At 34.0% G+C, this 144,179-nt stretch overlaps 1 protein-coding gene across 1 annotated transcript; it reads left to right on the plus strand.

Annotated features, from left to right (window-relative positions):
* Positions 1-3,361: 3,361 nt before the first annotated feature.
* LOC105254180 (nephrin) lies at positions 3,362-117,739 on the plus strand (the record flags this gene model as incomplete). The annotated part of the gene is made up of 13 exons (XM_011262693.3): positions 3,362-3,491; positions 43,946-44,154; positions 52,202-52,312; positions 55,203-55,409; positions 80,812-80,966; positions 90,336-90,480; positions 93,504-93,634; positions 96,808-96,967; positions 100,466-100,765; positions 100,983-101,282; positions 107,942-108,166; positions 110,633-110,799; positions 115,470-117,739. Coding segments are annotated over 13 exons (2,630 nt in total), but the record flags the coding sequence as incomplete, so codon positions are not given.
* Between the last annotated feature and the right edge of the window lie 26,440 nt (positions 117,740-144,179).

Here is a 144,179-nt window from a genome sequence, read left to right on the forward strand (position 1 = left end):
GGAAATAATAATTTGGTCAATCAAAGCAGAAAAAGAGATAGAAAGAGAGAGTCTGGATCTCGACGCAAATTGTTTTATCGATCGACCATGTCGAAAAGTCGAGAGAGGAATTTGGAAATATTCAAGCGTCGTCAGGGCAAAAGAGGGCGAACGGATCGACGCTTTCTCTATGGCTGACAGACTGGAAAGAAAATTCATCCGCGATTCGCTCAGTTTTAATACGTTCGGACAGCCGGCGTATATGCATCCCCGTTTCCGCTTTCCGGCGCGCGTTGTTCTCACTGACATCCTCTTCCGCGTCGCTCGCCCCCATCTCCTCCGCAAATATTCTCGCCGATCCTTCAATACCTGGCCCAAACCGACGATGCCGAGGGAAGTCCACTGGAAACGGACGCGCTTTCTGGAGCGCGAAATTGTCACGTGATCCCCCTCGTGTTCTGCATACGCCAACATCTTCGTCGCGCTTGAGTTTGTTTTTTTTTTTTCTCATTTTATCTCGGAAGTATTCAATTACACAGGCCTGCGAGGTTTTAGGAATTTTGTGCGCTGAATCCGAATCTGATCGCCGAATTTGCGTAGCACGTCATGTTTTTAAGTAATTTGTAATTGAATGGCTCAGAAATCGCTATTTTGCCCAATTTCATGAATTTATTGCGGGGAAACCAAATTTTTTGAAATATTTCTGCCAATGGCGTCGTATAATATTCACTTTTGCCTTTCAAATTTACTTTCGATTACCGCCGCACGATTTTTTTTGCTGAGATATATAAGTATAACGTCGTAAGAAAATTTACGTTAAAGAAAATTTATATAGACATTGATATGGTAGATCCATGATCTTGAAATTTAAAAAGACTGACATATGCCAGATTCGGTTAGCCAAAAAAGAAATATCTAATACAGTTGTTATACATTTTGATAAATTTTTCTAAATTTTATGCCTTTTTATTGTGATTCTATTCGCCATATTGGATGCGCCATTTTTAATTTCAAAAGGTGACAGAAGATATTTAAAAATGTATATTTTTATCGTAATTTTGATTCGTAATGAGATAGAGAGGTGGCACGGTTTAGAATGGCTTATTGAATCCCTATGCATGACCAGTCTTACAACTTGTATATCTGAGCAAAAAAAAATCGCGCGGCGGTAATCGAAAGTGGATTCGAAAGATGAAGGTGAGCACTATACGATACAATTGACAAAAATATTTAAAAAAATTTGATTTACTCACAATAAATTCATGTAATTGGCCAAAATAGCGATTTTTGGGCTATTCAACTACAAATAACTCAAAAACCTGACATGCTACTCAAATTCGGCGGCCAGATTTGGATTCATCGCACAAAATTACGTCAAAAATCACTATTACATCTTTAAAAAAAATGTTGACCTCCTTTTTTGCAGGCCTGTGTTATTCATTTTAATAGAAGATTAGTACGAATTTTCGTCGATATATCACGGAATGGTTTTTCTGCAATATATTCTTCGCCTTTTGCAGACTATAGGATATAATTAACAGAATATAATTAATATATTGGATTGAGAAAGAGATTTTGCAACCATTATTATTTCTCCAATATTTAATTTTATCTCCATCAAGTGCAAAATAATTATGGCAATGTCCCATTTAATTAAAGCAGCTGTTAGTCTTAATTACATAAGTAATATCTTAACTATATTGCGAAAATTGATTCACCAGCGCAGTGCTTTAATTATGAATAAATTATTCAACATTTTCTTCCTCAGCTCAATAGTCAATTTTCTAAAATTGTAAAGTACGCATGTATTGCGAAACGTAAAAGCATAATTTAGAAAATTATTGAAGTTGAAAGCAGATGCGATCTATGCGCTATATATGTGGTAATACGCGAACGTGTATACGTTTCTTGGTAAAAGACGGGTAAATCTACGAAATGCAATCACCTTTCGTGTCGCACCTGCGTCAGTTCTGTTATTTATAAGTAAAACGGATTTCCTACGTCGGAAATAACCACTCAAAGTTATTGCTAACGCAATAGAAGGGTAAGACGAACATAGATTTCTTATTGAACATGAAATTCGTTGCATGCGATGTAAATTTCTAACATCAAACTAATCATTGTATATTATACATCCATAAAAAAAATAACATTTACTTATTTTTGCTCGTTTGCGATAATGAAATGATCAATGAAATAAAATCAATCTCTTTTAACGTTTGTCCCTATTATTTTTTTAATTACTATTATGTATGCACGTTATATTATAATTCTAAAAAATAAAAATCGTCTAGAAAAGAAAGAGATTTTGAGATTCATGTTGACAGAAAATAATGTCTAGTAAAATATCGCTTGTCATTTGCATAAAATCGAATTTTAATTTACGGTAATAAAAAGATAATAAGAAGTAGATAAAACGTAAGTAATAATGCGTATAATATGTCTAATATTATTCTCATTTATATAATAGTAGATACACATCTTTGTTTACATACTTTGTCTACACGCTTTGGCGTATGACGTAATGGGGAGAAACTCACCCACTCTAACGAGAAACATCGAAAAGGGAGTTAGAATAACAATCGACGTGTAGAAAGACAATACGATTGTTATCATTCAGTAAATGTTCGTACGTTGAGAAAATATATTATATTGTCCATTAATAAAATTTTTTCTTTTTACAGCGTTCGAAAGTAATTTCAGAGCTCTTTAAACTAGTTTTGCTTATATCTAGGTATCAAAAATTTTGATGATAATTTATATAATAAAACATGAATAAAATATAATATAATAGGACATGATGATTTGCGAATAATTTAGAAATTTCTTAAATTTTATCCGAGTATATTCAGATTAGTACAATCTTTTATTGATAGAAACTTGTACTGACCTAAACATGCTTGCTTCGGTTGTTTTAAAAAGTGCTCAAATTTATATTTTATTTATTTGTGAATTAATCTAAGTTTATCAGAAATAAAAATTTGAAATTGAATCAAGTATATTTGATAAAAGTATTGTTATATTGATTTTCGAATATATGAATATACATTAGTTATAACTCTTAATATCTTACTGGTAAATTTTTGTATAATAAATTTATTATTAAATTTATTATTACTGGCAAATTTATTTATCACAATTGATTATGCAATAGATTTAATTATTTTTCATCAAATTTTAATGACTCGTAATATTTCAAAGAATTCTATATAAATATTATACATATATTAATAATATATTACATAATGTATATTTTATAGGTTATTGCTGATAGCGGGCAGTAAAAAGTTAAACATGCTATTCCGTTTCAAAATTTTTACGATCGTAAAATCAATGGAAACTACGGATGACAGCTACTAAATCAATATTTTTACTGTTATAGGGCCGCCATTGTCTGTAACAGCGGTTCTCGAAGGGACGGCCGAGCTACCATGCGACATTCGTCCACCTCATCGCAACGATTCCGCTATCCTAGTCGTCTGGTACAAGAGTGACGTCATCCCGATCTACAGGTAAGCTCTTAATCCTTGCTTTTTATAGTTATTCAGCAGAACTCTTACAAGTGAAGCGTATCACATGCAAAGAATCGTTAAATGCAGGGGCTACACCTATGAAGTCATAGTTTACACCGTATCTGATATATTATCTGGTTCGATTCGCGTTAATTTTTCATAAAACATTAAATCTGATTTAACGATATTCTGAAACTAATCGAAATTTAAATTTTTAATTTAATTTTATTTATTTAAATTTAAATTCGACATATTCTCAAAAATGCAATATCAAAGTTTAATAAAGTACATACGAACTTTTTACCCAATACCTATATCTATGTACGACGAAAATAAAAGCAGGGGAACATATCAGGAAAGCAAAAGAGGCGATGTTTTATTCAATGCTATAATGATTAATTATTTCTTTCCTTTTCACATCGTTTGCCCACTCTTATCACTCATCTTTTCCTGCCGCATTGGGGTTAAAAGTTACCGCCACGTACAGAATCGTATAAAAAATAATGCCAGCGCCCCAGATACAGAACGTAAGGCGGGCAAGGTGCGCGGTTATACGAAATTGGCGTAATAAAAAAGTTTTGCGGCTTTTTTTATTCCTTTTTTATATTTAATTGATAATTATTTCTTCGCGCTGCGCTCATTCGCATTCGCCTTTATCACTTATCTCCTCGTCCCTCCTCGTATCGGGGTTAAAGTTACCACCGCGGCGCGGCCGCATAAAAAGCGAACCACCCTGGGATAATACAAGCCGTGACCCGCGCTCGTTAAACGTCACGATAAGGGCGACGATAGGAAGAAGTCCCGCGCAAAGCCTGGTCCACGTAAGCGATATTCACACGCGTGCTACACTCGCGTGTATCGAGTTGCGGTGCCGCTTTCGTGTGTTGCGCGAGCGAACCGTCGATTTCTCGATGGCTGAGCACGATACGAGCCGGCCCCTTTGCGAAAATGTGAGCTCGACCGAGCACACGAATCCGAGAAGGCGAGAGCAAAAAATATACAAACCAAGAGAGGCCGGCTAAGGGTGACTCTCATATTTACGACCTCTCTCCGCAAACATTCCGCCGACCGAATTATTGCGAGCGTATTAAGCGGGGGCGTATCTATGTCGGCTGACTAATGAAATTTAAATTGTAGGTCTGCCATTATCAAGAAACGCCAGAAAAATTTGGCTCGCATTTATTTTCCAACTTTTTACATACCATGTATCATGTGCAACATATGAGGAAAGGGATAATATTCTTCTTTAATATATCGTTCTTGTGTTTGGGACGATAAAAAAAAAGATTAATCTTGGGATCCCGAAAAGTCGTCGTCTTAAGGGAGGATTCTCATGTTAAAACGCGGATTAAAATATCGATTTTTTTTCTCTGCTTAAATCAGTTCTAATACATGTGGAAGGCCATTCTACAGATGGCCCTGAAATCGTCGATTAGGGCTGTAAGTATTAAAAAGTATTACTTTTTATAACCAAAAACTTTAAACGCGTTTTTTTCAAAAGCACTTTTTTTCAAACCGGTGGGCAGGATAACTAAAAAAATATTTGACCAATTGGTTTCTTCCAATATTACATGTAGAAAATACATTTTTCATCGAATGAACCACAAAAATTAACATAAATTTTAAAGTAAATAATTTTTATTTCACAATAAAGATGAACATTTTTATGGAAAAATTGCAAGTTTTTTTTTCAAATATCGCTATTTTTTTCAATTTAGTTTTCTTTCTTGCTCAATCAGGTTCAAGCGATGCGTAGTGATCTATAATTAATAAATAATTTTTATTTTTCTAGTTTAGACTATTACAGCGGATGCTAGACTGCACACCGTTGCCGCCAAAATACACTACTAAAGTTTGAGATATTTTGGCGAAATACTTTCTTTAAAAAAAATTTCAAAAATCTGCTTCTTTTTTTAGCTGTTTACTTGAGAATCCCCCCTTAATATCACAACAAGTTTCTCGTAATCGTATGAAAATGCAATTAAACGCAGTTTCGCGAAATATAATCAAGCACCCCAAACATCAACTCCGGCATCGGTGTAATTAACTCCATGTTAGCATAAAACAAATAGCAACTGAGTTAGGGAGGGGGTGGGGGAAAATCGGTTATACTGGGACTTCCTAAACTTTCCTAGGTCAATCTCGAAAGTTTCGTACCGAAAAGTTTTGCCGCGTCTTTGATATTACGCCGAACGCCTAAACGTAAATACATGACGGAGCAAATATAAGTTTAAGTGAATATTCGGAAACGCATTTGTGCTGTACGCAAGTCCTCAAGACGAATCTCGAGAATAGCAGTTGGAGGGACATTTTTCGTCGCAAATATTATTCTTGGATCGCGCGAGGGAAAGCACTCGCACGAGTCCCGGACTAGTAAAAGATTGTTCGTTGACACGCCGGCGATAGCCAGATAAAATCGTCGGATCGCGAGCCACAATTCACAACGTCGAATTGAAAGTCCGAATGAAAAAGCGACGGGTCGTTTGTTTGACGTTTCCCTCGATACGCTGACCGCAATCAAATCGGCAGGCATAGTCACACACTCGTCAGATAAATTTCTCCATTCTCCGCAATTGGCTGTCTGTCCCTCGAATAAAGTTGCAGACAAGACGAACGCGCCGGAACTGCTCGTTTCGCGTAAGCTTTCCAGATTTCGACAATACAAGAAATACATAAACTCAGATTATGTGTTTCACGCATCTCAGAATCGCGTGTATCGAAAACTTCAAGGACAAGAAAAGATGTTACATATGTGGGAAAAGATCTTTATTTAGGAAAAAAATTTGTATTTTTTCTTTATCTTTTCTTTTAAGAGATGTAACTCAGAAATTTAAGACGAAATCTGCTTATTTAAATTTAAAGAAGAAAGAAATAAAAAAGATGATTGGTTAATAAGACATTTTAATTATGGAGTTTATCTCGAAACTTTCGTCATGAGAGAAAAATGTAGATAAAACATGAAATAGACAGATAAAATCTTCAAGGACAAGAAAAGATGTTACATATGTGGGAAAAGATCTTTATTTAGGAAAAAAATTTGTATTTTTTCTTTATCTTTTCTTTTAAGAGATGTAACTCAGAAATTTAAGACGAAATCTGCTTATTTAAATTTCAAGAAGAAAGAAATAAAAAAGTTGATTGGTTAATAAGACATTTTAATTATGGGGTTTATCTCGAAACTTTCGTCATGAGAGAAAAATGCAGATAAAACATGAAATAGACAGATAAAATCTTCAAGGACAAGAAAAGATGTTACATATGTGGGAAAAGATCTTTATTTAGGAAAAAAATTTGTATTTTTTTATCTTTTCTTTTAAGAGATGTAACTCAGAAATTTCAGACGAAATCTGCTTATTTAAATTTAAAGAAGAAAGAAATGAAAAAGATGGTTGGTTAATAAGACATTTTAATTATGGAGTTTATCTTGAAACTTTCGTCATGAGAGAAAATGTAGATAAAACACGAAATGGACAGATAAATGGAGAGAAGAAAACAAAGGATGATGCTGTAAAATATTAGATTTTGTATATATATTCGCAGATTAGAGCATGTATGTATATAGAAATTAAATTTCGGAATTTTATGGTATCAAGAGTGATCTTTTTCCGCTCGGATTTTCAAACTGACAGTTATATAAGCTATAATTGAAGCTGTCTGTTTCGATTTCATTATTACTTGGTGGACAAAATTTTGCTCTTTCTGTCTGTCACGTCTAAATTGGGAAAGGATCAGAAAATGTCCTGTTAAATGACTAGCACGACCTAAAATAGACAGATGACTGCAACGGGTATTGCAGCTTCCAGAGATCTGTACGGTCGCTTATTAATTTATAGACCACTGAGAGACGGTGCGATCTCAATCAAGTTAATTCGCGGTAATCAGTTTGACATCTCGTCGCTCTTTTCATTAAGGTAATGCGAATGTAGCATCGATTAATGGGAAACCGGCGCGTTGGGACAGCCGTGGGAATTACAATGCACATAAAGCCATAAGCAACATCGATACTTCTGTCTGTTAACTTTGGCGACAATCGTAAATCGTTTATATCCTCTGCCGGATATGCTGATGTTCTCGATGAATTCTGTCGCGCGAATGTCCCTTCCGGAACTACTTTGCTAAAGTCGCGAGACGAAGGAATCGCGGGCTACAAAGCTCGAAGAAAAAGAGAGGAAGACGCGAAAAAATTGGGAAAAAACTTGCTGGTGTATATAAGGTGGTGTATACCCATTGAAAGACATTCCGCAAGATAATGGTGTATCGCACCGATCGGTGGCACGATTTAAAGGGGGCTACTTTGTCACAAACGCCGATCATATTTCACGGTCGCGATACGTACGTTGTTCGTCACGTAACCGATTTTCTCCATAACGGTTTTCGTCCGGCATTGAAAACGTCGCGGGTGGATCCGCCTCGTAAATCACGTTAGATTGTAAAATTGACGCGAGTCGATAAATATATATCCGACCGCGCGGGTTACGATGACATTGTACGTCTCTCCGTACGTCGTATCGATCTGAAGGAAAGTGTTATGTGGGAAGAAATATGGAATTATTGTGGGTTATCTTCAGCGCAGGTTTTTAGCGCCGAATTTATGGCTGTGAATCGCATACGATACTAACCGTTAATGTCAAATGTCAATTTACATATTAGAAACATAAATATTTGAATTAAGACAGATCTCGATAGGTAATATTCAGGGAACTGAACTTTTCGCGTTTTATGTTGACTGTTTTTTGCGATTCGATTCCAAAATTTCGCATTTTATCGCGTTTTACGTGATTCTCCATTATTTTCTAGTTGAAACGAATTACACAGGCCTGCAAAAAAGGAGGTCAAAATTTCTTTTTAAGATGCAATAGTGATTTTTGACGTAATTTTGCGCGCTGAATCTGAATCTGGCCGCCGAATTTGCGTAGCACGTCAGGTTTTTGAGTGATTTGTAGTTGAATAGCCCAAAAATCGCTATTTTGGCCAATTTCATAAATTTATTCTGAGTAAACCAAATTTTTTGAAATATTTCTGTCAATGGTATCGTATAGTACTCATTTTCATCTTTCGAATCCACTTTCGATTACTGCCGCACGATTTTTTTCGCTCAGATATACAAGTTATAAGACTGGGGCAGGGGTTTACATAGGGCTCATGCATAGAGATTTAATAAGCCATTCTAAATCAACCGTGCCACCTCCAAAATTAGGATAAAAATATACATTTTTAAATACCTTCTGTCACCTTTTGAAATTAAAAATGGCGTATCCAATATGACGAATAGAATCACAATAAAAAGGCATACAATTTAGAAAAATTTATCAAAATGTGTAACAACTGTATTAGACATTTCTTTATAATATTTTTTTGGCCAACCGAACTTGACATATGTCCGTCTTTTCAAATTTCAAGATCATGGATCTACCATATTGATGTCTATATAAATTTTCTTACAACGTCATACTTATATATCTCAGCAAAAAAAAATCGTGCAGCGGTAATCGAAAGTGGATTTGAAAGGCGAAAGTGAGTATTATACGATGCCATTGGCAGAAATATTTCAAAAAATTTGGTTTCCTCGCAATAAATTCATGAAATTGGCCAAAATAGCGATTTTTGAGCCATTCAATTACAAATTACTCAAAAACGTGACGTGCTACGCAAATTCGGCGGCCAGATTCGAATTCAGCTCACAAAATTACGTCGGAAATCACTATTGCATCTTAAAAAACAAAACTCGCAGGTCTGTGTTATCGATCTCGGTTACTCATAACTGTAGTGCATAGATTAGATATATTTTGTGGTTATAAAGAAGAGGAGAAATGGCTTTCATACATTTCTTTATAATGATTTTTATTAATAATAACACAACTGTGAAAAATAAAAAGTAGGATTTCTTTGAATTTAACATCTTAATGTAGAAGAAAAGGAAATAGATTATTAAATTTCTCCTTTATCATTGAACAAAACTAAAATTGAAAACTAAATAAATAAATTTTTTGTTTCTAAAATCTGAATATATGAAAAATATGAGTCGAGAGAGATATCGATAGCGATTATTTTACAAGGCACCGCAAGGAGAACGAATCGCTGTCGCGAACTATACTATAGTTTAATGCTGATGCCTTCTGCATTTATTGTTAAATATGTGCTCAAATGGACGAAATAATATGAAAATCAGGCAAAAAATCTCGCGATTTAAGATGAAATTCGCGATTTGAGAACGATTTCCCGTTTCGTCGCGGCATAAAATCTTGCTCAAAAGCTGTTGATCGAATAAAAACAACTTCAGAAATACAACTTCAGCCTGTCATATTTTGATGAAATTCGCGTTTTCGCTTAATGCGAAAAGTTCAGTTCCCTGGTAATATTCGATAAAGCTTTCTTATTATCTTTTGATATAGATTTCTCACGAGCCACAAATTCTGAAAATTTGAGAAATTGAAATTTTAATTGACACAATAAAAGAGAGCGTGAGTAATATTTTTTCCTATTTTAATCTCGAAAATTGTCTTCATAATAATTGTTATTGGCTTCCATAAATACCTAATTTGCCAATCGTTTCACTTTAACATATCAACAAATCAATAAAATGTGAGATAGAATTTAATTAAAAAGGAGAATCGATAATATTACAAATAATCTTCACAAATTCGGTGTTTTTATATTCCTCAAGAAAGTGACGCATTAAATTGTCGCTTACGAAACGATAATTGAAGCAAATTGCTATTGATTAAAGAAAGTTGTTACGCAATCTCGCCTGATGAAATTAAATAAGTAATAAACTAATGATACACTGCATTGCTATTACGCGTTCATATTATACTATTACTTGATGTAATTTCATGATTTCTTCCCCTCGCCTCCCTCCCATTTGATGATTTGATAAAAGGTTTGAAGTCCGTTCGGCATAAAGTCGGCTTATCTCGCATTGTATGTTTCGTATTATGCAATCGCCAAATTCGGTTTCGGAACCCGCAAACTTTTAAGTACCTTGTTATAACGCCGCTTTGGTAAAGTCAATATATATTGACGTTATTAATGTTATATTAAAATTCCTGAAAACCGCCGTACAGCGGTTGAACTTCTGAAGTGCCGCAGAGCCGAAAACTTTAAGCCTTTATACGGATACCTTGCTTTATGAAATCTTACGAATAAAATCTTTTTATTAAAGTAAGAAATAATTTCATAATTTTCAAACTTTTAATTGCGCGATAAAAGAATATCGTTAATATTAAATGCCCCGTTGAAGAGCATCAATCGAATAAGTGGTGATTTTACATGTGTATTATTTTGTATAAGGGTGTCCCAAAAGTCCCGGACCGGTCGAATATTTCATAAACTATGCACTTTAGAAAGAAATGTTTCAGACAAAAGTTGTATGGCTTGAAGAGGGCCATCAGATAATGATTTGACATAGGAGAGTCATTTCAAAGTCACGTGAAGATCACCGTCAATTTCTTAAATGGAACTCCCTATTTTTTATTAAATATTCTGATAGCTCACGTCGAGAGCATTCCAAAACACTATAATTAGGTTAGTTTTTATTAAGTATTTCCCGAATTATGAGGCTTGAAATTATTTCTTAATTTTACATAAACCGTAAAATATCTTCTAAAATATTCATTTTTCGATTATCTAAGAAAAAAATATGTAATTTGCAATTAACAATTACATTTTTTTTTTAAAACAACTATGTGTTTGCTTTACACCAATTGATTCCTCTCATTATTTTGTACATAAAAGTATTAAGGTAAGATAATCGAAAAATAAATATTTTACTAGATATTTTATGGTTTATGCAAAATTAAGAAATGATTTTAAGCCTTATAACTCGAAAAGTATTCAATGAAGAAATACTTAATTATAGTATTTTGGAAAGCTCTCAAGATAAGCTACACGAATATGTAATAAAAAATAGGGGGTTCTATTTAAGAAATTGAAGGTGACTTTTACGTCACCTTCAAATGACTCTCCAAGGTCAAATCATTGCCACTATCTGATGGCCCTCCTTCAAGCCATACAACTTTCGTCTGAAACATTTCTTTCTAAAGTGCATAGTTTATGAAATATTCGACCGGTCCGGGACTTTTGGGACACACTGTATATATCTTACTATTTTTTCGCCGCTTAATGAAGATACATGCGCGCTGTATCCCAATTTCTGATGTCCCAACCTCATTTCACGTCGGCTATTTCCCTGTAGCCGGAGCTGCAGCTCTTTGTCGTATTTTCGTTGTTGCATCGTTCTCTGTAAAGTCACGAAATATCATAAACGAATTCAATTTGAAGTTGAATTGGTGTACGCGAGCGTTTTCATTAACGTCAAATCTCCTATATGCGCGCACTCGTATACGCGACGATCGTTGCATTTTGCGTTATTACGAGATGCGCTTCGTTAGGTATCCCGTAATCACAGGTGGTATCAACTTGGTAGTTACTTTAGAAGCGTCGAGATGACGTCAATGTTACATTTACATTTTCATCTTTATAATCACGTCTCCGCCTGACGGAGCAGGATATATTTTTAAAGTTGCGATTACTATTCATGAAGTAAACTCACTAAATATTTCTTCACTTTATATACCTCTTCCAGTTGCTCTCGAGATGATTTATGGAAAAGTTTACTGTGGACGGCGTTTATGAGACGTAACATTAATATTCAAGATGGAAGTTAATCTGAAGAGTTTGAGGGTGGTCGCGCTCTCTTTCCAAAACAAAAGAAAAATATCGATACCCTCCTGAAGAATTTACGCACGGGACACGTTATAATTCGTTGCGATTAAAAATCGAGATTTCTCAAGCGATATCTCCCTCACGAGCTCTCTCTTATAAATATCGGAAAGCCATTATACTTCCTCTATCGTGCAAATTCGTTCGGGAAAGAAGCGTCAGTTCTCACCCGACCGGTGTACGCCAACATGCTAATCTATCGCACATTTGCATTACTATTTCAGCGGCAATTATCGCCGATCTTGTTCCTCAGCCGTTGCACGATGCGATCGTACACACCTGAATATTCGAAAATAGAAACAAAGTACGTTGTAGTCGCGCGATCGAGGAAAGAGGGATCGCAAACGGAAGACGTACATGTAATGACTCTCCCGCGGTATAAATATTGCATAAGAGTTGCGGTTGCCACACTCCGCTTGTGCGCTGCAAAATGTTACATGCAAAACGAGATGTCTGTTATTTTTTTACTTAGCGACTCGCTTGCACGTTCCCGTGCGGAGGTCGAGCAAAAATTTCGGAACGCGTTTTAGCGCGGGAGCCAATTGGTGGAGCGCCGCATATATAATGTTCCTTGTGTGCGTCTGAAAAGAGGAAATAAACGTAATGAAACGTATCGAGAGTTAATACTGACATTAAAGGTTCATTATGATTATTTACGGAATATTTAAGGAGATATGGACATTTCTATTTACATGTTTTTTTCTCTTTCCACTCAATATTATAATTATAACATTAATAATTATTACTAATGTGAATTTTCTTTCGAGCATACCTATACATTTTTTTAAAATTAAAACTCTTCGGAATTATATATCTGTTTCTCGATAAAAATAAATATAAATCTAAAAATAAATTATATAATAAAATAAATTATATAAAATAAAAATAAATTATATATCTATTTCTGTATAAAGATCTGAAAACTATGCTGCCGATTGATTAAATTTAATGACATTTCTATTTACATGTTTTTTTCTCTTTCCACTCAATATTATAATTATAACATTAATAATTATTACTAATGTGAATTTTCTTTCGAGCATACCTATACATTTTTTAAAATTAAAACTGTTCGGAATTATATATCTGTTTCTCGATAAAAATAAATATATATTTAACAATAAATTATATAATAAAATAAATTATATAAAATAAAAATAAATTATATATTTATTTCTGTATAAAGATCTGAAAACTATGCTGCCGATTGATTAAATTTAATGACATTTCTATTTACATGTTTTTTTCTCTTTCCACTCAATATTATAATTATAACATTAATAAGTATTACTAATGTGAATTTTCTTTCGAGCATACCTATACATTTTTTTAAAATTAAAACTCTTCGGAATTATATATCTGTTTCTCGATAAAAATCAATATATATCTAACAATAAATTATATATATAATAAAAATAAATTATATATAATAAATAATAATATATAATATATAATAAAAATAATATATAATGAAAATAAATTGTATAAAATAATTATATAAAATATATAATATATAATAAAAATATATATATAATAAAAATAAATTATATAAAACAAAAATAAATTATATATCTATTTCTGTATAAAGATCTGAAAATTATGCTACCGATTGATCAAGTTTCGGAAATACAGATAAGAATAAACCGTGTATTGTTTTAATCTTATAATTAGTATCAGTTAATGTTTCAATGTAGAAGTTAGAAGAAGGTTGACGTCTAAATTATCTGTGTGAAATAATTCGTAAAAAGTAAAATATTTAACTAAAATGACTATGACTTGTTCGACGCATGACAGTATATCGCACGAAAACACAAATGAAGCTATAAAAAAGGGGAATGTAACATCGTATTTCCTTGTCATTTTCGCGCGATCTTTCTCGTCTTTGTACAAACATTGTGTGTTTGTATAATTCATGTGTATTTTAGGTACGTATGTGTGTATGTGTGCTTTTGTAAAGGTTTCAGTAGATGTAGGTGGGGCCGAGAATTTGCAGTCGGGCAAACACAGTGATGCTATAGCGAGTTGAGTCAGACGTCGACTTTGGGCGAAGTTAAGTCCACTAGACAATGCAAAATGTAAGACTTAAGTCTTTAAGCGTATTGATCGGACCACACCGAGCAATGTTTGCTTCTCCCCGTATAAGACCCAGTTAAAGATAATTGCAAGATCGACCTGAATCACACTAGAAATTAGTATCGTGAAAAATGTGACTTTTAGGATTAACTCTAAAAAGAAAATCTTTTTTATAATATACATTTATTTAAATTATCTTTAGTGCTTTAATTAAACCGAAGCGAATGAAAGATGTTGTTTTTAAACAAAAATTTAAAGAACCTAGAAAAACTTGTAAACATTTGCATTTTACTTCAATCGCATTAATTAAACACTCAAAGAAAGAAACATATTTTATAATTCGTCTGACATTTCAAGCTTCAACTTTAAAAAAATGATAACACAGGCCTGCGAGGTTTTTCTTTTTAAGATGCAATAGTGATTTCCGACGTAAGTTTGTGAGCTGAATTCGAATCTGGCCGCCGAATTTGCGTAGCACATCACGTTTTTGAGTAATTTGTAATTGAATGGCTCAAAAATCGCTATTTTGGCCAATTTCATGAATTTATTGCGAGGAAACCAAATTTTTTGAAATATTTCTGTCAATGGCATCGTATAATACTCACTTTCGCCTTTCAAATCCACTTTCGATTATCGCCGCACGATTTTTCTTCGCTGAGATATATAAGTATGACGTTGTAAGAAAATTTATGTTAAAGAAAATTTATATAGACATCAATATGGTAGATCCATCTTGAAAGTTGAAAAGGCTGACATATGTCAGGTTCGGTTGTTCAAAAAAGTATTGTAAAGAAATATTTAATACAGTTGTTACACATTTTGATAAATTTTTCTAAATTTTATGCCTTTTTATTGCGATTCTATTCGCCATATTGGATGCGCTATTTTTAATTTCCAAAGGTGATAGAAGGTTTAAAAATGTATATTTTTATCCTAATTTTGATTCGTAGTGAAATAAAGAGGTGGCACGATTGATTTAGAATGGCTTATTAGATTCCTATGCATGACCAGTCTTATGACTTGTATATCTGAGCGAAAAAAAAATCGTGCGGCGGTAATCGAAAGTGGATTCGAAAGATGAAGGTGAGTACTATACGATGCCATTGACAGAAATATTTCAAAAAATTTGGTTTATTTACAATAAATTCATGAAATTAGCCAAAATAGCGATTTTTGGGCTATTCAACTACAAATAACTCAAAAACCTGACGTGCTACGCAAATTCGGCAGCCAGATTCGGATTCAGCGCACAAAATTACGTCAAAAATCACTTTTGCATATTAAAAAGAAATTTTGACCCCCTTTTTTGCAGGCCTGTGTATTCAAAGATACTAGTATAAGATAATACCGTAGATAATAATAGATAACGAATAAGATAATGGAATTATATATCTCCGCGCAATTTTGTCCGATACGTGTGTTGTATCATCACTGACAAAACCGTTGTTTAATTGAACACTCAAACTCTCGGACTTTCGAAACTCTGTCCGTCCTGTCGATATTTCCAAATGTAACTTCGAATCTAACTCTTCCTCTAACGTCGTTTGGTAGTCTCATCACGTTTTTTCAGACTCGCTACACGGACTGCTCTCGTAACTGCTATTAGCTGGACCATGCTTGTCCATCTACGGACCACCAGTCCGTCTAGTCGTTCGTACACGCACGGAAGCTGTCATTTCGGTTCGACGAATTTTGATTGAATTTACCATTGAAAGCCTTTGATAAAATGCGCCGCGCGTAATGGGTAAAAAATCCTTGTCAGGAAAATTTCTCACAAAATATCGACGGTGACGGATGGTAATTTCTCGACGCATTGATATCATCTAACGCGATTATTCATTTTGGCTTCGCGATTTTGACGAGCGACGCGCATTGCATATTTCGCGAGAATTGGCGAAAAAAAGAAGGAAACGCCGCCAGCTGAAAAAGTCAACGGTCGAAGGAGAGCCGGCGAGAAAGCTTCGCGCGCAAAAGCAGTTAAAGTTATAGGAAGTTAGCGTAGAACGACGCACATACCGCTCGGCCAATTCGCATTCCGGATAATTACGAAGCGCAATGAAAGTCGCGCTATCGCGGGAGGTCTGGCCGAGCACAATTACGGTTTCTGCTTCGCGAAAGTCGCGCTGGACCACACTGATGTACACGACAGCGAAATATGTAATCGCTGCTCGAAATAGTTCGCGAGATAAAGCGTGGCAGAATGAAATTATGAATTACGTCGGAGGACGGTATAATCGTTATGCTGTGCCACGGAAAACGCAGTGTAATCGTTGCAATCTGAATGGGAGGGCAAGAGAGAACGAGCGTACGTCCGAAAGAAGTCCAAGTCGAGGCATCATACTCGCCGGTTAATAGTTTGTCTAGGAATTCCAGGAATGGCAAAAGTGGACAACATATGACAAATAATAATCGCTCCCAATTTTGCGGGATAATGCACGGCATCCAATCCTAATGCAACGGCATCCGGATCCATCTGCGTTACGACATGCATATTTATAAGAAAAAAAAAACATGCGTCGCGCGAAGCGACTCTAGTCGAAAAATCGGGACTCGTGACTGATAAAGGGAAAAAAACAAAATGTAAAAAAAAAAACAGTGAAAATCGAGCGCGAGCTTCCTCGTCACGCGGCGGACCGATGTCGCGTATTTTTATGCCCGGTTAACGAGCAACACTCGGTTGAGAAGAGCGTAACGACGCGACACGATGTTGTCAACGCGCGACGTTAAGCCCGCTGACGTTCGGATCGGTTCATGGACAGGAGCTATGAGTTGCAAAAAAAATGAGACGTCGCGGTTATCTTCGAAGAAAACTCTAATCTCTAGATAGCAGCAAATCGATGAAGAACGTCGCGCAACGTGTCCTGCCTCTGGGATTAAACAAGGAGATACATAGTGAATATTTATATTTTCAAATAAAATGCAATGGAACGATCTGAACAGAAAGTCTGGAATATTTTGAATAATATTAAAATTAATATACGCATGATAATTAATACCCGTTCGTTTAATACCAGTATTGATGCAATTTGAAAGAATCTTTTAAATGCCTATGATTTTTTCGATAGCTATATAATAATCTTAAGGATATTTTGTATTTATTTTCAAAATATTGAGAATTTAATGAAAATTGTACAGAACGTCCTTACATATGTTTAGAATCTTCAGCACAATTTTTAAATCGATTCACTAAAGCGTTCACAAATTATAAGGATTTTAATTTGCACCGAATTAACATGTGTTCTTATGGGAAACGTATAACCACGTCGATTCAAATGACAAAAACACATGGAAATAATATTCAGAATTTGTTTAAAATTTGCAAAAGTTTAGATACAGAGGAAATATTTAGTCAAATAATATTATACGAGTACTAACTGGTTAAGAAGATATTAAATATAATTCAATGAAGTTAGCCATGTATCTGTCACAAGGCAAAATTCTCTGCCAAAAGTTAATCATTTCGATTACAAAATTCGGAATATTTCAATAAAAACGCAATAAATAAAAAATATATCTTTGCGCTATAGCTAAGATCAAATTATAATATTCCACACAATTTCTTACTCAAAATACACCAAAAGTGGATATATTCGTCAATATTGATTTTCAGCTACTTTTTGCTGGGATTGTACATCCAAAACATCCTTAAAAAATTGAAAATTATATTAATTTATTTAAACATTTATAATTTCTTCTAAGATAAAAACGACTCGTCATTCTAGGCAATCTATTATAATAAGTAATTATAAAATTGTTTGTGGAATTTATTTCTTTGCAACTGATAACTTCTCTAATGAAAAGAACAAGATACTCATTATACCTGCGCGATATTTACACAATTGTAATCGTCGTATCTCTAGTAATCATTTCCAGGTTGACTCTGCATCTAAATCGCCATCCCTTCCCGAAAGTGAATGAGTCCGTGAATGTCAAAGGGGCGGTTCGCGGTGCTTCGCAGCGCCAAGCAACGTGGCATCCACGTTGCAATCTAGTTTTCTTGCGTCCTGAAGCCCCGGTCCGTCGTCGACCCGCCGGGAGTCACGAAACAATAAAAGTTGCGCGACCGCGCGTCGAGCGTTGTTAAATAAATTATCCGGCTTCTAATTACGTGAAAAACAGTGGAAACTGCAGAGTCGGTCCCAGCGGTGAGCTTGTAAGCGACGAGTTCGCCGGGAGGACAACGGGACGACGACAGAAGGGGTGAGAGGAGACGGGTGGTGAAATGGTGGACGAGAAGGCGGATATCGCGCGAGGGAACGAAAAGGGAGCTGAAAGGGGGGAGAGGGCAGAAGAAAATGGATGAGGGCGGAGGAGGGGGGAGGGAGGGGGAGGAGAAGATGTGCTGTCTGTGTTTCACATTCTACCTACAATCTCCTCATCGCGAGCATCTCGCTCTCGTATCTCGCGTTTCTTCCTCAACTTCTTCCTCCCCTTCTCGCTGCCATTTGAATAAGACAAATGTCTTTTAGTAGCGGCATCTCGTTTCATTCCTCATGTCCGCACGAACGTTTCTTAAAGGCCCGTTTTTGTCCCTTAATAAATCGCTCCTCCCCCGCAGGGGGGGGGCGACGTTGCGCGGAAACGGACGCCCCGCGGGTTTATATTTGACGAACCATAATTCGCCGCTGCACCCGCGAATGCCAGACCGATGGAGGGTAGCTGCTGATAACGACAGTAACAAGAAACGCGTACGCCCCGCGATGAGAAGAGAGACAGAGAGAGAGAGAGAGAGTGGGGGAAGGGAGGGGAAGAGTCCACGAAAACGTCCGATGTTCCTGACAGCTCGCGGTTTTGTCGGGGTTTTGATGTGTACTTTGCACGTACTTTTTCAGCCGTTATACATACACAGTGTCTCTGCTTAGCTTCCACTAGTATCCACATTATTCCGCTACCCATAGATGAGAGAAAATATGAGGATATCACTTATAGCGTATTTTAATAATTTTATATGTAAAAAGAAATGTAGATATGTTAATGAAAATTATTTCACAATTTTTTTATTTACATGTTCTCAAAGAGACATGATCTTATTACTTGTGTTATTTGAGGAAGCTAATTATTTATTTAAACTTTTATTGAGAATCCTCATTATTTCTGCATATCAAATTATGTCATCAGATTCTGATTACATTAAGAAAAAAATTCTTCAAAGATTTGACTATTCGATTGACTAATTTGGACTCTTGTTTAAACATGCACCCTAAAATTATTTCATAATTTTTTTATTTACATATTGTCAAAGAGACATGATTTTATTACTTGTGTTATTTGAGAAAGTTAATCATTTATTTAAACTTTTATTGAGAATCCTTATTATTTCTGCATATCAAATTATGTCAGCAGATTCTGATTACATTTAAAAAAAATAAATTCTTCAAAGATTTGACTAATTTGGACTCTTTAAACATGCACCCTAAATTTATTTCATAATTTTTTTATTTACATGTTGTCAAAGAGACATGATCTTATTACTTCTGTTATTTGAGAAAGTTAATCATTTATTTAAAATTTTATTGAGAATCCTCATTATTTCTGCATATCAAATTATGCCATCAGATTCTAATTACATTAAGAAAAAATAAATTCTTCAAAGATTTCACTAATTTGGACTCTTTAAACATGCAGTCTAAATTTATTTCATAATTTTTTTATTTACATGTTGTCAAAGAGACATGATCTTATTATTTGTGTTATTTGAGAAAGTTAATCATTTATTTAAACTTTTGAGAATCCTCATTATTTCTGCATATCATATTATGTCAACAGATTCTGATTACATTAAAAAAAATAAATTCTTCAAAGATTTCACTAATTTGGACTCTTTAAACATGCACCCTAAATTTATTTCATAATTTTTTTATTTACATGTTGTCAAAGAGACATGATCTTATTACTTGTGTTATTTGAGAAAGCTAATCATTTATTTAAATTTTTATTGAGAATCCTCATTATTTCTGCATATCAAATTATGCCATCAGATTCATGATTACATTAAGAAAAAATAAACTCTTCAAAGATTTGACTATTCGATTGACTAATTTGGACTCTTGTTTAAACATGCACCTTCAAATTTTCGTCGCGAATTAGGAATCATTGTGCGAAAAGTACGAAAGGGCGCTTCTCGAGATGTATTCTAACAAGAAGAGTTTATGCATCTACCGACTAGCTTATTCCTAGAGATAATCGTAGGTAAGGCCCGAGAGGACGGGAAGGGTCGGCTGTGCGGCGTCAGCCGTATACTAGGTAGTTCATAATGAAAGCAATGTGTCTTCATTTAGTCGGTTGTTTCGCACAGCGACGCTACCCGGTATAGGAACGGTATAATAGAAGGTAACGGCGCCTCTGGATCTGTAGTACGCTAGTTGCGAGCGTAAGGTACATCCTCCTCCCCCTCCGCGCCTCCCCCCCTGGTTTCGCGCGACGCCAAAGAGGATGGGGTGGGAGTACATTATACCGCGGGTTAGTTGCATACAGTCGAGGGACAATGCTCTTGTCTCTACGGTACGCCTTGTTTGTTACGAGTGGCGCTTCTCCCCCGTTCCCCTCTCGCCCTACCATCCCCCTATCGCCATCCATTGCCCGTACCGCCGCCGACATTATCCCCCAATGTCGGTTCTCTTTAAACCGAAATTGCGCGCGACTGAAATGAAACCGGGAATCTTTAAGATCGCAGGATCGAGGCTTATTACGAACTTTCGCGAACGACTGCTCGTCATCGAAAGCTCATGAGAATTTTCCACCAAAAGTTTCGATTATTATCTCCCACTTCAAGTGGGAAAGCGGTACGCGCGAATAAAGTTTGCGGCGCGGTAAAAGTTTAATCGTACTGATATCGTGGCCGATTTTCGTACGAACGCTTAATTCGAATACACGTGAATATTTGACGGCCATTCTCGACTCATTGTCTGTTAACTTCGAAATAATTCTCGTTCTTGAAATAGAAACGCGCCGTCGTAAAATTTCCGGAAAAGAGAAAATATTGGTGGTGAAAAAAGTTGTTCGTGATAATTAAGACGAATGAAAATGCGGTTGGCCACTATCCTTGTATTATCCTTGTATTATGCCATCGATTTCTGCTCTCTAAAAGAAATCAGTGTATTATCACTGAAAAACAATAAATAGTCACTAATTATAGCAGTTATAAGTACAGCACTGTAAATCAGTGATATTTTATTGAAAGAATCAGTTAATAATTTTGACTGTTTCAATCAGTAATATTTCTCAATATCAGTAATATTTCTTTCGTTATTCTCGGTAATATTAAACTATAATTCATCTCTCTATCTATTTCATATAAAATTAAAAATTTTATTTATATTTACTAAATATTTATTATATTAAAAAGTTTATTTTATTTATTACATGCATATTGAACTTGTTATTTTAAATAGATAACGAACAAATAATTTTCATTAAGTCGCTAGACATTTATTTGTCCGACTTATAAAGATCGATTTAATATCTGAAGCCTCTCTATGAGATTGTATCAGGCATTAAATCGAAGTAACTTCTAATTTTAAATGTTGCTCTTTGCAAACTTTATATAATTCTTATAATTAAAATTAAATACGAGAGAGATAGCGATCGTAGCGGTAAATGAACGAACTAGCAATTACTGGTTTTACAGTGAAATTTATTGATTTTACAGTGAATTGTATTTTAACTGACCATAATCAGTGAGATATAAGATAAAATAACAAAAAAATAAGCGTTTCCACTGAAAATCAGTAAAATACTCACTGATTCTCAGTGAAATTTTATTTTACTGTTTAAATTAGTGATATTTTCACTGATTCACTTTTAGAGAGTGGATGTTGTGAAAGGGGTTGCGCTCTCGACCATGTGTCATTCTTCCTGAGTAAATCGACATGAATTCAATGCTTCGTATTCATCATCGTCATCACACGAGTCATCGAATTCACACGAGACTAGACAAAGAAACGCGCTATTATAATGTGATGCACCCACTTTTAAATATATTTATTTCATACTTTATTTGTAATAAAAGATATGTCAATATTTTGGACTAATTTTTCAGGGCATATTATCGACACGATCCAATAGGCATCTTTCTTCTTCCCCTTTTTCTCCCTTACTACATTTCTCCGTCCGTAGGACAGACGATCTTACGCCAGGTTGGGCTTACGTAATCACGGAAAATACTTTAGGCCGTTTTTGACACAAAATTCTTTGGGTATTCGATCACAAGCATCTGTCTTTAAAGGCTTTCTCTCTCTTATTACTCTCCTTCTTCCTATTTCCTAGTTAGAAACCTACGGTATTCGAGTCTACTTGGAACCGCGGAAAGTTCCAACGCCACAGTCTCGTAATTTGCGAGTTAATTACCAACCATCGTATTAGGCATGCAAGTGGATAGAGGTGGTCGAGTAGAGAGCGAAACGAAGAGAGAGAGAGAGAGAGAGAGAGAGAGAGAGAGAGAGAGAGAGAGAAAGTTGCCAGGTTATTCCCTTTCCATTCGCACGCGAAATTAAAGGCTCGGTACCGAATGCGATCAAAAGAGCTACCCTCGTTCTTCCCTCTTGGCGCCTCCTCCTCGTCCTCTTGAATAATTGCGAACTTGGAGAAGAAACCCGCGGGATCATAACATCGCCATTGGTCACAGCAACGAATAATCATGCCTTTACTTCTCGTTCCCGGCTGTTGCTTTGTGATAATTCGGGCTAATTTCCGCGGTGACTAACTGAACACGCGCATTTTCCGGCAACAGGTAAACGCCGTGAGATAAACGCGACAACATCCGCGATATAACAGGTTTTGAGCTTCAACGCTGATCCGCTATTAGTATAAATTAAAGTCGAGCAAACCGATTATTTCGAACATGCCAGTCATAATCCCGATGAAACGGGATTGATATTCCGAATATTTTTCAGCGGAAATATATATTGATTGAAACTACCCCGAGCCCCCAGCGGATCAAATGCCAATTTATGTTTATATCAGTCGAATCGGAAACTAAAATCAATTGGAAAAGAGATACTCAATATTTTCGAGCGTCTATTATTTCTGCTAATAATATGCGCAAATAGTCAATGAAAATAATTATAATGATTGATCCATCAGTGAAGAGGAGAATTGGGAGAAGCGATATAACTATAGGGGAGATAATAGAGATATTTTTCCACTCTAATAATTTAATGTTGTCCTATGTTAGATTATTTTACATACATACACATATAATATACAATATAATCATATATTCCAATAATGCAAACAGAAACCTGGTCGATTAATAGCGATACAAGTAACCAGAGCTTGCTATCGTGCACTATTATTGCCCGATTCACTATATAAGGTTTCATTATCAATTAACATGTTTAGCATCGAGGGTTTCTCAATTTTCAGATTATTAATATGTATCTATCCAAGAGGGCAAGAAAAGATGGAAAAGGAAATGTGATAAGCAATTGATCTAGTAAAAACGAAATTTTTTTAAATTAGTGAATTTTTATAAATAGATACATTTAAAAATAACTGAAAATTAAAATATTAAAAGCTCTCAAAATCAAATTTATGTAAAAAAAATGAGAGAAGTTTGAATTTTAAATCCACAGCTATTAAAAAATCCTGAAGAATTATTTTATTTAAAAATATTTATTAGTTTTTGAGATAGCTATATATTTTATATGATCTAATAATTTATAAGTTTTTAGAAATTCTTTAATATTTTCCTTTTGCTTGGAATTTCTTTCGAAAAATTATCGACGAAGTTATACCATGCAATTTTAATTAATGTGGTACATAAATCGTAAAATTATAAATATATTTCAAATATACAACTATTAAGAAATTTTAGATAATTTCGTTGAAAAAAATTTATTGATTTTTAAAAAAGCTATATATTTAGCATAAATTAAAATAAGCGATTCTTTAATACATTACAATTTATTTTTAACACAAATTTTCGAAGATTCTTTAATACTTTACAATTTATTTTTAACACAAATTTAACAAACTTGCTCTCATATAATCTTGATTTCTGCAGTATATTACCAGATTATTAATAAAGAAAGAAAAAGAGAGAAAGGAAGAGAGAGAGATGAGACAGAGAATTAATTCTAGTCTACAAACCGGACAGAGCAATGAAGAGTTGATCACGGTTCTGCCGCTCATTGTCGAGGATTACGAGTGTTCTGAACGACGAGAACGGGTCCGGAGACGTATCAACTCGTCGTAGATCCACGGGTTGATGACGGGACCGAAGTCGACGTGTTAATGTGGCCGGGGAGTGGCAGCTTAACGATCGTCGAGGACAATGTGGGATAAAGCGGAGACGATAGGTGGAGATCCTGGCGACGTTCGTTCCTCTACACACAATCACGGTTTTCGTACTCGAAAGCTTGGAAGAAACACGTACAAGCGTGGTATGTGTACATACGCCATAATTCGAAAGTTCCCGGTCGTTTACGGACTCTTTGCAGTTTTCTAGGACAAAGGTTTTCTAACAAGGAAAGGGTCGGAAGTGTCCCCCTCCGATTTTAATGAGCTTTGAATATGTTGTAGTCTAGATCAAAATAGGAGACACGTATTTTTTTATAAGTGCTGAGTCGGCCGTTAAGGGGGTGAAACACCTTCTTGAAAAAAATCGATTTTTTCATTTCTCAGCGGATACCGTCGAAGCGATAAGAGATATAAACAAAAGTTTCAAATAAAAGTTTTATGGTCTTTAATGTACTTCAAAATCATGTAATCAGATTTGTCGAAAATGTCATATTTTTCGAAATCCCCCCCCTCCCTTTTAATGTTTGAAAATTTTTAAATTTGTCTCATAACAAAACTTATAGCTCATTTAACGACAAATTCAATCATATATAATAAAGTTGTATTCCGAAGTCATTATATATATGTATATGGAAATATTACATAAAATACCGTACATAATTATTGCATACAAGAATAACAAATATTCATGGTTGATATCGGTTACAAAGATGATGATCATGAAAGAAATGATTTATACAAAGGGATTTTTTACACCATGCGCAAGAAATTACAGCAATTTCACCGCAAATATCACATGTTGGTTTTAAATTAGTTTTGAAACAAAAATCTACTGGTGTATCAAATTCTTCTGGTTTCTTTTCTAAATAACCACTTTTATACCATGCATATTTGAATAAATTTTTAAACCTTGGTGATGAAAATTGATTATGTGTTAATGATTGTAATTTTAAAATATTGTTTCTTGAATGAAGCTTGACGTCAAGATCTAAAAGCATGATGGTATCTGAAAAATGTCTAACAAAATTTTTCCATAAACGAAAACCGAATACATCTAAAGGTTGTATTTTTCCCGTTGCTCCAGCTGGTATAGTTAACAAATTAATATTGTCTATAAAATCTGGTTTGTTTCTTTGAATTATATCAGGACAATGACCAGTCCAAGAATCTAATAATAACACTGATTTTGGTCCAACATTTGGAAAAAACACTTCTTTTATCCAGATCTCAAAATGATGCGATGTTAATTTTCCAGATTTTGATGCCATGACAAAGATATTATTATCTTTAAACATTGTTTCTTTTACTATTGGACCAAATGTTCCAGTAGGTTCTTTTAAAACAATAAACAGAGGCGATAATAATCTACCATCAGCTGAAACAATAGGTTGTATAGTATAACTATGTGTAGTTGCTGATATGGATTGTACTATGCGCTCTACTTTTTTAATACCAATAGGTGATAGTGAACGACCGGAATGAAATTCTAATTGAAATCCACTTTGGTCTGAATTATATACATTTTCAATTCCATATTGTATAATAGAAGATTTAACATTTTCGATAAATGACTTGCTTCGTGCTTCTAAATCTTTGTCTGACGCTAAATTTTTTTTTGTTATAAATTTTGTAATTTTTCTAGATATGATATTATGTGCAAGCTTAAACCTTTTTACCCATGATAATGATGCTGTAAACCCAAGTAGATTTACTTCCTTCTGTGCGCGAAGAGCCCATCGAGCAATATCAATGTCATGAATAATTATTCCCTTTTCAATACCTTCATGGAATTTATTTAACGTATATGTTGAAATTTCTTTCAGTTTATCAAATCTGTTGCCACCTTGATTTACTTGCTGCTCCCATCTTCTTAATTGACGTAATGACGTGACTTTCCGAAATCTATTTCTTATAGATGCAAGAGTTCTTGACTTTTTTGTTCCACTTCTCCATAACTCTACTGCATTTCTTTTATATTCTATTGGTACAGAATCCGCAACACATTCAATTTCTTTTACAAAATATGTGTCTTCTTCTCTTTCTTCATCAATTACAGGTTCTACTTCAGGTATATCAAATTCGTTTTGAAAATCTAATGATGATTCTTCATAAACTTCAAACGCTTCTTCATACATTGATCGAAGCATATTTTCCATCATGTCTTTTGTTTCATTTTCATCTGTTGTAACAGGACTTTCTGGGAATTCCCCAGTCATATACAGTGCAGTGTATAGCAGTACTGCTACATTTCTTGGATTAAACATTATCTAAAAAAATTATTAACATTATGTATATTTGTTTTATAAATATTAGCAAAAAAATACTTATTAGCAACAAAAATATTTTATTATTTAATGCGTATTAATAATTTGTTACGTTTTCCGAGTTTCATGAAAAATAGAACAGTTTTATCACATAACTTAAATAAAGTAATAAAATATTAATTATAATTTAAATACATTAAAACAAAACAGATAAACCGCAATTTTGAATGAAGTGTAAGTAAAAGCAAAAAACTATAAAAGTTTTAAAAATCGAAAAAGTACATACATACTGTATTGTTGTGTGCGTGGGGCACAATTGTTTTTTCAGGATAACGGCTAGTCTTGTTAATTAACTCGAGCACTTGTTAATTATTTGATAACTGATTTGTGACTGTCCGCCGCTTCTAGGCGGTGGCTTTTAACGCCTCCGGTTCTGAACGATTATCGGAGGAGGATCGCGCGGTGGCATGACCAAATAAAATCATTGGTTATTTCTAAAGTGGCGTGATCAAAATGCAAGCGAAGGAAGTCCGAAGACTTCCTCGCATTTTATTGCAATTCAGCGCTATTTCGAGAGTGATTTCTTCCTCTGTTTGATGACTTGGCCGTGTGATACTGGCTGTATCAGCACTTCGGGCAGCTGACTTTCTTATCGCGACGCATTTTTTCGCTCGCTTTATAAGTTATAATCCTTTTAATTATTTTCTTATATATATAAATATATTTACTATCGCGCTCGCGTATATTCGATAGACGCTTTAATAGTAATATGTGTTCCACTGCACGCAGTTGTTAATAAAATAATATATTGCACCAACTCATTTCGCGAATGCGACATCTGTTTATTCATAGAATTGAATCTATTAACATCGGCATCTGATCAATAATTTTCCTTGTCCGACTAGTTTTATTTTTCATGCATTAAAAACATTACTTTTCCATATAAATTATATGTATATTTATTGTCACATAATATAGACATATATTATAATTATAATTATTATATAATTTATAATTATATTTATAAATATAATTTCTATAATTTATAAAAATATATTCTCATAAATTATTTATTGCTAATTTATGGTTGCCTCTGTGAGTTTGCGAAGAAAAATGACTGTCGCTGTGAATAACGAGCGTCATAAGGCGGATAAAGCGGGCGTATAGTAGTGTATAGGGATATTTTTAATTTATTTCTGAAAAATGTGACTTCGGAATACAACTTTATTATATATGATTGAATTTGTCGTTAAATGAGCTATAAGTTTTGTTATGAGACAAATTTAAAAATTTTCAAACATTAAAAGGGAGGGGGGGGATTTCGAAAAATATGACATTTTCGACAAATCTGATTACATGATTTTGAAGTACATTAAAGACCATAAAACTTTTATTTGAAACTTTTGTTTATATCTCTTATCGCTTCGACGGTATCCGCTGAGAAATGAAAAAATCGATTTTTTTCAAGAAGGTGTTTCACCCCCTTAACGGCCGACTCAGCACTTATAAAAAAATACGTGTCTCCTATTTTGATCTAGACTACAACATATTCAAAGCTCATTAAAATCGGAGGGGGACACTTCCGACCCTTTCCTTGTAAGTAAATCCGTCTCTCTCAAACATGTGAAAATGTGATGGCCCAAACTACTCGTGAAAATTCGACCGCAATAAACTCATATAAATTCGGCATCTTCTTCGTCCAATGTGAGAGAGCAATGTGGAGATGGTTCGTTTATCAAGATTTCGGAAATAAATAAATATATTGGATTTTTATATAATAAATTTTCATCACAGATATATTCTTTCCCAAAACACAATATTTGAATTACAGGGTGTTTCTTAATAAGTGCGAAAAATTTTAGGAGATGATTCTTTGTCGAAAATTAAGGGAAGTTTTTCATGTAAACATTAAAAGATTCAAATAAAAAATTGAATAAGGGTTTCTAGTGTCATCCTTATAACAATACAACAGGAAAAAATATAAATAAATAACCTTTTTACTAGTAGAAAATATCCACCTAATTTCATTTCTTTAATTTGTTCCAAATTTGAGAAAAAAATAAAAATCTAATTTTTATCCCCATTTTTGGAGGCGTGTAACTCCACAGGGAGGGATGTAGGAGTATATGTTTGTATGAAAAATCCCCCTTAATTTTCATAAAGAACCATCTCCTAAAATTTTTCGCACTTATTAAGAAACACCCTATATATGTACGACTATCTAATGGAACAGAATTAAAAAGAGACTTTCTACACTACGTTTTATACAATTGTATCGTATGCGAATGGCAATGTACAGAAAATATTATCGTGTATGATTTAAAAAAAGAAAGAATATTCTATCATCAGTTAACTCAATATGCTTGCCTGGAGGCTAAGTAATGGAAAATATATAAAGAGCAAACGGTCTCGATGTATGTGTACGTAAAGTAACTGAGTCTCGTCATACGGTGCATTAATAACGCGTAAATAAATATACGCGACATGTAAAACAAATCGTTTGTCATACGCGTAATTCGGACGAAACAAGGACCCTCTTTTACGTCACGGTAACGTAATAACATCGTCCACTCATAGAGAACATAGATATAATAATATCTGTCCGAAAGCACAATACGAACCATGCAAATGCGCTATTATTATTATGCAACGTAGTATGGCAACAGCACTAACTACAAACACCAATTTTACCCATAAAACTCGTCTCTCGTCGTGACATGGAGAGCGCTCTTTAAAAACCATTACGAATGTAATTCGCATTGCTTAATCTAAAATTTTTAAATATATATATTAATATATAACAATATAGAATTTATTTATAATACTAATATGCAATAATATATATAATTTATTTATCAGTTATATATCTTTTAATTCCTAAAAAATGTACATTTGAAAAATTTTTTTATAAAATTATTTATAAAATATATTGGATATTTTATATATATATATATATATATATATATATATATATATATTTCCATAAAATCAATATCTTTATGACACATGCTGCAAACTGAAAAATTTCTTATCAATATTGCCGCATTATGTTGACATAAAAGCTACTGCACCGCGTGATTATTTTGTCCTTTATCGAACAATACTCGGGCCTTTTTGAACGTGAACAGAAAAGAAAAGAAACCAAGAAAGAAAAGTGAGGCCGCGTTGTCGGAAAATGAAGAGTTATTTGCAAAATGGAAAGAGATGGAGAGAAAAGGAGAAAAAGGAAGCAGCGATGCAGAAATAGGTATGAATAATGGGCGTCGTGCCGTATGGATTGTTCGACTGTCGTCAGAAACGAAACATGAGAGAACGTACTGAAATACGGCGGAAAGAGACGAACAGAAGACAGCGGTAGAGCATAAGAGATGGATAATGCGGAGGTATAGGAAATGGGATTGCAAATGAGGGAAGCCGTAGTTCTGCTCATGATTGAAAATATAGTTGAACGTTATCGACGAACGGATGCTCTTATTATCTTATGAACCGTAGTGCGTAGAGATCTGTTCTCTCGTGTTTGTACTCGTGCATTAAGCATCTGGAAAAAAGTTGAACCGTTTGTTGAAATTACCGTTAATAATATCTTGATAACTTGAGCCACGCGTGGACGTTATAAATAATCGGTTACAAGCTAGTCTTCAATTTCTTTCAATTCACTTGCAGTTACTTCGATTCGACACTGCTAGTATTTCGAAGATCTTCAAGTTTTCGCGCGTGTCTTTGAAATTTGCGATATCAAGAAATAAAAAAAAAATAATTCTTGTAAATTTATACTCGATAAAGGATACAAATAGTCTTGACTTTTTAATTATCTTTTTATTATTGCATCTGTTTTATTCTGTTTTATCGACGTGGCTACACATTTGCTATACTTGTTTCCAAAATTTATTAGATAAAATGCTGTGTCGGTATAAAAATGGAAGCTATGTTGAAGAAATATGAAAAATTTCTTTTATACAAGAGACATTTTCAATCATGTTTCCGATGCATCACAAAAATTCATTTTACTCCATTTATTTTCATTTTAGTTATTATCAATCTTATTAAGAATCTGAAAGAATTTAATTGTCTCTCTCAAAGGTTCAAAGTAAATTCCGTCTGTTTATCTAATTATTCATCTCTCGGGTGCTCCTGGGACTCGACGATATAAGTCATTCACCGCTATGTCGTATTCCGCGGACGGCGCCCACGGTGCGCACATTTATGCGCACTAACGACGAGAGACGACGATCCCCCTAACAGCCGGAGACCTAGTTTACAAACTATTACACCGGTGGCATTAATATTCAGTTGGCTCTTATTCGACGGGACGACAAGAAAATGCATAATTCGGCGCTGGTGCTCGCCGACTGGCATCGTCGTAGAACTCTTACGGGGCTAGAAAGTCGACTCTTCTTCTCCCTCCCTCCCCCCCCTCTCTCTCTCTCTCTCGCTCTCTCTTTTGCTTTTCTCGCCCTCTTCTCCACCATCCTGGCACCTCGTTCTCCATTTGGCACGCCCCGCTCTTTTGCTTCCGCTTTCGAACTTACCTCCAGTCGCCGCTGAAGAGAGAAGGCAATACGTACAGCAACCCCCGAATTAATTACGAACAGAGGCGAACGCTAGCTCGAAAGGCGTGGAGCTACTTGCAGTGGCAGGTCGTAGGGAGATAGAAAGCAGTTCTTACTGCACAGCCTTGGTAACTGCAAGTACACTGGCGAACGTACATTACTCTGCGAGGCCGATGAAGGCCACGACGACGGATCCAGTCGTTATCAACTTGCGCCAAGTGGCAACGATCCGAATGCAAATACGTCTTAAATTTCGCTCGTTAACGACAGACGCTCCGGTTCTTACCGGCGATGACAAATCCTTTAGCCCTGCCGATTCATCCATGCGCTTGTCGGATATTATGCGCGTCCCCCCGCGAAAGACAGCATCTAGCAATGCAAAAGTGCTCGATATAGACGAGGGTGCAAAGCGAATGGCGCCTATATGTAGGCTTCGTGGGTGTTTAATGAATATGCAAATCGCTTCCCCGAGTTGCCCGAAGGAGAGAAGATAGAAGTGACGTTCTCGCTGTTGCTACTACTACTGCCGCTGCTACTGCTGGCAGTTACTGTCGCTAGTAAGGTGGTGATGGTAATAGTTGGCGGGTGTTGGTGCCGCTAACGGCAATGCAAAATTCCTGTACACTCTGACAACACACGAATACTCGAAATTGTCCTGAAGAGACTGTCGTGTTACATAGTTTATGCGCGTACAATGTTACTGCCTCTGAATTTCACTTCCTTTCGACGATAGACATTACGCCAGTCTACCAGAAGAAATAATACGTTGGAGGAAATCTCTGGCTTCAAACGTGTTTGTGAAACTTTTTAAAAATAGCGTTACTTTCTGGCTTTGTCGAGCGAGTGATTGACTTTAATTCTCTCTCGCTTCTTAAAGGAATCTCTCAACTTATCTGTTTTATCGACAAAACACTGTAATTTTTAGGTAGCTGCCTTTTTTTATTGCCTGAATGGAATTAAGAATCCTTTTCTACGTTCAAGTATAGATACAGATTTCTAGGTTCAAGTATAGATACAAACGGACACGGCTAAATCGACTACATACTGAGAAAGAAAAAAAGTATAAAATTATATATTTATTTATCGATTTTTTAGATAATTTAGATCAACATGGCGTCTAAAGCTATCACCTCTTAAAGACATAAGCCTTGTATAAATGTTTTGTAGCTTTTATGCATAAAACAATAGCATACCCAATAGCGGACTGCACAATCAATACTTTGGAACTGTGAAAATTGAGTTAGTAGTCTAATTAATAAATGGCACCTGCCTAAAAACTTCGGTCCGTATGTAATGTTGGTAAAGTAGAGTAGAAAAAGCAGTGCTTCTTCTTTATAAATAACGTGATAGAGAGAGATACGGGTTGAGAATTTAGATGAGGGCGCTGTATCGTGTAAGAATTCGCCGTTCAACGAGGAATTCCCTTAATTTCTTAATTATCGAATCTATCGCATTTCTCACAACGTATAATTCGGCTTAAATGTTCTCGCATAGCAAACATGATTGATCGGCGACACTCCTGCTCTCTCCCTCTCCCTACATATATATGTTCCAAATCGATAGAAGCTTCTTGATCGAGCGCAGCGTCGCAGCGTGGTGGCATCCAGCGCTAGTTTAATTGAAATTTCTCGATGTTCCTGGCAACGTTGAGAAGCAATGTCGCTTCTGTAGTACGTTGAATATCTGCCATTCATTTCACGCGAAAATCCCGAGAAAAATTGAAGCGCTTAATCTGCCTGACCATCGAAGGAATTAAAATTCAATGCTGCGTCAATATCGTATCATATGCGCGGCGTGCAACGTACTTAAGTGTCAAACCTAAAAGGCAGCTTTTATGCAGCTTTCGCCTCTTTGGGATTAACATCGTAAGTAATGTATATATTCCCCGATTATGGTTATAACTCGCTTGCACGTTTGACGGATTTTACCAAGTCCCTACGATCAATGACATTGAAAATTCTCGCGGCAGAATTCTCTTTTCATGATACGTTTCATGACGTGAAAAATGATATAGCTCTATTGATTCGCGTAAATCCGCTTGATGTTGCGTTAAATCAGATTCTTGAATTTCATCATCTCTCATCTGTCACAATTTAGCAAAAAATTCATATTTCCAAACTATGCACCATTTTTCTCGTAATCCGCTTGCAATGGATCGCCCTTTCGGAATTAGTTTCTAGACGCATGATCATCCCTTTCTCTCTCTTTCACCGCCCTTCGATCTCGCGGCATGGTAGCAGCGGAGCACGTACCTAATCGGTCGATTTCACAAAAATATGAAACTCGGAAAGAGACGTGCGAGAAATATGTACGGAATTCAGAGCGCAACGAGTTCATTTCGGCCGAAATGGCCTCGATTTATATCGAAGCTGTTTCCGGATGAACGGAAGCGATACGCTTAACGCGCCTCGGCAGCCGATGAATTCCAAGGCCCGCCCAACCCGATCACCCCCCATGCCCATCCTCGATCGGAAGTAGTTTGGCCGAGAGAGTGCCAGAATACCGATCGCGCGCGCGGGTAATATACTCTACCCGTCGACGTTAGCTCCCGAAGTTATCCTAGCTATTCAAATGGATACGAGAGCCGCGGAAATTGCCATAGACCGGCGCACCGCGGGGTGAAGCGTCCCGCCGATATCGCGAAATCGATAAGAGACGCAGGTTGTGTGCGGCGGCATGCGTGTGCATGCGGCCCGGTGAAATCCCGAAGGGGAGGAAGGGGGAGAGATCGTCTGCATTGCCGGTGCATCTAGGCGCGCCGTATATCGACGCATATTTGAGCGGCTCGCTTTAATTGAACATCCGGGAAGCGTGTCTCTCTTTGTTTTTCTCGACGATGAGGATCGATTTTCACGAGCTGGCTTAAAAGACCAATCCAATAATAATGATTTCGATTTATTAAAACGGCTGTCCCGCGAGATGCGTTCGATGTGACGAACGCAGATGTGGATTTACAAGCTGACGAGATCTCTCCAAGCTGCCACCTGTCAAGAAAGTAAATTTTGTTCGAGACAATTTTTTCAGTTTTTTAAAGTTAAGCATTGTACCGAGACAAGCGAAACTGTTTCCCTGAGGCTTGCAAAATTTATTAGTATTTATTTATCTCAAAGAGAAAGAAAAACACTTTACAATGCTGTCGTAATTTGAAAACTAGTGGCAGAAATGTGATAAATTTACAACTAGATACTTAATAAAAATTTAAGTGTACGTTTCGTTTCAGATTATTTAATCATTATTCTATCCGAATTTGTTTCTAAAGCTGGCTTATCTGATAAATGACTGGCCGGGAAACTAGTCGTTCAGTTCCCGAAATCGAATTACTCAAATAATCGAAAAGACAATTGTATTTTTGCCTATTTCGATTAAATTGATTCATTGACATTTTCGATTTAATCGGATTTTCGATATATTGGACGTTGCGGCATTCAACAGTTACTGAAGCCGTTTCATATCGATAAATCGTTATCACGACAATCTCAAACAATCGAAGCTTGTGAGAAATTAATCGGGGCATTGCGTATAAAAATAAAATTTCCGACAAAAAAAGTATATTTTCAAAGTGCGATTATCATTTAATATTAAAAATTCATATACACGTAAAATATCGTTAACCCATTCAGACCTGAATTTTTTCCGGTAATGTAAAAAATTATTGTTTTAAATTTTTTTAATAATTATTTAATTATTGAATTAATTTTATTGATGCCAAGGGTTTTTTCTTTTATAATTTATAACTGTTTAGGAATTAGTTTCCAAGTCTACCGAGAGATCGCAGGGAAACCAATTCTAAAAAATAACTATTTTACATGATTTTAAAATTTTGTGCATAACTGTGTACATAGAGTCTGAATGAGTTAACCTTGCATATGCAATCTCCTTGATATGTTTAATTCGTCGCGCGATTACTCCAACAAAGAGAAATATATTTCCCGTATATTATATATTCCATATATTTCATCAGCCGAATAGGTCGATCAGCATGCGACCGATTCGAGCGTGGACGAGAAGAGTGGGACAATTTGGGACACCGGGTTCGGCACTAAAAATGATTAACATCCTTTGACCGGCGTTCCACTTTAATCTAGCGAATTACATTTCCCAAGATCCCCGGGAACGATATATCGTCCGGGCCTTTACAGGCGGCCGGCATCAACTTCAATTAAACCGTAATATGACCAAGGTGAATGCACCTCGCGAGCAAGGTAGGGCACAAAGGGCAACCGGCCGTACCAATCAATGGGGCGCGCGTACGAAGCCGACGGCGCCAGCTTCCTCCGCTAGAGAGGAGCCTTCATTGTCTGCGCATTCTATCAGATTGGCTTCCGGTGTGCCGCGGGCACAACGAACGGTCGCCACGTCCTTTATGTACCGGGCAGCCACACACCGGGAATGCACGATCGTCACATCCGATGTCCAAGCGGCGTAGTATGCGCGGAATCGGCCGTAGATTCATGCGCAAGACAGATGGACGGATATATAGATCGATAGGGGGAGGAAGTGAAAAGCCCGGCTTCCGGCCGCGAGACATGCCCCGGCATTTCGTATCAAGCCAGCTAATTAACTCTTTGCGAGAGAGATCTTTGGTCATTAATTCGGTTGCCTACGATTTTGCTGGCCGGACGCATCTGTCGACGATTTCCGTTTAATGCTCACCCCTTTCCCGGATGGGGTCAGGCGACTTTGATGGACGTGCCATCTTGTTCGATCGCGACGCATAAATAGAAGTCGTGGAACTATAGAATAATAATAACCACTCGCGTCCGAGAAATATTGAACAAGACCACGTTATACGCGATACCGACATTCAGTGAACTTTTCAGCGATATTGCTTAGTACATTGTTGAATATACAGGATGTCCCAAAAGTCGCGGACCGGTCGAATATTTCATAAACTATGCACTTTAGAAAGAATTGTTTCAGACAAAAGTTGTATGGCTTGAAGGGGGCCATCAGATAGTGGCAATGATTTGACATGTGAGAGTCATTTGAAAGTCACGTGAAGATCACCGTCAATTTCTTAAATGGAACTCCCTATTTTTTATTAAATATTCTGGTAACTCACGTCGAGAGCATTTTAAAACACTATAATTAAGTTAGTTTTCATTAAGTATTTTCCGAATTATGAGGCTTGAAATCATTTCTTAATTTTACATAAACCGTAAAATATCTTGTAAAATATTCATTTTTCGATTATCTTATCTTAATACTTTTATGTACAAAATGATGGAAGGAATCAATTGGTGTAAAGAAAAAACATAGTTGTTTTTAAGAAAAAAATATGTAATTTGCAATTAACAATTACATTTTTTTTAAAAACAACTATGTGTTTTTTTTACATCAATTGATTCCTCTCATTATTTTGTACATAAAAATATTAAGGTAATCAATTAAGATAATCAAAAAATGAATATTTTACTAGAGCCTCATAACTCGAAAAGTATTCAATGAAAAAATACTTAATTATAGTGTTTTGGAAAGCTCTCGAGATAAGCTACACGAATATATAATAAAAAATAGGGGGTTCCATTTAAGAAATTGAAGATGACCTTTACGTCACCTTCAAATGACTCTCCAAGGTCAAATCATTGCCACTATCTGATGGCCCCCTTCAAGCCATACAACTTTTGTCTGAAACATTTCTTTCTAAAGTGCATAGTTTATGAAATATTCGACCCGGTGCGGGACTTTTGGGACACCCTGCATATCATTCTTAACGCAAAAGTGAATTAAGAGTTACGCTGGGTCGTAACTCGTTTTAATTATCTCTGCTATCTTACATTTGTTAGATAGCTACGTTGAAATTAAAGATGAGAGGAATAATTTTTAATTAATATTATTTTAATTTTCTCAATTCGAGAGAATTCGCTCACAGCGACGATAAAATGTGTCTGCGAATTAAAATCCCTCGTACTTCACCTTGCCTCATTATGTAATAGGAAAAGGACGAAAATCTTCTCATTAACGCTGAATAGCGTCATCTTTTCGCGGCGGTCGTCGTGTAAGATAAAAATTTCCGGCTGTAGCGACGATCGCGAGTGCGGGTCGCGAATTTCGCAAAACGCCCGCGGCGCTATTCAAAAAGAGAAAGAGCAGGATTATAAATTCCCGTATTACTTATGGCGCGCAGGATCATAAAATTCATAACGACGTACAGCCCCGTAATATAACGACGGACGAGCGTCGGCCGTTATATAGAGCGCGTCGACCTGTTACAGTATTTGTAGGAATTTACGACGAACCGCCCCCGCTGTAGCTACACCGTGCCGTACCATTGCGAATTACCATCCCCTTCCTACGAGAGCTCGAAACTTTCACGGTAGTTTCGGAAATGCCGCGCGCAAACAGACTCCCCCGGCGGAAGTTCTTGCCGTGCTATAGTAAATTTATAGGCATTAAATAGTCGTGCATTTTTGTAACGTTCCTCTCAGCGATGCTTCAACTTCATCTAAAACCGATGGCGCGCCTGCACCGTAAACTTTAGAGACATCTTGAAAATCAACTTATTATTCTGTCGAATCTCGCGCGATTTTCCGAGAAAAACCGTAACGATCGTAGATACGGATTCGTTTGGAAATTTCTGTCCAAGCACATTTTTCCTTTTTTAAATATATTTCTGATCTATCTCTTACAAATCTATTTTTAGTTAGATATATTTATATAATCATATAAATATATGTAATATAATATCTAACTATTAAATATATATAAATATATATTTAATTAATATTTTATTAATATTTAATTATATTATTAATAATATTTAATAATATTTAATAATATTTATATTTATATAGATATATCTAACTATTAAATATATATAAATATATATTTAATAGTTAGATATATCTATATAATCATATTTGTTAAGAATAAAATTTAATTTAATTTTAAAGATAAAATATAATTTCAATAATAATCTTATAAAATATAATATTTGCAGATATATTACGCAGATTGGACTAATTTGAATAGTTTCATAAGAAACCACTTTTAAAATTTACTAAAGCAACATTTATTTCTTGTATTTAAATATTCTGTATTCTTTTATCGGACGAAAGAAGTCGATGATTAAATACAAAAAAAAAGTAAAATATTAGCGAATAAGAAAACATATAGGTATAACAAGGCATAAATCTCTAACGTGAATTATTACGCGAGCGAACGATCGTGCGTGACGCATTGTTAAACGTTCGTCGGTGTTGTAATGTACGCTCTTGTTCTTTTTTTTTATATTATATCCTATGATCGCACGCTATGCGACTATCGTGTGTGTGTGTGTGTGTGTGTGTCTCCTTTAATACTGATTTCATATTCCGAAGTATGCAAAGTGTACACACAGTTATGTATCCTGCAGTTATGTAATGGAATCTCATTTTTAAGCACGATGAAAATTCAAATTATGATGATACACGAGATCGCATTCTTTTACAAAAAAGTGATTTATTATTATTTTCTTCTTGAATGGATATTAATTCTTCTCGATTGGATATTTATTAATTTTAAGATATGAAAACAATATTTAGCAATGTAAAATTCACTTTACCTCACAATGCAAATGTAGGTTGGCTTTTCATTAGAAAAAAGTGATTTATTATTATTTTCTTCTTGAATGGATATTAATTCTTCTCGATTGGATATTTATTAATTTTAAGATATGAAAACAATATTTAGCAATGTAAAATTCACTTTACCTCACAACGCAAATGTAGGTTGGCTTTTCATTACAAAGTCCCAACGTGTATTTTGCTTACGCGCGAGATTGATTTCAAACTCTCGGCCAACTTTCTCGTAGAGTACCTACACGGAGCAACCGGAAACGTTACGTACTATGTTCTGATGGAGAGCACAGAGATGTTGTGCTATAATTGGTCGCCCTGGCTTATGACAGGCATAACCACGTCCCGATATGAACGTCCGACCACTAATCTGTTGTACGCTTGCTGTGTATCACGTGCAACGTCGTTAACACGACATTGCAATGCGTTGCAATATCGATAGTCAAGCATATATCCTTACGCATATTACGTGCTTGATTAAAGTACAATCTAGCTATATTAATCGTAATAATTATTGTGCCATTAATTCTCGTATTTTCTTCCCACTCGAGAAGCTCAATGTTTCTCTATAAATTGAGTTGATTTAAATATTTTTTCACAAGAAACTATTTTTTTTAATTAATTCAATTTCTCGTCAGATAAACGCATGTCAAAAAGAAGATGTAGATAGGTGTAGGTACACGTTTATCTTAATAACCATTGCTATACATATATCCTTGACAAATTTAAGAGGTAATGTGTACGCCATTCCTCAGGTCGTGGTACCGTCGCCCATGCGTCCTTACGGCACCCTGTAACTTTCGAACGACGTACTACGTGCGGTGCAATTTGCTGGCGCGCCGTGCTGTATAAGTAATCGTTTCTGCTGGCCTATCTAGCAACCACCCGGTTGTTTGGAACCCCCATCTCTCGTCACTGCCCTACTGGTGCACATACGCTAACTAAATATATATATATATATATATATATATATATATATATATATTGTGTATGTATATATGTATGCAGGGTGAGCCATTTTAAGCTATCTACCCCAATAACTTTTTTATTTTTGAATGTACAGCAAAATGTTTCAAATAAAAGTTGCTTGACTTCGAGAGGGACAGAAGATGGTGGCAAAAATTTGACCTTGGATAGTCATTTGAAGGTCACATAAAGGTTACCTTCAATTTCTTCAATGGAACCTACTATTTTTCATTGCATTTTCTTGTAGCTTATCTCGAGAGCTTTCCAAAACATTATAATTAAGTATCTTTTCGTTAAGTACTTTTTGAGTTATGAAGCTTGAAATCATTTCTTAATTTTACATAAATCATAAAATATTCATTTTTTGATTATCTTACCTTAATACTTTTATGTACAAAATAATGAGAGGAATCAATTGGTGTAAAGAAAACACATAGTTTCTAAGAAAAAATATGTAATTTGCAATTAACAATTCCATAAGAATCGAAAAATGAATATTTTATAAGATATTTTATGGTTTATGTAAAATTAAGAAATGATTTCAAGCCTCATAACTCAAAAAGAATTTCATGGAAAAATAATTTATTATAGTGTTTTGGAAAGCTCTCGAGATAAGCTACAAGAATATGCAATGAAAAATAGTAGGTTCCATTTAAGAAATTGAAAGTGACCTTTATGTGACCTTCAAATGACTATCCAAGGTCAAATTTTTGCCACCATCTTCTGTCCCCCTCGAAGTCAAGCAACTTTTATTTGAAACATTTTGTTGTACATTCAAAAATAAAAAAGTTATTAGAGTGGGTAACTTGGGCTAAAATGGCCCACCCTGTATATGTATATATGTATGTGTAAGAGGGAAGTTTCTCGCTTTAACGTTTGGCTCGCGCTATTGCGTCAATTTCTCTGTTTCGGTGAACTTCTACCTTCTACCTCCTCCTCTTCCGTACGAAATGTATGCGCGCACGCGTGTGTGTAAGTGTGCGTGCATACACGTGTTACGCCGACGCACGTGTTGGATGCAGCCAGCTAGGGAATGCGTCCGCGGAAGTACCGCATCGCGTTGTTGTTCGGCATATGGGAGAGCATGCGATCGCACTCTCGGACGACGGTACACGCTTCGCCAGCTGGCGAGTGTACCGGCTCGTAATACACCGGAGGAATGTACAACGGTGCCCCTCCATCCTTCCCCTTTTGCCCCCTCGCCTGCCCGATTCCCCCGCTGGCGCCCTGGTCGTACCATTTAGCTCCCCCGCGTTCTCCTTCCCCGATACGTCTGTACGCGCGGCCGAATCTGGTACCAGGCGAGGCACTCGTGGTATTTCCGCAAATTCGATGCTCTCCCGATGTCCCGAGGGGAGGGGTGGCGAGAGGTATGCGGGGGTTGGGTCGCACCGCGGGGCGATCTGCGGTGAAGCGTCCGTCTGGACGGTCGCAGCGCGGCTTCCTCCCCGGTGTGCTCGAGTATGGAGGACGACCGGCTAGCCGATACATTCTTAATTAACACCTCGAGTGTACAACTCGGCGGTGATTCTTTTTCTGTGTCGTCGATAACAGGGTACGCTCGAATGTAAAATTAGCGGAAATGATCATTTTTATAAAAGATGAAGGAGCAGATGAAGGGAGAGATGTATTTTGAATTTTCTGAAAAATATCGAGTCGCTCGTGCATACAAGGATGGTTTGAAAAGTCCGCGCAAAAATGAAAACTACTTAATTTTTCGGGATAATCTTTTTTACCTTTCGCCTTTTTTATTCTTCAACGTAGTCTCCTTTTAGGCTTATACACTTCGTTCAACGCTGCTCCAGTTTGTTGATTCCTTCCGAATAATAGGATTGGTCCAACTCTGCAAAATAGGCATTCATTTCCGCAATCACCTCGTTTGAATAAAATCTCCTTCTTTTTTGTCGTCGACAAGGGGTACGTTCGAATGTAAAATTAGCGGAAATGATCATTTTTATAAAAGATGAAGGAGCAGATGAAGGGAGAGATGTATTTTGAATTTTCTGAAAAATATCGAGTCGCTCGTGCATACGAGGGTGGTTTGAAAAGTCCGCGCAAAAATGAAAACTACTTAATTTTTCGGGATAATCTTTTTTACCTTTCGCCTTTTTTATTCTTCAACGTAGTCTCCTTTTAGGCTTATACACTTCGTTCAACGCTGCTCCAGTTTGTTGATTCCTTTCGAATAATAGGATTGGTCCAACTCTGCAAAATAGGCATTCATTTCCGCAATCACCTCGTTTGAATAAAATCTCCTTCTTTTTTGTCGTCGACAAGGGGTACGTTCGAATGTAAAATTAGCGGAAATGATCATTTTTATAAAAGATGAAGGAGCAGATGAAGGGAGAGATGTATTTTGAATTTTCTGAAAAATATCGAGTCGCTCGTGCATACGAGGGTGGTTTGAAAAGTCCGCGTAAAAATGAAAACTACTTAATTTTTCGGAATAACCTTTTTTACCTTTCACCTTTTTTACCTTTCATCTTTTTTATTCTTCCATGTAGTCTTCTTTTAGGCTTATAAACTTCGTTCAACGCTGCTCCAGTTTGTTGATTTCTTCCGAATAATAGGATTGGTCCAACTCTGCAAAATAGGCATTCGTTCCCGCAATCACCTCGTTTGAATAAAATCTCCTTTTTGCCACCCATTTCTTCATATTGGGGAACAAGTAGTAGTCCAAAGAAACCAAATCTGGAGAATGAGGGAGATGCGGAACGAGTTGGAACCTTAACTTCATCAATTTTGCGGCCAAATTCTCTTTCATCCATTTTTTGGAAATCACTCGACTTCTTCGATTCAAACGAACGCCAAACACATAGAAATAGATTGATCTGGCTGAAACTTGGTGTGTTCTTCCAAGAGATGCTACTAACTAAAAATAATCTCGACACTAGTGGTGCCATTTGTCCGGACTTTTCAAAACACTCTCGTACATGTGTGTGTATAAAAGCTCTATAAAATTGTATAAAATTGTATAAAATTGTATAAAAAATAATTTAGAAACGAATCTCTCTTTGTTCTATAATATATGTGTGCTAAAGAAAGACAGAAATAATAGAATTTTTTACGATTGGATTTATATTTAATTAAATATATTATATTACAGTATATTATATTATATTATAGTTTTTGGTACATATTTAGTGTGCAAAGTTTTAAATGTAAAGTTTATCTTACAAAAGCGAGCACACACATATCGTATTAAATTAATTAACGAAATTATACTCTCTACTATATGTCATATGTCTCATCTATTATCCAACTTGCCCGCCTGCGTCAAATATTCACGAAGCGTTCAACATATTAAAGAGTGGGGAAATTAACGAAATTCTCTCGTACTATGTCACGATATTACTTCTGAAGTTTTGCATTTGCTTCACTTTATTTTTCATCGCGATCCGCTACCTATTCCTGTCGCAAAAAACATAAAACGACACATGGCGCAGTCATGCCTGAACATGTTATTCGTGATACAATTTTCACTTATAGTATACGAGAGATCATATTGCAAACACACATTCTCTTTCTCTCTCTCTCTCTTTTGCTCTCTCTGAATTTTATAAATTTTTTAAAAAATTAATTTTTTTATTAATCCTGTTATATAGGAATACGTAGAAATATTTAAATATATCTGCGAAAAATGTAATTTGTTTCAGTGAAATATTTTGAACAATACAAATTTAAAATTTACAAGTTTAATATGAAATATCTTGAAGTCTAAAAATTTCATCGTTCACAACAACTTAGCTTTCGCATCACAAAATTTTTATATTAATACACACACAATCTCTTATTCAATTTTTCATTATAACATATGTAATATAAAGATAAAGTTAAATATTATAAAAATTAATAATCATTTTGATATCTCTTAAATGTTTTTTATGCTCACAAACAATATTATTCGTATGTTGTTTTTTAGAATATCCGAGGTCTTATCTTTCTCACTTGATTTTCTGTACTTTCTCATATTTATATATCTGCTGCATGTACCAATTTTATTTTGCGAAATTATATTTATGACGAGTCGAATATTCTTGTATCTGCGACAAGCGAAAGACATAAAATGAAAATATTTGTTTCAGTTACGATATACGCGGGAAACACTCGGACAAAGCATCGCATTGGCAGGATAAAGAATATCTTAATAATCGAGCGTACTTCAGGGCAGCAACGGAACCAGCGACGTTGAGCATTAATCATATACTGCAACAGGACGAAGGCGAATACAGGTGCCGAGTGGACTTTACCACAAGTCCGACTAGAAACTCCAGAATTCAACTGACAGTGATAGGTTTGTATCCTAATTAAGTATATCTCATTTTCAAATTATACATCGACAAAAATGTTGTTAAAGAATTTACATACGAATGATATGATACCAAATAATATGTTGATCATTCTCTTCTTTACTTTTAAATTTTGACAATTTAATTAACGTATGTTTTGTAAAAGAGAAATATAACAGGTATTAATGATAAGCAGTATAAAGTTATTACGTTCCCAATAATTCATAATTAATCGTAATTTTATACTTAATTTGATTTTCCATTTAATTAACAATTACTTAATCTTGCAAAAGTCAACATAATTTACATTACATTTTCAAAACTAATAACTTACTTTATAGCGATTATTGAAACTTTTATCATTTTTCAAAGTGGCAAGTTCAATCATCATGCATACAACAGGAAATTAATCCCCGTTAATATTTCAGAAACTCGAAACAAATCGATTAATGCGAATAATCGCATGAATAAATTGCTCTTTTCACATTACATATTATATATCTCGTATAATACATAATTATATAAAATATATTTGTATGTATTATAATAATAAATAATTTTATATTGCAATTATTGAAGAATGTTAAAATAATGATAAACGTTATTATCAGCCAAATTATAATTTATCGGTCATGGCGGTGAAACTTCGATAGAATTCTATTACGTACGATTCGTGAAAATACATGTTCAACGGAAAACAGTATGCAAGAAAATTCCATTAGTCAGTTTCACATAGTTGGGATAGTTAAATACGTAATCTTCATTGTGTCTGTTGGCTGTCTTGCGTTTTTCGTATTTTATATCATTCTGTCTCACATCTCTATCTATTATTCTTGACGTATGTGTTAAATTAGATTAATTTTAATTAAACGGGACATTTAAAAATTATCATTAAATCATTAATTTAATCGGTAAATCTTTTTTTATTAATGAATCTAATATATATTATATTCAATGAAAAAATATATTTCTAATATTATATTAGAAATATATTTTTATATAATATTATATTATATTATCTAATATAATATAATATTATATTATCTAATATTATTATCCTTTCATTTTTTTAACACAACTAAAGAAATAATTTCTATTGTACTTTACATTTATAGTCATTTTAAAATTGCTGACAATTCACCCTGCGACTGTCATTAGGTAATATTCAAAAGGAAAATTATTGAAAAAGGATATCGGAAAAGATATATCTCTTTATCTCGTGAGAAAAGAATTTCTCGCATAGTATATTTTTTATATTACAATTCACGTTTCTTTTGTCTTCCTTTCTCGTAATCGTTGGAGCAACACCATTTACCTGTCACAAAAGACGTTTGATCCCCGTTTAAAGCGCTGCTTCGACTATGCACTTCGAAAAGCTTAATGTATCCTGGAAAGAGACGAGATTTTTCAAAAGCAACGTCCACTTCGAAACTGGACATTTCTTTTGGCGATCGTGCAAAGAGAGAGAGCGCTTTTCCAGGAAAGAAACTTCGTTACATGATTCCTCAATTTACTGGATGTTCGTTTCACGTAGTAACCCTTCGGAAAAAACTACTAGCGCGGTCATTCCCCTGAGGAATCTTACTGTTAGATTGAGAGATAAAAGCTTTTTCGTACGAAATACTCGTCGCCGGAACGATATCATTCCACGATAAATACACGATTAATATATATTTATGTGCCTTATCTGTCTCTATATATTATATTTTAACGTCACATTTTTTCACGTAAAAGAACAAATTTGATTTTCGAGTAAGATATTCGGAATCGGGACAAAATTAGGGTTGCACGAGATACCAAGAGTCTTGATATTGTCTTGTCTTGTTTTGAATTTCAAGACAAGATCAAGACAAGATTTTTAATTAGTTTAGACAATACCAAGACTAAGACTGTCAGAATTATTAGTCTTGCCAAGATTATTGATTTTCAAAAAAACTAAAATATTTATATTTGTAAATGAAAAAAAAAGAAAACACTATATACGAATTTAAAAAAATTTTATTCAATAAAAACATTTATATTGATAAATTTAAAAACATTTAATATTAATACAATATAACATTTTTATAAATTAGAAATCAAACTCGCAAATTTTAGACATTAAAGAGCATTTCACCCAGGAATTGATGCACATTAGCTTTTAAAGATTTACTTTGTAATCTGGTTCTATTTTTTGACATAGTTAGAATTTCTATTGAGAAAAGTCTTTCTACTGGCACGGACGAGGCAGTTGAACTTAAAATGTCTCGAGCCATTTTTGAATGTGGGATAAATGTAAACCTGATTTTTTTTATCACTCTAAAATATTATATCTGCATATTCCCTTGGAAATAGTTATTAATTTCTGTTTTCCATGAAACAGTAAATGTTTTTTTATGTAAATAAATGACATTATATCGATTACATAGTAATTATAATTAAAATATAATACAATAGTAATAATTATTTCAAATTATATTCAAATTATACAAAAATTATGTTAAATATTATTTAAATAATTTTTTAATATTAGATAAAAAATTATTAATAAAATCGAGACAAGACAATACAAGACGAGATTTTTGCTACCAATATTCACTCAAGACCAAGACAAGATTTAAATTTTTGAAAATTTTCAATACCAATACAATATTTTTACAAATATTGTCTTGCCTTGGGTCTTATGCAACCCTAGACAAAATGTGCACGAGGATTGGAAGAAGAAAACAAGCTACTAGGTACAATCGGTGCATATTTCCAGTTGACAGATTGATGACTGAATTCTCTGACAAGGATCTCGCGCGAAAAGAGCTTAATTCTTGGAGTAACGCGGTTTAATTGCGGTTACTTGTCCTTGCGACGCTTATCCTGCTGCAGAAATGTATCTTCGTATTTTCGAAATATATACTCGCATCCGGAAACGATACGCTCTAACTATTTCACTTCCGTGTCACGTACCAAACATCATAATTTGCGAGGGCACATCAACTCCCGCCAATGTTGAAACTTAGGTGCTACAAATTAACTCGTTAAATTCCAGCATATCATTTGTCACGCGAAAATGTTCGTTGGAAATGTCCTGGTTCTTCCACAAAGTTCGTGAACAATGGTAACCAGTCGCCAGCGAGAGAAATGTTGCAAACACCATTTCTCAAGCTTCGTAGAAATTAATAAAATACATTACGACATATATATATCACAAAATATTGAACGAAATTATCATTGTATTAAATAAAAATTGAAAGTGAATTAATAATTTAATTATTACCGAGAAATCTCCTAGTGAATTAGTTTCGTAGCACACTAACTTTAACTTCTTTTCCGAACGGAGAACTTTTATTTTAGAACACGATAAATTGAAAGTTGATTCTTATTATTATTTTTATTTCATATGTATAACTTTGCTTCAATATATCGTTCTTGTATCGTCAAAAACTTTGTTTTCTGATTAGTTTAAATATGGATCGGAAAAAATCGCTATTGAGCTTATCGTATGGATTACGTTTAATCATTCGATATTATAATGATACATTTCCAAATGTACAAAATATACGTAGTCTCATCATATCCTCGTGTAATGGATTATAATCCGCAACACTTGCAGAGTTCAAGTATTTTGTCAATACGGATTTTGATAATTTAATTCGCGTACGTTTCGAACGGTCGTCCATATGTAAAGCTGATATTTAGCAGGTATTAAGGGAAGAGTGGCTGCGGTTAATACCAAAGGATTCGCTAATGTATCGATTATACTCGATATAAAATATAGATAGAGGATACGGATATAATCCTACTTTCAGAGGTGCTTCACTCGTCGCTATTTCCAGATGGTATCGGATAACGTTTTCACGTCGGGACTTTCTCACTTGCACGGTATCGTGACCGACGGCTTAACTCGGCGCGTCCATGTTAATCCGGTTTATTTCCTATCCGGTTCACCGCTTCAATTTGTCCTGCTCGGACACGTGTCTGTGTGTTCGTGAGAGTAATTATAAAGTAGAACGGTTGAACTTTAACTCGCTGTACGAGGTATGTAAGGTCATTATAGCCTGTAAAATTGTGTCTTTAATTACGTGTAATAATAGTAATAAGAAGAAGAAGAGAAAAAAGGCGACTCGACTATTCAAGATCTTTATCAAAAAATGTTATCAAGAAATTGTATAATATTATATTTGTATAATATACCAATTAAAAAGTGTATCGTATTATGACCGTATGCCTTCTGTGGAATCGGGTCGTTAAAGATGTTTTGCATGTACAATCCCAGCAAAAAGTAGCTGAAAATCGATATTGACAAATATAACCACACAGAAAAAAAAGAAGTATCAAATCAAAACTTATATACTTAAACTAACGCGTTCATTGTTTCGTATAAACGCAATAATTTCTAATATTCTTAGAAGAATTTAATAATTTTAAATTTCAACAATATTATCATTTTATTTTAATATTGTAATTGTCACCTCAAGAATATATAATTATTTAATTCTATTTTAAGAAAATTATAATCTTTGATTTAAAAATGTTATTCTCTATCCAACATTGTTTCTTTTCCATTCAAGAAAATTAAATCTTAAAAATCATGAGAATATATATTTTTCTCGATTGAACTATATAAAATGGCTTCATTCAAATAAGCAATTATTCAAGCAATTATATTTTTCTTAAATTAACGCGATATAATCTCATTTCAAGATTTCCATGTTAAAACAAAATATACTTTTAAATTAAGAATGTCCTTTTTTTCTGTGCACTTTTGGTGTATTTTGAGTAAGAAATTGTGTGGAATATTACAATTTGATCTACAGTGCAGAGATGTATTTTTTAATATTTATTCCGTTTTTACTGAAATAAGGTAAATGGCTATAACTTCGTCAGCGGATATAATTTTGTCAAGCATTCTTAAAATTAAATAAATTAAGCAATCTCGCGTATATCGACTATATTTCCCGATTTGAAATGATGTTCAAATTGTTTCAAATACATATGTTTCTAAACATATGTAAGGACATTGTGTCAATAATGTCACAATTTTCATTAAATTCTCAATATTTTGAAAATAGGTACAAAACATTCTTAATCGAAATGATTAACTTTTGGCAAAGAATTTCGCCTTGTGACAGATACATGATTAACTTCATTGAATTATATTTAAACCAGTTAGTACTTGTATAATATTATTTGACCAAATATTTCCTCTGTATCTGAACTTTTGCAAATTTTAAATAAATTCTGAATATTATTTCCATGTTTTTGTCATTTGAATCGACGTGGTTATACGTTTCCCATAAGAACACATGCTAATTCGGTACAAATTAAAATCCTTATAACTTGTGAACGCTTTAGTGAATCGATTTAAAAATTGTACTGAAGATTCTAAACATATGTAAGAACATTCTGTACAATTTTCATTAAATTCTAAGTATTTTGAAAATAGGTACAAAACATCCTTAATCGAAATAATTAACTTTTGGCAGAGAATTTTGCCTTGTGACAGATACATGGCTAACTTCATTGAATTATATTTAATATCTTTTTAACCAGTTAGTATTTGTATAATATTATTTGACCAAATATTTCCTCCTTATCTAAACTTTTGCAAATTTTCAACAAATTCTGAATAATATTTCCATGTGTTTTTGTCATTTGAATCGACGTGGTTATACGTTTCCCATAAAAACACATGCTAATTCGGTGCAAATTAAAATCCTTATAACTTGTGAACGCTTTAGTGAATCGATTTAAAAATTGTACTGAAGATTCTAAACATATGTAAGGACATTCTATACAATTTTCATTAAATTCTCAATATTTTGAAAATAGATACAAAGCATCCTTAACGATCGATTCCGTCCGAGATCTCGTTCACCATCGTGAATTTTAAGGGCAGTCCGTTTCATTTGGACGGACATCCGACATCCCGACATCCCGACCGCGACTGCAGCCTATCTTCGAGGCAATACGCCCGCTACTCACCTTCTGACGTTCCGACACGCCGCTATTTCCGATATTCAATTGCCAGCGTTTACACGCCACGATAGGCCCATACCCCAGTCGCACGTCGGAGCTATACAAGCTATACACGATCAACGATCCCCGCATGATCTCCCCCTTACGTGCCCTTTTGATACCTCGCGGCGCATTGTTTCCTTGCACGCAAAATGCTTTATTGCGCGCGCGATGGGTGTACCGAATTACACCGACATAATAAGAGGTTGCAAATTATCTTGAAAGCATCGCAGCTGATATCAATTTGAAAGGCATCCCTCGCTCGTGTAAAGCCTGAATGATGGGTTAGAGAAACGCGTGATATAAATAAAAGTTTCATATTAATTAATATATATATATTAATTTTCACTTACATGGCATGTAGGGTGTATCTCTCGAAAGATGTTCATCTTCTCTCTTTTTTTCGCATTATACCCCGTCTCTCGAATTCGAGTGTTCACCAAACTACTCCACGAAAGCCGCGAATGGCCTTCGTGTTGGCTCGCTCGCTCGAGTACGAGTTTCAAGCGGTTACCTGTAACACCTGTACACCTGCTTGTCCGACTATTCGTGCGGTGTTCGTGGCACGAGTATCGTGAATTACTCCTCCCCGGACGCCGCTGACTTACATGGAAAGTTTCCTATCTGCGCTTAAATAGCTCGTAGCGATGTCAGGGGCGGTCAAACTCGAAACCACTCGAACGATTGGCTGCGCCAACTGTATCTGTATAATCGCATGCTATAGCAAACGTATAAGCGTGTCAAAAATTTTGAAGCAAATATATTCCTTACGTTATTTTTTGCGTCGCGATGCGGAAAACTTGAGAAAGTAGTGCGATTAAATATTTATCAAGTTATCACATTAGTTAATTAGTTTTTACATTAGTAATTATATAATGCTATATATCGCACGACTAATATATGTCACGCTACAAAAAAAGATGGTATCACTAAAAATACGAGTATAATGACATAAAGAAGATATATTAAAATCGTATAATTTTATGAAACTCCGAATATATTTTATCCTTGACACATGTGATCGAAAAGTAAAAAATTTAGGGTTGTACAAGACCCAAGACAAGACAATATTCGTAAAAATATTGTATTGGTATTGAAAATTTTCAAAAATTTAAATCTTGTCTTGATCTTGAGTGAATATTGGTAGCAAAAATCTCGTCTTGTATTGTCTTGTCTCGATTTTATTAACAATTTTTTATCTAATATTAAAAAATTATTTAAATAATATTTAACATAATTTTTGTAATATAATTTGAATTAATTATTACTATTGTATTATATTTTAATTATAATTATTACTATGTAATCGATATAAATGTCGTCTATTTACATAAGAAAATTTACTGTTTCATGAAAAACAGAAATTAATAATTATTTACAGGCTCCAAGGGAATGTACAGATAAATATTTTGGAGTGATAAAAAATCAGGTTCATATTTATCCCACATTGTCAAAAATGGCTCGAGACATTTTAAGTTCAACTGCCTCGTCCGTGCGAGTAGAAAGACTTTTCTCAATAGAAACTCTGACTATGTCAAAAAATAGAACCAGATTACAAAGTAAATCTTTAAAAGCACTAATGTGCATCAATTTCTGGGTGAAATATTCTTTAATGTCTAAAATTTGCGAGTTTGATTTCTAATTTATAAAAATGTTATATTGTATTAATATTAAATGTTTTTAAATTTATCAATATAAATGTTTTTATTTAATAAAATTTTTTTAAATTCGTATATAGTGATTTTTTTCATTTACAAATATAAATATTTTAGTTTTTTTAAGAACCAATAATCTTGACAAGACTAATAATCTTGACAGTCTTAGTCTTGATATTGTCTTGATAACTAATTAAAAATCTTGTCTTGATCTTGTCTTGAAATTCAAGACAAGACAAGACAATATCAAGACTAATCTTGTCTCGTGCAGTCCTAAAAAATTCGTGTTAAACGAATGTATTTATAAATTCCGTTCTTTAAGAATCATTGAACACCTAAAATAATTTGTCCTTATTACGCATTGTTTGAACGTGACATTTTATCTCACCTTTTTTTCTTCTTGTTACAGTACCACCGCAGAAACCGAATATTATCGACGAACAGGGAAATGCCGTCACGACGGTCGCCGGACCTTACGAAGAAGGCGGAGACATGAGACTGCATTGCTACGTTTGGGGGGGTAAGTCCTACTTTCTATAACGAGAAACAGGTTGAATAAAAATACACCCGATTATTTTCTTTCAAAATCGTCTTAAAAGTGGCGTGAATACGCCGCGAATTGATAAAATAATTGATACGAGCGATGGAAATACGCTTTTTTGGTTCAATAACATTATCTCGCTCTCGTATATATAACAACCGCGATCCAGTTTATCCTATAAAACGGAATCGTGTTCTTCTTAGTTGTAACGCCTAATTAATGTCTCATACAATAGCTTAATATTATGGATAAAAGACATTTTTCGAAACCTTGACGTCATGAAATTTATTAAAGATATTATTCAGATATTTATTCCAGATATTTATTTCAGATATTTATTCCAGATTCAGCGATTTATTCTCTTTTCGTTGCATGTCCTTATTTAATTTTTATTATATCGGATGATTCTCTCTCTGATATTGCATAATTATCATAATAGCTCATTTACCATTGTATGTCACGAAATTCTGAATCCTCGTGAAGGACAATAATCCGGATATCCTCATTGTTTAGATACTTTATCATTGTTTAGATTTTCCTTTATCTTCCGCGTAAATACGCGGAATTATAGGAGGTACCATTACCCAGATTGTTAAACGCTTCGACAAAGCGTCCAGTGCTTTAGCGATAGTCATAGTGCATGCATTCGCGCTCAACGTTCCCCTTTATTCTATTACATTTTAATATCCGGACGCGCGCCGATGTGCCGGCAAGACTAGGGGCAATAACGATAATAAATTTATTTTTATTACCTCGCATGCCGCCACCCGAGGGATACGACAGAGCTATACAACTCTTATCCACTCTACCGCTGCCTACAATTCCATTCTCCTCCTACAACTGCCCCCCTCTCTCTCTCTCTCTCTCTCCCTTCGCTCGTTGCCGCATGTTTTTCTGCTTGTCCCTTCTAAACGAAAATAGGTCCGGTAAAAAATAATGAGGTCGCTCCGACACATAAGCTAGACCGCCTCGTCGACTCGCCGCCTCCCTTTAACGGGATATTCACCCTCGGGGAATTATCCGCACGCAACGACCATTATGAATTATGAATTAACGCGTATCGCGAAGCCTATACTCGATGTAGAGTATCTATACGCATGGCGACCGTTCGCGAAGAAATGGTGAAGGAGAAACGTGCAGGGGAGACAGCAGGGAAAGGGGTGAACGATACATTGCTCCGATAGTGTTGCAGATATGCCGAAATATTGCAGATAGTTTTTGTGTCGAAAAGTATTACAGTCTCTAAGCTCTCATGAATATTTTCGAGAGCTACATATTAAGAATGTATTGGACGGTCTGTCTGAAAAGTTAATCCAAAGTATCAAGAAATTAAAGTTGGGCAGAATACGAATTCTAATTGATGAAAAATATTGAATACAAGTTAAATTAAGAATGGTTCGCCGCCTAGTGGCAAGCAAAGAAATTAATGTAACAAGAAATTTTATAGATCCAACCAGAAAATACCAAATTCTTATAATAAAATCTATTAAACGTTCTAGTTATAAAAAATCGCCAGTTATAAAAACTCGCCAGCACCAAGTCGTCTAAAATTTTTTTCATCTAATTTCAAAAATCTGTTTAATATTCTGAATTCCAACAAGATTATTGGAAAAATTCAATCCAGATTATTGAATAAATTATTTTAAATTCAATTTGTTAGAAATTAAACTGATAAACAGTGATGCAAGAAGAGAATGCAGCTCAAACGCACACAATCAGAGAGTTAGCGTCCTCTTTCTGGCACTACTGCTTGTAAGAGAAAAAAAATATACTTTGGATTTAAAGATGTATTGGATGGACCATCTGTCTGAAAAGTTAATCCAAAGTATCAAAAAATTAAAGTTGGCAGAATACGAATTCTAATTGATGAAAAATTTTTTAAAAATCACGAAATTATACTTCAAAGTATTCTTTAATATAAATAGGTCTTAATTTCCAAGAAAATGTTGCCATGTTTTATTATCAATATTGCGTCAAACCGATAATCGCAGTTATTTTTTAATAATAATTTCAAAACGAGCAAGTAATCATTTGAAAACTTTGTGGGAACATTTTTACATGTAAGCAGTAAATCATTTGAAAACTTTGTGGGAACATTTTTACATGTATGAAAAATATAATATTACAAAATGAAATTTTTATCATTGTTTTTTTATAGTTTGTGAATAATTGATTACCTGTCTCTTGAACGTTTACATAAGATCCTATGTTAAAATCGCAAAATTCAAAAATTAATAATTTTGAAAGGAGCAAGTAAAAAAATAATTTATGACGATTTAGAATGTTATTAAGAATGTTAAATTAAAAATTCACGACGATCTCATTGATTGTAATATATCTCCAATACATCCTTAAAAAGCTTAAAGCTAAATATATAAATGACAAATACATCGTTTGCCCCATTTATTCTTTCACGTTCCAAATTTATGGAAAATGATATTGTGAAAGATATTATTCTGTACTTTTAGCCAGATTATTTTCGTTTAATTAAGTTTTTAATTAACAATATGTTTTTCAGAAACTTGCAATATTCGATATGATAATTAATTTAAAATGGAAAACATTTAAAATACGGAAATCCCTAAAGATATCATAATTAATTTTATTTTTTTGCGTCTAATTGTAATATATCCATTGTGACTGCAGAAAACCAAAGGTAGTATTTCTATTTCTATTTAAAACGCGCGGTATATCTTTAATTAATGCATCATTATTAATATATCTATCGTTGTTGCGAAGAATGTGAGATAGATAAAAATAATAAATAAAGTTAAAAATCGTATTCTTCAAATTTCTTTCAATACTAAATTCCCTATCGCTCGTATTTTCTTCTAAACTGATAAATAAATTTTACGACATTTCTTCTCAGGTCACCCCCAACCTAAAGTGAGATGGTGGCGCGGAGAGACGCTTTTAGATTCTAAGGATGAATCGGGGGATTCCCTTGATGTTCGTAGAAACACGCTTATCGTCAGCGAATTGTCAAGAGCGGATCTTCACGCGGTGTTCGAATGTCAAGCATCCAACAACAACATCAGTCAACCCGTGTCAATGTCGGTAGCTATTGAAATGCATCGTAAGTATTACATTTTTTTCCACGAGTATTTCTCTCTGTAAATTGAAAACCGATTTTGCCTCGATGCGCTACTTCTTGACACGCAGCTTTTTCCCGAATAAATTTACGTAAATAACACAGGCCTGCGAGGTTTTTCTTTTTAAGATGCAATAATGATTTCCGACGTAATTTTGTGAGCTGAATTCGAATCTGGCCGTCGAATTTGCACGTCACGTTTTTGAGTAATTTGTAATTGTATAGCTCAAAAATCGCTATTTTGACCAATTTCATGAATTTATTGCGAGGAAACCAAATTTTTTGAAATATTTCTGTTAATGGCATAGTATAATACTCACTTTCGCCTTTCAAATCCACTTTCGATTACCGCCGCACGATTTTTCTTCGCTGAGATATATAAGTATGACGTTGTAAGAAAATTTACGTTAAAGAAAATTTATACATCAATATGGTAGTTAGACATCAATATGGTAGATCCATGATGTTGAAAGTTGAAAAGACTGACATATGTTAGGTTCGGTTGTCCAAAAAAGTATTGTAAAGAAATATCTAATACAGTTGTTACACATTTTGATAAATTTTTCTAAATTTTATGCCTTCTTATTGTGATTCTATTCACCATATTGGATGCGCCATTTTTAATTTCAAAAGGTGACGGAAGGTTTAAAAATGTATATTTTTATCCTAATTGGATTATTAGATTCCTATGCATGACCAGTCTTGTATATCTGAGTGAAAAAAAATCGTGCGGCGGTAATCGAAAGTGGATTCGAAAGATGAAGGTAAGTACTATACGATGCCATTGACAGAAATATTTTAAAAAATTTGCTTTACTCTCAATAAATTCGTGAAATTGGCTAAAATAGCGATTTTTGTGTTATTCAACTACAAATAACTCAAAAACCTGTTGTGCTACGCAAATTCGGTGGCCAGATTCGGATTCAGACACAAAATTACGTCAAAAATCACAATTGCATCTTAAAAAGAAATTTTAACTCCCTTTTTTGCAGGCCTGTGTAATAATATCATAATGTGCATAAAGAGAAAAAGTATAAAGTGTTTACATTATTAAATTACAAAATATTAAGAATGCTCTTCTTGTAAAGCGCAAAGCTTGAGGCACAGATAACTGAAACTCGTAAAGCTTCGTAGTTCCATTGTTGCACCGTAGTTACAAAGTGTAACACCGCCCGCGGTCTCTCAGGAGGATAAATCCAAAGGGTACAATCGATCCATGCCCGCTTCTCTTTCCCTCTGTGAATCGGCGTAAAAGGAATGCATTTGCGAATTGTACCAAAGGGAAAATCTCTGCGTTGTCGAGTAAACGAAGCTGAATACCGAAGCGGGAAAGTATTTAACCCGGCCTCTCGGCCCGGCCCGGATCCGCACAATCCCGTTTATCCCGCAGCCCACGTGCTTCCGATTTCTTCTTTCTCCCACGGTATTTCGCGTTTCCGTTCTCCCAGTTTCGGATCACGAGGAAGAATTGCCGGGCAATATTAAAACTTTGGTCGATGACAGATGTAATCAACTTGATTTTTACACGATCGTAATTTTCGGTTTCATTTCGATTGTGCGAATCTTTGCGATTGTCTCTACAATAAACATTAATATTTTTGCAGTCGTATGTAGTGGATTTCGCATTTGGCATGGGAGTGATAAAAGGAGAGGAAAAAATTATTTTTACACAAGTCTCTTGAAAAATTATCGCGAGATTCCAAAGCCAGGACGGGGCTTCTTTTATTTCTTTAATGTATAATGTATTTTATATTAATTGAAAGATATCAAAAAATTTTTACAGTACAATGTAGCCATTCTGCCGATGTGGATAAAATTTTTATTCCATGATGATTTTATATAAAAGTGTATATGTGTCATTCAACACACTTATTCAACCTTTTCTTTAACTAATCTCTCGAGCGAAATTTATTCTACTGGAAATTAATTTGGAGCTCAGTTATGAAAATATTTAACATTGAAAATTGAAGAAGAGCGAAAAAATTATCTTTGAATTTCCGTTAAGAAAAATTCGATCTATTTGTCAAGAGTATGTACATAGTGAATAAGAGTGTCTAACATATTTGTATCAAATTATACAAATACTCTGTATAATTTAACATCAGTTTGAATATATCATGCAATTTATATACAATGTAACATACATGTAATGATATTCTTGCATGAGAGTAATCTAAATTGAGATCCAGCCCCGCAATTTCCGGGAGACGACATGCAATTGATCCGTCGACAGAATAACAAACCGTGCGTTGTATTACCAATATTTATAACAAATACCTCAATTCTCCTGCGAAATGGCGTATCCAAGTATCGTTCGACGACGCAATTTGTCTGGAAGTTATTCGGGATAGATGAAATGCATTCCTCGACGAAATATGAGGGAGATAGAATGAAGGAAGGAAAAGAAAAAAAAGGACGGTGAAAAGGACGAAAAGAAAGGAAGTAGGGATGGGCGACCTTGAATCGATCTTTTGAAGAATCGATTCTTTTATATCCGATTCTCGATTTTTTAGATCGATCTTACATCATCGATTAATCCAGTGAATCGATTCTTAAGATTAGAGATCAATTCTAAAAAATAAAAGTATAAAATTCATATTACGTCTTGATTTTTCGTATATGTGTGCATAGTATTTATACAAATTTAGTTGAAAGGAAATTTAGTCTTTACTTTAAAGCCGGGTCTACAATAGGTAATTTAAGCTCTAAGCCTTAAGAAATTGACCAATCAGAGTCAAATATGAAAAGAATATTTGAAAGAATACTCGAGTGTGATTGGTCAATTTCTTAAGACTTAAGGCTTAAATTATCTATTGTAGACCCGGTCTTAATCCACAATTTTTCTTTATATGATGTAAGGAATTGTAAAAAATTAACCAATCGCAGTTGAATGTGAGAAGAATAATTGAATACGATTGGAAATATTTAATATTTTGTAAAATTAAATAAAGAGATCGATTTCTGATTGATCGATTCTTTAACAGTCGATTTTTTGGGGAATCGATTTTTAAGTCTCCGATCTAGATCGATCCAAAAAATCGATTTTTTTGGAAAAATCGCCCATCCTTAAAAGGAAGCGATGGAGAAAGTAAAGCGAAATAAAATCGAAGAGGGCAATGCACACCGAGGAGAGAGTAGAAACGCATAATGTTCCTCGGCAAGACGGCGAACTGCGAGCTCGATTTCGGAAGCTTTCGGATTTTTATTAAATTCCAACAGAGAGGGGATTCTTCTTTCGGGTCAGCCGAGGTCGCGCGAAAAGTCATTGCGGTTTCCCTGACTTTATCACGCTCCCGCGGAGTGCATCTGAAATTGGTTCGCCCCATTTCGCCGATGCTCATCGACAGTGTCACGATCTTATTATTATCTTCTCAGAATCGAATATTCCTCCCTTTCCTCGCGACGCCTCCGCGGAAAGCTACTAATGCTCACAAAGAAAATTAATAGTTTTAGTGGAAAAAGCTTTTTGCCGGAACATCTACGAATGCGTAAGTCTTTAGAAAAAAGACATAATTACATCTCTTATAATGTAATTCGCGAGAAAAATCTCTTTTTGCCGTAAAAGAAAAAAAACATATTTTGCGTTAAAAAAAAATCAAACTTTTGGCTTTTCGATCAAAGTGAAGATGATTAAATTACCGTCAATTTAAAGACTAGCGATTAGAAAATTAATAGTTTTAGTGGAAAAAGCTTTTTGCCGGAACATCTACGAATGCGTAAATCTTTAGAGAAAAGACATAATTACATCTCTTATGATGCAATTCGCGAGAAAAATCTCTTTTTGCTGTAAAAGAAAAAAAACCATTTTTTTTGCGTTAAAAAAAATCAAACTTTTGGCTTTTCGATCGAAGTTAAGACGATTAAATTATCGTCAATTTAAAGACTAGAGACTATAAAAACACAAACGCGGACTATTAGCGTTGATACGTATTCACGATAGGATGACCAATAAAAAGATTGGCAGACACTTTTTTCGGCAAAGTGATAATGCATGCTCTCTCGCGCGGAAAAAACGCGATTTTCATTGGGAGAATGGAATTTACGAGATCAGGCGAAGTCGGATATGTCGACGGACATCGATTTCGTTCGGGAAATTATCGAAAATCCATCTTTCTTTTTGCTCGCATCCGAATCTCCTTTATTGGACGCGTGCACTTAATGGCGACAACTGCGACGAACGATGAAGAACAGCGAATGTCCCGTAAGCCCCGTCCAATTATTATCTCATCATATATCTACCTTTAGCGCGTCTACGAGCAAACATTCGGGAGAGCGTGGGTGGTCGTTCAATTAAACTCACGGAGACCTAATTTTCATAGCGCGCGTGCGTGCGTGTACGCTTTATAATTTCACATCGAAATATGCGAGTAATGGTGCGTTAGCCATGTGCCAGACGCACATTTTTCACGATATATTAGCAGAATTTTTATTGTGAATTTTTAAATTTTATTGTGAATTTTACAGTGAATTTTTATTGTTGGCGCACCTGCCGAACAATGCGTACTCTCGACGATAAATGAGGAAGGAACCCGACAATGTAATCGATAAGACGGGCATTTTCTCTTCCTCGGCTCGTTGCGAAAGACGTTAAAAAATGAACGACGAACTCGTGAACTATAATGTTGATAGCTCTTTCTCGCGAATCAATTCTGTAGAATATAACGATCAACGAGCATCGATAAATGTCACTGCAGATTGTTGCATACCGTGTCTTAATGTTGATTACAAGAAATTGCGTACAGAGTACGCACTTTGCTCCTTTTCTTTTTCTCTTATTCTTTTTCCCTTTTATTGTTCCTCTCTCTTTTGCCTTTCTCTCCCTCCTCCCACCTCTCTCTTTTTGGCGTAAAAACTCAGCACCCGTATCTTTTGCCGTATATCCGTTATGACCGAGCGATGCATACTCGTAAAAATATAAAGGGACGATGGTAAAAACGTGAGAACGCGCGAGCGCTTTTAGCGAAGTGCGGGTCTTATATAGCTTGCGCGCATAATTACAAGCTGCTATCACAAGCTGTCTAAAAGTTGGCGAATTAAAGCGCATTTTGCATTCAATTATTTTTAATTAGACGAGAAAGTTGCGGAGTCTGCGCTTGCACGATGCTCGTGAAAAAGTGCGATACATACGAGAAAGTTATATCCCGCGCATCCATTAAACGGCACTTTCGCACTTCCATCAATCTCGAATAGATCGCGAGTGAAGAGGAAGAATCTCAGGCATGGTTTATCGGTGATCGCACTGAGAAAAAATCTGGTTGCATTAATTAGAATTCTGGTAGATTCAATCAGTATGTCTGTTGGAAAATGGACGAACCAGAATTTTTGTAGAAATTACCAGATGAATCTGATTAATATCTTCCTGTTAAACTTACCAAATTTTTTGGTTAATAATACTAAACTCGCCAGCACCAAGTCGTCTAAAATTTTTTCCATCTAATGTCAAAAGTCTGTTTAATATTTTGAATTCCAACAAGATTATTGAATAAATTCAATCCAGATTATTGAAATAAATTATTTTAAATTCAGTTTGTTAGAAATTAAACTGATAAACAGTGATGCAAAAAGAGGATGCAACTCAAACGCACACAATCAGAGAGCTAGCATCCTCTTTCTGGCACTGCTCGTAAGAGAAAAAAAAATATACTTTGGATTTAATGTTAATTAGGGATGGGCGATCTTGAATCGATCTTTTGAAGAATCGATTCTTTTATATCCGATTCTCGATTTTTTAGATCGATCTTACATGTTCGATTAATCTAGTGAATTGATTCTTAAGATTAGAGATCAGTCCTAAAAAATAAAAGTATAAAATTTATATTACGCCTTGATTTTTCGTATATGTATGCATAGTATTTATACAAATTTAGTTGAAAGGAAATTTAGTCTTTACTTTAAAGCCGGGTCTACAATAGGTAATTTAAGCTCTAAGCCTTAAGAAATTGACCAATCACAATCAAATATGAAGAGAATATTTGAAAGAATACTCGAGTGTGATTGGTCAATTTCTTAAGACTTAAGGCTTAAATTATCTATTGTAGACCCGGCCTTGATCCACAATTTTTCTTTATATGATGTAAGGAATTGTAAAAAATTAACCAACCGCAGTTGAATGTGAGAAGAATAATTGAATACGATTGGAAATATTTAATATTTTGTAAAATTAAATAAAGAGATCGATTTCTGATAGATCGATTCCTTAACAGTCGATTTTTTGGCGAATCGAATTTTAAGTCTCCGATCTAGATCGATCCAAAAAATCGATTTTTTTTGGAAAAATCGCCTATCCTTAATGTTAATACTAGTTCTTTATATACATTTCATGGCAAATATTGAATACAAGTTAAGTTAAGATTGGTTCGCCGCCTGTGTGGCGCCTTGCCTTCGTGGCAAGCAAAGAAATTAATGTAACAAGAAATTTTATATCCAACCAGAAAATACTAACCAAATTCTTATAGTAAAATTCATTAAACGTTCTAGTTATAAAATATCACCAGTTATAAAAACTCACCAGCACCAAGTCGTCTAAAATTTTTTTCATCTAATCTCAAAAATCTGGGCAGTTCTTAAAAAGTCTCAATCATCTCAAAAAGTTGGGCAGAATACGAATTCCAATTGATGAAAAATTTTTTAAAAATCACGAAATCATACTTCAAAGTATTCTTTAATATAAATAAGTCTTAATTTCCAAGAAAATGTTGCCACGTTTTATCATCAATATTGCGTGAAACTGATAATCGCAGTTATTTTTTAATAATAATTTCAAAACGAGCAAGTAAATCGTTTTAAAACTTTGTGAGAACATTTTTACATGTATGAAGAATATAATATTACAAAATGAAATTTTTATTATTGTTTTTTTGTAGTTTGTGAATAATTGATTACCTGTCTCTTGAACGTTTACATAAGATCCTATGTTAAAATCGCAAAATTCAAAAATTAATAACTTTGAAAGGAGCAAGTAAAAAAATAATTCATGACGATTTAGAATGTCATTAAGAATGTTAAATTAAAAATTCACGGCGATCTCATTGATTGTAATATATCTCCAATACATCCTTAACGTTAATACTAATTCTTTATATACATTTTATGGCAAATATTGATGAAACAAGCAATTATTAATGAAAATATTAATGTAATATTAATGTAACAAGAAATTTTATAGATCCAACCAGAAAATACTAATCAAATCCTTATAATAAAATCTATTAAACGTTCTAGTTATGAAAAATCGAATCTTATCATGATAACTAGAAATTTTTTGATTTAACCAAAATGCCTTCAATCATATACTTCTTGTTGGTACAAACGATTTTTCTCAGTGCGACGGAATGATAAGAGCACAAACGACACCTGCGTGATAAAATTTGCGTTCAGAGACTGATCCGCGATGAACGTCAACGACATGTCCAACCCACCCGATGTCGTAACTTAAATATTTACATCCTAAACACGGGTTATCTCTACCAACCGCAATAGTTTTGTTCTCGCGAGTAATTTGCCGCTCGAATTATCACGTATTCTCTGAAATGAGTCGCATCGCATATTTGATGCGACCTCGCAACCCTTCTCCCTCATCACCACCGATGCCGAACGATTCAACTCGCGCTGGAACGATTCAATATAACCGTTATGTAAATATGTCCTCGGACCGATGCAAAGGGGGTAGACACGTCAAACGAACGTACATAATTATCTGGGCCGCGTGACATTAATCGGTCTATCGGCTTTAATTTCCGCTTTACGTTTCGCCGAATAACGCAGGAAATAAGCGCACCGTTCCTCTCTTCCTTCCTCGCCCTCCGCCCACCCCTTTCTTCTGGAATGCATCTTCAGCCTATGCGCAGAGTATATCTACATATCTCTCAAGATATTATATTCGCGGGCATTATTCCTATATAGGCATTACGACACTCCACGGGTTTTATTGCTCGGCGTTAAAGCTCGCTTTCTTGCCACGAGGCAGGAAGAGACGAGCGGCGAGCTTTCTTCCTCCTGCACCTTTGAACTCGGGCGTGCAGCCTTCCCCTCCCCCTTTCCTCCTCATCGTCAGGCCGAGATCATCCTCAACCCTCTTAAACTACCGTACACGGTGGCATCGGGGGTAGGAGGGGAGGGCGGAGGAAAAGAGGGCCGCCTCTCTTGGATTCCGCAAAGGATTAAACCTCATAAATTCCATGGAGCACTCCGTGGAATTATCGGTATGCGGCCTTACATCCGCCTCTCTGCCGCCTTTTATGGACAAACGAGAGCGATTTCCACGCGACTTTACGCTTTCTAACCTCTTTACCACCCTCCGGCCACCCTTTTTCCCTCTTTCCCCAACTCACCTTCTTCTCATCCCCGCCGGCTGGTCGTGCGATTCCAATGGACATACGTTCGAGCATTTGCATGACTGCTCGTTGGATGGAGGTGAATCGCGAATGGACGGAAAAGTATTCTCCTAACCTCGCGAAGGTTGACTTTCGTCATGTGGATGGGAAAATGCAATTTCCTGGTTGTGAAAATTTACGTACACTGAGGGAAAAATCTTTTTGAATCAAATAAATTTGTTTTCTTGAAACTCTTGCTCTAAATGGAAGGAATTGTTTATTTCATTTAAGCAAAAGCATTTAATTTTAATTAAATATGCATGTTATATTAAGTGCATTATTTTCATTTATATATTTTTTATATTTAAATACTATTTTCGTAAAATATATACTATAATTTATTAAATTAAATATTATTTTTTAAAATTAAAAAGTTTAAAATTTTTGGGAATAAAAAATGTATTTTAATAAATATTTTGTAAAATTGAAAGAAAAATATTTAATTAAAAATTATATTTTTTTAAGTATATATATTTTTTTTAAACATATGTAAATAAATACTTAACTTAAGCAAACAGACGTTTGAAATACAAGTAAATACGTGATTAGTACTCACCGAATAAATAGCTTTCTCGAGTTAACTAAAATTTTTTTATTTCAAGATAATTTTTCCCTCAGTGTAGATCTCATTTTGCTCCGGAGGATCTATCGACATTCTACAACGGAATAGAGTCAAACGCATTAAATTCATGATTGATTGGATCTTCTTTAATTGGCAAAAAATATTGGATAAAAATATTTATGGCGTAAAGAGAGGTCGCGTGCAGCATTTCAAGGAGAATATTGAATGTGAAGAAAAGTGGAAAATATTTTTAACTGAATTACAGAGAGAGAATGCTGCATGTAAATAATTTACGTCTTTTTTTAAATCAATTTAAAGTATTTTATATTCTATAATGAAATGAATTTTTTTTTATATTGATATAAAGGTGACACTGATGTTCTTCATTTTTTCTGATAAATAGAAATGTATTTTATCACATATAATAAATATCACTTTTTTTCTTCCTCTCTTTTCCTTTTATAGAAAAAAAATACTTTACATTGGATATCTTTTTCAAATTTTACGCACCATTGTAGCAAATTACAAATACATTACTGTTGTATTCAAGCATAATGTCAACTTGTGACTTTTGGTACTACGGGAAAAATCAAGGGAGCTATGTTTGGATCAGATCTCTGGGTTTTATGGAACATTTTCGATGTTCCTATCAAAGAGTAAATCGACCTGGTCCTTCGGTCAGCTAGCAAACGTTTGATAATAAATAAACGACGGTCGTTAATATGAGTCGTGACAGGAGGGGTGCGCACGAACGTTGCGAAATAAATTATCAAAACGTACGGCGCGCTGAACGATGGTCGCACGTATAACGCAGTTTAATCGCGGATCATTATTATTTCACGGTTCATCGAGTCTTTCTGCGCAAATTCCGAAGTACCGCCAGTCGGGGGTACATCGCGTGTCACATTCAGTTGTGTGTACCGTGGTTTTGAAATCCCATTATTCCGAGAAAATTAATATTTAACGCTTGTGCGCTCGAAAATCGTCGCATTTACAAATGGAGCGCGTATTCATCAGGTAATGGCATATTTTTCCCCAGCAGAGGTTTATCGCACGAATTATTTTCACCCGGGATGCCCGCTTGTTCACTGGTAGAACCGTGAGAAGTGGAAATAAACCGATAGGACACGCGGCGCAAAATTAAAATAATTGCGGATACTTTTTGGATTTTATTCGTAGTAGCAATGCGTCGCACAGCGAAATCTTCTTCTAACGATAATTTCGTTGGAAACTTCTTCACCATCGTCGTCGCGATTTAAGAATAAAACTGTATTCATTATTCGCAGGAATGGTCGAGAAGTTCGAAGCTAATCAACCAAGTCGTATCTTTTTTTTTCTTCTAGATAATATAAAGTACAGCGCTTTAAACTTGGCTGTTCTTCTTGCAGAAGTAATAGTTTTTCGTTTATTTTGGGCGCTTACATATAGAGATGTAATTGAAAAAAATAAAATGTTTTTTATAAAGTATAATTTTTTATGTGAAAAATAACAACAAATCTTTTCAAAATTTTCTTTTTTTAAGATATTTAAAATTTTTATATTTTGATCATTGCAAGTTTTCATTATTTCTGATTTCTTACATGATGCATTTAAATTAATCATCACATTATTTTAAATGTAGACCGCAAGTTTCAAGTATAATTTAATTTTTTTATCATTTTTTGTAGTACAATATTATTTTTCTTTATATTTTTTTGTTAATGTAATAAGAAAATATAAAGTTGTTATATTTTTAATTGATCTTTTTTATGAAATAAAATAATTTTAATGAGTTAATAAGATTTTGCGGTAAATTGTGGCAACACCAAAAATTTTTACTATGCATTTAATTGAAAATTATCCGAATTATGTCGTATTTGATATTATCGTAAAAATTAAAATTACCTTCGAAAAAAAATTAATTAAAAATAACTTTAATTTTCATTTCATTATATTAAAATGATGATTGAAATATATTTTTCAAACTTCGAAACGTTTTTGTATACACAATAAAAACAATTCATTCATGTTCAAGATTTTGATTTGTTTTCGAAAAATTTATCTAATTAAAAGTAATTAAAAATAATAATTACATATCTATAAATATATAATTATAGATATATAATTATTAGATATATAATTATAGATATATAATTATTATTTTTAATTAGATAAATTTTTCGAAAACAAATCAAAATCTTGAACATGAAAGAATTGTCTTTATTGTGTATACAGAAACGTTTCGAAGTTTGAAAAATATATTTCAATCATCATTTTAATATAATGAAAAGAAAATTAAAGTTGTGTTTTTAATTAATTTTTTTTCGAAGATAATTTAAATTTTTACGATAATATCAATTACGATATAATTCGGATAATTTTCAATTAAATGCATAGTAAAAATTTTTGGTGTTGCCACAATTTACCGCAAAATCTCATTAACTCATTAAAATTACTTTATTTCATAAAAAAGATAAATTAAAAATATATCAACTTTATATTTTCTTATTACATTAACAAAAAAAATATGAAGAAAAATAATATTATACTACAAAAAATGATAAAAAAATTAAATTTGCCTTTTCAATGAAAAAAACGTGTTTTTTTCCTATTAAGAAAAAAATTGTTTCTTTACTTTCCTAAGCGCTTAACAAGCAAACTTTGTACATTTTATATGCTCATTAGAACAAATGCTTACGTTGCGTTATGTAAATGTACAACGCTTTAAATTAAGATAGCCAGTACACATTAAACATTTATGTCTGCATGTTTTTAATAAACTTTTATATATCTCGCGTATATTTTAGGATGGTATAAAGTTATATGACACAGCGTATATTTGCTGCATAAGCGTAGAAAAATGTTTTTATCTAACGCTGATGAATACGCGCTCGCGTGAATACACATAATAATAGAAGATATTACAATATTAATAACGCGAAAAAATTTCTTGTATCTTCTTCTTTCTCAATTTTCCGCGTCATGTAATTGGGAATCGTTGATATGATTTGAATCGACGAAATCGGAGACGAAGGATTTCAATCTTTCTTGTAAACTGCAGAAAGGTCGAGCTTCCGCCGAGAGGAAGAGAAAAAAACCTCGAGAAGATTAATGTAACGAATCAGTCTGGCTAACCTTTGATCGAATCGTACCGTATCGAACATGATATTTCGGATTTATAGAGCTTATTTGATACCCTTGTTAGTAAATCTTAACTGGGGTCGATCCTTTCTCCATTTCTCACAATCTTTGACCTGATACAGAGTACCAGATATTTTCCTCTACGACGAATACTACAATGAATCATTGATATAAATCGAAATCGTGTCGCGATTAATTGGATGATAAGTATGCGGATACTTTTTAACTCTCTGCGCTAAATAATGCTTTATGAACTAACGATATTAACCATTTGTGATCACCGACTTGCATTCAGGTGAATTTAATTAGTCGGAATTATAAGCAGCTACTCTACGCCAAAAAGCCGAGCGCTCTGTCGAGATGCAAGCGGCAGTACAAATGAGGGATTACATCAAAAGCGAACAAACGCGGACAACGGACGAAATGAGATCACGTGTAGGTTATCGTTTCATTAAAACATGAAAAGGAGCAAAGATGAGAGAGATAAAGACAAGAAGAGTGGAAGGTAGGAATAGAATTACACGCCGCAGAATTGCGGTGCAAGCAGAGATGGAAATAGAGAAGGTCGAGAAGGTATAATATGGTGGTTCCGAAGAGGCAAAGAGCGAGAAAGAGAGCGATCTTGGGATTGAGTCGGCGCTCTTTCGAGAGGAATGGAGAACAAATCCTGGCGCTAGCTCGTTGTACCCACCCCAACCTAATCGAGCCTGACTAATTAGAGGGCAGTTGACTGGTAATGGAGTCAGCCGGCGAAATTGGGTGACGGTGCTCTCTAAAAGTGAATCAGTGAAAATATCACTAATTTAAACAGTAAAATAAGATTTCACTGAGAATCAGTGAGTATTTTACTGATCTTCAGTGGAAACGCTTATTTTTTTGTTATTTTATCTTATATCTCACTGATTATGGTCAGTTAAAATAAAATTCACTGTAAAATCAGTAAATTTTACTGTAAAATCAGTAATCGCTAGTTCGTTCATTTACCGCTACAATCGTTATCTCTCTCGTATTTAATTTTAGTTATAAGAATTATATAAAGTTTGCAAAGAGCGACATTTAAAATTAGAAGTATTACTTCGATTTAATTTCTGATACAAGCTCAAAGAGAGGCTTCAGATATTAAATCGATCTTCATGACAAGTCGGACAAATAAATGTCTGGCGACTTAATGAAAATTATTCGTTCGTTATCTATTTAAAATAACAAGTTCAATATGCATGTAATATAAATAAAATAAAATTTTTAATATAATAAATATTTAGTAAATATAAATAAAATTTTTAATTTTATAATAAATAGATAGAGAGATGAATTATAGTTAAATATTACTGACAATAACGAAAGAAATATTACTGATGTTGAGAAATATTACTGATTGAAACAGTCAAAATTATTAACTGATTCTTTCAATAAAATATCACTGATTTACAGTGCTGTACTTATAAGTGCTGTAATCAGTGACTATTTACTGTTTTTCAGTGATAATACACTGATCCACTTTTAGAGAGTGGGTGCCTGATTTACAGTGCGACGAAGTTGCTCGCGGAGGATAAGGATGGTACGCGAATGGAGAGAGAAATAGAGCAAACCCGAATCGCGAACGGGACAGAGAGACGCGAGGAAAAAAAGCGGAAGAACTCCGGGATAAAGAGTCGTAATATCAACGAGAGTTAGCTTTCAGATTGGCTGTTGGTGATCAGGTCGCTTTCTGCGACACGGAGCGCGCATTCAGAACTCGCGCCGAGCTGATCTTTTTAGGGCTGTGACGTGAGACGGGTGAAAATCACACCGAGCCCCGGAAATCCGTTCAACTTTTAATGGAATCGGTGATTTTTCAATGCGGCTCCTCTCTCTCTCTCTCTCCTCGTCGTCGTGGCTGTTAAGTCGCGCAAGACAAAAAGATCCATATCGATGGGATTCACGGTGGCCATTTTGGACAGAGGGAAGTCGCGCGCTCGCGCGCGGGAGTATTCATGGAATTGAAAATTGAGAAACTCTTCGGGGAAGAGTTGGCTGGAAAACTAGCTCCCTCCCGGGAGAGGAAAGAGAAAAGCCCGTTTTACTCTCCCCGTCCGATCACCGACTATTCGGTCGTTTTTGCAGCTCTCCCGGGCATACTACGTCTGCGGGAAGCCGCGATATCATTTCCCGAGATTAGGCGAGATTTCTTTATGCGAATCTCCCGCTTTTTCCGCTCCGTCGACATTTACTTTTCTTTTTCATTCAGAGGGAACATTTATTATTTTTCCATAAATATGGTAATCATATCATGAATAGAATGAAACAATGATCAGAGATAACAATAGTATACTTATTTAGAGAATCACTGATACTCTCTATTAATTTTGGAATATTTAAGTATTTAATTTATATTATGTATAAAATTATAAAATTCATCTATAAACGTCTCAATAGAAAGATCATGGGAAAGTTTTAGCCATTCTATGTAATTTCTGTGTATTTTACATATGAAAAACAATTCTGGAAAGTAATTGCAAATGTATAATTAAATACATTTAATATTTTAGATGTAAGAGATATGAGTCTTATTAATATTAAAGTAACTTAAAAATTTTTCGTTCAATTTATACATGCTGACACAATGATTGAATTAATTATTTAAGATTTGATGTTTTGCATGAAATAGATATTTTTATTTTATTAAATTTTATTTTATGTATAGACAAATAAATTGCACTTGATACATTTAAAAGTAGATTAATTTGATACTCATAAAAATAAATCTCTTTTTTCTTATTCTAATCAAGATATCGAAACTCTTTAAGAAAGAAAAATTGTATTAAAATAATATAGTGTTTCCAAAAAATGTAACTCTTTTCTGAAAAATAAAATTAAAATATGTTACTTGAATAAGTCTAATACTGTATTATATAATAAATATAATATTCACATATAATATCTTTCTGTATTCGTTTTATTTTTTATTGCACGTTTTGTTTTATAGAAATCTACTTTTGACATTTTCCACAATATTTACAATAGTTATTGTTGTTTATGAGATCTCAGCTTTCAATGTTATTAAATTAAAAAACAGTCGAGTTCTCTCTCATATTTTGAGATGTCTTTAAATTATCTTATAAGTTATTTTTTTAGAATCATCGTTAAGAATAACTTTAGAAACTTCAGAATGGAGTTTTCTGCTACGGACTTATACAAGAGCTTTACTTGTTAGACCTAGTTATCAAATGACCCGAAACTCTGTAAAGATTCCTATATTTGTAACGTTTAAAAGATTCTTTCTTCTCAATTGTATTTTTACCTAACAATAAGTTTAATATAAATCGTAATTCTTTCAAAAGCAAATCGCGACATCAAAGCTTAATGTTTTACAAATTTCTACCGTAATAAATGGCGTTACTCATAAAGTACGCGTAGAAATTGATAAAAGAAAACGCGCTACCAAAGAAACAACAAACAAATTATGGTGGAAAGCAAATAAAGAAGATATATCGAGTTGTGTGCGCATATCTTCTTGAACAGTTAAAGACAAGACGAGTTGGCCTGCGTTTCCCTCCGTGATATCTGGCGTCGCGATACAGCCACGACGACAATGATGCTGACAACGGGGTAAGCCACCGATAGAATAGCCGAAGAAGGAGAGAAAGAGAGAAAGAGAGAGAGAGAGAGAGAGAGAGAGAAAAGAGAATATGAAGAAGAGAGAAAGCAATGAAGGAGGTACAAGTCCTCGAACTGCCGGAGGCTTGATTGTATACCGGAGACAGGAGACTCTGAAGGAGACAGGAGAGCCCTCTCAGACTACGGTTGAAGTCGAGTGAGTCTCGTGTGACCCCGAGACAAGGCTGTGTTTCCCGTGAACAATATTCGCAGCTGTAGAAACGCCTGTGTTATATGGCGGCCGTGCATTTACAAATGTTCCCTCGGCGCGACCCTCGCCTCTTTCCTTGCTCGCACTGAGAGATCTCGCCGACAACGTAACGAGAGAGCGGTAAATGTTCCAAGAATTGTCAAGAGACGCACAAGCAACGAATAAAATCGGACCTCTGTCGAGCAAGTTGGCGTGGCGAGAAACGTTCTTGATTAATATTATTAGTGATCATTGTTGAACAGGATAAATGTTGCTCAGAATTGAAATTAAGGAAAATAATTCCAGTCCTGTGTTAAGCATGCTTTCCTACATAAGTCTGTCATTGTCAGCAGATCAGCCGCTACTGAAGATGCACAATTATGTCATAAAAATAGAGCAAGATTATAAAAATTGATTAAGATTAATATTATAAAAATTGATTAAAGATGTTTTGTATGTACAATCCCAGCAAAAAGTAGTTGAAAATCAATATTGACGAATATATCCACTTTTGATGTATTTTGAATAAGAAATTGTGTGAAATTTACAAGTTGATCTTAGCTATAGCGCAGAGATGTTTTTAATATTTATTCCGTTTTTACTGAAATATTCCGAATTTTGTTAATCGAAATGATTAACTTTTGGCAGAGAATTTTGCCTTGTGACAGATACATGGCTAACTTCATTGAATTATATTCAATATCTTTTTAACCAGTTAGTACTTGTATAATATTATTGTATAATATTATTTGACCAAATATTTCCTCCGTATCTAAACTTTTGCAAATTTTAAACAAATTCTGAATATCATTTTCATGTGTTTTTCATTTGAATCGACGTGGTTATACGTTCCCCATAAGAATACATGTTAATTCGGTGCAAATTAAAATCCTTACCTTGTGAATACTTTACTGAATCGATTTAAAAATTGTACTGAAGATTCTAAACATATGTAAGGACATTCTGTACAATTTTCATTAAATTCTCAATATTTTAAAAATAGGTTCAAAACATCCTTAATCGAAATGATTAACTTTTAACAGAGAATTTCGCCTTGTTGACAGATATAGATGGCTAATTTCATTGAATTATATTTAATATCTTTTTAACTAGTTAGTACTTGTATAATATTATTTGATCAAATATTTCTTCCGTATCTAAACTTTTGAAAATTTTAAACAAATTCTGAATATTGTTTCCATGTATTTTTGTCATTTGAATCGACGTGGTTATACGTTTCGCATAAGAACACGTGTTAATTCGGTGCAAATTATAATCCTTACCTTGTGAACGCTTTAGTGAATTGATTTAAAAATTGTACTGAAGATTCTAAACCTACGTAAAGACATTCTGTACAATTTTCATTAAATTCTCAGTATTTTGAAAATAGGTAACAAAACATCCTTAATTGAAATTTATAAAATAACTTTATGTCGTTAGTCAGATAATCCAAGGAAAAAAATGTTGTCGTTGAAAAAAATGTAGTCGACCAAACTAGCCAGAAATTTTGTTTATTAATACGACATTTCGACGGTTGTGATCCTTCGATGGTTGTGATCCTTATCAAGTATATACTGGAAAGATTTATAAATAAATTAAACAATTGATTTACGGTTTGAATAATATAACAAGCACAACGAAATAAAGTGTGATCAATTTTACCGATGTAATAATAATCAGGAGACAGGCATAGACGATAATCTTGCAAAACTGCACAAGTCACATTAACAAAAAACGTTATTTTACTAGATTCGAATTTGAGAGAAACTGATGCGTCCGTGTGAGACTTCGTCAAGAAACTAAACACAACCAGAGGAAAAACGAAACTGAACGTGACCTTTATTATTTTGTCATAAATGTTGTTTAAACTATCCGTGTCTTTCTGTAGGTTGATTAGATTATTAAATCTCTTGATAAAGAACATCTCAGCGATCTCTCTCTTTCGAACATACTTTTCGCTATGCAAAATATTGGGTTTCGACCAGTCAAATTCATGTCCCGATTCTAATCTATGTTTGCTAATGACTGAGTGATTAGTTATGTAACTTTATATTATTACAATGTTCTTTCATTCGCGTACGTAAATGTCTTTTTGTTTGCCCAATGTATGATAAGTTACAATCTTTACAATTTAATTTATATACAACACTTGTCTTGTCATTATTATGTAAGCTATCTTTACCGCGTCTAATTAAATTATTTAGTTTTTCCTTAATTGAAATAATTAACTTTTGGCAGAGAATTTTGCCTTGTGACAAATACATGGTTAAGTTCATTGAATTATATTTAATATCTTTTTAACCAGTTAGTACTTGTATAATATTATATGACCAAATATTTCCTCCGTATCTAAATTTTTACAAATTTTAAACAAATTCTGAATAATATTTCCATGTGTTTTTGTCATTTGAATCGACATGGTTATTCGTTTCCCATAAGAACACATGTTAATTCAAATGTGCAAATTAAAATCCTTGTGAACGCTTTAGTGAATCGATTTAAAAATTGTATTGAAGATTCTAAACATATGTAAGGATATTCTGTACAATTTTCATTAAATTCTCAGTATTTTGAAAAAAAGGTACAAAACATTCTTAAGATTGCATTATAAAAATTCGTCGGATTGTACGAATTGAAGTTAACAATAACGTCAAGGTTTTCAATTAGAATCGATTGCAAGCTCACTCATATCTCAAGGAAACTCCCATGAAATTCTCGGATTATTCGATTTATAGAACACGGATGAGTATTATTGTATATACCGTGAAAATACTACGAGATAAATAAATTAAACACTTGCAACACATCAGTATGGAAAACTTGCAAGCGCGGCCGCAATCATTTCACGGACGAAATAACGGATAATTGATTTACGAACTCGGCCATTGAATAAACTTTCTGGGAACACAGCTGTTTTCGATCGTTATACAAAGTTTCATAACACGATGCAATTGCTAATGAACGCAAATAAAAGCGTGATGCCATGATGCCATTTTGCTGACGATTCCGAGCGAAATGTATTCGCGTTGATCTCCTTCTCGATGCGTTCGAGTTCAATGTCTGGGAACTTTAGAGAACTGGACGCGATTTTGGACGATCGAAATCATAGTGCGATTCGCGTTCACAATAGCCGCGATTCCTTGCAAGCAGAATCCACCGTCGTTAATTTTGCTCGTAATACTCGCGCTATTTTGCAGACTCTTCATCTACCCGGTTCGAGTTAACTTTGTCTTGCGCTCTATTCAAACAGCATCCACGGCGTCAGGCGGTCTCGCCTACTCATTAGCGTCCTTCCGTCCGTTACTACTAATGTACAGGAGTCGGCCAACAAATTTACACGACGGATTGCCCGGAGTTATTCATTAGAGCGCCAATGCGCACAATGTAATATCGCCATTTCGCGCAAACTTCAATACTAATTACACTCTTCATAATCACCCTTATATTTTGCGTTATATAAAAAGCGGTTGCTTTTATTTCACTTAATATATAATCTTTATATAAAATACAGGTCAACAAAGAAAGAATCTTTCTTCGTCCTAAGAAAATAATTATTTTTGTAATTTTGCTGAATATAATTTTCTTTCACAAGTTTTTTCGCAATAGATTAATGTTTTAATAAGGAACATATCAATATTTTGATATAACATTGTATTTTAAACTTCAGATTAGATCGACGATTTAAGCCCAAAAGCTTGCACTAACTGGAAAATATATTAATTTAATTATATTAAATATAAATTAAACATTACTTGTTATATATAATAAAATGTATAATTAATTATTATGTATAATTAAGTTATGTATAATTAGTTATGTATAATTAAATATTACTTGTTTTAGAAAGTAATTAATTTAAATTAATTTTAGAATTAATTTTAGAATTATGATTTCCGAATTTAGATTTTAGAAAATAATTAATCTAAATTGTATTTATTTTATTTATACTAAATTAACCTAATTTTGTTTTTAAAAATAAAAGTCTAAAGTAAGTGTGTGTTAAAATATATTTAATATATAAAAGTATTTTTATATTAATTTTTTATTTTTATATGAATTTTGGTTTTTATCAGTTCTTTATTGATTGTAGATTTAAAAGACTTTATATATTTATTTTTATTTATTATTATTTATTATTATTTATTATTATTTATTATTATTTATTTAAAAGACTTTATATTATTTATTTTTATCAAATTTAAATAAATTATTTCGTAAATTCCATCCAATACATCAATAACGATTTAATAATCTCCACAAAATTAACCTATAAAATTTGAATAAAAAGATAAATATTTTACGTTATTTTACTTAAGATATAATAATGGACTTTTTACAAATGCTACATATAAAAAGATGCATGTACTGAATTTTTAAGTATCCCTCGATATCTCTTGTTGCGCAAGACAAAGTTTAAAAGGCTTGTGTGAATAAGAGTCAATTTAATCTGCATCTTTCATGCATGTGTCATGTTAGGACATCTTCCTGTCTAGAATAACACATGTCGCTACTCAGACTCACGTTGAAGAGGGATTGTTTTGCATTTTTCGCGACGCGATAAAAAACAGAGAAGCGAAGCGAGACCGCATTCTCTGTTTCGGTCCATCCATATTACATTATGCGCCCGGATATATGCTCTCTCTCTCTCTCTCTCTGTTTTTATTCGGTGTCGCGCACACAACCAATACATTTAATACCTACAATCTTTTTGTCTGTAACTTGGCATTAATCCGGAAACGTAATAAAGCGAGATACGAATAAACATAGAGAGTAACGGGCGATGGCGCGGCGCGGACTCACCAAAAACTACGTACGCTAGCTGCAGGATATCCGGGGGCAGAAGTAGACGGCCGGGATATGCAAACGCGCGACCGTAAGCCCCGTCGGATTAAGCACGGACGTATTTTCAATTCGCGATAGCAATAAGTTCAACCTCGTCCGCCCGTTCGTTACTCAGTCGCTCTATCTTCTCCCCTAACTCTCTTTCGTCCTTTCTCCTCGACCCTCTTTTTGCACTCCGATCTCGTTAGTACCGTTTTTATTCCGTCGTTCCCTGCCTCTTATCCGAACTGTATCGAATCCTTCCGCGATCGTCGGCGAATCCCGAAGAACGATTGTATTTGATGCCCATCGGCATTCTTTATTGGCATTATTTACAGTTTGTCTGTCTAAGCAATTCCGGGCTTTTTTATAGATAGTATATTTTATATAAACGTTTATTTTTATCAAAAAAATAATAATTGTCTGAACGGAAATTATTATGGTATTCCTCACATATCGAATATAAATTGCATATCGATAGATTACTTGCCATTGCATTATCGGTTTCTTGTAATAGTCTATTTTCCTCTTCAACAAGCTCGCAATTAAAATGTTATTTCGCAAAATAAAACGAGATGAAGTCTTATTTCTATTTTGAAGATATGGATTCATTATGAAAATTATACTAAATTTTATTTGACCAAAAAATTATAATGTAAATCAATATGCAATAAAATAATTCAAGCACTCTTATTATGTTTCAAATCAAATCCTATAAACATAATATCCTATGAATAATATATTATTCTATAATATATTATCTACATGAAATCTTTTGCGATTATACATTATTTAATTATCAGAGTTTAACGTAAAATCTGGAAATTTAATTGAATCAAATAAAATTATTTGGTTTAATAAATTATTCTCACTACATTCTGTACAGTCATAATGCATCTCGTGAAACAATATCAGCAAAATTTATTAATCTTTTTTTTGCAATAAAAATAACTTGCAATAAAAGTAAAAAGAGCATTCGTCGGATCTATGGAACCATTATTTGTATAAATCCGATTCGCGTCATCCATCAGACAGCCATTAGACCATCGGCACGATGTGATCGTGACGCGTTCGCATGCTCGTTGGACGTTTAGTGGGTCATCTAATGGACACTGACGCACTTTTTTCGCGCAACCCTTCGTTCATCATGACTATCCGTCGAGCGCATACAATACAGCCCGCGAAAAAGCTGACGAACGTTTATACAACGTGAGAAGAATATTGCTCCTAGTCACGTCTTTCTGTCTAGTCCACTCACGTAATGACGAGAAAGCAAAAAAAGAATAGAAAAAACGTGCACGTGTTGCTTTACTCGTAATAACGAAATAATAAACATGAGATAAAAAGGAAACGGAATAAAAGGGTTGACTCCCTGTAATAAGCGCCAAAACGTACCGAGGGATAGAGAAAAAGGAGGGAAAGATAATATTAATTTTTCATTAATTTGCAAAAAACTGAGGACGCGTACGAGCGCAGATTTCGTTCTTTCCATTATAAGAAAAAAAAATTCTAGGTACAAACGAAAAATTACACAGGCCTGCAAAAAAAGGGATCAAAATTTCTTTTTAAGATGTAATAGTGATTTTTGACGTAATTTTGTGCGCTGAATCCGAATCTGGCCGCCGAATTTGCGTAGCAAAGGGCTTTTTGAGTTATTGTAGTTGGATAGCACAAAAATCGCTATTTTGGCCAATTTCATGAATTTATTGTGAGTAAACCAAATTTTTTGAAATATTTCTGTCAATAGTATCGTATAGTACTCACTTTCATCTTTCGAATCCACTTTCGATTACCGTCGCACGATATTTTTTCGCTCAGATATACAAGTTATAAGACTGGTCATGCATAGGGATTTAATAAGCCATTCTAAATCAACCGTACCACTTCTCTATCTCACTACGAATCAAAATTAGGGTAAAAATATACATTTTTAAATACCTTCTGTCACCTTTTGAAATTAAAAATGGCGCATCCAATATGGCGCATAAAATTTAGAAAAATTTATCAAAATGTGTAACAACTGTATTAGGCATTTCTTTACAATATTTTTTTAGCCAACCGAACCTGATATATGTCAGTCTTTTCAAATTTCAAGATCATGGATCTACCATATTGATGTCTATATAAATTTTCTTACAACGTCATACTTATATATCTCAGCGAAAAAAAATCGTGCGGCGATAATCGAAAGTGAATTCGAAAGATGAAGGTGAGTACTATATGATGTCATTGACAGACATATTTCAAAAAATTTGGTTTTCTCGCAATAAATTCATGAAATTGGCCAAAATAGCGATTTTTGAGCCATTCAATTACAAATTACTCAAAAACGTGACGTGTTACGCAAATTCGGCGGCCAGATTCGAATTCAGCTCACAAAATTACGTCGAAAATCACTATTGCAGCTTAAGAAAAAAAACTTTGCAGACCTGTGTTATAGGAATAAAATATGACGTACAAAAGATATTAAAGATTAACTAATGGCATTTCAAGCACACAGGGTTAAAGAGAATTGAATAACGCGTTCAAGACGGAATTTCAAAGCCGCATTTACCGCATAAACACAGAATTGTGTGATGCGAATATGCAACACGATTCTATAGACGCTCGAGTGCCGGCAGGGGCTTATGCTGGTAATCGTGCTTTTAGCACCAATATGCCGATTGAACGCGGGCGGGCGAGATTGTAGCCGGTAAATTAAGGTTAGCGAAGATGAAGGTAATGGTGGACGCGGTGAAAGGAAGGAAGAGAGGAGAATTTTTCATTGGAGTCAAAAGTTCGGCGTACTGAAAGTTTAATTTCCAGACTCCCTCTGAGCGCGATGGTGTGCGAGCCGAATGAAAAATCTCTCCTCCGCGTCTATACTACCTATGCCAAGCTACGTTGGTCCCTATCTCCCCCGCGGTCGGCCCTTGGTCGTGTCGCGCTCGCACTTTTTTCGTTCCCCGGCGAAGAAAGACGTTCCTTTGCCGAGCCGTTGACGATTAAATTCGATGGAAAGATGCCGGGGTGTGGGTGATTCGACCGAGACTTATTTCGCGGTTGAATCGAGCGACTATATCGGCACTTTCATCCACGTCGTCGAGATGTCAATACCGTCACTTACTGTGACGCTCTTGCGAGAGGCAATTTAATGTCTCGTAAACATTGAGCGTACGCTCCCGCTCACGAGACTTTTAAGTAACTGATTTTTGCTCAACATGATGGATTTCTCCATTGAAACATACATTTCTAATATTGAGACTTCATATATTTTTAGTTATTACCAATTTATACATTATATAGGGTGTTCCATTTTAATGTTCCCAAATAACTTTCTTATTTTTAATTTTAGAAAAAGATGTTTTAGACAAAAGTTGTATGGCTTGAAGGGGGACATAAGATGGTGCCATTAATTTGACCTTAAAGAGTCACCTGAAAGTCACCTCCAACTTTTTAAATGGGATACCTTATACTTTTACATATTCTTGTAGCTTGCCTCAATAGCTTTCCAAAACACTATAATAAAGTATTTTTTCATTGAGTACTTTTCGAGTTGTGAGGCTTGCAATAATTTTTTAATTTTACATAAATCCTAAAATATCTTGTAAAATATTCTTTTTTCGATTATTCTTACCTTAATACTTTTATGTACAAAATAATGAGAGAAATCAATTGGTGTAAAGAAAACATACAGTTGTTTTTAAGAAAAAATATAGAATTGTTAATTGCAAATTACATATTTTTTCTTAAAAACAACTGTATGTTTTCTTTACACCAATTGATTTCTCTCATTATTTTGTAAATAAAAATATTAAAGTAAGATAATCGAAAAATGAATATTTTACAAGATATTTTATGGTTTATGTAAAATTAAGAAATGATTTCAAGCCTTATAACTCGAAAAGTACTTGATGAAAAAATGTTTATTTATAGTGTTTTGGAAAGCTCTCGAGATAAGCTACAAGAATATGCAAAAATATATAGGGTGTTCTATTTAAGAAATTCAAAATGACTTTCACGTAACCTTCATGTGACTCTTTTAGATCAAACTAATGACAACCTTATGTCCCTCTAGAAATACAACTTTTGTCTGAAACATCTTTTTCTAAAATTAAAAATAAGAAAGTTATTTGGGGTGGGACATTAAAATGGGACGTTTCTACCTAATAACCAATTATCCCTCACATTCATGCGACTTTCGAAGAAATTTGCCAATATTTCTTCGGAAGGAATTGTGCTACGACCGCAGAGACGGGAAATGGAGGGCAAGAGCGTTTCAGGTTGTTACCGCGCTGGCAATTAATTCCGCGATATCTCGAGATTAGGCTAAAGATTGATGTTTAACTCCATTTTGTCTGTGCACTATTCAATACTTGGCTCAATTAATCAACGTGAAACGCCCACCAGTCCTTAATCTATGAGAGGCGCGGTTCGAAGCTAGCGGGCCACTGCCCTCCCCGAGGCTATCAGGGTGTAGGTTTTGCGGCAATACGTTCAGGGTGGTAACTGTAGCGTGGTACCACTCGTTTAAAACGCATTAGGGAGCGGGCGGACGGTGGTGCAAGTCCGTGGCCGCTCTAAGCACCGCAATTCCGCAGCTGCCGCAATTCTTGTTCGTGCTTTTTGATCGGGCGTCCATCAACGTCCGCGCGCTATTCACGTGGTCCACTCTTGTAATCGACCTCGATCCTCCTCGTGTTTCAGTGAGGCCCCTGAGCGTGATGATACTCAGCAGCGAACACGCGCCCCTCAGCGCGAATCGGAAATATGACATCAACTGCATGACAGTCGGCTCAAGGCCGCCGGCTGAACTGTCCTGGTACATGGATGGCAAGAGACTCGATAATTACACGAACAAGGTAAGGGCTGTATAGCTGATCGAGCGATACATTATTAGGATCTGTCACCGCGCGTGAGGGATATGTCTCGTATGCTTGTTAACATTACATGAAGACATAATAATATTGCATGCACTGAGAAAAATCGTTTGATTGTATTAACAAGACATATATGATTGAAGGCATTTTGATTAAATCAAACAAGAATTTCTAGTTATCATGATAAGATTCGATTTTTCATAACTAGAACGTTTAATAGATTTTATTATAAGGATTTGGTTAGTATTTTCTGGTTGGATCTATAAAATTTCTTGTTACATTAATTTCTTTGCTTGTTTCTTAACTCGTATTCAATATTTGTCATAAAATGTATATAAAGAACTAGTATTAACATTAAGGATGGGCGATTTTTCCAAAAAAATCGATTTTTTGGATCAATCTAGATCGGAGACTTAAAAATCAATTCGCCAAAAAATCGACTGTTAAAGAATCGATTTATCAGAAATCGATCTCTTTATTTAATTTTATAAAATATTAAATATTTCCAATCGTATTCAATTATTTTTCTCATTCAATTGCGATTGGTTAATTTTTTACAATTCCTTACATTATATAAAGAAAAATTATGAATTAAAGCCGGGTCTACAATAGATAACTTAAGCCTTAAGTCTTAAGAAATTGACCAATCACACTCGAGTATTCTTTCAAATATTCTCTTCATATTTGACTGTGATTGGTCAATTTCTTATGACTTAGAGCTTAAATTACCTATTGTAGACCCGGCTTTAAAGTAAAGACTAAATTTGCTTTCAACTAAATTTGTATAAATACTATGCACACATATACGAAAAATTAAGGCGTAATATGAATTTTATACTTTTATTTTTTAGGATTGATCTCTAATCTTAAGAATCGATTCACTGGATTAATCGAAGATGTAAGATCGATCTAAAAAATCGAGAATCAGATATAAAAGAATCGATTCTTCAAAAGATCGATTCAAGATCGCCCATCCCTAATTAACATTAAATCCAAAGTATATTTCTTTTTCTCTTACGAGCAGTAGTGCCAGAAAGAGGACTAGCTCTCTGTGTGTGTTTGAGCTGCATCCTCTTCTTGCGTCACTGTTTATCAGTTTAATTTCTAACAAACTGAACTTAAAATAATTTATTCAATAATCTGGATTGAATGTATTCAATAATCTTGTTGGAATTTAGAATATTAAACAGACTTTTGAGATTAGATGGAAAACATTTTAGACGACTTGGTGTTGGGGAGTTTAATATTATTAACCAGAAAATTTGATAAATTTAACAGGAAGAAATTAATCAGATTCATCTGGTAATTCCTACAAGAATTCTGGTTTCTCCATTTTCCAACAGACATATTGGTTGAATCTACCAGAATTCTAATTAATGCAACCAGATTTTTTCTCAGTGTGAATGTGTGAGTGGTCTAAATATTTTAGCTCGTCATGTATCTTTTGACATCTTTCGTATCTTATTAATATGTTAATTTATTCTTTAAAGAAAAAGATAATTTTCTCCTCAATTTTTCTTTCAAAAAACGCTTAAAAAGGTTTGCTTGGCAAAACTATCACAACTTGTACTTTTATTTAGGATGATCACTTTGTTTCTGCACGTGTGATTTCATACAACTGTAACTGTTTCGAGTGCCAAAAACGCGATATTCGATATTCGGTTTTCGATCCTATTGATAAAATACCGCGGGAGTAAAATTAATGTGTGACAACCGTCATAGGCGAAATGCTAGTAGAAGGGGAAACAAACGACACGAACCATAAAATAATTTCCTATTCTGCGCTTTCGTGCCAAAATGTAGAGTGAAAAACAAAATGATACATCGTAGCCTATATTTCCTTTTCATCACCTAACTCGCTAATGTTATCATCGACACCGAGAAGATCGATCTCCATTATCTCCTCGCGTCACGTCGATATTTTATTTGTAATATGACGTATCTCTATGAAATTTATGAAATTCTTATTCATGGTGGAAATAACTCTAATACCTCATGTAAGGGATGATTCACGCCAACTTGTCGGTGTGAGATAATTCAACGTCGACATAAAAAAAAAAACGACGTCTTCGTCGTCGTTTCCTGCGACAAGGGAAAAAAACAATCGGATTCCGTCTCGGGGAGATTTAATGCGGCCGAAAAAGCGCGCGATTCGGAAGACGTACGCGGCATCTCCTTCGAGATGCCCGTTTCCCCACAAAATCACTGACATTAGCGCCGGTATCGGTATTTGCATCGTTGCCATTAAGCTCCCCCTCCGACACGCCATGGCGCAATTACCGGATAGCGGCGATGCCTTTCGTGATCTCTCGCTCCCGCTCTCGCGACTCGCCCCCTCGTCTCTATCTCGCGTGCGCGTCTCCCCCGCTCTTTGATCCTAACATCACGGGGAAACTCCTTCGTACGTACTCGAACTCTCGGGCGAGCCATCGATCTACGCCCGTCTTGCGTTTCCGCGGCGCAAACTCTTCCTGAAACGTGATTCTTTGACCCAACCGCCCCCAAATTGCATCTCGAATCTCGATGTACACGCCGCTCGAGTCTCTCGCAACTGCCGCTTGTAAGTTTTCTTTTTTTTTTTTTCAAAAGTTTTTCTTTCGGTTCGAACGGTAAACGTACGTGATTGAATCATTGTACAAAGAATCGGTTCATTTTACGAACGAACGGAATAGATTAATCAATTTTCTCTTGGAAGAGAAAAGTGTGATATCAAAATATGATATTGAATTGGAAATATTCAAAAGAATTACATTTCTTTAGTTTTAGCAAATTTAGGTGCAATATATATCTCATAATATTTTTATACGCACTATCTAAAAGTCAGTGTATTATTACTGAAGTCAGTGTATTATTACTGAAAAACAGTAAATAGTCACTGATTACAGCAGTTATAAGTATAACACTGTAAATCAATGATATTTTATTGAAAGAATCAGTTAATAATTTTAACTATTTCAATCAGTAATATTTCTTTCGTTATTGTCAGTAATATTAAACTATAATTCATCTCTCTATCTATTTCATATAAAATTAAAAATTTTATTTATATTTACTAAATATTTATTATATTAAAAATTTTATTTTATTTATATTACATGCATATTGAACTTGTTATTTTAAGTAGATAACAAACAAATAATTTTCATTAAGTCGACAGACATTTACTTGTCCGACTTATAAAGATCGATTTAATATCTGAAGCCTCTTTATGAGATTGTATCAGAAATTAAATCGAAGTAATACTTCTAATTTTAAATGTCGCTCTTTGCAAACTTTATATAATTCTTATAACTAAAATTAAATACGAGAGAGATAACGATTGTAGCGGTAAATGAACGAACTAGCAATTACTGATTTTACAGTAAAATTTACTGATTTTACAGTGAATTTTATTTTAACTGACCATAATCAGTGAAATATAAGATAAAATAACAAAAAAATAAGCGTTTCCACTGAAGATCAGTAAAATACTCACTGATTCTCACTGAAATCTTATTTTACTGTTTAAATTAGTGATATTTTCACTGATTCACTTTTAGAGAGCATATACAAGTGCAATGTTCGATATGTTTTGATTTAATCTGCGCAGTCAAATATTTTTGCTTTTTCTCCCTCAATTAATTGGATAAATTGAGTGATGGACGTGAATTTAAGAGATTTGACATTAAGGAGATCCATCTGATCAAGGAATAGTTCAAAGTTATCTAATATAGACGGTACACACGTAACTAATTGCATCTCGAATCTTGATGTACACGCCATTCGAGTCTCTCGCAACTGCCGCTTGTAAGTTTTCTTTTTTTTTTTTTTCAAAAGTTTTTCTTTCGGTTCAAACGGTAAACGTACGTGATTGAATCATTGTACAAAGAATGGGTTCATTTTATGAACGAACGGAATAGATTAATCAATTTTCTCTTGGAAGAGAAAAATGTGATATCAAAATATGATATTGAATTAGAAATATTCAAAAAAATTACATTTTTTTAACAAATTTAAGTACAATATATATCTCATAATATTTTTATACGCATATACAAGTATAATGTTCGATATGTTCCGATTTAATCTGCGCAGTCAAATATTTTTGCTTTTTCTGCCTCAATTAATTGGGTAAATTGAGTGATGAACGTGAATTTGAGAGATTTGACATTAAGGAGATCCATCTGATCTAGGAATAGGACAAAGTTATCTAATATAGACGGTACACGCGTAACTATGGAGCGATGGACATCATCCATCATTCGACGACTTGTCAATAGTTCTATGACAGATTCGAATGTTGGTAGAAATATATAGTGTGTTTAATATAGGACAATACAAGCACGTATAATTAAATTTTTATCTACTATTATTATCATCTTTTCACTATTTGTGTCATGCTTAAATTTTTAACACGCTATTGTGTAAAATATAAAATTGTATAAAATTTTAGCTTCTTAGATTTTACATTAATTTTGAAAGATAATTTTCTAAATTTCAGATTGTAATCGTTTTTCTTTTAAATTCTAAAAAATTTTTTGAATTAAAATTTAGTAGACTTTCATTAGAAAAAGATCATAATTTTGAAACAAATTAAAACTTATTTGGACACTTGGCCGTTTTTGCAATCACAATGATGATGAAATTGCCATCGTATTTGAACTCTGATAGTAAAGCATTGGCTTTTATAAATTCATCGTTTTCGAGCGTTTTTCTACCAGAAAATTCGTCTAAAATACAATTCGTCGGAATAAATTAAAACGAATATTGAAAAACTAACTACTCTCTATCTATTCTCTTCATTTATCGTCTTATCCATGATTCTTTTGAAGAATTCGATTTCGCGCACTATTCAAATATTCCTCTGCAAACTACATTTTTCGTTTCGCGATCAAATTCACGTGACAATTTGCATGATATTATAGAAAAAAAATACGAACATAATTATTCAATTGCAAAAATTTCTAATAAATTAATGATTAAAGAATAAATGGAGCAACCATAAAAATAGACCGATCTCTGCGGGAATTTCGCGTAACGTCATTCTCATTCCGTGCATAATCGAGATGCGGTAAAACTTCCCGAATGAAAAATGAGCGCGGGCCTCGCTGCCATTCGTATGCGTGAATTTTGCAATAACGATTCGCCGATCCGATCGATCTCGCGTGGGCGCGCGCTTGTGATCGACGATGATCCGCCGCAGTGGCGGAGAGATTCAAAGGGCTGATATTTTCCGCCGCAAATAACGATCACGTTGTTGGTCGGTGCCAGGCAGGCGGCATCCAGTTCTGACACGTTCGCGCTATCTCGCGTTATACGTCATAATATCGCGGTGTCGAATGAAGTTCGGTACCGGCAGACATATCGAGGGATGGCGAACAGAGGAAGAGAGACAGAGAGAGAGAGAGAGAGAGAGAGAGAGAGAGAGAGAGAGAGAGAGAGGAGAGAGAGAGAGAGAGTGAGAGGGCAGAAAAAGCTAGGGGCGAAACGGAGAGGATAGGAAGAGAGGGTGGATTGTGGACAGTATAGTTGGCAGTGGGTGATTCGACTTTGCCGATTTATGACCGCTGCGCGAATTTCGGGCCAATTTCGTCCCGGCTCTGCCGTCCCCGCATACGTACACTGCGGTACAAAAGTTTCAATCTCTTCATCCGCAATCTGTATCTGCTTGTCAAGAAATTGCATATCTATTGGAAAGAGCATTGAGCGAAATGCAGGAATAATCGTAATTGTAAATGTGCTCTCAATGAAATTAATTACCCTAAATAAATCGGGTTTTTTGCTATTTTCTGTTACTTTAATGATAAAAGAACATGTAAAAACAGCTTAGTAGACATAAATATTTATTATATAAGTTCTATACATAAACAAACATAAAAAAACGATGATTTTTTCGAAAAAATTCATTATTGACGAAGTTGAGATAATTTGAAATTTGGTATGGCATGATTTTTGGGGTCGCTGATTACGATTCCGACTTCAAATTTACGGAATTGAAAAAAAAAATTAAAAAAAATTTTAAAAATGGAGCTACAACTCCGCGATATTGGATCCGCCATTTTGAATTTCAATTTTCTGACAGCGGATTCGAATTCAGCGATCCCAAAAACCCCTGTATACGAAAATTCTTGAGAATTCGTCAACTACAAAAGTGTGTGCCTCAAAGGGTTAAGATGGGACTAGTTTAGTATCTTCTTTCTTTTTTAAGGTACTTGTGTGTGTGTGTGCGCTTTTCTCGCTTCATTATTACGACCCATACTCTTGCCACTTACCTGCATTTCTGCGAAAGTACCTGAAATATGTTGCGTGCCTTTTTTAAAACGTATTAACATGATTTTAATCGCGCTCTTAAGGGAATTGCACGGTTGCAACTTTAATATTTTTAATGGGACGAGAGATACGTATATAATAGTTTACTAATCGCAGCGTTTTTATTACGTGCATGAAACCATTTTTTCTTACTTAAAAAATGCGAAAACTTGTATTATGTATACAATACGATTCTGATAAATTATCTAAATACATCTCAATATAAATTTTACTGAAACTACGTAAAAAATAAAAATATGTGTGTGTGCGTGCTTTAAAGAGATATAAATCATACATTGACCTGGTAAACGTAATTTTACATATATAAACCTTTGATACATAAATTGCTTTTTATCTTGCAAAACTTCTTGATTGAAATTTCTGAAATATTAAAAATCTCGAATTTAAAAAATTTTAAATATAACAAAAATATTTTTGGAGATTTAAGGTATACTTTTTTAAGAGTTATTGTGTGTAAACACGAATCCTCTTCAAATTTTTTTGAAGTAATAATTTTGAAGCGATAATTTATTTTCATATTTATAAAATTTATATTTTAAAAGCAATATTAATTAATATTCTCGATAAAAGCAATTAAATTTTCACATTTACGATAATTAAATATCAATATATTTTTTTATTCAGTGTTATTGAAGATTTGAGTCAATATTAAGCTCAAAAAAATTTTGATTTAAAATTATTTTATTATATATGATTTCAATTTTATTGATCATATTCTACAAACAATAAGATAACACGAGTTATCGAGAAATAATTATTAGAAATATTTAATCAAGAAAGTGATTAAGTTTATTACAAATAAATGTATCTATTTTACGATACAAAAGCATTAATGTAAGCCTTTGATTTGGAGACTGCTAATTTAGAGCCATTCAATTAGCTTTGAGAAGCCATTAACCTGACCGATATCGAGCGAAGACGAGGTTGCAAACATGATTATGAGATAGTTCGTTGTCACTCTCATCATTGCTGCACGAATTTATCGCAGTTTCAGTAGAAGAGAGAAAATTGTTTAACTGTATTTGCATCAAAATTGAATTGCGCTCTAATCTAGATCTGATAATTTCGTTATCCAATAGAAAATTTGTGTTAAGTCGTAGAAAACGGGAAAGTTAAATAAATGATAAGAATAATCATATCATAGCTTTAAGTTGATTTTAATTGAGCTAAAAATGTTATTTAATCATCACTCAATTATTAACATTATTAAATTTATTAAAATCATATAATTTTATTTCTCTCACAGCATATACAAATTTGAAAATAAAGATTGTAATAATTATTTTCCCTAAAAATTGTAGATTATAATAATTATTTTCCCTAAAAATACTTTTCCGATAAAAATGAAAATTAATTTTATTCCCGCAGATCAAATTGTATAATAATTATATAATTATATAATAATTGAACAATGAAGATCGACGTCATTTAAATTATAAAACTTAGAATACATAGATCTCAATACATTTTTGAATATATAATTCGAATCTTAAACTCACGAACTTACGAAAGCTATTATGAGCTCGATATTTTTCTATTAGGATGCTTGACTTTAATTAATCTATAGAATATGCTATTAAAATATCGCACAGTGTTTGTCTTGTAAATACTTTCTATGCATTCTTGCTCATAAAGGAAGATTGCGCGTGAGCGTTAAAGGATATGTGGTCGTGTATAAATGTTTGATAATTACATGTTTTCCGACAAGACACCTACGTCTCGTGTAGATTTACAGAAGCTGGTTTCGTGCCGGTTACGTCAAAGTTACATTCACCCGCGTAGGTAAGGGGGTGAAATACTCACGTGAAAGCCAGGTCCTATTACACCACCTGCAAAGGTGGGTGATAAACGCCTTCTCGACTGACTCGTCCGGTCATTAAGACTTATCGCCGGATTAACGCTTATAAGGCCTTACCTCAAACGCGCGAGTAGGAATAATTACACCCGCTAGGAAACTGTATCATCTTTTGACTCGAAGTTATCTTTTTAATAAAATTCTTGAAAAAATTGTTTCAAAAAAATTACGCTATTGTAATTTTTTATATAAATATGTTTATTTTATATATTTTATATAAAATATAAAAAAATTCATATTAAAAAGTATATTTTATATAAATATGTTTTTTAATTCCGATTTTATTGACCATATTGTACAAACAATAAAATAACAACACGAATTATTGACTATAATTATTAGAAATATTTAATCAAGAAAATGATTAAGTTTATTACACACAATAAATGCAATATCTCTTTTATGATACAAAAGCATTAATGTGAGCTTGTGATTTGGAGGCTGCTAATTTGAAGCTATTCAATTAGCTTTAAAAAAGTTATACTATGGCGTATATTTTATAATCGCAAAACAACCGAAACATATACGGTAGCTTGTCTTAGCCGATTATAATTAGCTTTTCATTCACAACGGCCTCAAGTTATAAAATGTATCATATTTCTGCATCTGCTATACGTGATATCTGGCGTCGACATTAATTAGCAGCGAAACTTTAATGAAACGCTTGCAAATTAATGTACGTAACAATATGTGCAAAATAATAAATAAACAAAATGTTGGTATGCAGTATCATAACTGATAATAGGTGGATATATCTGATTTGCTGTCGCAAATTGTTCATTTATCGCTATTAACAAAACAGATAACGCGTTCATATTAAGCATTAGCATTAAGTACACGTGATCTAATTACTCGTGCGCGATGCGCACTTTAATAAGCGCGCTATAGCAAAAAATATCGGGAATGCAATTAACGGATGCGGCATAAGGCACATTAAAATATGTAACGCATAATTATAATTTCGATATATCGATTATGAGAATAATTTTATATAAATCCGATACTCTCTGAACCCGCGCCAATATATAAAATTTAATACGATGCATAATTAATAGCTTTATATTATCTTATCTTATAATAATTGCAACTGCACAAAGTACCTTCTCTCGTTAATCGATAGGTAATAATTGCGTTAATAATAATAATAATAATAATAAAACGAATATTGTGACTCGATTTCGTTGCAGGTTTCTCAGGATGGTAACATGACGAGTTCCATCTTGACGTTTCAACCCACTCTACTAGACCACGATAAAATTATCACGTGCAGGGCTGAGAATCCTAAAATTCAACGGGGCATAGCAGAGGATACATGGAAACTGAATGTTTTTTGTAAGTATAACATCCTCACGTGCAAGGTACAAATGAAGACAGTTGCACGTAAGCGATGAAACTTGAAGATTCTCCAGTAATTTTCACAAAACCCCGCACGATCGCTCGATGTTCAGCGATTACTAATTATGAGACGGACATGTTTTGTCTTGTATGTATCAATAATAATAATAACAATAACATAATACGCGGGCGTTTCATTGAATATTATTCCCGACGACATTACTACCGTCTGCATAATCAGAATAATTATGATACATATACATATATGATATTTGTACAGGCAATATAAAAAAAATTGGACGAGGATAATATCAGATCACAAACCAATAGCCGGGGTAGACCACGAGTTTACATACTCGTAATAGCAACATGATACGCTCTGCGGAGCCGGCATTATTATCACCGATATCATTATTCATTAACACACCGCCGTCAATATTATGCGAGCGCGCCAACAATGCTCCAGATTCAACATTATTACAGGACAATAACTCGCAATCATTTCTCTCCTTTATCCCTTGCCGCGCAATAAAAACAACCGAGTAAAGAATATTTCTCAGCGTATAATAAACGCGCGATATTCGCATTTTATTTTTATACGATACTATGAAAGTAAACACAGGTCTCATCGGGAATGAAATTGTTACGCGTACTGCAAACATTTCTATGTTATCCTAGCAAAAATTTCACTTTAGCGGGCTTGCGCTCCGACTATATCCGTCTGGAATTCTCTTTTTCCTTGTAAAGGACATAAAATATATATATATATATATATATATATATATATATATGTGTGTGTGTGTGTGTGTGTGTGTGTGTGTGTGTGTGTGTGTGTATGTATTTGAGAATATAACACCGACAGCACAAGCGAAAACAAACAAGTTTTGAAAATTCGAATGCGAATTGTCGCGCGTTAAACGCGCGCATCGCCGCGTAAAAACAAATTGGCAGTGATTCATCAAGTCCTAAACTCATAAACGCGTGTCGCTCTTCGCGCAATCGACACATCGAAAAATCCGCGTGCACGGCATACAGCCGCGTCCTCCCGTGCACGTATATACGTATGTATATATGTATGTATGCATCGGGTAACGGGTAAACGGGTTAAAAGCCTGGCAGGCCGAAACAAGACCGTCGATATAGATTACGTTCGTGCAAACGCGAATGTAATCACAATAACGAGACGTCAACGACGGCGACCAAAATGGAACGTCCGCTGCGACGGCGATTTATTCGCTTGCGACATCCCGCGAATTCGAAAACCCCGATGCAAGGCAAGGCGAGTCTATTGTGTTTTCGATAAACAAGTTTATATCTTTGCAAATCAAGATTCGTAGATTACACAGACCTGCAAAAAAGAGGTTCAAAATTTCTTTTTAAGATACAATAGTGATTTTTGACGTAATTTTGTACGCTGAATCCGAATCTGGCCGCCGAATTTGCGTAGCGTCACGTCACGTTTTTGAATTATTTGTAGTTGAATAGCCCAAAAATCGCTATTTTGGCCAATTTCATGAATTTATTGTGAGTAAACCAAATTTTTTGAAATATTTCTGTCAATGGCATCGTATAGTACTCACCTTCATCTTTCGAATCCACTTTCGATTACCCCCCGCCGCACGATTTTTTTTCGCTCAGATATACAAGTCATAAGACTGGTCATGCATAGGGATCTAATAAGCCATTCTAAATCAACCGTGCCACCTCTTTATTTCACTACGAATCAAAATTAGGATAAAAATATACATTTTTAAACCTTCAGTTACCTTTTGAAATTAAAAATGGCGCATCCAATATGGCGAATAGAATAAAAAGGCATAAAATTTAGAAAAATTTATCAAAATGTGTAACAACTGTATTAGATATTTCTTTACAATACTTTTTTGGACAACCGAACCGGACATATGTCAGTCTTTTCAACTTTCAACATTATGGATCTACTATATTGATGTCTATATAAATTTTCTTTAACGTAAATTTTTTTACAATGTCATACTTATATATCTCAGCGAAGAAAAATTGTGCGGCGGTAATCGAAAGTGGATTTGAAAGGCGAAAGTGAATATTATACGATGCCATTGGCAGAAATATTTCAAAAAATTGGTTCCCTCGCAATAAATTCATGAAATTGGCCAAAATAGAGATTTTTGAGCCATTCAATTACAAATTGCTCAAAAACGTGACGTGCTACGCAAATTCGGCGGCCAGATTCGAATTCAGCTCACAAAATTACGTCGGAAATCATTATTGCATCTTAAAAAGAAAAACCTCGCAGGCCTGTGTTATATTAGTAGTTGCTGGAAATTTAATTCTCCGTGAAGATAATAATTAAAATTGAATAGAGGTAAGCTTTATGTGTTTTAACCCATTCAGACCTGAATTTTTTCTGCAATGTAAAACATTATGTAATTAATTTTTATTGATGCTAAGGATTTAAAACGACGAGATATATATATATTTTTTTGAGATATATATATTATTTTTTCCACCGAGAGATCGCAGGGAAACTAATTCTAAAAAATAACTATTTCAAATGATTTTAAAGTTTTTGTGCATAATTGTGCACAAGAGTCTGAATGGGTTAAAGAATTTTGATCGACATTGAATAAAAATGAAAAATATATAAATAATTTGATTTTGTAAATAAATTTTTTACGCGTGAATAATATGTGAATTTATAATTTTAATGCCCTCACATATACGCACATATGAGAAGTCTGTTTCTAATTATTTTTTTTTAATACTAGATAATTTTCTGTCATCTTTCCTATAACAATTTGAGAAAATTTCGACTTGTTTGAATCTTGTACATGTTTTTTTCAATTTTTAATTGTCTAGATGCGCGGATATTGATTTATTGGCATTTATTTATACGAAATAGTATTTATAATAAAAAATAATATTTAAATAATATTTATAAATTACGAAAATAAATAAATAATAGATAAATAAATAGAGATAAGATATAAATAATTAATAGATTGTTTCAATAACTTATGTTGCATATTTTCTCGTTACAGTTGTTCCAATTCTGCATCTACAACTCGGTTCGAATATGAATCCGGATGACATCGAAGAAGGCGATGACGTATATTTCGAGTGCAAAGTTCGTGCGAATCCGGATGCCTACAAAGTCGTGTGGAAGCATAATGTAAGTAAAATAATTAAAAAAGTTTTTCTGCACCTATATTGTAAATATTATATATTGGTGCATATTGTATAAATACAATTTTAATATACTGTTTACAATTTTAAATCGGGAAATATAATAAAAATACAATATTATTTAAGAATAATGGATCAATAGATAATAGATGTATAAGTTGAGTATGTGCGTGTGTGTGTGTGTGTATGCGTGTATAACACAACATAACAAATCGAGAAAGCTCAAGGCTTGAATTTGAACAATGACCTCTGGATTCTCTCGAGTGATATATTTGCGCTTGAATAGTTCCGACTTTACCTAAAACTGTTAGTTCAGAATAATGGCTATTGCAGTCGAAACCGACAAATAGGAAACAAACTTTCTGCATGCCTAAAACCTCTGCTGCCTCTCTAAATATTACCTAACTTGCGGACCGTAATGTTCATCCGTTACACATAATACAATTACAAGAATCTTCCTTAATTTAATTTTAAATGCATCTCCCTTAATGTAAAAATTAGCTCGTTCTTTATCTTAATCAACTTTTTCCTTTATGCAAGAGGGACATGCTGAAAGTTTTTATCTTGCTGACCGTTTTGCGACCGTTTTCATTAGGATTATCGTAATGAGTTTTTTCTGAATAAAATATATTTAACCAATTTTATTTTTATGAATTTTATCTCGTAGAGAAACATTAAGTAATAGTTTTTCTCGACATGTGGTTTTTCTTCGCATGTAGCATGCGAAAACTTAATCTATCCTACTTCGAAAAAAGATCACTACTAAAAGCATACTACTCTTTAAAAGTGAATAAGTGTATTATCACTGAAAAACAATAAATAAACAATAAATAGTCACTGATTACAGCAGTTATAAGTACAGCACTGTAAATCAGTGATATTTTATTATATGAAAGAATCAGTTAATAACGTGACTGTTTCAATCAGTAATATTTCTCAATATCGGTAATATTTCTTTCGTTATTGTCAGTAATATTAAACTACAATTCATCTCTCTATTTTATATAAAATTAAAAATTTTATTTATATTTACTAAATATTTATTATATTAAACATTTTATTTTATTTATATTACATGCATATTGAACTTGTTATTTTAAAAAGATAACGAAATATTTTCGTTATAGCAATATATAAGTCGCTAAAAATTTTATTTATATTTACTAAATATTTATTATATTAAACATTTTATTTTATTTATATTACATGCATATTGAACTTGTTATTTTAAAAAGATAACGAAATATTTTCATTATAGTAATACATAAGTCGCCAGACATTTATCTGTCTGACTCATAAGATCGATTTAATATCTGAAGCCTCTCTATTGAGATTGTATCAGAAATTAAATCGAAGTAATATTTCTAATTTTATCTGTCGCTCTTTGCAAACTTTATATAATTCTTATGACTAAAAACTAAATACGAGAGTGATAGCAATCGATAAACGAACGAACTAGCGATTACTGATTTTACACTGAATTTTATTTTAACTGACCATAATCAGTGAGATATAAGATAAAATAACAAATTAAAGATCAGTAAAATACTCACCGATTCTCAGTGTAATCTTATTTTACTAATTGATAAGAAGAACAATGTCTTATTTTACTGTTTAAATTAGTGATATTTTCACTGATTCACTTTTAGAGAATACGGTATCTTAATTTAAATAGCGATGTAATTTTCTTTTACTACATCGACGCCATTTTTCCGTTTCCGTTATTCGCACATCTCATTATACGTCTCTTCTCTCTCCTCTTTTCCTGTTTTTCGTCGACATCTATTCACATTTTGCATTCTTGCTACCTTCGTTGTATTGTTTAATATAGTACGTTAGTTTAATATAGTACGTTTTATTATGACGTCCATAAATATGCTTTGTAAATACGCGAAATGACCAACTTTACCGATGTCGTCACAGCAGTTCATTAACTCAATATTAATAAAACCCCGTTTAATTAAGTAAAATCCCGCCGTCGTTCTAAGTGAAATACATCTACCGCCGAGTTATTTCCACATCGAATGTAAATGTTACAGAGGCTACAGATTATATTACACATTATATTGTTTTATAAAGTAAAGTACAATTTTACATTCTCTCCCTTTGTTCCGATAAATTTAATTATCAGTCGATTAATGTATAGATATCAAGATTAGTCTTGATATTGTCTTGTCTTGAATTTCAAGACAAGATCAAGACAAGATTTTTAATTAGTTATCAAGACAATACCAAGATTAAGACTGTTAAGATTATTAGTCTTGTCAAGATTATTGATTCTCAAAAAAACTAAAATATTTATATTTGTAAATGAAAAAAAACACTATATACGAAATTTAAAAAATTTTATTCAATAAAAACATTTATATATTAATAAATTTAAAAACATTTAATATTAATACAATGTAACATTTTTATAAATTAGAAATCAAACTCGCAAATTTTAGACATTAAAGAGCATTTTACCCAGGAATTGATGCACATTAGTGCTTTTAAAGATTTACTTTGTAATCTGGTTCTATTTTTTAACATAGTCAGAGTTCCTGTTAAGAAAAGTCTTTCTACTGACACGGACGAGGCAGTTGAACTTAAAATATTTCGAGCCAGTTTTGACAATGTGGAATAAATATGAACCTGATTTTTTTACCATTCCAAAATATTTATATCTGCACATTCCCTTGGAGCCTGTAAATAGTTATTAATTTCTGTTTTCCATGAAACAGTAAATGTTTTTTTATGTAAATAAACGACATTTATATCGATTACATAATAATAATTATAATCAAAATATAATACAATAGTAATAATTATTTCAAATTATATTACAAAAATTATGTTAAATATTATTTAAATAATTTTTTAATATTAAATAAAAAATTGTTAATAAAATCGAGACAAGACAATACAAGACGAGATTTTTGCTACCAATATTCACTTAAGACCAAGACAAGATTTAAATTTTTGAAAATTTTCAAAACCGATACAATATTTTTATGAATATTGTCTTATCTTGTGCAACCCTAATTCGTAAAACGATAGGCTGTTTTCCAAGTAGGCAACATCGGCGTACATTACCATGTAAATTGGGAATAATAACCAAGGCTGGTGAGAGACATCACGACGGTACTTGAATCTAATCGCGAATGCGTATTGTTCCAGGGGCACGTGATTCAGAATAATGCGAAGAATGGCGTCATAGTCCAGCAATATGGTTTGGCTCTCCGAGAGGTGAATCGGTCCCAAGCCGGAAATTACACCTGCGTCGCCAGCAACGTCGAAGGCGATGGCTACAGCAATATCGTGGAGCTTAAAATCATGTGTAAGTACCTATTATCGTTGATCGCGTTATTACTGGCGCTCTAAAAATGCACGCGATTCGATGTCGTTTCGATGAAAGATTTTATTCCGAGCAAATTCTCTTTCGATACCACTCGATCCTTTGTTGGAAATAACGTTTTTACCTCTTGGCTCTTGCTTTTTACGAAGCCGGCCTCGATTATTCCGTCTCGACTTTTCCGCCCGAAATCCTTGTAATTGTTTCAAAGAGGCACTCACAACGTCGCAGATATCTCAATGTAATGCAATGTAAACGATGCGGCGACGTAACCGATGACTGACATTTAAATAGCGACGTTATTAAGCGCCTTCTAGAGAATAGCTTTCAGGAGAATCGCGACTGTCTAGCCCCCGTAATTGGTCACCGGGCTTATGAGACTCGGAGGATATTACTCGTGAATAAACGTCAAACATCAAGATGTCGGCATGATTATTCATTAAAAACATAGTTGAAAGAGTTGAACGGCGGCCGGGATGGGAGGGAGAGGATTGGATGTAACGAAGAAAAATAGGACGATCCACAACGAACCAACAAATTATTCCGAACCGGCAAACTCCGATTTCCCTTCCTCCCTCCTTTCCTCCCTCCCGCCCCTCCTTCCCCCGTCCGGCCTTCGTTTGCGCCGCGAAAAATGGGGAAACTATTCGAGCGAACGGGCGAATAATGCCCATCGATCTTCCGTCGAAAAGCCGGGCGGTGGTCATTCCGCTTCGTGCCGCGTCCCTCCCTCTTCCTCGCGCTTTTAATAAATGCGTGTAAACTCCACAGCTCCGATCTGCATGTCGCATGCTGCAGTTTTCCCTCTGTCCGATGTATCATGAGAATCATATCTGCATTTATCTCGCCGGCATAAATTTTTATATCTCAATGATATATCCGTCAGGCATTTATTTAACGCACGCATAAGAAAGAATTTCTTAAAAGAAAATTCTTGAGCTCCTTCAGCCCGTAATTTTTAATATTAAAGACGAAAATACGAAAAATAACAATTACCTTAGTATGCTCGATGTAAATGAAAGAAAATAAATAATTTATAAAAATCAATAAATAATTAATAAAAATCAATAAATAATTTCAAAATGTTTTGTCCGCTGAAGAAACTAAAATTTTCAAACTTTGCATTTTCTGATAAACCATTACATTCACGGTACAATCACACTGAGAAAAATCATTTGATTGTATCAACAAGACGTGATAGAAAGCATTTTGATTAAATCAAGAATTTCTAGTTATCACGATAAGACTCGATTTCTTATAACTAGGACGTTTAATAGACTTTACTACAATGATTTGGTTAGTATTTTCTAGTTGGCTCTAAAAAACTTCTTGTTATATTAATTAAACATAGACACAGTGATGCCATTTTTGTTGTAAGTTTCTATCAAGAAAATCTGGTAAAAACAGGAAGAAATTAATGATATTCATCTGGTAATTCCTAAAGGAATTTTGATTCGTCCATTTTCCAACAGACATAATACTGATTGAATTTATCAGATTTCTAATTAATACAACCAGATTTTTTCTCAGTGTATTGATTAACCTTTCGTATCTCCGGCTTTCCCAGAAGAGATGCGTTTCATATAAAGTTTTATAGGTTTTTGGGGATACTGATTCCAAATTTTGACATCAAAATTTAAATTCAAAATGACAGATTTAATATGGCGACCATGAAAAGCTTAAATATCAATTTATTTAAAATATGAGCTTGGATTTTTGTTTTAAATATATATTATGGTTTTTCGGAATGTACACACACACACACACACATACGTTCGATTCATGTTGTACACTTTTTTTTGCAAGTCGCGCATCTGCCGTGAGACTTGGATGTCCGTCGCACGCGTCATCTTACTTCGCATACACTTTGATACACATATAAACTATGATATTTATTATAATAAAGATGTAACCACGTTTAAAGAAAAATTTAAGTTTATTATTAGCGCATAAATTCTATGATTTTTCAACATAATATACGGTTATTCTTCACTCTCTAAAAATTGTTTGCAAAGTTTAGATAATTATATTTTATTGTAAACATTATATTTCAAAGTGCGCGATTTTTTTACACGTAGCTTGAACCTTCTTCTTTAAAATAAGCCGAGGTAAAAGTTGGTAGGATTATTTGTTTAAAAGTTATGATTTTTTTCGTAGGTGAGACATATACGTGGGTCGTTTGATAAGTTTGGTAAATTTCCGTGAAATTGCGCCACAATCCATTTGATGACTTGTTGCTTATAAAGTTCCCTTTTTCGTACCCCTCCAAAAAAAATGTCAAAAGTAACGCGTTGTTTACGTTCGATAGTCATTTGAAGCGAGTGGTTTGGCTGATGTTATAAAAATGAAAAAAAGAACAAAAATTGGCAAAATTACACGAATTGAGTTTCGAATTAATTCCTCATCCATCATATTCTCCGGATTTGGTTCCCCGCGAATCCTTCATGTTTTCAAATTTAAAAATCTAGCTCGGTGAAAAGAAATTCTCGTTGAACGAGGAGGTTGTCGCCATCAATGAGTATTTTGCAAGTTTTGAGACAGTTTATTTTTTCGACAGTTAAAAAATTGGAATCTCGTTGGACCAAGTGTATAAACCTCAATGGAGACTATGTTGAGAAATAACGTAGATTTTTTTCCAAAACAATGTGTTTTACTTGCTTTTTTATCAAATTTATCAAACGATCCTCGTATGTCACGAAGGTACTCTCTAAAAGTGAATCAGTGTATTATCACTGAAAAACAGTAAATAGTCACTGATTACAGCAGTTATAAGTACAGCACTGTAAATCAGTGATATTTTATTGAAAGAATCAGTTAATAATTTTGACTGTTTCAATCAGTAATATTTCTCAATATCAGTAATATTTCTTTCGTTATTGTCAGTAATATTAAACTATAATTCGTCTCTCTATCTATTTCATATAAAATTAAAAATTTTATTTATATTTACTAAATATTTATTATATTAAAAATTTTATTTTATTTATATTACATGCATATTAAACTTGTTATTTTAAATAGATAACGAACAAATAATTTTCATTAAGTCGCCAGACATTTATTTGTCCGACTTATAAAGATCAATTTAATATCTGAAGCCTCTCTATGAGATTGTATCAGAAATTAAATCGAAGTAATACTTCTAATTTTAAATGTCGCTCTTTGCAAATTTTATATAATTCTTATAATTAAAATTAAATACGAGAGAGATAGCGATCGTAGCGGTAAATGAACGAATTAGCGATTACTGGTTTTACAGTAAAATTTACTGATTTTACAGTGAATTTTATTTTAACTGACCATAATCAGTGAGATATAAGATAAAATAACAAAAAATAAGCGTTTCCACTGAAAATCAGTCAAATACTCACTGATTCACAGTGAAATCTTATGTTACTGTTTAAATTAGTGATATTTTCACTGATTCACTTTTAGAGAGTACGCAAGGGTTAACAAAGTCGCCCATGCGACTTTTTTCTTCAGATAAACCGATCTGCGTGCCGGATCAGAAGCGAATTTACGGGGTGGCGAGACACGAAGATGCTCGCGTGATATGCAGAGTCGAGGCGTTCCCGCCACCGGAGAGTTTTCGTTGGGCCTTCAACAATACTGAGGAGATGGTCGACGTGCCCCAAGCGCGTTACAAGAATTCAACCAGACATACCGAGAGCGTTCTCACATACCGGCCGGTCACGGAAATGGACTACGGCACCGTGTTGTGCTGGGCGAGCAACACGGCCGGTCAGCAGAAGAATGCCTGCATATTTCACATCATTCCTGCGGGTATGTACGCACGTAGCGGCGTATGTCCTCTCTGAATCGCTAAGGATTTCCGGGAAAAGTTCCGGAGAAGCGTCCTGCGAAACGTGCATAGCGCGCGTTTCGCGACGCCCTGCCGGAACAACATTGTGTCCATCGCTAAATCAGTGTTTCGCAAATAATTTTCGTTGGGATGGAGAGAGAGAAGGAAGACTGTTAACAATGTTAATGATGCGTACAGGCAAACCGGAAGCTCCGTACAACTGCACGCTGACCAACCAGACCACCGAATCACTCTCAGTGGAATGCACCGCTGGTTTTGACGGTGGTCAGCCTCAACACTTCCTCCTTGAAGTGTTCGATCAGCACACGAGAGTTCTGCAAGCCAACGTCACGTCCAAAGATAATGCGGCTTTCACCGTACAGGGTTTAGAACCGGGGAAGGTTCTGAATATGATTCTGTACGCAGTGAATGCGAAGGGAAGAAGCGATCCCACGTTATTGGAAGGTTTCACGCTCAAAGTCGCCGAGAAGCAGACTGGTAAGTTGAGCTAGAAATATTTCGCAGAATGCGAAAATCTTCGGGAAGTGTTTCTTTCGCAAAGTTTTATTGAGATTATTGAGATTAGTGTCGAAGAAGCGCGTGAAAATATTAACTTTTTAAATGGCAACAAAATAATATGATCCGTCGAAGAATCTTTATATTCGTATATAACCGCACTGAGAAAAATCGTTTGATTGTACCAACAAGACGTATATGATTGAAGGCAATTTTGGTTAAATCAAACAATAATTTCTAGTCATCAAGATAAGACTCGATTTTTTATAACTAGGACGTTTAATAGATTTTACTATAAGGATTTGATTAGTATTTTCTGGTTGGATCTATAAAATTTCTTGTTGCATTAATTTCTTTGCTTGCCTCTTAACTTAACTCGTCTTCAATATTTGCCATAAAATGTATATAAAGAATTAGTATTAACATTAAATCCAAAGTATATTTATTTCTCTTACGAGTAGTAGTGCCAGAAAGAGGACGCTATCTCTCTGATTGTGTGTGTTTGAGCTGCATCCTCTTCTTGCATCACTGTTTATCAATTTAATTTCTAACAGACTGAATTTAAAATAATTTATTCAATAATCTAGGTTAAATTTATCCAGTAATCTTGTTGGAATTCAAAATATTAAACAGACTTGATGGAAAAAATTTTAGACTTGGTGCTGGAGAGTTTAGTATTATTAACCAGAAAATTTGATAAATTTAACAGGAAAAAATTAATCAGATACATCTGATAATTCCTACAAGAATTCTGATTCGTCTATTTTCCAACAGATATACTGGTTGAATCTACCAGAATTCTAATTAATGCAACCAGATTTTTCTCAGTGCATGAAATATATATAAAGAACTAGTATTAATATTAAATCCAAAGTACAATATATTTATTTCTCTTACGAGTAGTAGTGCCAGAAAGAGGACGCTATCTCTCTGATTGTGTGTGTTTGAGCTGCATCCTCTTCTTGCATCACTATTTATCAGTTTAATTTCTAACAAACTAAATTTAAAATAATTTATTTAATAATCTGAATTGAATTTATCCAGTAATTTTGTTGGAATTCAAAATATTAAACAGACTTTTGAGATTAGATGGAAAAAATTTTAGACGACTTCGTGCTGGAGAGTTTAATATTATTAACCAGAAAATTTGGTAAATTTAACAGGAAGAAATTAATCAGATACATCTGATAATTCCTACAAGAATTCTGATTCGTCCATTTTCCAACAGATATACTAGTTGAATCTACCAGAATTCTAATTAATGCAACCAGATTTTTTCTCAGTATATGAAATGTATATAAAGAACTAGTATTAATATTAAATCCAAAGTATATTTATTTTTCTTACGAGTAGTAGTGCCAGAAAGAGGACGCTAGTTCTCTGATTGTGTGTGTTTGAGCTGCATCCTCTTCTTGCATCACTGTTTATCAGTTTAATTTCTAACAGACTGAATTTAAAATAATTTATTCAATAATCTAGGTTAAATTTATCCAGTAATCTTGTTGGAATTCAAAATATTAAACAAACTTTTGAGATTAGATGGAAAAAATTTTAGACGATTTGGTGCTGGAGAGTTTAATATTATTAACCAGAAAATTTGGTAAATTTAACAGGAAGAAATTAATCAGATACATCTGATAATTCCTACAAGAATTCTGATTCGTCTATTTTCCAACAGATATACTGGTTGAATCTACCAGAATTCTAATTAATACAACCAGACTTTTTTCTCAGTGTATAACAATGTTGCTTAGATTCAAAATTGATGGCACTAATGATGATCGACAATATCCGAGTCAGGTAGCTTCGAGGTCTGATGTTATCGATCGACCTACGTCATGGAAATAAGTAATTTGATAGAAGCGTCCGAGCAAATTATTGGCGCAACGCCTATAAATTATGAGAGTAGCCGGGAGGATGTTGGATTAATCGAATTAGTGAATTAAATTGAACGGAGCCGTGCGGATTGTCCCGTGTAACATTTTAATCCGTTCAGCCGGCCCGAATCCCCGAGTCGAACACGATATACCGTCTCGTCGTTTCTCGCGGCTAAAGACCTCATGGACCATACGAAAGGTTTCACGGCGAAAATTGAGCACCCGAATCGACTAAATTGAATCGGCAGCACACAAACACATAAGCACGCGCGATCACCTGGATGGATATTACACAGGTTTACGTCTACGTTTGAGGGTGCATATGTGTGTGTACGCGTGGCACGTGGATTGTTCTACGGAACGGCCGTTCTCTGCGAATAGTAATCTATTCCGACGTTTTCCAATCCACTTACACGAAACGGTTTCGGCCAAAAATTGACGGCGACCCTGGCGGTGCGTAAAACGCTACGGCCAGATTTCCAGAGGGTCCGCATAGTTATATTACTCCCTTTCGAAATACGAACGTCTACGTGGCTCGTTGAACCGATGGCGGTGCTTATTTCCTCGACCCGATGCCAAGGAAACTCTCGGCAGAAAGACGGAGAGAAATCTCTATTCCGAGGAGATGATAATATTTGCAAAGCGCAAGCAGTCAGAAACAGATATATCATGAGTAATTACGAGAATTAATCTCGCCGTCCACCTGTAATTACTAAAGTGGGAAAGATCTATGAGAACCGCGCGAAACTTCCTACTCCCGCGAGCGATATAATTGCTCGACGACCAGATCTACTGGGTAACACGTTGATGGAGTCTGTACAATTATTCGCCGAAATAAAACCGCGGAAAATTGATACAGGGGAGATTGATCGCTCAACATCCCCTCCTCTCGCGCTCGCAAATATTTACATTCGCGTTACGGTTGTCGGTAAAATTCTGGCATCTCTACGTATATTTCATCGCAGAGAAACAACGGGATTTCGTAAAGTAGGAGAGGAAGAGCAGAAAGTACGTCGACTTACCGCATGCTCCATAAGAAACGTAAACCGGGCGCGGAATTACCGACGAATCCTACGCGGTTGAGCCCGGTCCAGATGCCCGAGAGAATGGATTTCGTCGAATCCATCCCTCGCTAGCCGCATTCATCCCGTAGATTTCTGGCTGGTAGGATCTCGACCGACGAGAAGAGGAAGAGATTCGGGATCTATTTCCCCCTAGAACGGATATATTCGACCCGGACATACATACACACACACACACACACACACACACACACACACACACACAATATATATATATACACACAGGGTGGCCCTGAACGTTCCAGCCAGACTTTGACTTTCTTAGGAAATTTAATTCTGAAGAAAAAATTTCCTATAAACATGGGCCGGAAAATGCTTCCTTAAGAAGTTATCGCTCAAAAACCTCTGATGAAGGAAGAGCAAAAGGTGAAAAGAAAATGAAATAAAAGGAAAATGAAACTAAATAAATTTCTTGAAAAACGTCTTTATTCATTTTCTATTACATGCTATTACTAAAATATTAGTTAAAAAAAAATTTATTTTATTTTCATAAAAGAAAAGGATTTTTATTTTTTATTTTTATCGTTTTTTTTAAGAAATTTATTTAGTTTTATTTTCTTTTCACATTTTGCTCTTCCTTCATCAGAGGTTTTTGAGCGATAACTTCTTAAGAAAGCATTTTTCGACCCATGTTTATAGGAAATTTTTTGTTCAGAATTAAATTTCCTATAAGAAATTCTCAAAGTCTGGCTGGAATGTTCGGGACCACCCTGTATATATATATATATATATATATATATATATATATATATATATACATGTGTGTGTGCATGTATATCTCAGTCTGAGACGAATTTACAAGTGAAATTGCTCTTTCGGTCAGTTTCCACGGTTCAGGTGATTCAGGCGAGTGCACATCCGCGACGTGGTGTATATATACACCGAGTATATAAGCCGTATACGCGCGTATGCGGGCGAAATGGTCGGTTCGAAAATCGATCCACTCGCCGCGCGCGCACTAGAGAGAGAGAGAGAAAGAGAGAAGAAGAGAGAGAGAGAGAGAGAGAGAGAGAAAGGCCCGGCGAGTGTGAAACTTTAATAAAATTCCCAGATCAGCTATCTCTCTACGTCTCATCTCCCATGCACCGTCGTCGCCTCGTCTCTTCTCTTTTCCGAGAGAAAGCGCGGAAAGGCTCCGAATCCCACGAACGTCCGACACGAGCTCGCTGGAGAAGCGGGCGTTTCTAAAAACTCGGCTTCTCTCCTCGTCCCTCCTCGTGCTTCCCGATGCGGTGTAAAGTACAAATTATCAGTGTTTGCTGTAGATAATTTCAAAATTATCTAGATAAAGATAAAGATAAAAATCCGTAAATTTATCTTAGATGAGATAAAAATGATTTTGCTATTATTTAATTTAGATGAAAGATGAGATAATTATTACGATAATCTAGATAATTATCCAGATATTTTTGTTTATTTTAAAAGACTATAAATATTTGTAAAAATGTAATTATAAATGGGATATTAAAATTATAAACACATATTCTTTCTCTTTTCCCAAAGAATATTTAAATAATAACAAAAAAGTATATAAATGATATGATAAATATTTATTTATTAATTTATATTTATAATATATTTATAATATATTTATAATATAATAATCAATGTGTAACAATACATATATCATTTTTATAAAATATACATTAATGCATTGCACAAATTTAAATAAAACAAGTACAAAATAAAGTATATTTGTAATATTATTTTCCAAATAAAAAATATATTTTAGATAGATTTTTAAAAGCTTGCCTGGAAAACTCTGTTGCATAATGAAAACATCATCTTAGACAATTTTTAAATAAGATGGCATATATTTTTTACCTAAGATAAAGATAAAGATACTTTGTATTTCTTCATCTAGTTAAAGATAAAGATGATCCATTTCTTTATCTAGATAATTATCTAGATAATTATATGTAGATACCAGCAAACACTGCAAACTATACATGGTCAAAGGTCACGTACGAACCGCATCGGTTCAGTCTTTGTGCATCCACGCGCGAAACTAAATATGTGTACCGAAAAAACATAGGCTGATGCACGACACCTATCGCAATTTTTAATTTTGATAGATTTGAAAAAAGGACGAAGAGAAAGCGTTCCATTTTCGCGATACGATCAAATACGACGAGAGAGCTTAATTCCATCTACTATTATTTGCAAGCCGTCAGCGGTGCGGAAATTTCTGGCTTACGACTGCTTGTATTGCATCGCGCGGTTCGATAAATATTATTCCGGCGGGAGGGTGTATTATTAAAAGTTCTTCTGTGTCACACGGAAAATAAACAAGGTTCGATGCGGAGCAAAGCGTAATGCGTTACACATAGTATCATCGATATTCAATGTAACACAATATTCTTGTGTAAAATCAGTTGAGTATTTTGCAAAAAGATTTTCGCGCCAACAGAAAATCAAATAGGTAAAATAGCGATTATTACTATTAATAAAGAAGATTCAATTAAAAATTAAAGTATTAAATAGAGTTTCCAGATTCGGGTCGTATTTTTCGAAAAAAAGTAAGGAGATAATTAAGAAATATGCTGCTATGCACACTGTGCTTTATCATTTTCCTTTGTAAATTTCTATGGTTTAGAAATATTCGTCTCTCTCTCTCTCTCTCTCTCTCTCTCTCTCTCTCTCCTCTCTCTCTCTCTTTCTCTCAAAAGAGACGATTTGAAATTTGAATAATTAATGATGTCTTTGAATTATAAATTCGCTTCACTAGCTTATCGCTTGAATGTTTTACGAATGTTCGAATATCTTTACGCGAAATCCCAATAATTTCGCATTCTCTCTTAGTATACCAAATTCAAATTAGTACGCGAATCTCGGTGATTTTCAAATTTACTGATAAAGAGATCGTACAGAAGAACGAAAAAAAGGCATGGAATAGAAATGTATTTTCAAGAATCAGTTAAAGTTTAAGATAAAATGGAGAAAAAGCAAAGAGGTGACGAAGAAAGGCAGGTGGCAGGTAAATATCATGGATACTCGGTGCACTTTCGTCTTGATTAAAAATTAACGTGCACTTTGGCTGTGCATCGGAGCACGGAGTAAAAACACTCGGTCGCTCGTGACTAAAACGAGTGGCAATTACGAGCGATGTCTCTCAGGAGGGGGACCCGGGCTAAGGAAAGAGATTAAAAAACGGACAGGTAGAGAGCGCGATAGCGCGCGCGAGGGAAAGACGTTGCGGAAGAGACGTGGAAAATTAAACGTCGCCGGGGACGGTGTTTAAACGTGGAGAGATATCAAAAGGATTCGAATTCATTAATCTTAGAAATGGTAGGTAGGTTGGTAGTCAGATGGCTCCATTCTCGCGCGCGCAGGCCAAATATCTCGAATCTTTTTACGGCGTAATGCGACTTTAACTCGTTTAATCCGTTTACCCTCGGCATTCCGTCTGGAAAATTGTCCCGCCGCTACTTTTCTCGCAGACTGCTGTTTAGTTTATCCCATCTCGCGTGCGAGTGACTCAACGCGGACAATGGCATCGTTATTATACGCGAATAAATCAGATGTATATTTGATTCTCAATTTTATTTCGATCCGATAACGTGCGGAAAATATTAACGTGAAAATTTAAAAGATATTAGCGAAAAAAATCGCTTTCTTTTCATCGCATCAAGAAGCTTGTATCGACATACTTGCACGAGAGCAGTGCGCGTTTTGTTCACAGGTACTCCGGTACCCTTCGAGTTCACCCCGTTACTCGGGGGTCTGATCGGTGTGGTCACTGCACTTTTGCTTCTCACCGCCACCATTCTGGCCGCGCTAAAAGTGAGGAGCGAGAGGCGAGCTCAAAGGCCAGGTGATTTACCTCTAAAAAAGGCCACCGCGCCAAGTTCCGAGGATCTTTACGACGCGGACGACAGAAATCCGGATGTTGTGCCGACCAACAAAGGTATGTCCTGAAAACTGTTCTTGACGTAACGTAAAAGATTAATAGCATGAAAAAAGCATATCGATGTTTTAAATATATTCGGAAAAAAATTGCGTGGCGCGCACGCATTTCGAGCAAATTCATCTCGCCATTTGCCATTTTTATTGTCAACTTGTTTAATATTTGCGTCGTTTGACAGCAAACTTTATTAACGTGGGAAATGTGTAAATAAAAAATTCGGAAATATCCTAAATATACATATATCCGGCGCAAAGCGCACGCTCGGAAAAATTCGGACAACGTACGAAATTATTTAACTGCGTAAATCGACGCGCAATGCCGAATAACGCGTAACGCACATCGCCCAGCGATATGTCGATCGACATTCGCGTTTGTCCGGAAAATTTCAATGTATCTCTGCGTCCTACGATCGAAGAAATGCAGCGCAATGTACTCTTATTGCAATGAGCAAGAATTTGCATTCGCGAAAAACAAATGTCGTATTTTTTACAGGACTCGTAAGCTTGTACAAAAATTGATTATCACGTAAACAGTATTATCGCGATAAAGAAGAGTGAAAATGACGTGTGACGATCATTCTTTATAATATTAGACATTTAATTACTTTTATTATACGCGTACGTGTGCACGTGAACGAAACGGGGGTGTCTGGTTATTCCACTTTTCTCTATGTACGCTTTAGCGAATTTACTTTAGAACCGGGTTTCCAATTTGATCTGTAATTTAAAAGAATCGGCCGCGTGGAAACGAGTTCGCTATCCGTTTAATCCCGTTGTTTCATCCAGTTCTATTCTATCCATTTTTACTTACAATTTTTTTCATAAAATGTAACATCGTAGGGGAGGCATTTTTTTATAATTTTATCGTTTTTTTATCTTTAAATAAATATCTACGGAATAGATAAATAAACGATATTTAATTGAAAAAATATTAAATCAATTTAAAAATACAACATTTAATCTCGAATAAAATAAATATATGCAAAACGTAATAAGAAAGAGAGGAATAGAGTTAACGTTGCTATTTCGGGAGTTTGACGTTCGATTCGATATGGAAATTTTATCAACTACATTGCCGCTGGCTTTCAAGCGTAATGCTTGATTGACAGCGATCGCGAACACTTGAGCGAGTGTACTCGAGATCGGAAATTCAGCGGACTCTATTGCGAGTGCAACGCACCGCGATTCGTTAACAGCATCGCGCTACGGCTATGCTATGCGTCATTACATTGTTCGCAATAATGCGCGAGAACGGCACTAGCGCGGTTATGGATCTAGTATATGGTAACTATAGAACTTAACCCCTGACTTGTTAATAAATTACTCGACCGATTACAAGGCAGACTTGTTCACCAAACTCGCTATGCGAATCCGATACACAACGTTTCGAATAGTTACAATCGCGCGCTTGCGAGAGCTTTGTTATTGTAATTCTGCGATATAATCGTAGAGGAATTGTTTATAATTCTTTTCAATTGTAAAATCGTCAAAATCGTCATTTTTGCTTCGTGGACTTTTTAAAGCGAATAACAAAATATCGATCGAGTTTATTCCCCTTCCCTCCAACAAAAGTGAATTATTATTTCCTCTATATAATTATCAGGCATTTCTAGTTATATTCGCGAAATTATACATATATTTGGAACGCTAATTTGTCGTCCAAACAAAATATTCAATGTTAATCTAATGAAGAAAATTACTCTGGACGCGACATTACTTAATTATTTAATCACGATCGATGCTATATATCTGTTTAGGTACAAATTACTATTTAATTAACATATCGCATTAGTGTACCGCTCCTCGGTAAATTAAGCCGCGTATCGATACATTCGTAATGCTTTATAGTTATTAGTTTATTACGATAAAGTTCAGTGCGTCATCACGTAAATTAGTGATTAAATTGGTTTAATGTACGTAAACAAATACGTTATAGTGTGGTTTTCTTTTTTATAAGTCTATAATAATAAACTCTGCGAATAATTTTCGTAGCTATGGTATCTCTTTCTAACGTCTCTAATAATCTTTAAATGGATAGTATCAATAAAATATCTCATACTCTAACATACTTGATCAATATTAGCTCACGATACACATATAAGAAACGTTCCACTTTTTTATATTTTTTACACATTATTTAAAAACTACAAGACGACAGGTTTTTATATATAAAAAAAACTACAGGCACTATAGGACGACATTTATTTTATATATATATATATATATATATATATATATATATCAAATATATTTTTATCGTCTCTAAATATCACGTGTGTTGCATATTTTATCATTTTATTTGAAAAGTTCTTTATTTACTCACGATACATTTTATTGGTTTTAAAAACCGATATTTCGAGAGAGATACCGTCTGAAAAACAAGTACAAACTTTTCAACAAAATCATATTCGATAATATTTCGTCGCGGAGTGGAGCGAGGAAATTTTTCATGTGCTTGAACTGAAAGATTCAGATTATCAGCTGACCGGCTCGACTTCCGGCACGCCGTTGGCAACGCAAAACACACCGGATGGTCTTCCACCGTCGTCCCTTCCGGCCCAGCAGACGAATAATCACCTTCAAGGACTTCCCGCCTATTCGCATAACGACTACAGCAATTATCCAACCTTGCCGGTAAGTAACGCGCGACGCGGAAGTTCTTTTCTAACGAAATTTATTAATTTTCTCGATTTTATTTGCGAAAAAATTAACGTCCGACGGAATCTTAATTCTCATTCCTTTCTTCTCATTCTATTATTTATTAAGGGAATCCCTCATTGAACTCTTACACGATATAGCGTCTTCATCTAAATCCTCATCCCGTATCTCTCTTTATCACTAATTTAGAAAGAAGAAGCACTGCTTTTTCTATTCTACTTTACCGACATTTCAGGTATATATACGGACCGAAATTTTTGGGCAAGTGCCATTTATTAATTACTAAACTCAATTTTCAAAGTTCCACAAATTTTTATTGTGCAGTCCGCTATTGGATATGTTGTTGTTTTATGTTATAAAAGCTACAAAACATATATACAAGGCTAATGTTTTTATGAGGGTATAGCTTTAGAGGCCATGTTGATTTAAGAAGTCGATAAATAAATATATTTTTTTACACTTTTTTTCCTTTCTCAGCATGTAATCGGTTTCGCCGTGTCCGTTTGCATCTATACTTCAACCGTAAAAAAGGATTTTTAATTCTATTGCAGGCAATAAAAAATGACAGCTGCCCAAAATTACAGTGTTTTGTCGATAAAACAGATAGGTTGAGAGATTCCCTTAATTATATAACGATCTTTATAGATTACAATGACGTTGTATATTGCACATAATTTTATTTTAAAGATCTACTTTTAAAGATCACATCTAATAAGCACATATATTAATAAATCTTAAAATCTTGCAAAAAACGTGGAAATTAAATAGTACTTTGCTTATATAAAATACATCCGCACACACTTTAGCGAATAACTGCCGCGCATGCAAAAGCCAATTCTCCAACAAACTAACGATTTCCTTTTAGATTCCGTGTTAAATTATACTTTGTTGTCCTACTCGGTGCATACTCACATGCCATATAGTTGGTATAGCCGTTACATGTAAATGAATGTTTTGATTGCACGAGACGCAAGTGAATGCAGCAAGTATCGTTTGCAGCAGATGGAGATTTAAACTATCGATTTTAAACAATTAAAATCGATAGTTTAAATCACGAAAGTTTCATTAGTACATTGTGAGAAGCGTTTTAATAAAATTAATAGGTTTATTCAATGAGATAGGAAACTGCAAAGTGGAGTGCAAAGGTACCGAAGAAGCGAGACAGTTTGGCGAATCCAACGCCGTTGTCGTACTCCATCGTGTCGTTCGCCTTTTCCCTTTGCGATAAGCTTCGGCTAACATTTTCGAGAAAGTCCTCCGAGCAGTGTAGTTTGAAATAACAGTATCCATCCGGAGAGGATGGCGCCCAGGCTGCGTAAAGTTTCAACCGGCAAGCTACGCTTTCGGCGTTCGAAACTAGAAAATTGCACTCTCCACGTTTCTTGTCGATTTTGAGAAACATTCCGAGATCAAAGAAGTATCCCAAATGCCGAGATGTATAGAGATAGTTTAGAAATGCGTAATCTTTTACCGAATAAAAAATTATCCCTCACTCGGTATAATGTTATTAATCGGCGTATTATAAAGGCAAACTTTTACGATCGCGATGACAAATGAACTCTCTAAAAGTGAATCAGTGTATTATCACTGAAAAACAGTAAATAGTTACTGATTACAGCAGTTATAAGTACAGCACTGTAAATCAGTGATATTTTATTGAAAGAATCAGTTAATAATTTTAACTGTTTCAATCAGTAATATTTCTCAATATCAGTAATATTTCTTTCGTTATTGTCAGTAATATTAAACTATAATTCATCTCTTTATCTATTTATTATAAAATTAAAAATTTTATTTATATTTACTAAATATTTATTATATTAAAAATTTTATTTTATTTATATTACATGCATATTGAACTTGTTATTTTAAATAGATAACGAACGAATAATTTTCATTAAGTCGCCAGACATTTGTTTGTCCGACTTATAAAGATCGATTTAATATCTGAAGCCTCTCTATGAGATTGTATCAGAAATTAAATCGAAGTAATATTTTTAATTTTAAATGTCGTTCTTTGCAAACTTTAGATAATTCTTATAACTAAAATTAAATACGAAAGAGATAGCGATTGTAGCGGTAAATGAAGGAACTAGCGATTACTGGTTTTACAGTGAAATTTACTGATTTTACAGTGAATTTTATTTTAACTGACCAATAATCAGTGAGATATAAGATAAAATAACAAAAAAAATAAGCGTTTCCACTAAAGATCAGTAAAATACTCACTGATTCTCAGTGAAATCTTATTTTATTGTTTAAATTAGTGATATTTTCACTGATTCACTTTTAGAGAGAATGAAATCCTGCCCTTTTTTCGTTACCTTTACGCGCGTTTCCTCCTTCAAATTTTCCCCAATCTCCTACTCGTTCCTTTCGTCACGATTCGCTGAAACTTCACCCTCAATTTCACACCAAATTAATTGCTAATTACCGTTGGGATTTAAAGTTCTGTTAGTAAAACCTCGGCAAGAACAAAACTCCAGAGTGGAAAACTTTGATTATCGCTAAGAATTTTCGTATTCCATTTCACCCCCGGTTAATTGTTGTTTTTTTTTTATCATTTCCAATTGTTTCATTCCTTTCGCTAAATTTGAAATTTCTTCAGAAATTGGCAATATCATTTAAGATTTCTCGCGTATAAAAATTGTCAGAGTTTGCAAGTTCTCGCGTAAATATAGATTCTTATGGAAAATGTAGACAGAGAGTCTGACGGTATAGTAAAAGACAGCATCATTCGCATTTTGTAAATTTGAATTCATATTTCTTTTTTCATTAATCCTATGCCCGATAAAATCTAATGAAGTAGTTCGCTGCGAACAACTTCGTCTATGCCTTTCCTTGCTATGTTCCATCGCGAGGAAACATTTCCCGTGCTGTTTTGCGTCCAATTTATAGGAAATGGCGTCGGGCACTCGAGGGTTTCCGTCCTAAACAGTCGAAGGAACTCCCGCCGTCAAAAGTTTTCGTGATACGAGCCAACTAGTTCGGGCGATCTCTTAGGGAATATTCAGGAGTGAAAATTTCGAAAGTTAGACCTGTCCGTATTATCTAAGTCCCGGGAATAGGGAAAATGCGCCACGAAAACTCTTCCCTTAGTTTCTTAGGACGCTTTGGTTCTATCTCGAAAGTTGGCTGCATTTCGCATTGGGTTGCACGGGATTATTTAAACGTCCGCTCGTATATGCATTATCCCGCTTGCATTTACTTTAGCGAAGATTATGCCGCGCATACATATCTATATAACTCAATGTAATGTACGCTAATGTACTGAAATTAGCTTAATCTCCTGTTCCCCACGTGTCATTAGATATCCGAGTCGGACTTGTTGCGTAATACACGACCGATTCGATCGATCGAAACAATACGCACACTGCAATCGTAATCGGATTCAAGGCTAATGTGGAATTCAACGCTCATCGTATGATCCAATGAATCTCATTCAGTTGGAGTTGACTCTTCTCTGTGTTCTCAGCGTCGCGTAAACTCGTACATCGTAACCCAAATAATTGTATCTTCGATTGCAACCGTTGCCACGCTTATATAATTCATACTACTTACGTAATTTTGACATCATCGCTATACGATAACATAGGTCTGCAAAAAAGGGGATCAAAATTTCTTTTTAAGATGCAATAGTGATTTTTGACGTAATTTTATGCGCTGAATCCGAATCTGGCCGCCGAATTTGCGTAGCACGTCAGGTTTTTGAATTATTTGTAGTTAAATAGCCCAAAAATCGCTATTTTGGCCAATTTCATGAATTTATTGTGAATAAAGCAAATTTTTTGAAATATTTCTGTCAATGGCATCGTATATAGTACTCACCTTCATCTTTCGAATCCACTTTCGATTACCGCCGCATGATTTTTTTTCGCTCAGATATACAAATCATAAGACTGGTTATGCATAGGGATCTAATAAGCCATTCTAAATCAACCGTGCCACCTCTTTATTTCACTATGAATCAAAATTAGGATAAAAATATACATTTTTAAACCTTCTGTCACCTTTTGAAATTAAAAATGGCGCATCCAATATGGCGAATAGAATCACAATAAAAGGATAAAATTTAGAAAAATTTATCAAAATGTGAAACAACTGTATTAGATATTTCTTTACAATACTTTTTTAGACAACCGAACCTGACATATGTCAGTCTTTTCAACTTTCAACATCATGAATCTACCATATTGATGTCTATATAAATTTTCTTTAACATAAATTTTCTTACAACGTCCTACTTATATATCTCAGCGAAGAAAAATTGTGCGGCGGTAATCGAAAGTGGATTTGAAAGGCAAAAGTGAGTATTATACGATGCCATTGGCAGAAATATTTCAAAAAATTTGGTTTCCTCGCAATAAATTCATGAAATTGGCCGAAATAGTGATTTTTGAGCCATTCAATTACAAATTACTCAAAAACGTGACGTGCTACGCAAATTCGGCGGCCAGATTCGAATTCAGCTCACAAAATTACGTCGGAAATCACTATTGCATCTTAAAAAGAAAAACCTCGCAGGCCTGTGTAATTAATTTCGCGTCTCGTTATTTTTATTAAAAAAAATTTTTATTAAAAAAATAAGACAATTCTTTTTACGGCAACAGTCTTTGTGTAGCGTGTCCCAATTTATCTTTTTCCAGCTATCCGGCGAGGTGACGTATGCCGAGTTGTGCCTGGCAAGGCCCACCACCCTGTCAACCCTGGCGACTGACGCCAAACTGGCCAGCCTCGGTAGCGGAGTCGGCGGTCTGGGTGGCCTTCCTGGTTACGGCAGCGGCCTCGGGGTAATCGTGGGCGGCAAACCGTACACGAAGGAAGCCACCGTCTACGCGTGCATCGATCACAACGCCAGGCCGCCCAAGATCGACGTCTCGAACGCGCCGTCGTGCGCGACCACCCCTCTAACGACGGCGAACGTGCTCCAGGACTCTACCGTCTCCACCGTGATGAGCGGCAAGCAGCATCATCCGGCGAGGGAGGTCGTCACCGTCCGCACGCCCCTCATCTCGACCCAGGAGAGCTGCGTATAGGGACGCGATTCCGACGCGCTCAACGTCAACGAGTACTACGTCTGATATGGCCGCCGTCTCGTGACAATCGTGCGCGTCTTCGTGGTCGACCTTTCGATTCCTTAGAATTTTTCGCGGCGCTCTCTTCAAAGTAAAACGTCCTCGAATTCTCGGGAAAAGATATCTCTACATGAATTTGCGTTTCGTTCGGCTGCGATGTGATCGCTCGTTCTTCGAAAGATACAAGACACTTTTGCCGACAACAATGACCGTCAGAAGCTCTATTGCCGAGTGGCAGCGCTCGTGTCTGCAATGGATAAACTTTTTGGATCGTGACAAACGATGGTCGAACTACCCCTTTAGTAAAGGACTCGCATGAGACATGCATCAAGGATCACGAGGATAAGCCAGAGAGAAAGCCGGATGCATTCTTTTGAATGTAATCTACTCACGCGATTTGCAATCCTATCGAGATAGCTAATTTAAACATTCAACACTGCTCAAATAATTTTGATGAATATATATCAAACGATTCCAATGTATCGGGTGCAATAATTGAATTTTTTCGATTTGAGATATTCCATTGTGTGTGTTCGCGATAGGATATGTGACAAAATACCTATGTTAATAAAATACATATGTTATATAAAATCCATGAAAAAATATAAATATAGTTATTGTCAGATTTTTAAAAATTTCGAGAATTGTATCTATCTTTGATGGGAATGAAAGCATTATACAAGAAAAAAAGTTCCATATTCAAATAGAGCACACACTAGAAATATACTTGAGAAATTTTTTGATTATAATTTAAAAAAAAGTGTATCCTGAAACGCCATCGATCGAGAACGTCGCACGGTTGCGAAACGAATTTATTCACGAGAGAATGTGTCACCCTTATACGATTGTTTTGATTTCGGGAAATACCGGTGTCTACAAATCTACGAGACTATGAAAGATTTCATTGGTTGACCGAAGAATCGATGAAGTGGAAGAAAACACGTCGAGAAATCTAGATTTCTACACTTCGCGGGATGTTCGTATCGCGAGAGGCGATGTACCCATGTCTCGCGACGGCGAATGTAGATTTTCTATCCCAAGAGTATACTTTGTATTACAAAGTAGAACTGGGAATAAAGAAGATCGTCGCGCGTTGAGTGTATTTTCATAAAATGACGCGTCTTTATCGATATGCGCCCTTTCTCCTTTTTCTCTCTCGGAGAAACTACTGTGTCTCGTGTCGATTACGTTGAGACGATAAATTTCGAGGACGGGAAGGATTCGCGACGAGGAGAGGATCAATCTATTTCGCGAAAACTCTCCAAATATTTTCGCGTTGCGATGCGAAACAAGTGCACCGAGAACACGACAGCGTTACGAGAATCCGACGTGAAGATTTTCTCGATGTCGGACACGTTCTCTTCCTTTTGTCGTTATCGCGGAATTTCCAGCTCCAAAAATACTCGCAATTTTATGGACCATCCAACTCTCAATCGCATCGATCGATCTCATAAATAGATTCATGCTCGGTTAATACGATTTTGTCTCCTCGCACATTATCAATTTAATTATCAAGAAAATGATTAATCGGTCAAATAAAGCTGCTGTTCAATGATTGAACGAATCTCCCGAAAAAGCACACATATAATTGTTTTCGTTTACATGGCACATTACACAGTTAACGTTTTAAGTGTGCCACGTTGACGTGAGCTGATGAATTAAATTTCAGTTTGTATTAAGGGCGATTTTACCAAAAAGATCGATTTTTTAGATCGATCTAGATCGGAGACTTAAAAATCGATTCGCCAAAAAATCGACTGTTAAAGCATCGATCTATCAGAAATCGATCTCTTTATTTAATTTTACAAAATATTAAATATTTCCAATCGTATTCAATTATTCTTCTCACATTCAACTGCGATTGGTTAATTTTTTACAATTCCTTACATCATATAAAGAAAAATGGTGGATTAAGGCCAAGTCTACAATAGATAACTTAAGCCTTAAGTGTTAAGAAATTGACCAATCACACTCGAGTATTTTTTCAAATATTCTCTTCATATTTGACTGTGATTGGTCAATTTCATAAGGCTTAGAGCTTAAATTACCTATTGTAGACCCGGCTTTAAAGTAAAGAAATTTTCTAAATTTCCTTTCAACTAAATTTGTATAAATACTATGCACACATATACGAAAAATCAAGGCGTAATATGAATTTTATACTTTTATTTTTTAGGATTGATCTCTAATCTTAAGAATCGATTTACTGGATTAATCGAAGATGTAAGATCGATCTAAAAAATCGAGAATCGGATATAAAAGAATCGATTCTTCAAAAGATCGATTCAAGTTCGCCCATCCCTAGTTTGTATATCGACGTTTATTCTGAATTATTTACAGTACGCCACATCACGGAAACTCGCAAGGTAAGAATAAAATTGCTGATCATAAAATAAGCGAAACTATCAGTCCTCTTTTCTCGCGCGACCCCTTTGCTTTATCTTTTTCATCGTTCTAGTCTATTTACACGAATTTTCTTTTATCTAAACGCGCGACGTATGAATAATATTCGCGCGGGAATTTCGCAAACGTCGCATTTCCACAATAACTCGAGAAAGAATTTTCCCCTCGTAATGATCTGACACACATTGTCGTAAGATATTGTAAATAATAACTTTTCCTCGAGGACGAGAGAGAGGACACGGGAATATAAATTTAGATTAATTATCGAAATTATATCGTGTGCGTTGAATAAAGAGCCTATCCGCGCTCCGAAAATATGTATATTAATTCTAATTACTAAACGTACCTTGTACACTGCGCATCGTTCAATAGCGACGCGAGCATCCATGCATTATTCGTAATTCCATTTAGTTCGAACGGAGGATATTTTGCGACGGGATCGTCATTCGTGAATAAAGAGACAATAACGTTGCAGGACTGTTGAGTTAAAAGCGGCTCAACGAACGGTCAATTACATCGCGCTGTATTTTTCGAGCTAAATTAAGCTTATTTGAGAGCTTCCTTGAAATATCGAGAATAATACTTTATTTTTTATTCCAGTACCAATTTTCATATTCCCTTCTAGCAAAAAAAACAAGTTTACTTGTGTCACCGTGCATATCGAAGCTGATTATTCAAATTTACAATTTAAAGAGTACTAGTGTCATACGGTATTAAAAATCAGCAAGAAAAGCGCATTTGAGGATGAATAAAAAATATATTTGAAAATAATTTATCTATCTATATGCATGAGTCCATCATACGAAGCCCGTGTTTAATTTATATCGAGTCACGCGATATCAAACGCGATGTAATTCATCGTTTAGCAGCCGATTATATCTTCACTTCGCATCGATCCCTTAAAAAAGATAACATACTGCCGCGACGTGCATTATTTTACGAAATCTTGTGGATGGACCTGTATCTTATAGGACTGCCAAACGCGCACAACTGCCATGTCGCATTTGTTTTCGTTAAGTTTATCGTCGAAAATAACAAGGAACAATCGAGAGAGTATCTTTCGCGCGTCGCCATACGTTGTGCACCGTACAAATGTACATACACGCGTGTACATCTTAGAGATATATATACATGCAGAGTGTCCCAAAAGTCCCGGACCGATCGAATATTTCATAAACTATGCACTTTAGAAAGAAATGTTTCAGACAAACGTTGTATGGCTTGAAGGGGGCCATCAGATAGTGGCAATGATTTGACCTTGGAGAGTCATTTGAAGGTGACGTAAAGGTCACCTTCAAATTCTTAAATGGAACTCCCTATTTTTTATTACATATTCCTGTAGCTTATCTCGAGAGCTTTCCAAAACACTATAATAAAGTATTTCTTCATTGAGTACTTTTCGAGTTATGAGGCTTGAAATCATTTTTTAATTTTGTATAAACCATAAAATATTTAGTAAAGTATTCATTTTTCGATTATCTTACTTTAATACTTTATGTACAAAATAATGAGATGAATCAATTAGTGTAAAGAAAAAACATAGTTGTTTTTAAGAAAAATATGTAATTTGCAATTAACAATTACATATTTTTTTTTAAACAACTATGTGTTTTCTTTACACCAATTGATTCCTCTCATTATTTTGTATATAAAAATATTAAGGTAAGATAATCGAAAAATAAATATTTTACTAGATATTTTATGATTTATGCAAAATTAAGAAATGATTTCAAGCCTCATAACTCGAAAAGTATGAAGAAATACTTTATTATAGTGTTTTAGAAAGCTCTCGAGATAAGTTACACGAATATGTAATAAAAATAGGGAGTTCCATTTAAGAAATTGAAGGTGACCTTTACGTTACTTTCAAATGACTCTCCAAGATCAAATCATTGCCACTATCTGATGGCCCCCTTCAAGCCATACAACTTTTATCTGAAACATTTCTTTCTAAAGTGCATAGTTTATGAAATATTCGATCCGGGTCCGGGACTTTTGGGACACTCTGTATATTGGTCCTCATCGCAGTCACATGCAGCGAAGATGGAGTTGTAAATAACTTGTACATAAGGACACATCGAGAAAAGAGAGACTTTATTCGCGAGAGATGCTCGAGGTTAAACCCCTACGTCTTCTTTGAGGGACGACAACAGAACAAGCACACGAAGGATCATTATCGACCGATCCGTTAACGACATTACAACAGCTACGTATGTGCTCTTGAAGAGAAATTGTATCGAACGTTATTATTTTCTTGCCGATCCACGGGAAAGGAAAAATACGTTGATTTTAACACACGTGAATGTTTTATTTTGCTTTCAAAAAATTTCGTCATTCTTATTCAAGATACTTATCTGGTATTCTCACAATCAGTTTCTTACTTCGTATACAGGTCGTACAAAAAGTCTGGAATCTCCTGAATAACTGGGAGAGATTTCATTTTAGAGAAAAATGTTAAAATAAATATAAAAGTTGTAGGGCTCTAAAATATCTATTTATTATATTCTTTTAGTCTTATCAGCATGATCACAGATGGTGTTGCCAAGATTTCATTAAGATCACCTTGAATTTTTAAAATAGAAACCCTTATTTCTTATTACATATATTTATATTCATTATAAAATACGTATTTAATTTGTAATTTACAGTTACATATTTTTTCTTAAAAACAACTGTGCGTTTTTCTTGTATCAATTGATTCCTCTCATTATTTTGTGTTCATAAAAGTATTGAAGTAAGATCGAAAAAGGAAATTTTACGAGATATTTTATAATTTATAAATAATAATAATTTATAAAATATAAAATAAAATTTATAAAATTATAATTAAAATTAAGAAATTACCTCGAGTCTTATAACTCGAAAAGTATTTAATGAAAAATAACTTAATTATAGTATTTTAGAAAGCTCTCGAGATAAACTATAAGAATATGTAATAAGAAATGAGGGTTTCCAATTTAAAAAATTCAAGATGACCTTCATGTAATCTTGGTAACGTCACCTGTGGTGCTGATAAGACTAGTAAATAGATATTTTAGAGCCTTACAACTTTTTCTATTTAACATTTGTCTCTAAAATAAAATCTCTCCAAATTATTCAAGGGATACTTTTTGTACATCCCGTATAATTCTAATATGTACGTTTTTTTAATATATATAATTACTGTTATTACTATTATAATTATTACTATTATTACTATTATTATATAATTATTTATAAAACAATAATAAAAATCTTTATCATTCTTTCTCGTGGCTAATCGATATTAAACGTACGATATAAAATTAATTATTGATCGTCGTTGTCATTGTCGACGCACAAGTCGATGTGATGAGCGTTCCTTCGTGCGTACACATACGCCCCTTCGTAATTTGTAAGATATATGCTCCGATGTACAGCGCCGAGATATTTTTTCAGAGTGTGCGTAATACAATACCTCCGCGTATATCGTCAAGTCTTGGACGCCCAATTAGGGAATCGAGGCCCGTTTAAAGAGCGGGCGGGACTGTATAATTAAACGATTGGATTGAGATTAATGGTCAGACAAAGAACTAAAGATATATATGTATATGTACGTATGCGCATGTGTGCTTGTGTGTACGTGTATGTGTGTGTGCGTAAATCTATCTTTCGTCGTGTGCATACGTGATAGAGGATAAAGAATAATAAAAAAAGAGATATATATGTGTGTATGAGTAAATATGCGCTATTTCACGATTTTCTCACGTGATTTATTGTAATAAATAATTAATTCTTCCACATTCTTCTTTTACATTTTTTTATCAGTCGACAGGCATGAAAATATGTGCTGTCTTAATATTATATTTTTGCATATATTACTTTCTAGATGTTCAATACACTCGCGTCTTGCTTTTCATTGCAGTTAAATATCGTAGCTATTTCGCAATAAAGAATTTTTCAAGAATTCAAGAATGAAAGGATTGAGAGACGATTCTTTTTCTTTTATATCCGGGCGCTCGAACGAGGTCCAAGTGGAGAAAAGAAAATTATACCTCGAGTGCTCCAATCAAATCTCCGTAAGATCGATTCTCCTTCCAATTCAAAAGCTATCTAGCTGCTTTACTGTTCTTCTTTTTCATATCCTATTCTTGTGCATTATATTATTGATACATACTGTCTACAAGTGAATCAGTGTATTATCACTGAAAAACAGTAAATAGTCACTGATTACAGCAGTTATAAGTACAGCACTGTAAATCAGTGATATTTTATTGAAAGAATCAGTTAATGATTTTGACTGTTTCAATCAGTAATATTTCTCAATATCAGTAATATTTCTTTCGTTATTGTCGATAATATTAAACTATAATTCATCTCTCTATCTATTTCATATGAAATTAAAAATTTTATTTATATTTACTAAATATTTATTATAGTAAAAATTTTATTTTATTTATATTACATGCATGTTGAACTTGTTATTTTAAATAGATAATGAACGAATAATTTTCATTAAGTCGCCAGACATTTATTTGTCCGACTTATAAAGATCGATTTAATATCTGAAGCCTCTCTATGAGATTGTATCAGAAATTAAGTCGAAGTAATACTTCTAATTTTAAATGTCGCTCTTTGCAAACTTTATATAATTCTTATAATTAAAATTAAATACGAGAGAGATAGCGATCGTAGCGGTAAATGAACAAACTGGCGATTACTGGTTTTACAGTGAAATTTACTGATTTTACAGTGAATTTTATTTTAACTGACTATAATCAGTGAGATATAAAATAAAATAACAAAAAAATAAGCGTTTCCACTGAAAATTAGTAAAATACTCACTGATTCTCAGTAAAATCTTATTTTACTGTTTAAATTAGTGATATTTTCACTGATTCACTTTTAGAAATATATATATAAAATTTTGTATTTTGACATATAATAATGCAATTTTTTTACTTATATATCAGTTTGCAGAAAAATTCCTGTACACAATCACGACTAAAAATACTTGAAGAGGTGTGACATAAATTTTCTTTCTATTGTTTTCACAAGAGATAAAATTCAAGAGATAGCTCTTATGTAATAACTTGAATAAAAAAAAAACGGTTTGACATTTGATCAACACAATGGACTTTGGTTCGCTGAAGTTATAACTAACGCGTATCACGTGCAACACATACAAATAGTCTGCAGTGCAATAACTGCAATAGTCTGCAGTGTAAATCCACTCAATGCGTATACCGGATGTATCTGTACACATATACAAAAGTTGGATTGGCGGCGTCCTTCCGGTTTTCGAAGGTATTTTAAGCACGCGCTCCGTTAACGATCATGCGCCGGTTTCTCTTCCACATGCGCCTCCTTCGTAAATTCTCGCTTCTCGCATGCTACAATACATTCCATGTTTCCTGTCAAATACCGCGGGCACGTTTCGCTGCCACGAAATTTTCGACGGTGATAAAGAAACGACCGGACCGCGGAATTTCGCGACCCAATTTTGTATTCTCGTACGGAATGAGCAATCGTAAGCCAATACGATTTGCGTGCTTCCCAGACAGCTGCGATATTTAAGTCGCATGTCATATGACACACAATACAGATTATTTTTCGATAAATTGAAATATCACTGTGTGTATACAGGGTGTCCCAAAAGTCCCGGACCGGTCGAATATTTCATAAACTATGCACTTTAGAAAGAAATGTTTCAGACAAAAGTTGTATGGCTTGAAGGGGCCATCAGATAGTGGCAATGATTTGATCTTGGAGAGTCATTTGAAGATGACGTAAAGATCACCTTCAATTTCTTAAATGGAACCCTCTATTTTTTATATTCTCTCTATTTATATTTTACATATTCGTGTAGCTTATCTCGAGAGCTTTCCAAAACACTATAATAAAGTATTTCTTGAAATTTCTTGAAATCATTTCTTAATTTTGCATAAATCATAAAATATCTAGTATTATCTAGTATTATAAAATATCTAGTATTATAAAATATCTAGTAAAATATTCATTTTTCGATTATCTTACCTTAATACTTTTATGTACAAAATAATGAGAGGAATCAATTGGTGTAAAGAAAACACATAGTTGTTTTAAAAAAATATATAATTGTTAATTGCAAATTACATATTTTTTCTTCAAGCCATACAACTTTTGTCTGAAACATTTCTTTCTAAAGTGCATAGTTTATGAAATATTCGACCGGTCCGGGACTTTTGGGACATCCTGTATATTTCGTAACAATAATTACGTTTGATAAAATCGGTACGAATAAAAAAGCGAAGTGAATTAAAAATTTATTGCTAAAATATCGATTGTTAATTTTATCGCAATATTCAAATTTAAATATCGTATCTTTTAACGTTAAAAACTTTATTAATTTTCTTTTATTGCTTCCATTTGTTTTATATGTAATAAAGAGATTATTATCCTATCATTGCATGACATTCTAAAGATGTATTGTATTATGTTTTCATTAACGAAGTAATTAATTATAAATTAATTATTCATTACTCAAAGTCTTGCTCCGATTAAAATAGCTTCTTAATTGATTAAAGTATGCGAAACGCAGACCGTTCCGAACCGACGGTTAGATCGTTCATTCGTTTCACCGCAGCCTCCAAAGCAAAGTTACCTTGTATATCGCGTCTGCATTGCGGCGAGGGAAATCTCGAAGCCAAAAGTGGTCCGGGCCGGCGCCTCGTGCCAGTTTCAAGAGAAATCTCCCCTCTCTTTCCCATTATGCGAAATCTCTATGCCGGCTTATCCGAATTTAAAAGTCAATTCTTCTCTCCGCTGCGTGAAATCTATTAATCGGTACGAAAGCGTCAAAAGCCCTAATAAAGCCCTCAAAAGTCCTTTTTTTGTAGCGGAATATTCATTTACGTCGCACCCACGCGTATCACCCGCCGCATCAATCCCGGACTTCCCGGAATCCGTAATACATCCCCTACCCCCCCTGGTATAGTACAGATATTCCGGTACATTCTCTTGAATATCTATCGGATATCGAAGTGTATCACAATGTCCACATTTCCGCGTATACGGAGAATGAACATTAATTGCCCATTATGTCACATATCGAAAAATACGAACCCATTCGAGCAAATACCGGCTTTCCATTCTGTCCGTCTCAGGTCTTCGCGAACCCAATATTCTGTTGCGTTATTACATTTACATTAGATTGCAATTATTTTAATGCCTAATTATTGTCGTGATTATGAATAATCAAAAGAAAGATTAAAAACAATCGAGTACAAAAAATTTGACGGTTCGAGTTGTTAAATTGTTTAAAACATGCTTCTGCAAACTTGATTTTTGAAATATTGTTTTATTGAATATTATTTTGGCGATAGTATTTTTCCTCCTTTCACTCTTTGCTGTCATAACTGTGTTCTTTTTATGCAAATAACGTGAACTGTGCGATAAGAAGTCTGGCGAATCGTGCGTGTATGTTGAATTGTACATAATCTTCTGACCGAGTAATCGTGTGCGTGCTCGTTTGTACATTCTTCTGTAAAATCGTGGTTCGCGTGTCTGTGAGTGCGAATATTGCATGAGATTTCACCTGACGAGCCTGACGAGAGAAACGCGAGCGTGTCAAATATTGAAATTGCGATGACCATACTACGTGTATCTACAATAATTATAGATCTCTCTCTATAAATATATACACACCTCAACGTAATCAGAATAAACGTGTTGATATGAAAAATGACGAGATGTGAAGCGCCTGACGATTCTTGGACGACTTTAAAGAATTCGAGAATGCATATCAAGATTTTGTGCAATTATTCCACCATATGATATAATATTTAATTTTTAATTTTCGATGCAAGAATTTAAAGTCCACCAATATTCGTCAGAACTAATTTATTACCACCTTTGCAAAACTCTTGTAAAGATTCGTCTTTGTAATCTAACTACAGGTGAGTGTATTGTCGATATTATTTATTATTTTTTTTTAATTGCGATATATCAAGATTTTTTGCAATTATTCCTGCACCATATGATATAATATGTAATTTTTAATTTTCGATGCAAGAATTTAAAGTCCACCAATATTCGTCAGAACTAATTTATTACCACCTTTGCAAAACTCTTGTAAAGATTCGTCTTTATAATCTGATTACAGGTGAGTGTATCGTCGATATTATTTATTATTTTTTTTAATTGCGATATATCAAGGTTTTTTGTAATTATTCCTGCACGATATGATATAATATTTAATTTTTTATTTTCGATGCGGGAATTTAAAGTCCATCAATGTTCGTCAAAACTAATTTATTACCTTTGCAAAACTTTTGTGAAGATTCGTCTTTGTAATTTAATTACAGGTGAGCGTATCGTCAATATTATTTATTATTTTTTTAATTGCGCTATATCAAGATTTTTTGCAATTATTCTTGCACGATATGATATAATATTTAATTTTTAATTTTCGATGCGGGAATTTAAAGTCCACCAATATTCGTCAAAATTAATTTATTACCTTTGCAAAACTCTTGTGAAGATTCGTCTTTGTAATCTAATTACAGGTGAGTGTATCGTCGATATTATTTAATATTTTTTTTAATTGCAATATATCAAGGTTTTTTGCAATTATTCCTGCACGATATGATATAATATTTAATTTTTATTTTTCGATGCTGGAATTTAAAGTCCACCAATGTTCGTCAGAACAAATTTATTACCTTTTACAAAACTCTTGTGAAGATTCGTCTTTGTAATCTAATTACAGGTGAGCGTATCGTCGATATTATTCATTATTATATTTTAATTGCGAAAAGACACAGCTCCTGATGATATAATAAAATTTGGTTATACGTCCCGGCCAATTACGTAATGTACGTAATGTACATCCGCATTAGATATTCCAGAGTAAAAACGGCGAGATAGTATGGATAATAAAGCAGGCGAAATTAATACTGTGTATTACACCACGGCGAAATTAGAAGTGGCGTTGTCGTAACGAACACACTTTGTCGCATTTCCTCCTATTAATTACGCGAAGCTCGAAGCACGGAGAGAGCCAGAGACGCCGAGTTTCATTATTTCATTTATCATGCACCTATATGCGTGCGCGCGCGCGCATGATAGTGTGTAATCTACTCTCGGAAAGGCAGGATTACGAGGATATAGCGAGGTGAGAATTCGCAGAGCTCCGCGAAGGGGGTTACCTTCCCTATCTGGCGCACCTATATATATATCGACCTGAACGTGCCTCTCCTCTTTTCCGCCAATCCAGTTTTCCCCGACACGTGCGAGCCTCCCGCGAGTCTTCCCGACAAGATAACATAAATCTCGGATCGTTTCGACAGCGCCGGCCTTTCCCTCCCGCCAATTGTCTGCCGGCCTTGTTCCTCGCAAAATGGCGTTTACGTCGGGCGCGGAGACGCGAAATTGCGAGCGAGTAATTAAAAAATCGTCGGGAGAAAACCTCTCTCCGTTTTTTCTTTCGCGCCGACCATTCCATTCGGAAGAAGGTGGTAACGGGAAGAACGCCGTTGTCTCTCCTGCCTCCCTCCCTTCCCACCTCCCTTGCCCTGCGCCTCCTTCGCCGCAGCTTTATTGCTTCTGGGATTTACAGAGCGCAATGGTAGATAGCGGCGTTTGATTATCTCGGTTTCGTTGACTGCTCTCGCCGACCGAGATTCATATTTCACTGTTCTTCGGTTCCGATGTCCCGCTAAAATTCAACTGACGTGAAGCTGGTCTCAACAATACGATATCAGCGAGTTTTTCTTTCCGATAGAGTTTAAACGCATACATATATGAAATACGCGTTTCATCCGATCGAATAATTCCTTTCCGAAAGGAGTCGTATACGAAACTCGTATTTATCGGCAATATTTATCAGTTGGAACAATTACTATTTTATTGCGTAACACGGTTCAGAGAAAGCTTGATTAACGATTTCATTTCAAACCGCTTCTCCGAATGCGCGGTAATTCCAACAAAATCAGAGTTATCGCTTCGCAATTTAAAAATACCACGAATAAATTCCGCTTGATAGTTATTACCTGAACTCGGATCGCGGCAGTTATTAAGATTACGCGCTCTGGCGCGAGTGGAGGGCTTTAGTAGAGTAGGTGGGTAATAAGGGCACTGACGTGGCAAGTCGACGAAGTCAGGCGTCTCACCACGGAGATCCGAGCTCCGGTTATTACCGAAAACTTATTAAGTACACGTCGGATTTCTCTTTACTTTCCGCGATGACAACGCGGCAGGGTATTAAGTTACGGACTCCCTCTCTTTTTCTCTTTTTTTCTCCCTGCCTGCGTCATCGTGGAATGAGTTTTCGAGCTTCGCTCTCTCGGAAAAACGGGATTTGATTCGTTTCTATGCATCTTTAAAAATTCTCTCCCCTCCCCCGCCCCTCTTCACAATCGCGCATAATCGCGAATCATTGAATAAACGGCACGAATCGAAAGTCGGGTCTGGTATCTCCCGATTATCCCCGGCGCGTCCAGCGTAAATCTTTTCCACTGACGAGTGATAAATCCAACTAGGGTTGCACAAAACCCAAGACAAGACAATATTCGTAAAAATATTGTATTGGTATTGAAAATTTTCAAAAATTTAAATCTTGTCTTGGTCTTGAGTGAATATTGGTAGCAAAAATCTCGTCTTGTATTGTCTTGTCTCGATTTTATTGACAATTTTTTATTTAATATTAAAAAATTATTTAAATAATATTTAACATAATTTTTGTAATATAATTTGAAATAATTATTACTGAAATAATTATTGTATTATATTTTAATTATAATTATTACTATGCAATCGATATAAATGCCGTCTATTTACATAAAAAAACATTTACTGTTTCATGGAAAACAGAAATTAATAACTATTTACAGGCTCCAAGAGAATGTGCAGATATAAATATTTTGGAGTGGTACAAAAATCAAGTTCATATTTATCCCACATTGTCAAAAATGGCTCGAGACATTTTAAGTTTAACTGCCTCATCCGTGCCAGTAGAAAGACTTTTCTCAATAGGAACTCTGATTATGTCAAAAAATAGAACCAGATTACAAAGTAAATCTTTAAAAGCACTAATATGCATCAATTCCTGGATGAAATGCTCTTTAATGTCTAAAATTTGCAAGTTTGATTTCTAATTTATAAAAATGTTATATTGTATTAATATTAAATGTTTTTAAATTTATCAATATAAATGTTTTTATTGAATAAATTTTTTTTTAAATTCGTATATAGTAATTTTTTCATTTATAAATATAAATATTTTAGTTTTTTTGAGGACTAATAATCTTGAGAAGACTAATAATCTTGACAGTCTTAGTCTTGGTATTGTCTTGATAATTAATTAAAAATTTTGTCTTGATCTTGTCTTGAAATTCAAAATAAGACAAGATAATATCAAGACTAATCTTGGTATCTCGTGCAACCTTAAATCCAACCGTCAAAGGATTTTACAATTACATCCAAAATATAAGGGCAGTGTTACGCGCTCCAGTTAAATAAACAGCTGCACTTTTTAATTAACCTTGAAGTGCCGCGCTAGAAACGGAAAAAACATGACGCGATTCATTATTCAATTTGAACTGCAGTTCGCACCGAAAGGCAGCGAGCCTCGTCGATCCGGCGGGAGAATCGCGTTACGCGAATTTGCAATTTATTTTGTTAAAACAACAAATTGGATTGCCAAATGACAACCGCTTCTTGATACAACATATACGTGTATATCCGGCATACGCGCTACACAAATGAAAAACAATCATATTGCTGTCGTTTTATTTGTTTAATCGACAAATATATTTATTTCATCGGGAATATCGAAATTTGTGGCAAGTGCGTAATATCTTGTAGCTACACGCGTTCAAAGTGCAGTCAAATTTCCGTTTGTTCGTTTTTTGATATCAAGAAACTGATGCCGAAAGAACATGAAACATAAATATATATATATATATATATATATATATATATATATATATATATTTATGTTTCATGTTCTTTCGGCATCAGTTAAATCAACATGCAAATAAAATGAATTATTCACAGATAAAAAATTTATATATATATATATATATATATATATATATATAAATTTTTTATCTGTGAATAATTCGTTTTATTTGCATGTTGATAAATTATGTTATATTATTTGCGATTATTATTACATTTATTTCCACTCGTAGATGAAAGAATAGAGGAAAAGAGAAAAATACACTCTGAATGATTATATTGATGAAAATTGTTTGTTGACCGTTTGCATTTCATCACGATTATATGAAACAAAACACAATTATCAATCACAATAATAACAAGCGTTCAATTATTATTTATTGTAATATATATAATATTTAAAATACATATATATGTGCGCGCGTAAATCTCTCCAAAACTTGAAATAAAACTTGAAATAAATATTTAAGTAAAGAGAAAGAATAAATCGCTTATCCGACTCGCACCCCACATTTGCGGCCCTCTAGAGGACCATTATCCTTTATTTGTTTCATTTTAGCGCATTTATAATCGCTGAAGTGAATTTCGCGACGTTTGCACTGCGCAGGTCGACCAGCGCAAAAATCCCGGCTATGTGCTTCGGAGTTAATTAATATGCCAGAGTAAAATATATATGCGCGGGTCATGAGCCAGTTGCACGTACGTACGTGTCGCAAAAGTACCAATAATTCGTAGGAGAAGTGGTAGAAGGGGCATTCACTCGTTTGAGAGATGAAATATGCCGCCATTGTTCTGAGAGAGCTCCACATTATGCAAGTAGTCTTTAAATTTGCAACTCACACACGGAACTCGGCAAGTGAGGCCAAGCCGAAGTACGATCGAGCCGAAAAACAATGCTAACAATTTTTAATATTATTTTCTTCTCTTGATTCTTTTTCATTTTGAGACAATTAATATAATGCAAATAACAATACGAATTTATGTTTGCGCGATGAAAAATGCATTTTTTCTCAAGAATTATATATTACTTAATTATATTATTTTAATTAAAAATTATTAATACTATTTTCACATTTTGGTATAAAAATATTATAATTTTAGTTAATATAAAATCAAAGCTTTTGCATGTAGCATTTAGTTACGCGAATTTTCTGTAATTATTTTAATACATTTCTGCCATTTGCACCATTACGCTTTTATGCAACTGACCGCAATAATTTCGTATATCTTTCATCAGCCGTTAATAAAATATTTCAAATTTTAAAAAATTAAAATATATAAACGTAAAGTAATTTACGCTATCTTCACATATATACAATATGATAAATTTTATCGTATAATGTGTTTAATAATAATGTGCTTAATACTAATATAGTAGCATCATCATTATTATTATGGAACCTGCAAGTTGGAATCCGCATTGAAGAAGCTTAAGGATTAATATCTAATTCAACATGGTGAAATATTCACAGATAAGACACCACGTTCGCTGTAATTTCCGAAGTGTCACGCGGTATAAACCTCATAATATAAAATTTTTAATGATGAACGATGATAGTCGGTGCTCTGCGTCCCTTCATTTTCCATAGCAATTTATTTTCTCTATTTTTATGAAGATTACGTGGCGAAATATCGGAAAACGTGAAACGTCGACGATATGAATATATTCTTACGATAGTGCTGTATTTTTCCTTATAACTGCAGAAGAATGACTGGTTAGAGTAATGCTTCTATTGCGCGTCGTCATAATTGCCTTCGTAAGCAAATCGATAAATGGATCCCGGTACTTCATAGAGTAGAGAGAGAGTTTGAAACAAAAAATCCTGTCAATTTTTCCTGCAACGTTGCACCGTCGGCACAAGATAAATGCTTGTCTACTTTTTCCAAAATAAAAGACAGGCAAAAAGTAGCTGGCGTTATACTCACTAAACTTTTTCACAGATTCTCAAAAAAGTTCAATGTGATGTTTTTATTTTCGATACGTTTAGATAAAATTAATGTTCCAGATATGTACACATAATTTTTCACGAGTTTAACCATTGTAATATCAAAAATATACATTATACTACACGGTAAAAAACCAAATTTTGTATTTGTGTTAAAATTTTTTTGTGTAAAAATTTTTGTGTTAAATTTTTGACATACTCTTATGTTAATATAACATATTATCATTGCGTTATTTTGACATTTCTGCGTTGAGTTAATATTCACCGTTTCTAAGAATTAAAACAACACAATTAATATGTAAATGCACGAAATTTTGATGAAATATGTTATATGTTAAAATGAACAGATAAGTTGTGTTATTTTTCTCTCTATAACAGTTTTGATATGTTAAATCGACATATCTCTTCTGTTATTTATTATAAAAATGTAAGAATAACATTTTCTTTTAATTAAATTTAACATTATAAATATGTTAATTTAACATAAATTTTATTTCCAGATAAAGTGTTACACTTTTGTATTAATTTTTAAACATATTACTTTTGTTATTTATTTACATACTTGCCTACTGTTAAATTAACATTAAAATTAGAGTGGATAAATTGGGACATGTGAAATATGTTAAATTTAACACAAAATTTTTTACTGTGTACATATAAAGCCAGAAGGAATTGATTTGCATAAAAACTATTAATAAATTTTATTCCCTTTTATAAAATTCATAACGTATTATAAAACTTTAATATTGTTTAAAGTATTTGTTATATTAACGCAACAACGCCAAATAAATATTTCATGAGATTTTTCGGAATGAGTCTTTCCGGAATGGAAAACGACAAATATTTTGCGGAACAATTTCATCTCACTATTCTGACAGTTAACCGCCCGTTCCGCTCACCGCTAACCGCCCATTAACGTCGCGTGTCTCTAATGCCAATCGTATGTTCATATTACTGTTCGTAACAACGCGACGACAGTCGTGACTCTGTGTCGTTTCTAACCGACTATAGAATGCGAGAAGACATGATTTAAGTATTAACGCGCGTCCATGCAAAACATAGCGAGGAACGAAAGAGCCGCAGAGCTTATGAAACATATCCTCCATGAATTATGTCCATCGATCGATATATCGTAACATCGTTAAAGATCCGTGGATAGGCACGCGAGATTGTTCGAAGAAAGATGGGGAATGATAAAAGATTCGATCGGGAGATTCTCGCGATGGCATGCAGCTCTTATGGAAATGTGAATTCCGGGCCATGGACGGAACACGGCGAATATACAAGACGATCGACCGGGTCCGGAATGGCCGTGCTTTTAGAGACCGTGAATTTTTCACAAGGATAATACGGCTCAGACGGGATCCCCCTATTAGGTACAGAGAAGAAGGAATATTGTTTTCGTCTCCAGTGGCGAATCACGAAACGCTTCGTATTTCTTTGCGGAAAGCGAATCTGACGGCGTACAGAATTTCCAAGATCTCCATATGAAATTATCAGTATGTCTTCCGTCATGCATTTCTTTTATAAAAATAAAGTAGCAAAGAGTCATAAATATCTTGGATGGATAAATATTCTAGAAAAGCTGGGCTCGATAATTTTGCGCAAAAATTCTTATCTTTCACCTTTTTATGAAAGAAACACTGAGAAAAAACTCTGGTTGCATTAATTAGAATTCTGGTAGATTCAACCAGTATGTCTGTTGAAAAATGGACGAATTAGAATTCTTGTAGGAATTACCAGATGAATCTGATTAATTACTTCCTCTTAAAGTTACCAAATTTTCTGGTTAATAATACTAAACTCCCAAGCACCAAGTCGTCTAAAATTTTTTTCATCTAATCTCAAAAGTCAGTTTAATATTTTGAATTCCAACAAGATTATTCGATAAATTCAATTCAGATTATTGAATAAATTATTTTAAATTCAATTTGTTAGAAATTAAACTGATAAACAGTGATGCAAGAAGAGGATGCAGCTCAAACACATACAATCAGAGAACTAGCGTCCTCTTTCTGGCACTACTGCTCGTAAAAGAAAATAATATAAAAGAAAATAATAATACTTTGAATTTAATGTTAATACTAGTTGTTTATATATTGTGTCATGGCAAATATTGAATATGAGTTAAGTTAAAAGTGGCTTGCCTAGTGGCAAGCAAAGAAATTAATGTAACAAGCAATTTTATAGATTCAACCAGATAGGGTTGCACAAGACCCAAGACAAGACAATATTCGTAAAAATATTGTATTGGTATTGAAAATTTTCAAAAATTTAAATTTTGTCTTGGTCTTGAGTGAATATTGGTAGCAAAAATCTCGTCTTGTATTGTCTTGTCTCGATTTTATTAACAATTTTTTATTTAATATTAAAAAATTATTTAAATAATATTTAACATAATTTTTGTAATATAATTTGAAATAATTATTACTATTGTATTATATTTTGATTATAATTATTACTATGTAATCGATATAAATACCATCTATTTACATAAAAAAACATTTACTATTTCATAGGAAACAGAAATTAATAATTATTTACAGGCTCCAAGGGAATGTGCAGATATAAATATTTTGGAATGGTAAAAAAATCAGGTTCATATTTATCCCACATTGTCAAAAATGGCTTGAGACATTTTAAGTTCAACTGCCTCATCCGTGCCAGTAGAAAGACTTTTCTCAATAGGAACTCTGACTATGTTAAAAAATAGAATCAGATTACAAAGTAAATCTTTAAAAGCACTATTAATGTGCATCAATTTCTAGGTGAAATCTTTAATGTCTAAAATTTGCGAGTTTGATTTCTAATTTATAAAAATGTTATATTGTATTAATATTAAATGTTTTTAAATTTATCAATATAAATGATTTTTATTGAATAAAATTTTTTTAAATTCGTATATCGTGATTTTTTTTCATTTACAAATATAAATATTTTAGTTTTTTTGAGAATCAATAATCTTGACAAGACTAATAATCTTGACAGTCTTAGTCTTGGTATTGTCTTGATAACTAATTAAAAATCTTGATCATGTCTTGAAATTCAAGACAAGACAAGACAATATCAAAACTAATCTTGGTATCTCGTGCAACCCTACTAGAAAATACTAACCAAATCCTTATAGTATAAAATCTATTAAACGTTCTAGTTATAAAAAATCGAGTCTTATCATGATAATTAGAAATTCTTATTTGATTTAACCAAAATGCCTTCAATCATATACGTCTTGTTGGTAGAATCAAACAATTCTTCTCAGTGAACGAAAACATGTGACCTTTCAAGACCGATTATGACTTTATCGTCTCGTCAAATGTAGCTTTAACCTCGAGTCGAGACTCCGGCTATGTTTAGCGTTGACTATTAATGCACGAATATCAATTAATTTTAACATATAATCGATAGTTTCGACTTGAAGTTATTTCAAGATGTTAAATGTGAATTTGTTGTATATAAAATTAGCGCGCCCGATGTGTTAGTTGCTAGGAGGGAACATTAAGGAAGCAAGAGCATATATTTTTTCTCTATTTCTGCTGATTTGCGTACCTACTTACTCGTGCAAAGCAAATATGCCTGAGTAAAGTACGTGCTCGAGATAATGGCGTCCTTTCGTCGCATTTTCAACGACATTCGAAATTGCGCCAAGATATAACGGAAAATGAAATGGCAAATAGAAAACAACTGCACTGAGTAATTCATTTTTGTGACTTTGCTAAATTATCTGAAATTATCTAAATTATCGTACATCGTGTAATCGTCTCTCTATGGACGTAGCAAAAGAGAAATTCTATTTGCACGATGGCTCTTATTGAAGTTCTTTGTTGTCTCGTGTGAGGCCAGTTGATTTAAAAAGATAAAATAAAATAAGTGCGATAGTCTCAAAAAGAAGTATCTCTTGACAAAAATAATAAAAAAAAACAAAGCCGATAATCGAGTTTCATCGAAAATATTTGTTTCGAAATATTTATCTCTATTTTTAATGCAAATAGAGGAAATAGAAGAATATACTTTTATGGGACTACTGAAAAAAGGAAACATTGAAGTAAACATTCTTTTTAAGATAAATATAATCCATCTTCCAAGATTTAAAAAGATTGTAAAAATTAGTACTTACTCTACATTTCGCTCTCTAATTGTAATTCGTCCTCATTGTTTGAATCTTAAAGTATCATTAACGCATAATACGTCTCTTTCGTCTGTCAATTAGCGGAAGGGGAAGAAAAACAGGTCGAGAACTGAAATGGCATCATTTGACAGGATAACTCCACTCTTCAGAGTTGGCCGATATCGATTGCCGCTAACAAGATAACTCGATCGCCAGTAGTCAGACCGCGCCAGTAGTCAGCCACTGCCATTAGTCAGACCCAGAAGCGGTCTTCGCGTCACGGACGAGCCAATAAAGTGCCGACCAACGGCGGGGGATTCTCACGCCTCGAGAAACGATTTTTGTAACGCGATCTGGCGTGACGCTCGATTACCTCGAGGCGCTTAGAACGAAACGCGAGAACGAATTGGAGCATAATTCAAAGAAATCACGTGCTTAAAGAATCCACCGATCGTCTCGATTTCACATAGATATTCGTCATCAGCGACGAGTCGATATTCTTGCGAAATCATCTGCTTTTTGAACACCATCTGTTACAATATAGGAGAAGACTTTAACACAGATTAAAAATTGATGATTTTATTCAAATGTAAATCAGTAGCTGCGATCATCCCTTGCGAGAACAAAATTAACGGATCAATTTATATACAGTAAAAAATGTTGTGTTAAATTTAACATATTTCACATGTCCCAATTTATCCACTCTAATTTTAATGTTAATTTAACAGAAGGCAAGTATGTAAATAAATAACAAAAGTAATATGTTTAAAAATTAACACAAAAGTGTAACACTTTATCTGGAAATAAAATTTATGTTAAATTAATATATTTATAATGTTAAATTTAATTAAAAGAAAATGTTATTCTTACATTTTTATGATAAATAACAGAAGAGATATGTCGATTTAACATATCGAAACTGTGATAGAGAGAAAAATAACACAACTTATCTGTTCATTTTAACATATTTCATCAAAATTTCGTGCATTTATTAATTGTGTTGTTTTAACTCTTAGAAACGATGAATATTAACTCAACGCAGAAATGTCAAAATAAAACTCAATGATAATATGTTATATTAGAGTACATAACATAAGAGTATGTTAAAAATTTAACACAAAAATTTTTACACGAGAAAATTTTAACAGAAATACAAAATGTTTTTTATCGTGCATAAATTGATACACGTGTTTTTATTAAATATTATTGATATTATATTCCCAGCAGTCCATTTTTATAAAAGCCGCTTATTAATATAAAGGGAAGTAAAACATGTATTATCATAAAACTCTTGTAAAACAACTTCTTGTTCTTTTAAAAAATATTATATTAAATGTTTAAAAAAATGTCTCATCTTTACGTTATCGATTAATCCGGCAATGTCCACCACAAATTCGATTGCGGATGAACTTACGACCAGCCAGACTCGTTTTGCGGATAATAAATCGATGCCGATGGATTTGCTGGTGGATTGCAGCACGAACTAGACGCTAGAGAGAAACGAGGGTAGCCGATACATATTTTATTTCGCGCTAGGTTTCCTTGGCATGCGGAACGATTTTCCAGATATCTAGATTTTTCGCGAACTAGTCATTTACCGGATGGGACAAAAATAAACTGAAAGAAAATAAAAGAGAGAAAAATTTTAAAGAGAAAAAATATACAAGTTGAATAGAAGGCTCTCTTGCGAATTTTGTATGCCATTTTAATAGCCGTTCTCTTTATTTATCCTTTATCTCCTGAAATTAATTATACACAAAGCACTAACTATGCAATCTGCGCTTCTACTCTCTATCCTGCCAATCGTGATTACAGTAGACTTCCCAGTTTTGGCACAGTTACCCGCGGCATAACCTACAACAGTATCGGATTACGCTACCGACTACACTGTCCGGCTCTGCATAGCCACGGGCAGTAATGTTTACGTTAGCATACTAATAATGACGTGGCTCCCGGACTCTCGATATTATACCAGCGCGAACGACTAGTTTAATCGGCGGTCTACTCTATTTTAGAGAGCGATTTCAGAAATTTGCTTCACGCTAGTAACGCGCGGTGAAATTACAGAAATAACGATAAAACTCGTTTCATCCCGAAATACAACAGATAGGACAATTTATGATAAATAGTAAAAGTAATACTTCTGAAGAGTTACAATATATTTATTCAAAAATGTTTGTTAAATAAAAAGATGTGTTAAAATGTATATCGTCTTTTCTCACACAACTAGTGCACAGATTTATTTATCAAAATGTAACATAACAATGTGTAATATTAAAGATAATATTTGCAACATTGAAAAAAAATACAAAATTTTTAAAAATATATATAAAGAAAATTATTGGAAATAAAAAATTGCTATTTCTTTATTTCATGTTTTTTAAAAATTGTAAGCTATTATATGTGTTTTTTCTTTATATATATATATATATATATATATATATATATAATATTATATTTATATATATTTATATATATATTTATTTATTTATTTATGTAAAAATTGTATTTTTTTCAATGTTATAAATATTATTTAATGTTACGTTGATGTCATATTCTACGTAAATTGTATAATATGTAATAATGTACATATATATATATATATATATATATATATATATATATATAAAGCTGTGTTTTGTTTCTCTTTTTCTCTCCTTTTTCTTCCTCTTTTCCTCTCTCTCTTTTGCTATCTCTCTCTCATTAAAAAAAATATTAAAACTAAACTTTATTATACGCAAAACAGGATACTTTTGTGCAACAATCATGCATGAATCAAAAAGCAACGCGTTGCTAGAAATATGTTGAATAGACTCAAATAAAGGATTTAACAATTTTACTTATTAATTAATTCGCAGCATAGTAATGCAGTATAACAGAAAATTTACACGTAATTAACGAGAAAAATCTAAATTTCGGAAAACTAATATATTTTACGCAATTATACTTTAATTAAATACGGAAAGTGACGTGAAAGCAAATATGAAGTTTATGTGAAAGCAGATATGATACTGCACACGCGATGTTTTCTGCGTATAAAATATACACAAGCGAAAGAGTAGCACGTCCCTAGAAACACGCTGTGAATACGCGCGCAAATAGAAGCATCAAAAATTCGCCGATAGGATTATCAATTTACAATATGACAAACGTTTCACAAACAACGCCGCATAAAAGAGTTAGATGGACTTTACACCGTTTATGGATAAATATGAAAAATCATATATATTTTATGCACAGCTCGACGCCATATAGAGACGGAATAATTTAAGCATGATTGCAAAATATTAATGTAAAATCTGATATAATATTCTTGCATATAATATTTAAATTATAACTTTATATTAACACGAAATTTTCTGCATCGAAAATAGAATAAATTAGGATGCCCCTAACGAATATGCTGATAATGAGCGCGAAAAAAAAGAAGTCAAGGATTTTCCAAAACAAACGATTTGCAAACGATAAATATTTGTCAAATAGATTTCTGTGCTTAAATAACGTAATGATGCAAAGATTTAAAATGTATATAAATAGACATGTGTGTGGAAGGATTTGTTGCAAAATATTAATGTAAAATCTGATATAATATTCTTGCATATAATATTTAAATTATAACTTCATATTAACACGAAATTTTCTGCATCGAAAATAGAATAAATTAGGATGCCCCCGAACGAATATGCTGATAATGAGCGCGGAAAAAAAAATAAGTCAGGGATTGTCCAAAACAAACGATTTGCAAACGATAAATATTTGTAAAATAGATTTCTGTGCTTAAATAATGTAATGATGTAAAGATTTAAAATGTATATAAATAGACATGTGTGTGGAAGGATTTGTTGCAAAATATTAATGTAAAATCTGATATAATATTCTTACATATAATATTTAAATTATAACTTTATATTAACACGAAATTTTCTGCATCGAAAATAGAATAAATTAAGATGCCTTCAACGAATATGCTGATAATGAGCGCGAAAAAAAAGAAGTCAGCGATTTTTCAAAACGAATGATTTGCAAACAATAAATATTTGTAAAATAGATTTCTATGCTTAAATAACGTAATGATGCAAAGATTTAAAATGTATATAAATAGACATGTGTGTGGAAGGATTTATTGCAAAATATTAATGTAAAATCTGATATAATATTCTTACATATAATATTTAAATTATAACTTTATATTAACACGAAATTTTCTGCATCGAAAATAGAATAAATTAAGATGCCTTCAACGAATATACTGATAATGAGCGCGGAAAAAAAAGAAGTCAGGGATTTTCCAAAACAAACGATTTGCAAACGATAAATATTTGTAAAATAGATTTCTGTGCTTAAATAACGTAATGATGTAACCAAAGATTTAAAATGTATATAAATAGACATGTGTGTGGAAGGATTTATTGCAAAATATTAAATCTGATGTAAAATCTGATATAATATTCTTACATATAATATTTAAATTATAACTTTATATTAACACGAAATTTTCTGCATCGAAAATAGAATAAATTAGGATGTTCCCAACGAATATGCTGATAATGAGCGCGAAAAAAAAAGAAGTCAGGGATTTTCCAAAACGAACGATTTGCAAACGATAAATATTTGTCAAATAGATTTCTGTGCTTAAATAATGTAATGATGTAAAGATTTAAAATGTATATAAATAGACATGTGTGTGGAAGGATTTGTTGCAAAATATTAATGTAAAATCTGATATAATATTCTTGCATATAATATTTAAATTATAACTTTATATTAACACGAAATTTTCTGCATCGAAAATAGAATAAATTAAGATGCCTTCAACGAATATGCTGATAATGAGCGCGGAAAAAAAAGAAGTCAGGGATTTTCCAAAACAAACGATTTGCAAACGATAAATATTTGTAAAATAGATTTCTGTGCTTAAATAACGTAATGATGTAACCAAAGATTTAAAATGTATATAAATAGACATGTGTGTGGAAGGATTTATTGCAAAATATTAAATCTGATGTAAAATCTGATATAATATTCTTACATATAATATTTAAATTATAACTTTATATTAACACGAAATTTTCTGCATCGAAAATAGAATAAATTAGGATGTTCCCAACGAATATGCTGATAATGAGCGCGAAAAAAAAAGAAGTCAGGGATTTTCCAAAACGAACGATTTGCAAACGATAAATATTTGTCAAATAGATTTCTGTGCTTAAATAACGTAATGATGTAACCAAAGATTTAAAATGTATATAAATAGGCATGTGTGTGGAAGCATTTGTTGCAGGGATTGTAACACAATCAGTTTTAGTGTTTGTTGCGTTGCCGCGCTGCGAATTCATATCGGTCAGTAGCGGCCTTTACAAAGGCGATTTGCAGCAGCGTTAGGCAAGTGGAACAAAATAGCATGTTGTCAAATATCACCATCGGGGCTGCAGCGGCTGTTTTATCGATTCGCGATCCGTTCTCTCGCGAGGGCGCGCAAAAATAGCGTCGCTTTTAATGATGAAAACATTCGGACACGTGGCGCGAGAACTTTACGAGCACGAGCGGCCTTTTAAAAGGCTCGAAAACTCACGGGGCATTTTCACGAAAACGTGGCTATCGCGCACGAATCGCGGAGATATAAATCGCGAAAATCACCGGTCACGTATCTAGAGTAGATTTCTACTTTCCAACGAGTTTTCGCTGATCGTCCGAACGTACGAACGCGTCGAATGGTCCAACGGGAAACTAAGAGTTTTTCGTTCGCGAGATAATAAATCGCGTCGTACGCGACTACTAAAACGAATTATGGTACGGACGAGCCACTCGGGTGGAGGAGTCACGTGGAGGAAAAATTAGCGCTTCACGGATTACAAACTTGCCGAACAAATCGCTCGCCCGAAAAAAAAGTTTCGTGCATTATTTCAAATTATTCGACTTTGCTGCCATTATTCTCGCCGTTAAAGCCTTCGCGAGCGGCTCTATTAGCTTTAACTTTTGTGGATTACTTTCTCGTCCAAAATGCTTCTAATTGATACAGCGATCGTTAGAATCTCCCGACCCTTTTTCACTCGAAAATGCAATCGTTTCCAACGTGATTGGGTGATTGCACGAATAAAAGAGCGCACGCGTTTAATGACACAAACAAAATTAGATTTACAAGGAACGAAACAAAACACAATTTATACATTTGCATATTAAATATGTATCAACTTGCGACGATTCAATTGCACACTGAGAAAAAAATCTGGTTGCATTCATTAGAATTCTGGTAGATTCAACCAGTATGTCTGTTGGAAAATGGACGAACCAGAATTCTTGTAGGAATTATCAGATGAATCTAATTAATTACTTCCTATTAAATTTACCAAATTTTTTTATGGTTAATAATACTAAACTCTCTAGTACCAAGTTGTCTAAAATTTTTTCCATTTAATCTCAAAGGTCTGTTTAATATTTTGAATTCTAACACGATTATTGCATAAATTCAATTCAGATTATTGAATAAATTATTTTAAGTTCAATTTGTTAGAAATTAAATTGATAAACAGTGACGCAAGAAGAGGATGCAGCTCAGAGATATACTTTGGATTTAATGTTAATACTAGTTCTTTATATACATTTCATGGCAAATATTGAATACGAGTTAAGTTAAGAGGTAAGCAAAGAAATTAATGTAACAAGAAATTTTATAGATCCAACCAGAAAATACTAACCAAATCTTTATAGTAAAATCTATTAAACGTCCTAGTTATAAAAAATCGAGTCTTATCTTGATGACTAGAAATTCTTGTTTGATTTAACCAAAATGCCTTCAATTATATACGTCTTGTTGATACAATCAAACGATTTTTCTCAGTGCGCTATAAACAAAACATGTGCACAAAGTGGAAATAAAATGTTCGCATTTTTCAATCAATATTAAAATTAGAAAGTACAAGAGTAGACGACCATACTGAGAAAAAATCTGGTTGTATTAATTAGAATTCTGGTAGATTCAACCAGTATGTCTATTGGAAAACGGACGAACCAGAATTCTTGTAGGAATTACTAGATGAATCTGCTTAATTTCTTCCTGTTAAATTTACCAAATTTTCTGGTTAATAATACTAAACTCTCCAGCACCAAGTTGTCTAAAATTTTTTCCATCTAATCTCAAAAGTCTGTTTAATATTCTGAATTCCAACTCGATTATTGCATAAATTCAATTCAGATTATTGAATAAATTATTTTAAGTTCAGTTTGTTAGAAATTAAACTGATAAACAGTGATGCAAGAAGAGGATGTAGCTCAAACACACAATCAGAGAATTAGCGTCCTTTTTCTGGCATTACTGCTCGTAAGAGAAAAAAGTATACTTTGGATTTAATGTTAATACTAGTTCTTTATATACATTTTATAGCAAATATTGAATATGAGTTAAGTTAAGAGTGGCTTTATAGATTTAACCAAAAAATACTAATCAAATCCTTATAGTAAAATCTATTAAACATTCCAGTTATAAAAAATCGAGTCTTATCATGGTAACTGGAAATTCTTGTTTGATTTAACCAAAATGCCTTCAATCATACACGTCTTGTTGGTACAATCAAACGATTTTTCTCAGTGCATATACTTTAAAGGTGATGTAATAAATTGTTAAATATGACAGCAATAACGTGCTCATGCTTTCTACTCATTATCAGTCTCGTTTACCATGTCGTTCGAGAGTTAACGTCATGTGCGACACATACACATTTCTATATGTGTGTGTGAGCTTGTTTCGTGATATAAATGAATGTAGTATTTTTATCGGAGCAAAAGAGAAGATCAAATCAAGCTGTACACGATGATGGAAGCGCATATCCAGCCACATTCTACTAAAGCTTAGTCACGCAGAAATCTCCGGCAGCGATGGATCGATTCATGGAACGAAGTCAACTATCGAACGTAGTCTTTCCACGCCCGTCA

This window comes from Camponotus floridanus, unplaced genomic scaffold (assembly GCF_003227725.1).
Source record: "Camponotus floridanus strain SB8 unplaced genomic scaffold, Cflo_v7.5 scaffold116, whole genome shotgun sequence".
NCBI classification, from domain to species: domain Eukaryota; kingdom Metazoa; phylum Arthropoda; class Insecta; order Hymenoptera; family Formicidae; genus Camponotus; species Camponotus floridanus.